The 144,179-nt window shown below is 43.4% G+C and overlaps 1 protein-coding gene, 1 non-coding gene and 1 pseudogene across 2 annotated transcripts; 2 read left to right on the top strand and 1 right to left on the bottom strand.

Annotated features, from left to right (window-relative positions):
• The first annotated feature begins 34,692 nt into the window (after window positions 1-34,692).
• Window positions 34,693-91,813, top strand: LOC122100140 (anaphase-promoting complex subunit 4-like). Its single transcript, XM_042670537.1, is given in 26 exon segments — window positions 34,693-34,976; window positions 64,957-65,031; window positions 65,147-65,173; window positions 65,272-65,316; window positions 66,196-66,280; window positions 66,925-67,022; window positions 68,609-68,699; window positions 70,492-70,599; window positions 71,335-71,399; window positions 72,507-72,549; window positions 72,675-72,751; window positions 75,114-75,214; window positions 77,011-77,014; window positions 77,164-77,219; window positions 79,009-79,055; window positions 80,519-80,573; window positions 80,859-80,923; window positions 82,833-82,926; window positions 84,882-84,979; window positions 85,802-85,863; window positions 85,956-85,994; window positions 86,080-86,181; window positions 88,512-88,586; window positions 89,029-89,208; window positions 90,667-90,790; window positions 91,586-91,813. Coding segments are annotated over 26 exon segments (2,328 nt in total).
• Trnaa-ugc lies at window positions 62,318-62,382 on the top strand. Its single transcript has one exon. It is a non-coding gene; the product is annotated as a tRNA-Ala (tRNA).
• A 27,680-nt stretch (window positions 91,814-119,493) lies between the features above and the next one.
• On the bottom strand, window positions 119,494-120,983 carry LOC122100141 (annotated as a pseudogene).
• Window positions 120,984-144,179: the final 23,196 nt, after the last annotated feature.

Genomic DNA, 144,179 nt, shown 5'->3' with positions numbered 1-144,179 from the left:
TAATTTGATTAGGTCACATCATTTTGTGTGTGTGAGGCTCAATTATATGATAAGGATTATATAAAAAGATAATAGCAAGGCCAGAATTGCATTCAATATTATGACTTTGCCTGCCTGCCTGTCTGCCTGTCTGCCTGTCTGCCTTTCTTTTTCTTTTTACATTTTGTCTTTCCTTTTTCTCCTTCTCCCTTTCTTTCTCTTCCTTCCTTTCTTTCTCTTCTTTCTTTTTTTCTTTCTCTTTCTCCATTTCTTTCTCCTTATTTTCCTTCCTTCTCCCTCCCTCCCTCCCTCCTTCTTTCTTTCTTTCTTTCTCTCTCTTTCTTTCTTTCCCTTTCTTTCTTTCTTTCTTTCTTTCTTTCTTTCTTTCTTTCTTTCTTTCTTTCTTTCTCCCTTCTTTCCTTCCTTCTTTCCGTCTTCCTTCCTTCCTTTCTTCTTTCCTTCCTTCCTTCCTTCCTTCCTTCCTTCCTTCCTTCCTTCCTTCCTTCCTTCCTTCCTTCCTTCCTTCCTTCCTTCCTTTCCTTTTTTCTGTGCTAATACTGGGGCTTGAGCTCAGGGCATTGTATTCTTGCTTGGCTTTTTCTTTATAAGATAGTGCTCAACCACTTGAGACCTGCCTCCATTTCCAGCTTTTCTGCTGGTTAATTAGAGATAAATGTCTCAAGGATTTGGCTGCCTGGACTGGCTCCACACCCTTATTCTCTTATTATCAGTCTTCTGAATAGCTAGGATTACAGGCATAAACTACTTGCCTATTTTGCTTTGGAAATAATTTGCCAGCTGGGCATAGGAATCTCACAGATATAAGTTTGAAGCCAACCCAGGCAAGAAAGTCCATGAGATTTTTTTAAATCTCCAAATAGCCACCAAATAGCCAGAGTGGAACTGTTCAAGTGGTAGAACATTAGCTTGAGTAAAAAGCTAAGGGACAGCACCTAGGTGTTGAGTTCAAGCCCCAGGATTAGAACAACAACAAAAGATGAGATGAGATAAGATGCGTGATGTCCTCTAGCAAGGAGTCATCAAGAGAGGCTAAAGAGTGGAGGTCACCTGCTGATAGAGAAGCCCTAGGGTCCTCCTTAAAAAGTCCTCAGCCTGGGAATCAGAGATGACTCTCCCCAAGGAGCAGTGGGACTGAGAGCCATCTTCTTTCTCACTAGAAATAGCTCACTGCAATGAACACCTTGATTCCAGTCTATCCTTCTTCCTGGCTCTGTGTGTGTGTGTGTGTGTGTGTGTGTGTGTGTGTGTGTGTGTGTGTGCAATGGTACTAGGGCTTGAACTCTGGGCTTTGGCACTGTCTCTTAAGCTGTTTCCATTCCAGGCTGGTGCTCTACCACTTGAGCCACAACTCCACATTTGGCTTTTTTTTTTTAGTGATGAATTGCTCGTAAGAGTCTCATGGATTTTCCAGCCCAGGCTGGCTTTGAACCACGATCCTCAGATCTCAGCCTCTAGGGTAGTTAGGATGACAAGCCTGAGACACTGACATCAGTATTCTCCCACAAGTATTAATTCCTTGGGGAATTATAACAGGCCCACTTCTGCTCCTTCTCAAGGTATTGTTTTGCCCATTTAGAAGGGGGAAAAATCCTATCAGCTGTTTTATATGGAGAAAAAATATCCTTTTCTCTTTTCCTATGTAAAAGCATATTAGTTGTACTTCGCAGGGCTTTCTGGGTCACCTAAATCTCAACGAATATCTGTTATATCTAAACTTCTCCATGTAAGACACTCCATTGATTGAGAAATCTTTTCTGTTTGCCCATGCATGACAACATTCAGGATGAGGTTTTTTTGTTTTATGAGGTTTTTATGCCTATCATGGGGATTGAACTCAGGGCATTGTCCTCAAGCTTCTTTTGCTCAAGGCCTACCAGAAGCAGCACTTCTGGTCTTTTCCAACCACAATTCTTATATCTTAGCCTCCTGAGTAGCTGGGATTACAGGTGTGGGCCACCCATGTTCTACTGACCATTACTTTATTGGAATGGTCACACCAAGTAAGGGCATGATCTCACAGTGGTAGCCCAAATGCTCATTTTGTTCCTCTTGAACTTTCCCTTTCATTTCCTAAAAACCTTTGGCTTGTGTTTTGCTTGTAAATGCAAAGGTATGAAATTCCTATCTGTACCACTTTTGCTCTCTTTGATTTTTAGAATCAATGCTTAATCTCTTAAGTCTTGGGTTTTACACCTGCAAAGCAATTCATTTGGATCAGATTATTTCTAAAGCTTCTTCCAACCCCCAAATTCTTATCCCCCAAAGGTGCCAGGTTATTTGGGCAACAGCCTGCAATGGGTTCTCAAGAGGCAGTGGACTCAATATGAATACCAAAGCTAGTGCACCTTCACATTCCTATGTCCCTTTGAACCAGGTGTGAGATCCTCCCCTTCCTTCCCTCCCTCCCTCCCTCCCTCCCTTCCCCCTCCCTCTTCCTTCTTTATTTCCTTTGCCAGCATTTTGCTGGTTGTTTAGGAGATGGAGTTTTGTAGACTTTTTTTGGTCTAGGCTAGCTTCAAATCATGATCCTCTAGATCTCAGCCTCCTGAGTAGCTAGGATATTATAGTCACAAGCTGCTGGTCCTGGTTCACCTCACCAGTGAAGGTCAAGAAGGCCTCCTCAAGGACGCTTTGCTGCAATTAGATGAGATAATGATAGGACCAGGATAGTGGAGAGTCTGTATGTGCACAATAAATGTAGGATACCCTGGGACAGTCCTATCTGTATCTGAACCAGGTCACCCAGTAACCTCAAAAGTTGATTGTAGATGTAAGGCTAAATAGCAGAGATGGGCCTTGGACTTGAGATCCTCCTGCCTGGGCCTTTCAAGTGCTGGGATTACAGGCAAGAGCCCCACAATTCTCTAGGCATAAAATAGTAAGTCATATATTTGTTCCAAGTATTTCTAGATCTCCTCCTCAACCTATTCAAGCTCCCTAAGGGGACAGTTTAGATAGTGCCTGTCAATCAGTGTGACTTCACTCTGAGGAGGGGTTGGGGAGAGGGGGCTGGTTTAAGAACGCAGATAGCCCTCTTCCAGCCCACAGTGTTATCAGCTTTGCCACTTGGTACCTTGCCTTCTGCTTGACCTTTCCTGGGCACAGAGCCTGATATCTTTCATCAACACAAATCCGTGGAGGGTTGACAGAGGGCTTAAGTGGTAGAGCACCTGCTTAGCAAGAGAGAGGCCTGAGTTCAAAGCACAGTACCTTTATAAGCCAAGAGTGGTGGTGGATGCATGCTTGTAATCCCAGCACTTTGGAGGCTGGGAAGGGAAGAATGGCACATTTCCAGGCCAGCCTATCAAGATGATGAGGGATATGTCTCAGTAGTGGGCCATTTGTCTTGCATGCAGAAGGCTTTGGGTTTTATTGCCACAGAAGAGGAGGTGGGGACCCTGTGTCAGCCAGTGGGCAGACCGGTCTAGAAAAACCTACTCATCAAAATGAACACCCCAGACCTCCAGCCTCAGCCCTGAAGGAGTTCAGGTGCATCATTAGGAAGATTGTCCCAAGTTCTTGTACCAGATGTAAGGTCACAGGCTCACCCGTGGAAGGCCGAGAGACAGCTGTGACCCCTGTCATGTCCCCCTGGCCACTCCAGTCCTGCATGGCTGCATCCATCTGTCAGGGACAGAGGCCCCGGGCCTGGCCATCCTGTGATCTGGAGCAGCTAGCTCTGTTTGGTGGAGGAGGCAGTGGCAGTGTCAGACACCTGAGGAACAGCTCAGGCCGCACGGCCTGTGTTGCGCACGAGCCGTGCAGGCCCCCGTGGGTGACTCTGGGGACCCCAGTAAATGGAGGCTGTTCTGTGTAGGTGGCTGGGTCAGGGGTGTGGAGAAGCAGCTTCAGCGTGGAAATGGTTTTGTTTGGGTGGTACTGGGGTTTGAACTCTGGGCCAGACAGGTGCTTGTACTGCTGAGCCATGCACCTAGTCCTGTCTTTTAATGCTTATATTTGAGCCAGGGTCTCTGCTTCCTCCCCAGAAAAGCTCATGGGCAATATCTACCTAAGTTAGGTTTCTTGAGGTAGCCAGGATGTCAGGTGCAGGCCACCCAGGCCAGTCTTCTGACAGGAAGATATCTTGTAAACTTCTGCCCAGGTTGGCCTTGAACTGAAATGCTTCTAGTTGGGACCTCCTCTGACTATTACCTTCCTACCCAAGATTTCCCTTATTTGAAAGGCCCATGCAGCTAACGGGTTGTAAACAAATTTACGTTAAGTCCTTGGAAGTCTAGGCACTTCTGGGGAGACTGAGGTCTGAGGATCATGGTTCAGAGGCAGCCTGGGCAGGGAAGTTTTTGAGACTCTTATCTCTAGTTAACCATCAAAAATCCAGAAGTGGAGCCATGGTTCAAGTGGAAGAATGCTAACCTTGAATGAAAAAGCTAAGGGACAGCACCAAGGCTCTGAGTTCAAGCCCCAGTACTGGCTTGAGAGCACACACACACACACACACACACACACACACACATACACATACATGCATGCACATGTGTGAGTGCAGGTATGTGCATACATAGCATTGATAATGAATCCAGCCTTGTTTCTTGTGTGTGTTGAATAAGCACATGCGTTCCCACCTGGCTACGTTCCCCGCCCATTTTGTCATCTTTATGCACCACCCAAAGGGTTGGCGCCTGCCAAACCCTGCCCTTCCCAGCTGCAAAAGTGGGCGGCCTTACCAGTGAGGAGGAACGGGGGGCTGGAAGGGGATGCCAGCAGGGCACTGGGAATGAGGGCAGAGCTGTTTTCTAACTTGAGTTTCTCCCGCCCTGAATCCTTTTCATGAAACCTCTGGTTCAGGCGCCTTGGATTTTTGCTGTGCTGGTTTATTTTCCTTCCTGAATCACAGCTTTAAACTCATGCATGGAGCTGTCGCACCCCGACTGGCAAATAAATATTCCTGGCAACGTGCCCCAGCTGCGGTTTCCTGTGTTTAGAGAGCGCCTCGCAGGGAGGTGTTTGCAGAGCTGTGCTGCATGTTGAGTCTGTTCCTCAGTGCCTGCCATGAGGCACAAACCCTCAATGCTCCGGGGATCAGATTCCAGCTCCCATTTGATGAGATCTGAGGAGAAACTCACAGACCACAGGGTGAGGTCATAGTCTCTGTTCTGTGGGGCTATAAGCTGCAAGGTTGAAGGTCTGGCCCAGGCTGGGCTTCTGATCCATCCTGGTACTCGGAGGGCCGTTTATTTCTACCTTACCCATTTGTGCAATGAAACCCTGCATTTCAAGAATGAGCCAAACCTTGCACACACATGTGAGAGCACGCACACACGTGTGAGACTTAGTGATTTCTTTTCTTTGTTCACGACTTACAAATATGTATGCATGTCGTGTTTCATGAATCATGGGCATCTTGAGTGCTTGGGTATAGTTTCTAGAACCTTAGTGCACTATCTGATTCCATGCAAGTCCAATGGTGCACAGAAAAGACAGAGAAAAGACCAGCTCACAGAACTTTTGCATTGACTCCTGCATCTCAGTCATGCCAGAAGGAAGTGTTCACTTAGGTCTACTTATAAAACTGCTGCTGGCAGCTTACTAATTAGACACATTTGAGTTTCTGCTTCCATCCAGCTTCAGTAGATTTTACTATCTCATGTCTAAAGAGGCAGAAGGTAAGCCTTAGTGAGGTTTTCTTTTTTTTTTTTTGTGGGTCCAGTCGTGGGGCCTGAACTCTGGGTCTGGGGGCTGTCCATCAGCTCTTCAGCTCAAGGCTAGCGCTCTACCACTTGAGCCACAGCGCCACTTCCTGCTTTTTTCTTTTTGCTTATGTGGTGCTGAGGAATTGAACCCAGGGCCTCAAGCATGCAAGGCAAGCGCTCTACCACTGAGCCACCTTCCCAGCCCCTTAGTGAGGTTTTCTACAGGGCATCAGGTCAGTGTGTGTTTGTGTGTGTGTGTATAGATGTGTTTGCATGTATTTCTGAGCTGCTTGCTGCCTAGGCCTCCTGGGGCTATAATTGGCACCCTAGTAACACCAGACCAGCACCCTGGGTAAAGTTCATAGCTGTCAGTTCCCTGTCTGTCTGGAACACCCAGAAATCAAGTACCGCAGTGGTAGGGGAGGCCCAGGGCTGTTGATCGACTTGTCTTCTTATCTTGTTTTCACATCGATAGCAGCCCGAGTTCAGGTTCAGGGCAAGTGTGCGTAGAAGTTCCTCCTGCCCAGCCCTGTGCTCACTGTTAAAATAACAGGGTGGTTTATTGCATTATTTTTTCAGCAAAGATCAGACCACCAAGGACCAATGGCTCTCATGGAGTAAGTAATTAATTCCTAGCAAAGAAAACCCGGCACAGCTGTTTTAGGAATCCATTAGTCATCCACAGCATTGCCATTTGATTTTGAAGATTAGGAAATGGGGAAGGGGTGTGATTTGAATTTTGTTTGAGCAAGGTGTGAGGTGGCTCTCCAGACACATAAACTATATTCTCAAACCAGGTCGTTGGGCTTTTCCCACCACATACTAAAAATGGGGGTAGGAAATTGGTCACTTACAACCCACTTACATTTTCCAGCCCGCAGAGCACTTTTACCTATGATTATTCTTGTATGAAAGTTGGGAACTGTGAAAGATGGACATAGGAAGAAACCCAAGCCATGTGTTTTATGGCTAGAGACAGAAGGAGCGGGAATTCTAAATTCTGGGTTCCCCTCTTTTTTTCTGGACACGCCCACCCTTGTTCCTGAGTTCTTCTCCAAGTTCATCTGTCCACCAGCAACCTCAAGACAGAGACCTTAAAGGCCTTGATAATAAATGCTTAGGAGAACTATGCAGCCATGTAAAATGACTGGGAATGGAGTTGTGTTGTCTGTAGTCCCAACATAGGCTTTCAACAGCTTAAAGACGAAATGAGGATTTTTTGAGATTTTTTCTGTTGGTTGTGGGTCTGAACTCTGGGCCTGGGCACTGTCCCTCAGCTCTCCAGCTCAAGGATAGCATTCTTACCACATGAGCCACAGCACCACTTCCAGCTTTTTCTGCTTATGTGGTGCTGAGGATTTGAACCGAGGGCCTCATGCATGCAAGGCAAACACTCTACCACTGAGCCACCTTCTCAGCTCCAGAATGAGGATTTTTGATAGACTAGACCCTGTGTAAGGAGGTTCATGTTTATACCTCTGGTGCTCAAGTCAGCTCTGGAGACACGTTTCCTCACCCCAGCTGAGCAATGAGCAAGGAAGCAGAGAGATAGAAGTTGCATATCAAGTCAGTGATAGAGCCTGTTTATGAATGTAGCCAGCCTAGAACAACCCCTATGTTGTTACTGAGGAAACCAGAATGGCAGCATGCTGACTCCATCCCGCAGCTGGCCAAGGGCAGGGCCTGGTCTCAGCAGCACCATCCCCAGGTCCTTGCAGGGCAAGAGTGGACCTCAGCTTTTACAGCTGGGATTCTTTTTGGTCCCACTGCTACCTGCTACCATGGCCTGCAATGCCGGCCCTGGTCCCGCCCCTCTCTTAAAGGGCCAGTGGTGTCCAGGCCCTGAGGATGGCCCCCATGTGCTGCTGCCCCATCCCAGTCAGCTCCTGGGGTGCATATCCGATGGTACTGCAACCCCTCTCAGGTTTCCATTGCTCCTCGGTGGCATCAAGGGCGGAACTCCACGACCCTGGATGACATTAGTGGATCCCAAGGCCAAGCTTAGTTTTAGTTTATTAACAAACAACAATAACAACAAACAACACTGTGAAACCCAGGGTAGGGTTAAGGCTAGCGGCCTCTGGAGGCAACACTGAGCCTGGGAGGGGGGGCTCTCATCTTTGGGAAGAAGGGTGGAAGGGGGGAGGAGAAGAGAGAGAGGAAGGAGGAAGGACAAGAAAGAGGAGAGAGAGAGGGAAGGAGGATGGAGGGGAGAGAGAGGAGGGAGGAGAGGGAAGGAGGGAAGAGAGAGGAGAGAGACGGGAAAGGAGAGAGGGAGAGAGAAGGGGAGGAAGGAGGGAGGAAGGCCTGGGGGCCTGTGCTGGAGGAACAGAGAAAGGGCCTTTCTAATCATAGGAGTGGTTTTTAGGTGGTCTGAGCATCAGGTCCACAGAAGGAAAGGAAGAAGATGGGCATAGCCAAGGAAGGCTGGGCATGGCTGCAGAAACCATCAGAGAGCTCCACCATAGTTGGGACACACAGCTCCCTCCTTGGCCTAAGGAAGGAGGCACAAGCCAGGTATCTGTGGCTCATGCCTATCATCCTTGCTAACTAGAAGGCTGAGATCTGAGGCTCAAGGTTCAAAGACAGCCCAGGCAGGAAAGTCCATCCAATTCTTATCTCCAAGGGGTAGAGCACCAGGTCTACCAGCTAAGGGACAGGCCCAGAGAACAATAAAGTGCCCTTTATTGTACCTCTTACTGATCGATGGATTGATAACAGCAATAATGAAACCTACCAGTCACTGGGCTCTTTCTTTTATGTACCAGCCATCGTTTTAAGCATAATAAACTGACTTGTGCAATGTTACACTAGCTGACAGAGTGTGCACCTTCCTTGGACCAGTTTTTTCTTTTTTTTTAACATTTCTTTTTTTTATTGTGAAAATACTGTACAGAGGGGTTACAATTACATGGGCAAGTTAATGTGTACATTTCTTATCAAGCATTGTAGCCTCCTCCATTGTTTCCCCTTCCCATCCCTTCCCATCCTCCCCCCCCCCCCCCGTCTCCCCCACCTAGTCCTCTTCCCCCCCACCAAAGTTGTAAAGTTCGTTTTTCCACATAACGACTTGTACATCTCATTGTTGCAGTTTTATAGGTTAGGAAGCAGCTCTGATGGCCTGGGACCAACCATGGAACTTGCAAGTGAATAGCTTTACTCACTGAGATGCCCTAGACCAGTAGACTGCTTCTCCCTGACAGCCTCGGGCCCCATCTGTATAGAGCGCCATCCCCTGGCATGGCACAACTTTGATGGTACCTGAAACCACAGCCACTAGCCTTCCTCAGAGACAGGCGGAGGAGAGACAGTGACTGGTACAAAGAGGATACCAATGCCTTATAAGGCGTCCAATGTTGTGACCAGAGGAAATAATTTTCATTATTTTGTATCTTCCCTTGGCCTTTGTGTTCCTTCAAAAAATATCCTGGGGCATTTGGAACTGGGGAGATAAAAGGGCTTGAGCAGCAGCAGCCATTGAGCATTAATGTGGAGGGCCGGAGGACCGTGTCTTTACATGGAAGAAACATTAGTTCCTCTTCCAGAGCCAAAAACTTTTCTTTATAGGATGTCTGAGTGCCTTCGATGGGATCCCAGGGATTAAAGTTAAACATTAGAGCCCAGTGTCCCTGGTTCATACCTGTCATCGCTGCCACTCAGGAGGCTGAGATCTGAGGATCACAGTTCAAAGCCAGCCTGGGCAGGAAAGTCCATGAGACTCTTATCTCCAGTGAACCACCAGAAAACTGGAAGTGGAGCTGTGGCTCAAGTGGTAGAGTGCCAGCCTTGAGTGAAAGAGCTCAGGGACAACGCCCAGTCCCAGAGTTCAAGACCCAGGAGCAGCACACATACACACACACACATACACACACACACACACACACACACACACACACACACACACAGTTAAACCTTAGGACACGGAAAGGGTTTAGGGAGAGGTAAGGTAGTGATTTGGTACATAACTTAAGTATGTATATATGTATGTATGTGTTTATTTATTTAGTTGATCATGGACTTGAACTCAGGGCCTGGGTGTTGTCCCTGAGCTCTTTTACTCAAGGCTGGTACTCTACCACTTGAACCACAGCTCCAAGTCTGGTTTTCTGGTCGTTTATTGGAGATAAAAGTCTCATGGATTTTCCTGTCCCAGGCTGGCTTTGAACCTCGACCCTCAGATCTCAGCCTCCTGAGTAGCTAGGATGATGGGCATGTGCCTGGCAGGCATTATAACCTTCAAGGCCTCATGTTGAGGAGTAGAGCGCAGCTGGAGGTGGGATGTATAGCAGATCACTCTCCTCCACAGGCCCATGGCTTTTCAGGGCCCATATTTGGTCACTTTGGGGTTATACAGAACATTCTCTGTGCTTTACCATCTCTGCATTTCCACACTATTTATCTATCTCTATTCATGGGTCTGATTTCCACCCCAGACTGAAACTCAGAGGTTAGGAACTGAGTCTCCGTTGTGTGTGTCAGTCCTGGGGCTTGAACTCAGGACCTGAGCTTCTTTGGCTCAGTGCTAGTGCTCTACCACTTGAGCCACAGCACCACTTCCAGCTTTTTTGTAATTTATTGGAGACAAGGGTTTTATGGGCTTTCCTGCCTGGGCTGGCTTTGAACCATGATCCTCAAATCTCAGCCTCCTGACTAGCTGGGATGACAGGTATGAGCCATGGTACCCAGCTCAGGAGCTCAGTTTTCTAATCTCTGTATCCCCAAGACCTGGCAGTGCTGAGCACAGGGGCGGCCTTCCCTAAGGGAGGCCTTTAAGTTAGAATTTGTTCACAGTGAGTTTCCGCTCTTTCTTCTCCATGGTGAGTAGCCTTAACTCAGGACAGCACTGTGGGCATTTGGTGGCTGCTGCTGAGGTGCGGGATGACATCTCATTTCCATGGCAACAGGCCTCTATACTGACAGCGTTCCTTGGATGGTGGGGGTGGGGGGATATATAGACAGAAATAGATAGATAGATAGATAGATACTTCCTCCCACACTGGAAGAACATCTGTTGTATTTTGGCATTTCTATTTACCTATTTGCCCCCTCTAAAGTATTTATTCTGAGTTGTCTGTGTACTGTGGTCTGGGGTGGGGAGATGAAATGGGTTCAGAAAGGAAGAGAAGCAGAGATCAGGTAAAAAAAAAATATAGGGCTGGGAAGGTGACTCAGTGGTAGAGTGCTTATCTTGCATGCATGAGGCCCTGCATTTGATTCCTTAGCACCACATAAGCAGAAAAAGACAGTAGTGCTGTGGTTCAAGTGGTAGAGAGCTAGCCTTGAGCTGAAGAGCTGAGGGACAGTTTCCAGGCCGAGCTCAAGCCCCATGACTGACAATAAATAAATAAATTCAATAATTAAATTATTAAATTAAAAATTAAACAGAAAGGACACTGGGCACTGGTGGCTCATGCCTGTCACCCTACTACCAGGAAGCTGAGATCTGAGAATGGAGGTTCAAAGCCAGTCCAGGCAGCAAAGTCCACGAGACGCTTATCTCCAGTGAGCCAGCAAAACCTGGAAGTGGAGCTGTGGCCCAGGTGGTAGAGGACCAGCCTTGAGTGAAAAAAGAAGCTCAGGGTGAGTGTTCGGGTGCTCAGGTCAAGCCCTAGGACTGACAAGAAAAAAAATCAAATAGAAGATAATTAACAAGGGAAAATGAAGCACCCCCTAAGAAAAAGGTCTCAGATGAAATTCAGAGGTACAGACAGCCCTAGTCTAATACAAGGGAGAGGGGGGAAGATGGGGAAGGACAGGAAGGATGAGAGGGAGAAGGAGGGAGGGAGGAAGGGAAAGAAAGTGAGGGAGCAAAGAGAAGGAGAGGAGGAAGAGGAGGGAGGGATGGAAGGAGGAAGAAAAGGAAGAGATATATAGAGGTAGATGAGAGATGGATGGGTGGATGGATAGGAGCAGAATGGAGAGAGCGAAGGGAGGGAGGGATTTTTCTTGTAGGTGACCAGGTAGAGGATGCAGCCCTGGGGAGTTGTGTTAGCAGCACTGGTGCCTCTTCCTGTCCGTCATGTTCCCAGAGCTGGCGTGGCGGCCGCACAGACATGGGAAGGCCTGCGGAGGTGGGCCCACCGGCTCACTGTAGACATAACCACAGTTTGTTGTTCTTGTGAGCTAAGAAGAATACAGATTATTAGGAAATAACATGAATTACATGAATAATATGAATATGAATTATTGGAAAAGTTCAACTGAACACTTGCAGTCCATTGACTTTAAAAAATTTTATTGTGGGGCCAGTAAGGTGGCTCAGTGGTAGAGTGCTCACCTAGCATGCATGAGGCCCTGGGTTCAATTCCTCAAGACCACATACACAGAAAAAGCTGGAAGTGGTGCTGTGGTTCACGTGGTAGAGAGCCAGTTTTGAGCAGAAACAGCAGTCCTGAGTTCAGGCCCCAGGACTGGAAACAAAACAAAACATCCAAAAATTTTCTGATGATGTGACATGCAGAGGGGTGACAGTGACATCATTCAGGTGATGAGCGCATTTCTTTGTGGACCATGTCCCCCCTTCCCTCACTCTCTCCCCCAGTTTTTCCCTCCCACCCCCACTCACGAGTGATACATGGTGTCCAGTGAGGTCCACAGCTGCCTTGGTTCCCCTTCTGTCCTCCCACACGAGACCAGAGATGAGCAAGCAAAAGTGAAGAAAAATCCTCTCTCCATTTCTACTCAATTGTATTTTTAAGCAAATGACATGCAGCTCACCAAGGTGAATAACGTGTCAAAGACACACGGAGAGCACACACCGAAGTTCAGCCAGGGAATAATGCGGGCATATCTGGACTCAGACACCATTCTCTTGCATGCATGTATGCGTGTGCATGTGCACGCATGGGTGGGCACACACGCATGCACAATGGGCACACATGCACACTGCACACACATGCATGCACAATGCATGCACACGCGCACACACGTGTACAGGCGGGTATTCCTGGCAGGACCGGGGTTTGGAGCCCACCTCTGGCTTGCCCTGCAGGCACTCCACTGCCCACGCCCTCAACCCACCCTGCCTGAGTTAAGGTGTTCATTTGGCCATCAGCAAGCCAGTCACACCAAGCTGCCCCGGGTGGGAGCCTTCCCGTTTGTGGCCACGAGGGGTCACCCGAGGGCTGAGACAACTCGGGGTGGATTCCCAGAGCATGGCCAGCTGGGATTTGATCAGAAGCACCAGGCTCCTCTTCTGCCTCCCTTAGGGGGGGGGAGGGGGGCCCTCAGGGTGTGGGTCGTGCACAGGTGGCATTGATCCCCTGGCTGTGGAGGCCTAGCTGCCTCTCACAGATACAGACACACAGACACAGACAGACACACACACACATGCCCAGGCATCGCTGGTCCCCCAGGCCCAGGCCCATGTTTGAAATGCAGGCTGTCATGTGAGGAGGCCGGTGTGCAGTTTGTGTGTGCTGCCCCTCTGCCCACGGACAATGAGGGGAGGGTGGGTGGGCGGGGCAGGGTCCAGGAAAGACCCCCCCCAGAGATGGCAGTAGAAGCAAAGGGGTCTCCCTGTGTCCTCATCCCTGTCGGGCCATCTACCCAACCATCATCCATCCACCCATCCATCCACCCACCATCCATCCACCCATCTATCCACCCATCCATCCATCCATCCATCCACCCACCCATCTATCCATCCATCTACCCATCCATCTATCCACCCACCCATCCATCCATCCATCTTCCACACATCCACCATCCATTTATCTATCCACTCATCTGTCTATCCATGTGTATGTATCTGTCATTTATCCACTTTCATCTATCTCTTATCAATCATCTACAATTTATCCAGTCTATCAATCATATCTACTTCCCTCCCTCCCTCTCTCCCTCCTTTCTTTCTTTTCTTCCCTTCCTCCCTCCCTCCCTTCTGTTCTCTCCAGCTCTCACCCCTCTTATCTGTGTCTGTCTGTCACCTGTGGAGTTGGTTCTTGTAACTACGGAGTTTGGCAGCTAGGATCCTGCCAGTGGTAGTGGGGTGGGTGGTTGTGGTGGGTGCTGTGTCTGGAGGCTGGCAGGGTGGTCTGCTGCCCCCTGCTGGCCTCCCTGCTTCGGTGGGCCAGGTTCTCCTCCCAGCTGTAGTGACTTGCGACCCCAGCGTGGCACGATACTGTGGCTGCACTGACCTGTGGATGAAGAACTCAACTTCTGTGAAAGCGCTTCCCACATGGACTCTGGGCGTGACCAGGCCCCTGGACACTGACATACCAGCAGAGCTGGGTGTGTGCACAGCAAACCCTCTGTCTCCCTGCCCAGAAAGCCATGAGTGGCCACGTGGTTTTGAATAAGTCTGTGACACGCTTGCACTTGAGTATTGTAGAAGTCAAGAATTCGGCCCTCTGGAGGCCTTGGACAGGGCAGGCAAAGGAAAGCACACGTGAGGTGAAATACGGAAGCATCAAGTATTGTTTTTTATCAGTACTGGGATTCGAACCCAGAGCCCTGTGTTTGCTAGGCAGACGCCCCACAAACTTGAGCCCCACTTCCCATCTCCTTTCTTAGTTCTCTTCAGACAGGGTTGTGAACGCCCCCCATCTTCACCCCTAGCCAGCCTCAGGCCTCATTCCTTCTCACTCAAGACTTCTATCTGGCTGAGATTATAGATGTTAACCACCATGCTTGCATTGTCCATTGGGATGAGGGTCTCAGTAATTTTTTGTTTCTTGGGCCCAGGCTGGCCTTGAACTATAATCTTTCCAACTGTCCAGAGCTGGTTTGTGTGGATGTCTTCGTGTTACAGAGCAATGGAGTTTCAAGAGAATGACGTGAGTGTTCTCAGGAGGAGGCAGGGGGCAGAGTGCTCGTGTGGGGTGTGTGGGGCCTTACACGAATCTCGGCTCACGCAAGGAGCGGCCAGGGTGAAGGCAAGCAGACGGCAGAAGCTCAGAGCAGGTCTTCGGGAAGGAAGTGGCGCTGTGGCTCAAGGGGTAGAGCACCAGACTTTGAGGGAAAGAGCTCAGAGACAGCGCCTAGGCCCCAAGTTCAAGCCCAGGACTGGTACAGAAAAAGAAAAAAAAGAAAAATTAAAAAAGAAATAACGAAGCTATGTCACAGCGAAGACGTGCCACGAGGCATAACAACATCTGCCTCGTGTTATTTCTGTCACGGAAGCCATAAGGAAGCTTTGAAATTTCCTTTTTCTCCCTTTTCCTTTATTTTTTCCTTTTCCTTAAACAAACATGGCACCTGCCTCCCCTCAGCCAGCCTCACCTGCCCGGCGCTCAGCTCTGCGGAGGACATGGTCGGGGAATTGAAGGAAGGCATACGTGGGGTGGGGTTGGTGGCTGCCCCCTCTATATTAGCAGTGTTTTGGGGATCACGCGGGTGATCCAAGTCAGATCGGTCTACCTGGGCTGGCCTTGAACTGCAATCCTCAGATCTCAACCTCCTGAGTAGCTGGGATGACAGGTGTGAGCCACAGTGCCCCACTTCCTTCCTCACCCCCCCCCTCTCCCTCCCTCTTATCCTCCTGGGGCTTGAACTCTGGGCACTGTCCCTGAGCTCCTTTTTTGCCCAAGGCTGACGCTCTACCACTTCAGTCACAGCAAACACGCCTAGTTTTTTCGGAGTAGTTTACTGAAGATCAGAATCTCTCTGACTTTCCCGCCCGGGGCTGGTTTTGAACCTCGATCCTTGGATCTCAGCCTCCTGAGTAGCTGGGATGGCAGGTGTGAGCCACTGTGCCCCGCCTGCTTCATCTTGTTCTGGATGCAGAATCCAGGCCCTGTTGACTGGTGGTGCATCTAAGCGAACCCTGGCTAGGTTTCTCCCTCCCTGCATTTTCTCCTTCACCTCTGTGCCATTCCCTAGGATCTGGAATTTTCCTGCCACAGAACCTCTTCATCTCTTCCTCAGTCATCTGCCTCCCCAGCCCACCTTCAGTGCCCATTGCCTGGCTCTGCTCCACTGGAGTTTGCGGTGATATCATCTTCCTCCTCCTCCAGCTTTGGGCCCCACCACGCCCCAAGCCCAGGACTCCTGGATGCTGAGCTCTGCCACGAACCCTTCCTTCATCCTCCAGCCTCTGCTGACTTCATTTGCTTCTTGCCACACCATTGATAATTCTCTATCTGAAATCGCTTCCAGTCCTGCAGATCTTTGCAAAGATCCTTCTGGAATAAAATGTGGTTAAATGGCCACTTCATGTTGGTTTCATTTCTCCACTTGGCTTAACAACAACAACAACAACAACAACAAAGGCCAGTCCTAGGGCTCACGCCTGTCATCCCAGCCACTCAGGAGGCTAAGATCTGAGGACTTCGGTTCAAAGCCAGCCTGAGCAGGAAAGTCATGAGACTCTCATCTCCAATGGACCAACAGAAAACTGGAAGTGGAGCTGTGGCTCAAGTGGTAGAGCACCCAGTCCTGAGTTCAAGCCCCAGGATAGGTATACTGAAAATACACACACACACACACACACACATAGATGAGATTTCAGCCCTCATGGAGTGGCAGTGTCTGCTCCTGCCCGTTGACACCATCGTTTTCCCTTTTGTCTCGGACGATGGTGTTTTGCACACGGCACCATTAGACCAGGAGTGAGCTGGAATTGTCCTCCCACCGGTCAGCCCCAGCACCTTGCGGTGGATATTCTATGGACTCCTTCCTGTGTGTTCTCGTGCCTTCTCAAACAACTCCTTGAAAGATCTCCCAGGGTATCTGTCAGCTCTGGTCAACCACCTCTGCTGGCCGGGTCAGCCAGTGGACCAAACCTTTCTCCTCCAAGGAGAGAGAAGTAAAACATCAGAACACTACATATTGCTCACAGGGTGGGAATATTAAAAAAAAAAAATTAGGTTATCATAGACTGTCCTTGGAGAATTCTGTAGCCCTAAGTCTGACCTGAGCCAAACAATCTGGAAAAAACACTTCTCTACACGATCTTCCTCCCTGGACATGGCTCGTCAATACATACCGTATCATAGACAATATATAGTATATATTACATATACAGAATAGATTACATATGCTGTGTACTATTTAATATAAGTTATTGAAGTATAACACATGTATAATGTATAGTATATATATATTATATAATATATAAACAATATATTTAAATAACATTTAGACTATAACATATTTAAATATATATATTTAAATAATATATTATTTAAATATATTATATTAACTATATTAAATATAATTATATATATGCATATATACATATATGTGTATATATAGACCTATATCTATATAGATATCTATATTTATGTCTATATCTAATATCTACAGATCTAGATTTATCTATCTCTCTATCTATCTATCTCTCTATCTACAAGTCTTTCCTCACTTGGGCTTGAATCATTGTATCTTCTGGAAGGTTCTGGAGCTTTCCAGATGTCTGAGGAGAGGCTGATGTGGGATCGGCCCCGTGTGTGGATGGAGTTGGGGTGTGGAGAAGTGCAGTGGCCCCTGGTCCCCCAGCAGCACACACGGGGGTCTTCTGCCTGGGAATAGCCCCTGGGTGGACGGGGATGCACGTGCATGTGCACACATACAAACACACACAAAGACACACACACGGCTCCTCAGAGAGCGTTCTCCAGTTCCTGGTAGACTTTAGGAAGGCGTGTAGAATGTTGTTTGACTTAAAAGCGTGTGTTCTCCTTTGCATCTCTCCCGCTGTCCTCCAACCAGCCAGGCGTAATTGGGGGCACTCAGAGCAGTCAGCTGCCCACACACGGGCCCTGGTTAAAGCCCAGCAAACTCACCATCAGGAGAATGGGGCAAGGCAGTCTCACCATGGCTGCGAAGCTTGGTTTGTATAGTGCATGTCAAAAATGACCTGGAGGATGAGGTATTAAATGCCAAAGCTTTATGGGTGCTTGGGGGCAAAATAACAATAATAATAACAATAACAATAGCACAAATATAATAATAGTAATAACAACAACAATAATAATTATAATAAATGAAATAACACTCCCCCAAATGAGACCGTGAGATGTTCAAATGCTACTTATATCTTTTGCTTTATGCACTCTCCAAATGTAATTTGAGAAAATATGCCATTTTTCTCTTTTTTTAAATCTTTGGTTGATTGTGGGTCTTGAACTCAAGACCCTGGACTCTGTCCCCGAGCTTTTCTGCTCAGGGCTGGAGCTCTACCACTTGAGCCACAACTCTGCTTTTGGCTTTTTGAGTGGTTCATTGGAGGGATAAGAATCTCACAGACTTTTCCTGCCTGGGCTGGCTTCTAGTCATGATCCTCAGATCTCAGCCTCCTGAGTCGCTGGGATGACAGGCGGGAGCCACCAGTGCCTGGCTGTGTACCATAATTATTTAGAAGCCACTAGAATAAAAAATGCAAGGAAAGGAACTGACTATTCTAGAAATCTCAGGTTGAAGAAAAGTGCCCGCTAGGGAAGTGCTGTACACACAGCTCCTTGGGCATTTGAAACTGGCCTTTCTGGATACCTCTGGCTGTCCTTAAACTTGATATTCCCCCCGGCATGCTGGGACTATGGAGGTGTACCACAACACTTGGCAAACAACATCTGTATTTAATGACCTAGTCGTCAGCCTGAGCTCTAACTAGGGCTGTTTTCCCTAGTGAAGCCTCTCTTAACTCCCTCCTTCCCTTCCTTTACTACCACTACCATCACGTGTGAGAGCCATGTCCTTCAGCTAAGACAAGAATTGTGTCCTCCTAAAAAGAGTCCTTTGTTGGGGCTGCTACCATCATCACCGCAAATGGTACATATACGACACAAAGTTCCTAGAGAGAGAGATTGGGTCACGCAGCCCATGAACGGACACAGAATTCAAGTGGCTGGCTGCCAGCCTTCAAAAAAGCCAAGTGATGGCGTTGGAGGCTCTGGATTCAAGTCCCAATACTCACACTCGTGCACACACACACACACACACACACACACTAACACACACACAACTTAGAGAAGAACATAGGTTGAAGATGACCTCATATGTGACAATGATTCATTTTCTTTGCAGATTTCCATGCGCATCTATAGGGTAGCAGTAGCAAAAGCGAACAAAACAACAAAACAGAACTACGGTGGCCCTCTCAAATTGAAAAAATGAAAAACAAAGCCAAATTAAGCCCATGGTTCTGTCAGCTTCAGGCCTCCCACCAGGCAGAGAAAGTAATTAAATAACAGGAGGAGAATGCTCCAGAACCAATATACACACTGTGCAGAACAATCCGGTACTTGAGACATTGAAATGATAATTTTCCATTTGGTGACAATCATACAGATTAAGGTTAATTTCTGTGATTCTCAGCCACTCAGGAGGCTGAGATGTGAGGATCGCGATTGGAAGCCAGCCTTGTCAGGAAAATTGATGAGGCTCTCATCTCCAGCGACACCAAAAAGCTGGAAGTGGAGCTGTGGCCCAAGCAGTAGAGCACCAGCCTTGAGCACAAATTGCTCAGGGACAGTGCCCAGGCCTTGTGATTAAGTCCTAGGCTTGACACACACGTGTATTTTTGTTGGTCATGGTACTTGAACTCAAGGCCTGGGTGCTGTACCTGAGCTCTTCAGCTCAAGACTAGCGCTCTACCACTTGAGCCACAGTGCCACTTCTGGTTTTCTGGTGGGTTATTGAAGATAAGAGTCTCAAGGACTTTCCTGCCCTGGCTGGCTTTGAACTGCGATCCTCAGATCTCAGCCTCCTGAGTAGCTAGGATGACAGGTGTGAGCCACCAGTGCCTGGCACATTCCTACATTTTTAATGAGCATTTCATGCTGAATTTTGAGGGCTCCTTTCCTGGGAACTCAGCTGATCCAATGTACCCCAACCCACATTTTTTTTTGGGGGGGTCCTGTCATTGGGCCTGATCTCAGGTCCTGGGCACTGTCCCTCAGCATTTAAGCTCAAGGCTAGCACTCTACTACTTGAGCCAGAGCATCACTTCTGGCTTTTTTCTTTTTGCTTATGTGGTGCTGAGGAATCGAACTCAGGGCCTCATGCATTCAAGGCAAGTGCTCTACCACTGAGCCACCTTCCCAGCCCCCAACCCACCTCTTTATCTATAAGCCCTGGCCCCCCGGACATCCACTTGGTCCTGTGCACCAGCCAGGCTGCAGACTCACTTAGTCCCGGCCTGGGCCTCAGATCCAGAGGCCGTGGGAGCCGTGTGCACCCCGTGGCTCAGACCTCTCCTCCCACACGGGGCGCATCTTCCAGTGTGTCTTGAACCACAGTACCACTTCCCACTTCATTTTTATGGTAGTTCCTAAGAGAGAAGAATCTCACGGGGACTTTCCTGCCCCGGGCTGGCTTTGAACTGCCATCCTCTATATCTCAGCCTCCAGAGTAGCTGGGGTGACAGGCGTGATCTTTCACGTCTTTTAGTGACTCACTCTCTACTTTACAGTGCAGGTGGAGATGCGCTGTGGATACACGTAATCTCTAGCAAAGCCCAGAACCCCGTGTTCCCTCAACTTAACCACCCGGCTCCCCAAAATTGAGAGCCCCTCCTGCTTTCAGAGCCACTGGCCTGGACCACCTAGTGCTGCCTTTGGAGTCTCCCCCATCAAGCCCCCAATAAAAAGCTTATGCCTGTCTTCATCATACAGGAAAATTAAAAAATGGGGGGGGCGGGCGGGGGGAAGAAAGAAAGAAAAATCTTTGAGAGCCGGTTTCCATACGTCGTCTGGAGAATAAAAATAGGGTGGGCAAGAGCTGGAGGAGCAGCTGCATGGGGCTGGGACGTTGCCCAGGCAACCAGTGCGGCATTTCGCTGCAATCGCCTGCCTGCCTGTAGTTTTGTGAGTCCTCCCTCCCCGCTCCCCAGCCTGTGTGTAGGAGCAAGGGGGAGGCGGTGGGGGGGCGATTTTAGGTTATATAATGTGCAACCCTCCAATGTCCCAACTTCCGGAGTCAGGAAATCTTCTGAGAGGAACTTCCCTGAAAGCAAGCAAGCACCCCCACACCCAGCTTCCCTCCCAGAGAGCAGAGAGAGGCTGCCTGGTAGTCAGGGCTGGAGGTCCCAGCTCCCGAGGCGAGCCGACTTGTGCTCGAACTCAGCACCTGTAGCCGCCTGGGTTGGGCTGCTGTTATTTTACACCCCCCCCCCCCCCCCCCCCGCCCCCGAGAGCCGGCAGTGTGCTTTTGTGAGAGATAATGTGCAAGAATAAATAATACAAGCCCGGTGCCCATGGCTTGGGCCTGTCATCCCAGCTACTCAAGGGGGCTGAGATCTAGAGGATCGTGGTTTGAAGCCAGCCTGGCCCGGGAAGTCCATGAGACTCTTGATCACCTATGAATCACTGGAAAAGCAGAAGTAGAGCTGTGGCTCAAGTGGTAGAGCACCAGCCTTGAGTGAAAGAGCTCAGGGTCAGGGCCCAGACCCTGAATTCAAGACCCGTGACCCCCTCAATAAACAAACAAGTAATATATAAATAAAAGCAGCTGGTGCTGTTGGTGGCAGGGGTGAGGTAGAATAGATGTTCACCTCATTTCCCCTGCCCCTGTGTGTTGCCTTTTCCCTCTTCTGACTGCCGTAGCTTGAATCTCAGACAGCAGGCTCGAACTCAGGGCCGTCCCTGAGCTTTTTCACTCAAGGCTTGTGCTCTACTACTTGAGCCACAGCACCACTTCTGGCTTTTGGTGGTTCACTGGAGATCAGAGAGGAGCAAGGCGGAGGGGCGCATGCAGCCGAGATACCTTGGTCACCACAAACCCCCTTTGTACAACAGGTGCAAGGCTGTACAAAAGTGAAAGGAAGGAGAACACAGAGGTAATGATTCCCCAATCTGAGGTGGAGGGAGGGACAGGGAGGGAGGCTGAGTGGGGCTCAGGCCCAGAGATCATGGCAAGGGCCGCTTTAGCATTCCTGGAACTGGAGTTGCTGGAGGAGATGCTGAGAAAGCAGGGCCCAGGCCAGGCCCAAGGAGACGTCCAGTCCCGCCGAGGCCAGGCCCAAGGGGACATCCACACCCCCATTTAGATCAAATGTGGACCCACTCGGGAAAGCCACATAATCTCAAGCCAGACGCCGAACTTGCGGAGAGGAAGACAAGGAAGTAAGTCTCGAAAGGAGCCAAAGAAAAACAGCACCGTCCACAGAGGGTACTGTGCAAGAAAAGCAAAACTGGATGCCTTCCTTCCCTCCTCCCTGTCTCCCTTTCTTCCCTCCTCCTGGTCTTCTCTCCTGTCTTCCTTCCTTCCCTCCTCCCTGTCTTCCATCCTTCTTCCCTCCTTTCCTTCCTTCTTCCCTCTTCCCTGTCTTCTTTTCTTCCTCTCTCCCTCCCTCCCTCCATCTTTCCTTTCTTCTTCCCTCCTCCCTGTATTCCTTTCTTCCCTCCCTTCTTCCTTCCTTCCTCTTCCTTCCCTTCTTTCTTCACTCCTCCCTGTATTCCTTCCTTCCCCCTTCTTCCTTCCTTCCTCCCTCTCTTCTTCCCTCCCTTCCTTCTTTCCTCCTGTCTTTTCTTTCCTCCCTCCCTGTCTTCCTCCTTCCTTCCCTCCTCCCTGTCTGCCTGCCTGCCTGCCTGCCTGCCTGCCTGCCTTCCTTCCTTCCTTCCTTCTTTCCTTCCTTCCTTCCTTCCTTCCTCCTTCCCTCCCTCCCTCCATTGTTGTGTCCCCTGGGATGAGGAGCTAAGGTACAGAGAACTGGCACACAGACTGGGCTGAGCTGTGTAAGCCTTGGGGTTGGTTTGTGGGAGATTCTTAGGAAGGTCTGGGGGTTTGGGCGGGACTGGGACTGCTGATGACAGGGCATGGCTGGGAGGCAGACCAGAGGGCTGGTGATGAGAGTTTTGAGGTTCACTTTTGGTGCTGACAACAGGTGGGGTAGTGCGTGGTACAGTATCTGCCCAGAAGCATTTTCCTTGTGCCAGAGGTTGGCTGTCATGTATGTGTGTGTGTGTGTGTGTGTGTGTGTGTGTGTGTGTGCATATGGTGTTTTCTTTTTCCAGTGCTGGGGTTTGAACCTGGGGCTTCATGCTTATTAGACAAGTGCAGTACCACTGAGCTATAGCCCAGGTACTGTTATATGTATATGATGTTGTTGACCTTTTATTTTTGATGCCAGTCCTGGGACTTGAAGTCAGGGCCTGGGCGCTGTCCCTCAGCTCTTCAGCTCAAGGCTGGCACCCTACCCCTTGAGCCACAGCCCCACTTCTGCTTTTCTCATGGTTAATTGGAGATAAGAGTCTCACAGACTTTCCTGCCCAGGCTGGCTTTGAACCACGATCCTCAGATCTCAGCCTCCTGAGTCTCTGGGATGTCAGGCGTTTGCCTGGCCACTTCCTTGCTTTTTAAGTTCCCGATTAAGAACACACATGTCAGCATCTGCTTCCAACCTAGGCAGAGCCGAAGACTGATCATTAGGGAAATTTAAACTTCATTAATTGCCCAATGTTCGTAAGAGGCTCGGAGAGAACAGGAGTGCTGCCTAAGTAAATACGTTCTCCCCGGGTGATGGCTCCACTGCCATTCAGACACAGGCATCAGGGTTGGCTTTTTTTGCCATTTAATTTTAATTTTAGTGGGTTGGGCCATTATAAAACATTTGGGTTACCAAGCATTTGATCAGCTTCTTCCAGCAGGTTCTCTCGCAGAAACTGCTCTGTGCAATTTTGAAGCTAAAAGCGATGTCTAAATCTAAAGTGGTTTATTTAATGTTACGTGTTTATTTTTACTTTAAAAAATTGTTATTATAAAGGTGATTTACAGAGGGATTACAGTTCCATAAGTCAGATAAAAAGTACATTTCTTTTTGGACAATGTTTATCTTGTGTGTGTGTGTGTGCTGGTCATGGGGCTTGAACTCAGGGCCTGGGTGCTGTTCCTGAGCTTTTGTATTTAAGGCTAATGCTCTACCACTTTAGCCACAGAGCCACTTGTGGCATTTTTGGTGGTTCACTGGGGGTAAGAATCTCATGGACTTTCCTGCCCAGGCTGGCTTTGAACTGAGATCCTCAGATCTCAGCTTCCTGAATAGCTAGAATGACAGGCGTGAGCCACTGGCACCTGGCTCTAAGTTTGCTTATTTATTTTTTATTAGCATAGAGCATTCCATCTGTGAATAGCTGCAGCCGCCATCTTCTGGTTCCTTTACCCGGGAGTCATGAATGCTTAAAGATTTTTCTTGTCAATTGTAGCACAGCTTTAAGGCTGTTGATAAGTGAATGTTTCATGCGGAATTGTCCCATGTCAAGATTTCTTGACCTTCCATTACCCCACCCCTCACCCCCCAATCTCCAAATAAAAATTGTGGTTATGTGTGTTGCTGTTTGATTGGCTCTTGCTTTAAAACTTAAATATTTTCCTTAAAATTTAAATACTTTGTTCATTCTGAGTCTCAAAAACTGATTTCAAGCCAAGCACTAGTGGCTCATGCCTGTCATCCCAGCTACTCAGGAGGCTGAGATCTGAGGATTGTGATTCAAAGCCGGCTCGGGCAGGAAAGTCCATGAGACTCTTATCTCTAATGAACCACCAGAAAATCGGAAGTGGAGCTGTGGCTCATGTGGTAGAGTGCCAGTCTTGAGTGAAAGAGCTCAGGGACAGTGCCCAGGCCCTGAGTTCCAGCCCCAGGACTAATAAAAAATAAAAAAAAATAAATCTCACAGTTTGATTTCCTCTCCTTTTTCCTCCCCTCTCCTTGATAACTCAGGCTTCTCATTTGTGACTAAGCTGAAATACAAATTCCTAAAGACTCCCTTAAAAAAACTGTCTTCCTCAAAACCCCTCCTTTGCAAGTTGTTATAATTGATTGTGAACGTCTGTTTGCATGTCTCTGACTATTTTTCCTTTTCACAAATCTGACCACCTTAGTCTCTGGGATCATTCTTGAGTTATTTTGGTCCATCAGTTGCCTGGAGAAATTAAAAAAAAAAAAACCACATACAACCCAGTAAACACTCAATGAAGACTATAAATAAGTAAGTCTTCCCCTTGGAGATCTTTCATGGACCTTTCTGTCCTCCTCGTTTGGTGCCTTAATTATGTCAATTACCATAAGTGTTCCGTTCCTGATTGCTGCAAGAACTCAAGCCATCTACCCTCGAAGAATGCTTCTTATGACAAGCAAGCAAGCTGGACATCAATGTCAGGAAAAGGACATCATATCGCCACATATCTGATGCATGGGTCCGGGATTTCTTTGTTCTGTCACGGCAGGGGTCATGTTTTCCCTAAGGGGGTCACCGCCATGACTCTCAGGGGCTTTAAACATTGCTTGTGGTCCAGTCCCACACACACAGAAGAGTCATGTGGTCAGACTTCACTGATAAACCTTACATGACCTCCCCAAACCAAAGACAGCCAGCCTTCCATATTCACCTGGGCCACATCTATGGGTCCAACCAATGGTAGATAGAAAATCTCTGCATCACCGGCCACCAGTGACTCATGCCTGTAATCCCAGCTATGCAAGGAGCTCATGGTTCCAGGCCAGCTTTTGCAAAAAGTTAGTGAGACTGCCTGCCCCACCCCCCACCTCAATAGAAAGAGCATGGTGGCACATGTCTGTAATCTCAGCTATACGGGAGATGTAGGTAGGAGGATCAAGGTTTGAGGCAGGCCCAGGCAAAAGCATGATGCCCTTTCTGGAAAAAAAATAAAGTAAAAAAACCTAAGGAAAAAAGTATTGGAGATTATGTTTCAAATGGTAGAGCTTCTGCCTTGGAAGAATGAGGCTCTAGGTTCAAATCTTCGTGTGAGCCCCTAGAAAAATCTTTAGGTGTTCGATTTCTCTCCAATCCTCTTTCCCACATCAGCCTCCAACTGGATCCCTGTACCCCAAGTCATCCCATCCCGCATTGCATTGCAGACCGCAAGTGAGCTGTGCATTTCCACTGTTGAGCTACGGATTCCTCAAGCACGATTGTCATCAGAAAGCTAGCACCAGAAACGGCTGATTTTCATTTTTTGGACTTTTTTTTTGTCCTTGCACCCCCCCTACCATGGTTTTAATTCACTCGGTTCGCAGCCGGGAAGCTTAGCACAGCAGTACGGAGCTGGTACCACTGCCTTGCTCATATGTCATATGAGCATCAGTGGCTCATGCCTGTCTTCCCAGCTACTCAAGAGGCTGAGATCTGAAGATCACTGCCCAGGAGAACTCGGCAGACAGTTCACATGCAGGAAAGAAACATGAAGATGAGGCTGAGCAGAACCTTCATTTTGCTTAGTTTAGAAGCTTTGTCCCTCAAGGAAGAGGAAGAGAACAGTTAAATGAATGAACCTGCCAATCGCCAATGAATGAATGAATGACCAGCAACTACTAACCAACCACCAATGAATGAATGAATGAGCCATCAAGTACTAACTAACCAACTAAACAATCACCAGTGAGTGAATGAATGAACTATCAACTACTAACCAACCAATTGACCAGACAAACATCAAAGTAGCTAACCAATAACCAATGAAAGAATAAACATCCAACTAACCAACCAACCAACTAACCAACCACCAACAAATAAATGAGCATCAACTACTAACCAACCAACTGACCAGTCAAAACTAACCCAACAAACATCCAACCAACTAACCAATAATCAATGAAAGAATAAACATCCAACTACCAACCAACCAACCAACCAACAACAAATGAATAAGCCATGAACTACTAACCAACCAGCTAACTAGCTAAAACTAACCAAAAACATCTAACCATCAAGCTACTTACCCACTGCCAACAAATGAGTGAATAAACCAATTACTAACCAGCTAACCAACTCACCATACATCCAATCACCGACCAACCAATCACTAATGAATGCATGAATGAATGAACCAACTGCCAACCAACAAATGAATTAACCAGCCAAATAGCCAACCATTAACCAACCAAGCAGGCAGGCAAACACTGCATAAGCCAGCCAGTCCACTGCTGCCCACTCCAGTCCACGCAGCTCTCTGTGGTCTGGGATCTGCAAGGGCCACCTGGAAGCCTGGAGCATGGAAGCCAGGCTGCTCAGATGGTGTGGGAGGAAGGGGAGGGAGTGGGGAGGAAGGAGTAGGGAGCAGACAGTTGGGACAGGAGCAAAGAAGCAGCAGAGAAGCCTACTGAACCACACCAGGCATGCTCCCGTGACCACTCCCTGGGTCTTGTCTGTGTCATGTGTGATCCAGGTAGAGCCCTGTGGTTCTGACTCTGCCTGCCCGTGGCTGGGTAAGAGCTCCATCCTGGCCTTGGGTTATGAAGTGGGGTAACATGACAACGGAAGAAGCAGGTCCTCTGGGGTCTCAATCCTGGGTCTCCACTTGAGGTTTCGTGAGGCACCATGCACACAGAATGCTAAGGCCCAGCCACCGGTGGCTTTCTCTTATCCAGATATCTCTACGGGTGGCATTCTCTGGCTATAGCTAACCAGAACAGAGTGAAGTAACAGGAAATACATATCATATCAGCATCAGTGGCTCATGCCTGTCTTCCCAGCTACTCAAGAGGCTGGGATCTGAGGATCACAGTTTGAGGCCAGCCCAGGTTGGGAAGTCCATGAGACTCTTAGCTCCACTGGACAGCCAAAATGCTGGATGCAGGGGTGTGGCTCAAGTGGTAGAGCACCAGCCTTGAGCATAAAACAAAAAGCCAAGGGACAGTGTCCCAGGCCCTGAGTTTTATTTCTTCCAAGGTGGCTGTGATTTGATTGTGCTGTGCAGAACCTGGCACATTTCCACTGTTTCAAAACCATTTCCTCTTTTCACTGACCACACAGAGGAGACGGCTCGTCCAATTGCTCATGCCATGGGCAAAATAAAAGACACTGACTTGCTTTGGCTTTTAAGCTCATTTTCTTTTGCACGCGCTTTCTTGTCCCTCCCAAATGGAGCCATCCAATCAATTACTTTCCTCTTTGGTCTTTTAATTTCACATTTTTTTTCCTTTTTCTTTTTTGTACACTTGGAGACTGCACTGAATTCGCAAGCAAAGCACCCAAAGAGCATTTAGATGAAAGGAAATGTATTTTACCTTGTAGCCACGTCACCTGGACTAGCCCTTGTGTTAAACCAAGTGAAAAGAAAACAAGGTTATTATTACTATTATTATTATTTGCTCATTGTGGGGCTTGAACTCAGGGCCTGGACACTGTCCCTGAGTTTTTTTTTCCCCTCAAGGCTAGCACCCTAGCACATTAAGTCACAGCCCTATTTCTGTCTTTTGGGCAGCTAACTGGAGATGAAAATCTCACAGACTTTCCTTGCCAGGGCTGGCTTTGGACTGTGATCCTCAGATCTCAGCTTCCTGAGTAGCTGGGATGACAGGCATGAGTTACCAAGCACTGGCGACCTCTATCTTTTCTTGAGACTCCTACCCTCCAACACCTCAGTCCCCTCTTCTGCAGTTTCCTCACTTAAACCCATGGTGCTGGCCATTCCTTGTAGGCCTTTCATCCCCTGCCTCGCCATTCCACCAGAACATGCGAGTGGGTACAACCCCCACCCCAAACCTGGGAGACACGAGTCCCAGCCTCGCCTGCTCTGAGAATAATGATGAGGCCTTGGCTGAATTCTGAAGATTGTGGCGGGGTAGGAGGGTGGAGCTACAGTCTCCTTCCTGTGCCATCTGTTCCCCGTGGATCTCGATGCTTCTGGGTACAGCATGTCTGAAATCCCCCATCATCTTTTCCGAGAGGGTTCTGGGCCTCGCTGGTGCGTTGGGGTCTGGGTTGGCCACAGTCGGGGTTGGCACTGAGCGCTTGTGGTGCCTTGTGTGACTGGGTGATATATTTTTTTTTTGGAGAAGGCATGGCATGGGGGGTAGAACGAGGGGGGGAGGGGAAGAAAGAATGCTGGACATCTTTTCTGAGCAGAGACACAACGAGGAGGGAAGTGGTTTCCTAGGAGATGGAGCTCTTCTTTATTTAAAGTTTTCCCACAGAAAGATTTCCGTGCTGGCTTCTGTTCGGTCACCAGATGAGGGGGAGATGGCCCGGGAGGCCCCACTCAACTCTGCTCTCCGTCAGGAGCCATTGTGGGTCGGCTGAGTCCCCCCCACCACACCCCTGTCCTCGCCACTTCCTTTTCCCACAGCCGTCTACCAAGAACAGCGATCCCACTGAAAGCGGTGGGGCTTGGCTTCCCAGGACTGAGAATCAGTACCTTGTTGGAGAGGGAGGAGACTCTGTTTGCCTGAGTGCTTGTGATCGGTGTCTCGGCCAGTGGAAGGTGATAGGAGTCAAGACGTGGGTGAAAGCACATGGCAGCCACCACCCTGCCCCAGGCCCCTGATTCCAGTATCTTCTTCAGCTCCAGGGATGACCAGTCTTCCTCAAGGTTGAGCAAGGTCGATGCGGACAGCACTGGGATATTGCACAGTGCTGGCTTGGGCTCCTGGTGTGGATCTGGGGAGATCTGAGGGTCTGATGCTGAGATCTGAGGATCCGGGTTCAAAGCCTGCCTGAGCAGGAAAGTCCGTGAGACTTTATTGCCAATGAGCCACCAGAAAACCAGAAGTGGCACTATGGCTCAAGTGGTAGAGTGCCAGCCTTGAGCTGAAAAGCTCATAGATCTTGAGTTCAAGATCTATGACTGGCACACACACACACACACACACACACACACACACACACACTCACAGAGTGGAATGGAAGGACCCACACCATGGCTCAAGTCTCTAGAGCTCTAAGTTCACACAGGAGTGTGGGGTCAGAATACGTCTTGTCACGTGGTCCCACAAGCATGTCAATACTGTAAGACAGTTGTTCTATGTTTTTTGGTGGTCACGGGTCTTGAACTCAGGGCCTGGGCACTATCTCTGAGCTCTTTTGCTCAAAGCAGGCCCTCTACCAACTTTAGCCACAGTCCAACTTCTGGTTTTCTGGTAGTTTATTGGAGTCAAGAGTCTTACGGACTTTCCTGCCCTGGTTGGCTTTGAACTGTGATCCTCAGATTTCAGCCTCCTGAGTAGCTGGGATGACAGGCATGAGTACCGGTGCCTGGCTTGTAGAATTCTTGCAAGGGCAGTGAGGAGCTGGGCAGCTGGCAGGGTCTGATCAGCACAGCCAATGACACCTGCAGTGATCGCCCGTCTTTGCTCCCATCCTCGCCCAATCAGTCGCTGTAGGCCTATTTAATTAAATCTACCAGTTGATCTGATCACAGGAAGGCTTCCTTGCTTATGAACACAGACACTTTAATCACTGGGAAGATATGCCCTACATTTAACATGACGAATTGCCATTTTGATTCATATTAAGTCTCTGGTGAATCTGTGTAGTGTAGGTCAGCTCTCCTGGATTCCTCCCACTCCACAGGTATCCAAAAACTCAATTAGTTGTCTTCATTAGTTACTATCTCTTCTTCTCATTAACTAATGGCATGGGTCTCTTTCTGGGCCACCCAACACGTTATTTAACATTATTCTGTCTCAGATTCATACAAGGCTTCAAAAGGTAGACAGGAGCCGTGGACAGGAACCGTGGATAGGAGCTGTGGACAGAATACATAGCTCAGCTACTCTCAGGGTTGATTCCAGATGGTTCTATGTTGACACAAGTGTCAAAAGGGCAGATGGGCAGGGGCAGAGGGAAGATACCTGCAGTTTCAGTTATCCATTTTCTATTGTTGCTTTAAGAAATCATCACAGCCTATTACTCATGGCTCCCGCCTGTCATCCTAACTACTCTGGAGGCTCAGATCTGAGGATCAAAGTTTGAGGCCAGCCTGAGTCAGGGAAGTTCATGAGACTCTTATCTGCAAGGAACCACCAAAATAAATAAATAAATAAATAAATAAGGGCAGGTTGAGAATTGTGGCTCAAATGGTAGAGCGCCAGCCTTGAGCAGAAGAGCTCAGGGAAGTGCCAGGTCCTGAGTTCAAGCCCCACAACCGACAAAGAAAAAAAAGAAAAAAGATCATACACTGGGCTTCACTCTGTATCTGGAAAGAACATTACCATTTCATGAGATCCTGATGGTTTCCTGGGGTCAGGGGTTAGAAGCATCACAAAAGTGTGTCCGCAGAGATTCACAGTGAACTTCCTCAGGCCAAAGGAAGTATCTAGTCCTGGGTGCTGTTTAACTGGGTTTCTCAAATTTGATATTTTAACCTTTTGGGTTGTGTGTGCGTGTGTGTGTGTGTGTGTGTGTGTGTGTGTGTGTGTGTGTGAGTGAGTGCCAGTCCTCTGTCTTGAACTCAGGGTCTGGGCTATTCCTCAACTTTTGTGCTCAAGGCTGGTGCTCTACCACTTGAGCCACAGCTCCACTTCTGGCCTTTTGATGGTTCATTGGAGATAAGGACTTTTCTGCTGAGCTTCTCACCACGATCCTCCGATCTCAGCCTCTTGAGTGGCTGGGATGAAGGTACAGACTACAGGGCAGTTCTTGTTCTTGCTGGGCCAGCCTGGACTGAAGAAGAGCACAGGTTAGCAAATCCATCCCTGGGGCCAGCCAGGGCCGCCTTGCTGTCCATCGTGTCCCCCGCGGGTTTTCTTCATGTTCTCTGTGCTGGTGCACTGCAGCTGCCAGCTGTCCCCAGCTGTTCCCAGCTCTCGGCCCCCTTGCTGGGTGCAGGGTTTGGACGAATTTGTCGAGGGCATGTGTCCTGCTTTCTTGGCTGGTGACTTTTCTGACACAATAGCTTGGGCACACCCTGCTGCCTTCCATTCTCTGCAAACACACATTCCAGCAGCGGGCCTCACAAAGGTGGCTCAGCGCCCTGCCAGTCTCAGAGAGCAGGACTTAACTGGGCCTTTTCAGGATCAACGTGAGCTGGCCCCACCCTCAGGGACAAGAGGACAGGGGACAGATAGACCCCCCCCAGCCCTGTGACGGACAAGCAGCCCTTTACTAGTGGGTTCCATCAGCCCAGGGAAGGATTCTAAGAGGCCTTGTCTTGCCTTGCAATGGGGCTTATTGGCTGGTTTGTGGCTGTTTGAACTGCACTGCATCAGGGAACATCATAGTACTTGAGGCACAAAAGCCAAGGGCCTTGAATGACCACAGGAGGGCCACTAAATTGTGCTCCACATCTTGGCACAATTGAACAATGCTTAGTTAGGTCAAAACTTGGTCTATCAATCTCACAAAAGACCCAAGTGGATTTCCCATGTCTGTCTTTTTTTTCTCTTCCTTACTTTCCTTTCTCTCTCTTCCCCTCTCACCCCTTTCTCTTTGATGCCAGTCCTGGGGCTTGAACTCAGGGCCTGGGTGCTGTCCTTGAAGTTCTTTGGTTTAAGGCTGGTGCTCTACCACTTGAGCCACACCTCCACTTCCAACTTTTCTTGGTGGTTCATTGGAGATCAGAGTTTCACGGACTTTCATGCCTGAGTTGGCTTCCAACCACGATCCTCAGATCTCAGCCTCCTGAGGATGACAGGTGTGAGCCACCAGCACCTGGCTCTATTCAGAGCTATTTTTATTTAATGCAACAAATTAGGTAAGTTAGGCGAAATAGTTAATATTCTGGAAGGATACAAATTCTCAAAAAAAAAATTCCCAAGAAGAAATAGAAATATAAATAGGTCTGAAATATATAGAGGTTGAATTAGTAATTAAAAATCTTCCTACAATGCCACCCCAGTGCAAGCTAGTGTCAATAGTAAATTTTACCAGGCCTTCAGAAAAGATAACACCATGCTAAATAAACGCGTTCAGGAGGAAGGATGGGCTACGTTCAGCTTGACAGTGCTAGTGCAGACTCAAACCCAGATAAAGGGGGCACAGGACAAGGAGCCAAGGAAAATCTCTTCCCAGGAGTGTAGCAGCATCCTCGGAAACCAAAAACGTCCCAGAACTTGAAATGAAAACCACAATGAAAAAAATCACTAAAGACACACAGAAATATCCACTGTCAGAAAGCCCCACTTTCTTATACACTGGGAAAATTAAAAATTTTAATTTTTTTGTGCTTGTACTGGGACTTGAACTCGGGTCCTTTTAGCCTTTTATTATGATTGAATTAAAACAAAAGTTACATACCTGTCATCCCAGCGACTCAGGATCACAATTGAAAGCCAGCCTGGGCAGGAAAAGTCCGGGAGACTCTTATCTCCAAGGAACTACCAACAAAACCCAAAGTGGAGCTGTGGCTCAAGTGGTAGAGTGGCAACCTTGAATGAAAAAAGCTCAGGCAATTTGATGCTAGTACACTAGACACATAGACGTAAATATGACAATGAAATCCCTATGTGCAATTAATTTATGCTAATCCAGAAGGAACAAAAGAAAGAGACTCAGACTCAGGTAACTGTGCCTTGCCTACAGCTATCATTGGAAAAGCATTTACTAGCATTCACTGATAATTATTACATGTGAGGTTGGAAATTAGCAATTTTTTCCTGTCATTCCTTCAGCATTTATGACTTGCATGGAAAAGCTTTTGTTTCCATTGTTCACTATGTGGGGCATCCCCAGGGAGTAATGATTTATATAATGAATCATGGTCAATAATGGTCATTATTGATTTTTGCTTATACATTTATGTATATTTGGGGTATATGCTGGTCCTGAGGCTTGAACTCAGGGCCTGGGCACTCTCTTTGAGCTTTTTCACCCAAGGCTGGTGCTCTACCACTCGAACCACAGCTCCACTTCTGGTTTCTGGTGGTTCATTGGAGATCAGAATCTCATGGACTTTCCTGCCCGGGCTGGCTTTGAATAGCCAATCCTCAGATCTCAGCCTCCTGAGTAGTTGGGATGACAGGCATGAGACACCAGTGCCTGGCCCAAGGATATTTTAATCATGATCCCTGGTGATCTCACCCTAGCTTTCCCTGTCCCCTTCTCCACCCCCGCACTACCCCCAGCCCCTTTGGCTGGGTATTTTGAAAGTGATGCTGAGCACTTTGGAGATGAAGCTGAATGCAAGCGTAAGTTGAACTGGAAACTTGGGTTTAGTGAGATGTTATTTATGAAGCTCGAATCAGCTCCTTAAAGAGTTAGGTTGTTGGTAGCTTGCCCCAGGGAGAGAAAGAATTTCTGGTACAAGAAGAAGTCACAATCGCCCTGTTCATCTCCTTGCTCTTTCTGGATGCAAAGCTGTGGGATAAATGGGTTAAAGTAGATTGCTGGCAACTGTGAAAGTGGAAGGAAGAAACCTGTTGAAATTGTTCTGGGAAGGGGAGAAAGAGTGCTAGAAGGGGTAGAACTGCAATATATTCATAATCTGTGTGGAAATGTACAATGAAACACCTGTAATACTAATACAAGCTAACACATATGCATATACATTATAGACATACAGAGATACTCTGTATTGCATGTATTGCATGTATGCATGTGTATATATGTATGTGTGTATGTATGTATGTATGTATGTATGTATCTATCTATCTATCTGGCATTGCCTCTCTCTCAGTCCTTGGTGAGAATTTGTTTTTCTCAATAAGCATTGCTGGGGAATAATCAGACCACTTGTCTCATTAGCACGCACTTTCCTTTGGGGCGGTGAGGAGGTGTGCCAGGACATCATAATTTGCCACATCAAGGAATGGCGTTTCAGACTTGAAAAAGCTACTTGGTTCCTGACATAATTTTAATGAAAGGTCTGTAGTTCATAGAGGCCAAGTTGTTTGTAAAAATGTGTAAAAGTAGCCGGGTGACAGTGGCTCACACCTGTCATCCTAGCTACACAGGAGGCTGAGATCTGGAGAATCGTGTCTGGAGTCCTGGCTGAGATCTGGAGGCCGGAGTCTGGAGGCCGGGCAAGGGGCAGCAAAATCGGCTGGACATGGCCCCCGGCGGATGAAGCCGGGTCGCCATTCTGATTTTAAGGAGAAGTCTAGAACCAGCGGGGCTGCAGTCCAGCTCGGCCCTGCACAGGAAGGGGGTGCAAAGCGGGCCGGGGCCTGGTTCGGCGACAGAGCACCCGCTCTGTCTATGCGTGAACAATCAGGTGTGAACAGGTGTGACAGGTGTGACCCCTGTCGGGGAGGCCGGGGCCTGCGTGGGCCTGCGGGGTGCCTCGTACCCCCCATCCCGCTCGCACTTACCTCAGTCCGCACCTTCCTGGGGCTCGAACTCCGGGCCTCAAATTCCGGGCCTGCAGGCTGCGCTTTCCCTGATTTTCTTTCCTTTTCCCTCGAGGCTGGCGCTGCACCGCTTGAACCACAGCTCCACTCCGGGCTTTGTGCTGGTTAGCTGGAACTCGGGAGAACCCCGCAGACGCCATGGCCTGGATTCCCATACGGGCTCCGGGGTCGATGGCCACGGTCCCCGGCCGCGCCAAGGCTCCACCAAGGCCTCAACCGAGCCTAGCGGCGCCTGGCTGCCGGCCACGGCCGCCGTATGCAAATTTCTGCCTGTCAATCATGCCTCTCGACCTATCAGAGGCCCCCACGGAGTTTAGCCAATCAGAGGCACCCGGGCGCGGCCCCGTCCTCCTGAGGCCTCGCCCCAGGCCTGGGCCCGTTTGTTCGCCTCAGCGACCGGCAGGAGGCGCCGCCGACTCGGGGTTTGGCCTCGGATATCACCACCCCCCCCCCCCCCAGTTCGACCCTGTGCCCTGTGCTCAACTTGGGCCGCTGCCGCTGCCAGGGTGCTCGCGATCCGGCGGGGCAGAGGCGGGGCGCAGGCCCGCGGGGAGGGGGCACGCGCCTGCGTGTGCTGTGTGTGCATGTGCGCGTGCACGACCGGTCTCGGGGGTGTGTGAACCCCAAATCCAGCCCTGGCCTGGCCACCTGTGCGGTCTCAGGGCGCTGCCGCGCCGGCCAGGTTCCTCCCAGAGTGCTCCAGACGCCGACCAACCGACTAAGGTAAACCTGCCGCGGGAGGGAGGGGGCCCGACCCTTGACCCCGACCCCCGCCCGCGCCCACAGAGCCGCGGTGAGCGCCCGGCGTCGGGCCTGCGGGGGACGGGGCTGGGCTACAGAGACCCCGGGCTCGCTGTCGATCTCTGCGGGTTTGGGGGGTCGAGGGAACCCCGGGGGGCTCGTCGTGTTTCTCTGCCGGTTTTGGGGGACGGGTGCAGGAGCTGGGCCCTGGGGAATCTCTCCCCTTCTCCCGGGTCCGGGGCCGGGCTCTCGTGTCAGGTGAAGCCCGTGAGGAGGCGCGCGCGGAGGTGGCGTGGCAGTACGCGAGGGGGACGGTGGTGGGGGCGTGCGCGGGGGCGGCGGGGCGTGCGGGGGGGAGGGGAGGGGGCGGCGGGCAGTGCGCGTGCGCGGAGGAGGGGGGACCGGCGGAGGGGCGTGCGTGGGGGGGAGCACGGAGGGGGTGCGCGGGGCTGAGCGTGCGTGCGTGCACGGGGGCGTGCGTCCGCCCGAGCCAGCGCGCGCCCTGTGAGCGGAGCCCCGGGTGCGGCGCGGGCACCGGCAGAGCAGTCAGCAAGAGCCCGGGTGGGAGGAGGAGGAGGAGGAAGGAGAGGAGGAGGAGGAGGAGGCCCCGCCGCCGCGGCCAGCGCAGCCATGGTCCGGGTGCCCCCTACCTTTCAGCCCCGCATCCCGGGGTTTTGGCCGCACCAGCCGGCGTGTTCCCAGTGTGAGTGACTGCTGGTGCGCGACCGCGCGTGCCAGTGCGCAAGCCCCAGCCCTCCGCCCCCCTCGGGTGGCCCCCTCCGCCTGGCCAGACCTCCCCCGGATTATTTATAGCGCAGGGCGGCGGTTTCCAGCTCCCCCCCTACCGGGGTGCTGGGCGGGAGTTTCCAGCCCACCCTTACACACACACACACACTCGGGGTGCGGGGCTCCCCCTCCACTGCCACCCACTCCGGATCTCTCCCGGAGCGCGCTCCCCTCCTCTCGCCGCCCCCCCTCCGCCCTGACCCCCATTTCTCTCTCTCTCTCTCTCTCTTCCCCCCCAGGAAAGGGCGGCCGCGGGCTCAGCCATGTTCCTCCGCCTCCGGGGGGACACAGCCGGCGCCCTGCTGCTCTGCCCCTAGCCTCTGCCGCTGAGCCTCCGCGAGGAAGAGGAGGGCCAGGAAGAAGAGCCGGCGCGGAGCCCCACCCACAGTGGAAGCCCCACGAGCGGGCCGCTGGAGGGAGGGACCGGGGCCACCGACTGACCAACCGGACTGCCTGCCGGCCCGCTGGCCAGCCGCCCATGCTGGGGCCGCCCCACCGCGCCCCGGACCCCAGGGCCGGATTTCCATGCTAGCTCCCTGGCTCCCTCCCTGGTGGATATGACATGCAGCACCCGAGGCAGGAGCCACCCACCAATGCTGGCTGCTGCCCTGACCGCCTGGCTACAGGTTTGGCTCTTACCCACCCAGGTGAGCCCCGCACCGGCCTTGCCCCTCCTACCCCACCACCCAGCTTCCCACATGGGGCTAGGGGCTCCCTGCAGCCCTGAGCCCAAGAGCCCCGTCCCCTCCCCGGACCACACACACACACACACACACACACACACACAAAGGGTCTCTACCATTCATTCCCTTGAAGTGATTCTTTATTCATTTATTTTTGGGTCAATCCCCCGAAAAAAGGATCTGAAAAATAATCCTTTTTTTGGGGGGGGGAAAAACTTCTTACAAAGAAGGCGGCCTCTTTCCCCTCCATCATCAAACAGGTTTTTTTTGGAGATCCTGGCAGGGGGCAGGTGGGAGGGTGGGTGGTCATCTGGGTGAATGATGATTTTCTAGTTAAATGCCATTTTCTTTGCCCAGAGCTCCAGCTATCTAGATTCCACCCCCCCCCCCACTTCTCCCCTTGTGCCTAATGTCTCCACCCCCACCCCCACACCCCTATCTTCTGGCTCCATCTTTCCACCACATCCTAATGATCTTCTCCACCCTTACATTAAAAATCAGGAGGGAAGATTATAGCTGGGGTTGCTGCGGCCATCCAGAGGGGGGACCGCTGGTCCCGCGCTGCCTCCCATCCTGGAGGCCTGGTCGCCCAGGGGCCCAGGCTGGCTGGAGAGGCAGGATTGCCAGGTTCCACCCCCCCCCAGGGGGGGTCACTGAGGGAGACCTTAAAATCCTGAGCTCAGCAAGGAGGGACTGTGTCTGTAATCCGCTTTTTCATTTGGATTGGGGGGGGAAGATTTCTTTATTTCTTTATGTTTTTCAATCATCCCCCTTGCCATGTGTTCTCTCTCTGAGCTGTAAATTTCTCCTGTGTCTACACATCTATTTATACCCACACATTCCTCCCCCCTTCCCCCTTCCCTCCCTTTTTGGGGGGCAAACTGCTGGAGCTCCACGGTTGCAAATGGCTAGCTCTCCCTGAGTTCAAAACGCTGGGCATGTGGGAAGGGAGTCCACAGGTGAGAGAGCTTTTGTGCTGAACAAAGGGATGGTACTGACCCCCGTGTGTGTGTGTGTGTGTGTGTGTGTGTGTGTGTGTGTGTGTGTGTGTGTGTGTGTGTGTGTGTAGGTGTGTGTGTGTGTGTGTGTCTTAACCAGCCCTGAAAATCGCATGGATACTTCCATTTCCCCCACCTTCCCCTCTCATCCATTTTCACAATATGGCAAAATGTGGGTTAGGCAGCATTTTAATGTGTGTGTGCATGTGTGTGTGGGGGTGAGGGGAGGAGAGCTGAAGAAAGACTTAGTGAAATGATTCTTCTATGAGCTACTTGGGCAAGCCAAGGTAACTCCTGAGGGAAAAACAAGATGGGCTCACCACCCAGCTGGGGGGTGGCAGCAGCTGGAGCTTCCATTCTTCCCGGGCCCAGCTTCCTGCCTTGCTCAACAGACAGCTGCAAACTCAGGGAACAGGCACACACCAGCCTGAGCTTGGGATCAAGGTCTGGAAGGAATCTAGAGCAGAATCATCAATAATGCTTTCCTGATATCTCATCCTTTTCTTTATGTGTGTTACTTATTTTCCCCTCTCTGGTCTTAAAAAAGCGAAGCAGCAATGCTTTGGAACCATTGAGATGGAGAGTCAGCAGAAGGCGCTCATCCCTCCACCCTCTAGTAGATGATTATTAAAAAAAAAAAAAAGAATTGGCCAGAAAGGGTGGATGGATGTCAGCCAGATGCCCCAGCATCTCCTCAGGTTTCAGAGTGTGTGTGTGAGACTCCAGTCTGTGCCCGAGGTGTCTCAGAGTGAGAGGTTCGAGTCCCACCGCATCTACACATCCTCGAAGTGCTTGCTCACCTTGGAGGTCCTTCAGCTGGCTTCTCCACCTGCTTGCTCCAGGAAGGGGGTGGGCTGGGAGAACTCTTCATCTTACTTCAGAATAGCTCAGAGGCAGGGGTGGGGTGGGCCATGATTGCAGGTGGAGTTGGCAGGCGAGTACCTTTGGGTCTCCCTGTGATTGGCGTGGAGTGGGTTGGGGTGATGGCGGGTTCTCAGCCCCCCTCCCTCCCCACTCACCCAGTGGGACAAAGCCAGGTTTCCAGCTGTCATGTGTGGGCCCCAGGACCCACCAGCAATGGGGAGGGAGGGGTGACAGAAGGTGAGGAAGAGAAGGGAAAGGGCGTGAGGAGGCCCCGGGAGCATGTGTGGCTTCTTGGTGGAGGTCCGCCTGCCCACTTGGCACTGGCAGGCATCTGCCCCATCGCCTTGTCCGCTGAGCGGCAGCGATGGCGAAGAGCTGACCGGGAAGGGCGGGCAGACATGGTGGAGTCCAGAATGGTGGATGGAAATGGATTTTGAGTTGTTCCTGGGGTCCAGCTCTGCTCTTCTCTGTCCCCTTCCCCCTTTGTCCCTACCCTCCGTCTGTCCTCCCCCCTATCTGTCCCCCTCCCCATCTGTTCCCCCTCCCTCTGTTTGTTCCCCCTCCCCATCTGTCCCTCCCCGTCTGCTCCCCCCCATTTTCCCCCCTCCCCATCTGTCCCCTCCCATTTGTCCCCCTCCCCATCTGTCCCTCTGTGCCCTTTGGGCTGCAGCCCAGAAGCAGGTGGAGGACGAAGCCAGGGCCAAGCTGAACTCCATGCTGCTCACTGTGTGACAGAGACAGCTCCGTGCACTTGGGCGAGCATGTGAACGTGTGTGTGTGTGTGTGTGTGTGTGCGCGCGCGCGCATGGGATGACAGGCGTGAACCACCAGCGTTTGGCCTATGATACTTTTAAAGCATCAGCTTGTAATATTTATGTTCTTATACTAAAAATACTCATTGTCCTCCCACTCTAGAGGTTCAAGTCCAACCAGGCATGTTGTATTTTAATCTGGCAAGTCCACCCTGCCCCTTCTGTGTCTCTCTTCGTGCAGTATTTACAAGGGAGATGCGGGTATTTGAAACTTGCACCCCTGGAAGTGATGTTTCTAGAGCTGGCAGTCGGCCTTCCTATTTCTCTTCTCTGATCCATCTCAGAACTCTTCTGCTTTGCACGTGGCAGGGGCCTGACAGCGTTTGACAGGGACGGGTGTCATCTTTAGCAGAGCTCTGGCTGGTGGCTGAACCATTTCTACCAAAGCTGTATTGGACCAGAAACTTGGTTTGCTGAGTAAGTGTGAAGTGGGGCAACGCTGTATAAGAATTGTGTCCAAGCCAGGCACTGGTGGCTCACACCTGTCATACCAGTTACTCAGGAGGATGAGATCTGAGGATCGCAGTTCAAAGCCAGCCCAGGCAGGAAAGTCTATGAGACTCTTATCTCCAATAAACCACTCAGAAAACCAGAAGTGGTGCTATGACTCAAGTGGTAGAGAGCCAGCCTTGAGCTGAAAAGCTGAGGGATAGAGTTCAAGCCCCATGACAGACAAAAAAAATATTGTGTCCAAGTGTGGGTCAGAGGTGAGAGACATGGCTCGGGCTGTAGAATGCTTTTCTAGCAAGCCGCAGGGCCCTGAGTTCAAATCCCAGCACTACCCAGGAAACCACAAATGTAATCCTGATCTTTAAATAATAAAGGGTATATATGAGGGACCAATGGCACCCTGCTGAACTGTGAAAAGCTAAGCCATTTCCCCTAAAATCAGGATCAAGGCAAGGACATCCACTCTCTCCAGGCCTGTCCAGTATAGTGCTGGAATTCCTAGCCACAGGAGCAAGGCAAGAAAAAGACATAAATGAAGTGTGCCAAAGTGCAGGTCACAAGCTGTGATTGTGGGTGCAGGGCACTAACGGTCCTGTGGACGGGTTGAACTGGACAAGGTGGGTTAGCCCCCTTTATAGACAGACAGTGAGAGCCACAAATAAGCAATGAGCCCAGCAGCTGTTTACTGAGCAGCTCCTGTGTCAGTGCCGGGCGCTGGGCACCAGGCACCTTTCTCTACCTGTGTACACCACTTCTCATGACAACTGAGGAAAGTGATACTCCTTTTTCAAAGGGAGTGTGTGTGTGTGTGAGAGAGAGAGAGAGTGTGTGTGTGTGTGTATGTGTGTGTGTGGTGCATCGCAAAGAGGTCAGGTAACATGAACTGGTTGTTTGGCCTAAAAAGGGTACATTGGACTTTTCGTGGTTTGTTTTGTTTTTGTTTTTGTCGGTTGTGGAGCTTGAACTCAGGGCCTGGGCACTGTCCCTTAGCTCTTCAGCTCAAGGCGAGTGTCCTACCACTTGAGCCACAGTGCTACTTCCAGTTTTCTGGTGGTTTATGAGAGTCTCACAGACTTTCCTGCCCAGGATGGCTTTGAATTGTGATCCTCAGATCTCAGCCTCTTGAGTAGCTGGGACTACAGGTGTGAACCATCCTTGCCTGGCTCACAGTGGGTTTTTAACTCCACCAGAGAATTTCCTCTTTCTCAACCCCAGCTTGGGCCCTGGATGACATTGGGCCTGGCTGGGAAAACAGGAGACACTCCTAGGTGGATTGATCTATCCTGTTGTAATGATTTGTGACAAGGAGCATCCTTTGTAGCCTCTTGTAGTACGTGGTACTCCGTCTTGACAGTCTGCCCCCCCCCCAAATACACCTATTTCCCCCTGCAGAGCAGAAACCACAGCTCCCCTCAGAAGTGCTGGCTGTCCTTTTCTTCCTGCCCTCCTTCCCCCAATCTATTTTCTCTGGGCTTGTGTAAATCAACCTGTGGTGGTCCAAGGATTAATTCAAGGGCTGGAGGATTTCTTAATCTTCGTGATTCTTTTATTTTTATTTTTTGGGCTTTCTTTTGCATTTCTCCTCAAATAATACAAGGAGATTCCCACACCTCGTCCCTGTCATAACTCAAAGTAACTTTGAATTTGATGGGTTTGTCTCCTTCAGGCCCCTGTACTTTCAAACATATCTGTAGCCTGGCCACAAGTTAAAGATGATTGGCTTCAAGTTGTCTCCACCTGTCATCTGCCCCATCGTCCATCAGTGTGCGGTGGGGTTTATGATCATTGTCTGCAAATCCATGGGACGGAATGGCTTCCTTGCTCACCTGTGATCATGATAGGCTGAGGTCTCCTAAGTGTGTAGGTGGCAGTACAGAATTGTGTGGTGAGTTCAAGGCTGGTGCTGTACCACTTCAGCCACAGTACCACTTCTGTTTCTCTAGTGGTTCATTGGAGATCAGAGTCTCACAGACTTTCCTTCCCAGGCTGGCTTTGAGCCATGATAGTCAGATCTCAGCCTCTGAGTCGCTGGGATGACAGGTGTGAGCCATTGGTACCTGATGTATTATTACCTGGTGTATATAATACACCTGCTGTATTATGACTGTATTTTGTTTTGAGATTTCTCCGATGCAGCCAGCAGCTTTGCGGCATCTCGGATACATTTCATGTCTTGTCTCTCCCGATGTCTCTTGGGAGCATGTGGATTCTTTGGCCAGTGGATGAGCTCAATACTTCATGAGAACCTGTGGGACCCCTGGGTGTCTGTTTATTTAGAGGACGTGGCCCCTCCGTCCACAGCCTCCAGCCAGGTTGGGGGGTCAGTGTCTGGCATCCAAAGAGAGCAGGATCTATGGGGCCATGCGTGTGGGGCGGTGCTATTTGGGTGTGGTGGGGGACTGGGACTGCCCTGTGAATGCAGAGCACAATCAGCCTGGGCGCCCTGTAGCACCCCCTCCCCCCTAGCCTGCCCCCCATCTGGGCTGAACAAGACTCTGTTCTTTTGCTGGAAACATTTTTGAATTTCAACCTAGAGGAAGGGGCAGATGGGTCCCTGATAGCATGTCATCATCCCCTCCCCTCCCCTTCCCTCCCCTTCCTCTCCTCTTCCTCTCTTCTCCCCTCTTTCCCCTTCCCTTCCTTTCCCTCCTTTTCCCTCCCATTCCCTCCCCTTCTGTTCCCCTTCCCTCTCCCCTTCCCCCTCTCCCTCTCTCCTCTCTCCCCTCCCCTTCTTCTTTTCCTTCCTTGGAGACAGTGTGCCTGTATTTGCCCCAGAATATCATTCTTTATTCCTTTCCATTCAACAACAGTTTGACATTTTGCATGATTGTCTGGGTACTAGTATTAGATGTCACCTTATCCTTCTCTAATCATAATTTTAACAACCAAAAGTCAATTGGTTGTGTGTGTGTGTGTGTGTGTGTGTGTGTGTGTGTATGTGTGTGTGAGTGAGTGTGATAGTACTGGGGCTTGAACTCAGGACCTCCTTTGCTCATGCTCAGATTTTCTCTCCTGGCTGACACTCTACCACTTGAGCTATGCTTCCTGTCTCTAAAAAGTCAGTTTATTAAAGTGATACTTTAATAAATTAGTAATTAATTAAGTGGAGTAAAGGTACTCTACCATTTGAGCCATGTATCAAGTTCATTGTCGCTTTTTAAAATTTATTGTGCTGGTACTGGGCTTTGAACTCAGGGTCTGGGCGCTTTCCCTGAGCTATTTTTGCTCAAGGCTGGCGCTCTACCACTTGAGCCACAATTCTACTTCTGGCCTTTGGTGGTTCACTGGAGATCAGAGTCTCATGGACTTTCCTGCCCAGGCTGGCTTCGAACCTCGGTCCTCAGCTCTTAGCTTCCCGAGTAGCTGGAATGACAGGTGTGAGCTACCAGGTGCCTCCATTTTAATGGGTGGGGGTGTAATCTATTCTGAGATCTTGGTAGGACATGTAAGTCAGGGAGTCGCAGATGCTCATCTGGAACGTTCTCCATGTCCTCAGACTTCCTCCCAGGAAGTTTGTCTGCTGGTTCTCCATGGCAGTGACCTTCGGGCTGGCTCTTGGTTGGAGCCCTCTCCCTAGTGTCTGACTGGGTCAGCAGTGCCACCCTCCCCTGAGGCTCTCCACCCCCAAGGATCACCTCTGTGGCTGCACGTGTTACTCTGGTGTCTTTGCAATCACTGGCCTAGGGCTCTTCAGGGAGGTCAGCCATGAGTCATATGCAGACAAGGCCCCAGGGCCCCTCTGACTAGTGTCAGCATGCCCATCAGGAGCTGAAGTAGAGTCGGCTTTCTCGTGCCTAAATAAATGCGGTACTTCCTGGGGGTAAAACTCATGTTTTCTTGTGTCGAGGCCTGAACAGAGGATTTGGCCTGCGCTGAAGTGTGTGTATGTCTGTGTATGTGTGTCTCTGTGTGTGTGTCTCTGTGTGTCTGTGTGTGTGCTTGTCCTGGGGCTTGAACTCAGGGCCTAGGTGCTTTTCTGAGCTTTTTTACTCAAGACTAGCACTCTACCACTTGAACCACAGCTCTACTTCTGACTTTTTGCTGTTTCATTGGAACTAAAGACTCTCATCAGACTTTCCTGCCCAGGCTGGCTTTGAACCACGGTCCTCAGATCTCAATCTTCTGAGTGGCTAGGATTGATAGGTGTGAGCCACTGAAGCCTGCCTCAGAACCCCACCTTTTTTTTTTTTTTGTCTGTCGTGGGGCTTGAACTCTGGGCCTGGGTGCTGTCCCTCAGCTCTTCAGCTCAAGGCCAGCGCTCTACCACTTGAGCTACAGCACCACTTCCGGTTTTCGGGTGATTTATTGGAGATAGGAGTCTCACGGTCTCTCCTGCCCGGGCTGGCTTTGAACCGCGATCCTCAGATCTCAGCCTCCTGAGTAGCTAGGATTACAGGCGTGAGCCACCAGTGCCCAGCTAGAACCCCACCTTTTATTTCAGTGTTCTCTCTGCTTCTCTGTCAAGGTGTACATTCTCCACAGGCATGGTCTAATGCCATGTCGTTCGTAGGGATTTTGTTTAACATCACTTATGCATTTATGTGTTTCAAGCTAGCTGGCATTCAAAGGACATTTAACGCCCACCTTTGCCTGCTTAGTGTTGGGAGAGCAGCAGGAGAAGGGGATGGAGCAGAGGTCACAGCTGGGACTTTGGATGAGACCAAAATGTGGGTTGTGTTGGACTTTATCCCATGAGAAGATAGAAGCTCGGGTGGGGTCCTCAATTTGGGTAAAAATCTCTGACTGGGGGAAGACTCTCTTGATTTTTCAATTTTTTTTCTAATTTTTATTTTTAAGTCAGTCATGGGGCTTGAACTCAGGGCCTGGGTGCTGCCCTTGAGCTCTGATTTGCTCAAGAGTAACGCTCTACCATTTGAGCCACAGCTCTACTTCCAGCTTTTTGTGGTTCATTGGGGATAAGAGTCTCACGGACTTCCCTGCCTGGGCTGGTTTCGAGCCACAATCCTCAGATCTCAGCCTGCTGAGTAGGTAGGAAGACAGGCGTGAGCTACCAGTGTGGAAAAGGAGAGGATGGGAGAGACCGTTGGGAAGACAAACTAGGGCAGGGCCATGGGGATGGTGCCATCTGGCCAGGCCATGGACAGCTTTGCCCTGGCTGCAGTGGGGGAAATGTGCCTGTGTCTGCTCTCTCAGGTCCCCAGTCCTCAGGGAGGTGAAGGCCTGCTTGTCTAGTGGAGCCTGGCTCACAGGTTTTCTGCTGGCTGGGCCAAGCTGTCAGCTCCCTCCTACTGGGAGATAAAGAGGAGAGGAAAGTAGTGCGGCCCACATTGGCATCACCCCAGGGCGAGGTTCGCAGAGGGCACTGCAGCCTCTCCTTGCTCAGGGAATGGCAAAGAGAGGGGAGGTGAAGGCTGGCCTAGCTGGAAGCCATGCCGGTCTGTAGCCCCTGGCGCCGCCTCCTGTGTAGAGAGCAGAGGACATGCAGGGACCCCCAGCTCTGCAAGGAGTGTGAAGGTGCAGGTGATCAGAAGGTTCTAGTTTCCAGATCTTTCCTTCCCGCTTGTCTTCCCTTGCCAGAGACAGTGCCAGCCCTCCCCTGTCCCCTTTGTGACTTTTTCTTACATGCCAAAAGAAGAGGGTGTCTCTCATTTACCTAGAATTTCACTACCTAGCTAGTCCCAAGGTGTTAATGCTCCTAAGGTCATAGAAAATGATAATAAGAAATACTGGTGTTAGAGGAAGCATGGTGTGTGTGTGTGTGTGTGTGTGTGTGTGTGTGTGTGTGTGTGTGTGCATGTGTGTGTGTGTGTGTGCATGTGTGTGCATGTGTGTGTGTGTGTGTGTGCATGTGTGTGTGTGCATGTGTGCGTGCATGTGTGCACGCACGCACATATGCACCAGTCTTGGGGCTTTAATTCAGGGCCTGGGCACTGTCCCTCAGCTTTTGTGCTGGTACTTTACCCCTTTGAGCCACAGCTCTACTTCCGGTTCTCTAGTGGTTCATTGTAGGTAAGAGTCTCATGGGCTTTCCTGCCTAGGCTTTGAACTGTGATCCTCAGATCTCAGCCTCCTGAGTTGCTTGACTGACAGGTATGAGCCACCAGCACCTGGCTTAGAGGAACATCTTTTAATCAAGACCCCATCAACTATTTCTGAACCAGCCTTATTAAGAGATAGATGTTCAATAATAGCTTGGCATTTATTTATTTTTAGCAGTACTAAATACTTGGGATTCAAAGCCTTGCCTTTGCTAAGGAAGAGCTTTATCACCTAAACCAGGGCCCAGGCCTTTGCCATTTCCCCAGTGCCGAGCTGGTGACTCGTAGTTGTGGTTTGGTGGGCTTGGCTTGTGTGGTCATTCCTTTTTTTTCATTTTTTTGGGTCTGGTTGTGGAGCCTGAACTCTGGGCCTGGGCAGTGTCCCTCAGCTCTTCAGCTCAAGGCTAGCGCTCTACCACTTGAGCCACAGCACCACTTCCGGCTTTTTTCTTTTTTCTTATGTGGTGCTGAGGAATCGAACCCAGGGCCTCAGGCATGCAAGGCAAGTGCTCTACCACTGAGCCACCTTCCCAGCCCGTGTGGTCATTCCTTAGAGTGAAGCATGGCCATCGGTGGCTCAGCCCGGTGCTTTTGGAGTCAGCCAGGTGAAGAGCTGGATGCTTCTGGTCCTTCCTGACTCAGTTTCCCGAGATGGCCATGACCTGCCCTTCCTCTGATGTGGACAGGCCGGCTCCCCTATCTCTTACCTGTCCTCCTGGCCAGCATGCCATGCCCGATCTTCAGGAATCTTCCACGAGGTTCATGCAGTTGTAGCCACACTCCCAGGGATGTAGGAAGAATGGGCGGTGATTCTGGAAATGCATCTGGACAGGAAAGGGTGGGTTAGTTCAAATAGTCTAACCCACCCCTCCCTAAAATGCTGCTGCCCGGCCATCCACCCCTCATGTTCCTCCAGTGGGACAGCCATGGCGGGGTGTGGACCAAGCTATGCTTCACTATGTGGCCCATGGCTTCATTTTGGTTTGTCCCTCGCTGTGCCTCTAGTCCCTAGGCCTTCGTGAATCATCGGTCTCTTATTATTAGTGTATTAGAAACCGTGTTGAGCCGCTGTATTCGTGAGCTATACAGGACAAGGGAGAAGCAATCTGTTTGTCTAGACATGGCTATAACCAACAACGCCACAGTTTACTAACACTCCACATGTAAACTTCATCATGCGGAGGTTGGAACAATTAAACCTCTGTAAGAGACCAGAGAGCGGCCTGGCCCAGTGCAGGTTGCTTACACCTGTGAATCTTAACTCACTCTGGAGGCTGATATCCAGAGGATCGTGGTTTGATAGCCAGCCCAGGCAGAAATGTTCTGTGAGACTTCATCACAGCCAGCATTTCCTGTACGTCTCTTACAGGGATGGGGTAATAAGATCAGAGGGTTCACTGCTTCAGGACAGGAATCTGGGGCCCAGCTGCCCTTCATCTCACACCATGGGTTTTCAGAGGGAGCTTTGCTCTGCCCCCATGTAGTACAGAAAGCTTTCGTAGGGACCAAAGGGGCCACAGGCACGATCAAAACACAAGCCAGGCTGGGGGACCCTCACAGTTCTCATGATTTAGGGATTCTCTTTATGGGGGAGACGAGATGATGTGTCTGTCTTCTATTCCTGGGTGTGTGGGGTGGGCCTTCTGCTGGCTGGGTTAAATACATACACCCTTTCAAGCAATTGACAAAATAGTGAGTTATATGTATCTGTGGATTTTAGATTCCCTTCATTTATATGAGTTTGCAGCTAACCTTTCCACATCATATGAAACGAAGAGATGGAAATAAGTTAACCTACTTGAGGATTCATATATATAATTCATATATATATGAATATATAGTATATATAATAGATGATTACCTACTTTAGCCCCATCAGGATATGGTTAATTTGCCTTTTTTTTGTAATTTTACTTACATCTGTGCCATCGTTTAAAATGTTATTTGTACAGCCAAGCCATAAAATAATTGCTCCCCAAAGATCTGGGTTCTTATTAGTTTTGACAAGATACTCCAGCCCTTAAAAATTACAAATGAATGAGATTTAATTATACTGGTGGTTGTAGAAGTTCGATTGGGAGACCTGAATGTGTAGAGAGTCGAGGTGTTTACTACTTGGTGCGTGGAGACCTGGAAACTTCTCAGGTCCAGATGAATAATTAACTACAGGGAGATAAACAAAGAAAGGGTTTGCTGCTTAAGAAGTAGATCTTAAGTTGGGCGCTGGTGGCTCACATCTGTGATCCCAGCTACTCAGGAGGCTGAGATCTGAGGATCACAGTTCAAAGCCTGCCGTGAGACTCTTATCTCCAATGAACCACCAGAAAACCAGAAGTGGAGCTGTGGTTTGAGTGGTAGAGCACTTGCCTTGAATGAAAAAGTTCAGGGATAGTGCCTAGGCCTCAGGACTGGCACCAAAAGGAAAAAAAGAAGAAAGAAAGTATATTCAATGGACATATTCTGAAGTTCTAGAATATTCTTTCAAGGCCCTTGGACCCACTTTAAGAGGACAGGTATAGTCCTTTCTCCCAGGTCACCAGTGATGGAAAGCCGTTGGTGACTGTGGGAAAGGTAGAATAAGGGTGGTCATTTATATGGCTGACTGGTCGGGACCCCCTCTGTGTAACAGGCTTGTGAAAGAGTGGATTGAAGACTGACCCCTGCCGAGCTGCACACTGTACCCCTCTCCACTGCCCAGTGGTCTGGTTTCTGGTATGTCCCCCTCTCCACTGTCCAGTGGTATGGTTTCTGGGTGGACTATAGGTGGATTCCTTCTCTGTCACCGTGGTAGCCCTCTAACTTTTACTTTTTTTGGGGGTGTGGGGTGGTCATAGAACTTGAACTCTGGGCCTAGACGCTGTTCCTAATTGTGTGCTCAAGGATCATGCTGTACCACTTGAGCCACAGTGCCACTTGCAGTTTTCTGAGTGGTTTATTGGAGATAAGAGTCTCATAGAGTTTCCTGCTGGGGCTGGCTTTGAACCGTGATGCTCAGATCTCAGCCTCCTGAGTAGCTGGGATGACAGGCGTGGGCCACACACCTGGCCTCCCCTTTCTCTAACCCTTCTGCAGGAGCAGGTCTTCCTGCCAGGGTTCACAGCCCCCTGCCGATTGCAGAAAGGTCCCCACTAAGCCCCAGGGCCAGCCTGCCAGGAGACACGCACTGCACTTTCTTCCTGCTTCTCGTCTCCAGTGGGGAGATGCGGCCACCTGCCCTTGGCCTGAAGTCCTCAGATTTTCTGTTAAAAACTTGTTGGCCACAAGTTTTGGCAAGAGTCCCGAGCTGCCTTTTGACCCAGCCCCGCACCCCAAAGTCCTCAAACAGAAGAGATCACACTGAGATGATCTTTACTAGCTGGTGATACTGTTTGGAGGATTTGGTTGGGGGTGGGGGGGCATGATAGGATTGGCTTTATTCCAAACACCAGAGGGTACAGATCTCCCCTGCCCCCCCCCCGCCAGTCCCCCCTCGCTCCCAGGGGCTCATTGTGGGGTGTGTCTGCCCTTCCTGACTGGGGCTGGTGCTGCCCAGTGAGCCATGTCGCCCCAGATGGAAGGGTGGATGGAAGGAGGTGGGGGCTGAGGGGAAATGGAGAGGAGAGGGTGGACCGTGTGTGTGTGTGTGTGTGTGTGTGTGTGTGTGTGTGTGTGTGTGTGTGTGTGTGTGTGTATGTGTGTGTGTATGTAAGAGGTGGAGGAGGAAGTGGGCAGGATGGGAAAGATGAATGTGACGTGGGATCTACACCTTTCAAGGTACTTAAGAGAGTGGCTTAGTTGTCCTGGTGCAGGGTGTGGCTGGTTGTAAAGGGGGGGAGGGCGGGGGGGGTGAGAGAGAGAGGGATCTAATCTCTCTCTCTGCTTCTCTCTCCCCTCACCTGGGCAGGCCATAACCTTTCTTTTCTCCATTGCAGGTGTTCAGTGGTTTCTAGCAGCAGTGGCCACCCAGACCTCTCTTGGGAGCCCATTTCACGCTCCACTGACTTTCTGTGTTTTCTCATTCTCAGTGCGCATGGCCCTTGGCTTGCTCTCACCCCATTATCTCCTTCTTAAACCCCTCCTCCTGCTGCATCCATCCATCTGTCCTTCCACTCTCGTAGTTTGGAACTAAATCCTTCTGTGTGTGTGTGAAGGGGATGAGTTAGAAGGCACACAGGAAGGTGAGAAGAAAGCAAACACACTGCGGGGTTGGGGTGCTGGCTGGCTGGGTTCCAGGTCCTTCCAGGAGGGCATCTCCTTGAGTCTTTCCACAGATCATGGTGAGGGTAGAAGCCCACTCTCCCTCCACCCAGTTAGCCGGTGAGATGGGTGGAGATTGTGGGACAGGCCCCACCGCCCCGTGCTCTGGCCAGAGTTTATTTGTCACGGGAAAATGAACTATCTCCAGGACAGGGACAGGTAATGCTGACTGATGGGATGGGTGGATTTGGATGGACAACTTGGGTTTCTTGGTGGCTGTGGATGCTTCTTGATCACTGCCCTGAGCACGAAGGCTCACCTGAGTCTTTTCTGTGCTTGCGTTCTGAGCACCTCAGGGGATGGGAATAAGAGCAGTGTGTGTGTGTGTGTGTGTGTGTGTGTCTGTCTGTCTGTCTGTCTGTCTGTCTGTCTGTCTGTCTGTCTCCCCCCCCTCCACTCAAAAAAAAAAAAAAAAAAACAACAACTTCCTCAGATCTCCAAGAGAACTTTAGAAACCAGACTTTGAGATCATTAAACTTCATGGATGATCAATAAAATTGAGGAACAGTTACATAAGAATGCCGGTGTGGCTGTTGGAAGTCTGTGCTCAGAGTGTATAGGAATGCTTACACCCAGTGACCCAGGCCCTTACTTCATTTGAGTCTTTAACCTTTGGCCTTTCCTACATGAATGCCAGTTGGTAAAGTTTGTTACTTTGATGGAAAAAAAAGGCAAAATGGTCTTTGTTTTCAGAAATGTTAGGAGCTGGGTAGCAGTGGCTTACCATGATAATTCTATCTGCCAAGGAGGATGAGATGAGGAGGATTGAGGTTCGAGGCCAGCCTTAAGGACTCATTCCCCACCAGTGGTTGGCATGTTAGCATGTTATCTGTCCTCCCATTTGCATGGGAGGCTGAGGTCCTGAGGTCTGTGGTCTCAGGCTAGCCTCGGTGGAAAAGTCCTCAGGACTCCATCCTGGTGGCAGAGGCTGGACAGTGGTGTGCTGTTGTCAACCCAGCTCTCCTGGGGAGTGGTAAATAGGCAGATCAAGGTCCAGGCATCTGCCACAAGCAAGAGCCGCTCTTATAAATAATCAGTGCAAAAAGGTGGGGGGGCTGCAGGTTTGGTTCAGTAGCAGAATGCAGTCCAGCCATCACAAGGCCCTGAGTTCAAATCCCAGTGCTGTCAAATGCAAGTCGGGTATTTCTTTTACACACAGGTCAGTGACTTTCCACAGATGTTCATATGGCGTCCCCACCAAGACAGAGCATTCCCAACTCCCCTGTGTCCCATTTCACTGTCTGACTCAACCCTCCAGGCAGCCATCCGTCCGAGCCAGGTCCCTGAGCATTACAGTCTGTCTGTTCTAGAAGTGCGTACGGATGGGATTGCACCCTGGAAACTCTGGAGTCTAGCTTGGTGTTGCTCTGGGAAATGTTCCTCTATTTTTGTTACAGTATCATCACAGTTTGATATTTTTGACAGTCCTGGCCTTGAACTCAGGGCCTGGGTGCTGTCCTTGAGCTCTTTCACTCAAAGCTAGCAACTCTACCACTTGAGCCCAGCTCCACTTCCAGTTTTCTGGTAGTTCATTGGAGATAAGAGGTCTCATGGACTTTCCTGCCTGGCCTGGCTTTGAGCTGCGATCCTCTGATCTCAACCTCCTGAGTGGCTGGGATGACAGGCATGAGCCACTGGCACCCGGCTATAAATCCTTTCTTATGCCATCAGTCAGTTATATTCTCATAAATGGTGATACTATCTGCCAGACCGGGAGAAGACTAATACATAATCTCTTATATGTCATCATTTGCCATTCATTTTTTCTTTTTTCTTTCTCTGTACTGTGGTGTCTCCTTGGAGATCGAGTTCTCATTTGATACTATTTTCCTTCAGCCTGCGGGTTGTTCGTACAGTCAGCTTTCCTTACCTTAAAATACCCTTCCTTTACTGTCATTCCTGAAGAATTTTGTTTCTTTTACTAAATTCTGGATTGACAGTGTTTTCCTCTTTTTTTTTCTTCCCCCAGCACTTTAGAGATGCTCTTCCATTTTCTTCTCATTTGAAGTTATTTGTACCTTTTATTTCCCCAGCACTTAATACTTTTGTTTGTTTGTGTGTTTCTCAGTTTCCTTTGGCCTCTTGCAGGAAAAGCAAATGTTGTATGGCTGATGCTGGTTCCGTTGAAGGAGTCACTTCTGAATCTGATGATGTTAACTAGGTGTGCGGGGCTTATATTAAAATTTCTTGAGGCATGCAAGCTTCTTGGAACTTGAAGTCTGTGTATTTTCATTATACTTGAGTTTTTAGTTATCATAGCTTTATTCTCCCCTCCCCCATTACTGTCTTTTGGAACTCTAATTAGATTTATGCAGCTCTTCCTATTTTCCTTCATTTCTTACCCTTCTTTCTTTATTTCTGTGCTGTGCTTGAACTCTTCATTTTTTTTTTAAACTGCAGTCAGGAAATTCTCTCCAGGCAGAGAGCCAGGAAGAATAAAATTGACGGATTGATCAATGGTATTATTAATCTGTCTGCAAGTTCACCAACTCTTGTCATCTCCAGTTTGCTGTGAAGTTCATACAGTGGTTAAAAAAATATTCAGTGATGGCACTTCTTGGTTCTGGAATATTATTACTTACCTTTTCTTTCATTTTTCCCAGAGACTAGACAAACACTCTACCACCAAATGACACTTTCAGCTCCACATTGTTTTAGTCTTACTTATTTTTCCACTCAATCCCAGCAACGTCTGAATCACTTCCTGCACAGGGCACCTGTGCAACCATCCCAGGTGCCCTGCTTGACAACTGCAAAGGGCAAGGGCAGGAAGGGGGCTGGGGAGGGGGTAGGGATGGGGTGAGGGTGAGGAGGGTGGCATGGGGAGAGTTGGGGAGGAGGGGGTGGGGAGGGGGTAGGGATGGGGAGGGGATGGTACAGGGTCGGGGAGGGGGGGAAAGGGATCTGAGGTCCAAAGATAAATGCAAGGTCTAGGAACATGAGAAATGGATTTCAGAGGAACAGCAAACAGTGCAGGGTGAAGGAAGGCAGACATGAGCATGGAGCACCCTGGGGTGGCCTGGATGCATTGAGATACAAGACGTGAAGATGAGCTCGGGAAGATTCTGTCTGTGCAGCTGCCCATCCTAGAGTAGAGACCACCAGAGAGCTGAGTGATGAGCTCCTTGATGGAGGAGGCCCTGGGTGGTGAGAATTCACAGATGGAGGAGGCCCCAGGTGGTGAGAACTCACAGATGGAGGAGGCCCAGATGGTGAGAACTCACAGATGGAGGAGGCCCCAGGTGGTGAGAACTCACAGATGGAGGAGGCCCAAGTGGTTAATTCACCAATGGAGGAGGCCCCAGGTGGTGAGAAATCACTGATGTAGGAGGCCTTGAGTGGTGAGAACTCATTGATGGAGGAGCCCCTGGGTGGGGTACTTACCGATGGAGGAGGCCTTGGGTAGTAAGAACGCATGATAGAGGAGGCCCTGGGTGGTGAGAACTCATGATAGAGGAGACCCAAGTAGTGAACTCACCAATGGAGGAGGCCCTGAGAATGGCTAGAGGGCCGGGAGTAGGCCTACAGCTCAAGGCACCAGAGAAGAATATCAATTATGATTAATTTCACAGAATTAAAAAATAATAACTTCATAGTGCCTCTTTTATAACTGCCTTGCCTCAAATCATCAAAAACTGTTCTATGTATAAAACAATTCATTAAGCAATATGGTCTATTGAAAAGATGTGCAAATGGACATTAAAAGTTAGAAGAAGTGATAAGGAAAGCCTGCCACTATCAAGTGGCTCAGAGAGCCAGCTTGTGAGGAATTTTCCAGAAACTGTGACCCTTGATGTAACACCAAACGCCAAACACTGGTGCTCATCCCATAGTGGGAAGGGGGTCCTGAAACACTGGGCACTCTGCTGATCAAAGGAAGGGACCCCTGTCAGGTGAGCGGGGTGCAGAGTGTGGAGTAGAAACTCCAGTGGGTCTGTGCATACATAAAGCTAGATCCAGTCTGTTTTCCTGTAATAGGAGGAAGAAGAAGAGAAGGAGGAGGAATAGGAAAGGAAGGAGGAGGAGGGAGAGGAAGAGCAATAGGGGGAGGAGGAGGAGGAGGAGAGGAGCAGAGAACAGCAGAACACACCATCTGTGATCAGAACTCTTGTAGTTTTGTTTAAACAATTCTATCTGCTTTCTAAATGTATAATATAAAACAAGATGGAACTGAATCTTTACTTCCAACAACAACAAAGAAATCAACCCAGTTTATCCAGAACTGGAAGAGTAAGAAGGGGTGTATGCACGTGTACATGTGAGTGCATATGTCTGTGTGCCGATTCCCCCTCCGCCCACCCTGTTTGTGGTCATTGCAGGGGCTCTGCGTGAAGGGCTGCTCTCTGTGGCCAGCAGGACCAAGTCTGGAAGGCTTTGTGTGAGGAGGGTGACAGGATGGGGGCTTGAGCCTGAGAAGGGTCAGGAACCACAATTGGCCGAGCTGGGTAAGGAGAAGGGACAGAGGCGATGTGCTGATGTCTGGCCAGCACACTTCCACCTGTCCTGTCCACATCATTTCCCAGAAGCCCAGAGAGGCAGGAAGAAGAATCGGGCCTGGAGCTGGCTCCAGGGCACCAGACATTCTTGATTAGCAATGTGGAAGGATTTGGGATCCCAGGAATGGGTGGCCCAGCCTGTGGGAGGCTCTTGGTGGTGAGAGACAGCAGCAGTACCCCGGCCAGGCAACAAAGGGAAAGCCACCCATGCTGGGTACTGAGCAGCTGTGCATGGCCCTCGCCCCAGGTGCACCATGTTGGTGGGTTTTGTGAGGAAAGAGAGGGAAATTCCCCAGAAACCCATGTGCTGAGCAGAGCCCAGGTGTGGAAGCAGCACATAGAGAGGGGAGAAACGGAGGCCTGGGCTCAGACATGCGTGAGAGCTGGAACTCACCCATTTAGAGCTGCCAGAAAGCTGGAGGAGAGTGAACGTATATTCTATACCTCCATTCTAATGAGCCAGAGGATGGGCACGCCACATGCACGCAAGGCCCTGCCTGCTCTAGCAGCTGAAAAAGATCTGTGGAATAGACCGTGGGCCCTGTGGCCTGCTTGACCTCTTTTCCACAGAAGAACACACTGTTCTCCATGGACAAGGGATTATATCCCTTGTATGTATGTATATGTGCATGAACAGGGACATGTGTGCATGGAAGGGGACATGTGTGCATGGATGGGGACATGCTGTATGGATGGAGACGTGTGTATGGACGGGGACATATGTGCATAGAAGGGGACATATGTGCATGGATGGGGACATGCATGGTGTGTGGAAGGGGACATGTATGCACGCATGGGGTCATGGGTATATGGATGGATACGTGAGCATGCATGGGGACATGTCTGCATGGACAGTGGACTGCCCCTGTTGTCACGGGTCTGACAGGAAAACCTTCACACTCACACAGTAGGTGTGGAAGCAGGGCTGGGTGTCTTGAACACAGGAAATTGTCTGCTTCAGTGCCTTCTGCTTCATCTGCTTTAACTAGATATGAGCAGGCCATTGTCTCTCTTAGAGCAGCTTTGACCCTCTGAGCTCAGAATGGTGGTGCACAGACTCACAGCTCAGAGGGTCCAGGTGGGTTGGCCTGTAGACCTTCTCCTCTCTGTGGCTCTGCCCCTGCTCTCTGAGGGATACATCTCGGCAGACAAGTCCAGATCACTCTTCCCATGCCCTGGCTCCCGGGACTCCCTGCTGAGCAGCTCCCAGCTTAACCCCACAGAACCCCAAGGGCCACATGGCTGTAACCAAAGAACTTCTAACCTCTGAGTTCAACTTGCCAAGTGAAGCTTTGGATTTTCCCTCCAGCCTATCCTTAGCAGCTTTCCAGACATGTGTGGGTTTCAAAAATGTGAATGCCACGAGCCTTGTCTCTCATCTCCCCTGTGGGGGAAAATATGAACAACCCCACTGTGAAGATTTCCTTCTCGAAGCCAGAGCTGTGCTGGTCTTTGCCGCGTGTGGGGCACTGGGAGGCTGCATGAAACCGGGGAGGATAAAGAGAGAGAAGGAAAAGATGCTGTTGGAGGCTGAGGCCTTTCATCTGACTCACCAGCTCCAGCCCTGCCCGGGCCTGGGTCTCCCCGCATGCAGGCCCGGCCGACCACCCACCTCAGCCTCTCGGGACGGCCGTCCACTTCAAGTGAGACGGCTCACATCTGCAAAGGACCACATCTCCGGGACCCGGTGGAACATGGTCACACCGTTGTGCCCCCGCAGCAGGCAGTCATCCTGGCAGGGCTGTGGGCCATATCCGAGGCAGCAAAACAAAGATGAGTTCTTGCCCAGCCTTGCAGTAAATGTGCAGGGCCAAAGCTGCTTAAGGGGTAGGCCTGAGGATTTCTGTGCGATTATCCATGTCTCTTTACCTAGGTTTAAGTTAGCCAGCCCCCATTAGTAAAATGACATTTCCATATAAAGAAAGAGAGGATGTTTCTCTGGATTCCTGAGACCATTTCTGTGAACGTTGTCTATTAGCATTGTTAATTTTACATGAGAAATGTGGAGATGCTTCAGGTTGGAGCTAATAGTATTCAACTTTCCACCCAGAGGTATGACTACCTCACAGACATCTTGTAAGGAAATCTTCATCAGTGTGCAGGTTTTCTGTTTAAGCCTTTGGGGAAGTTTTCCCAATAGTGACCAGGTAAAGTCATGCTCTGGGAGCAAAGTGGGGAAAAGAAGGTTGATAAGGAAATCTTAGCAGTCTGCAATGCTTCATCACCATGTTGATCCAGCCATTAAGGTTTTAACATCTACTTTCTCAGGGCCCTATAGGAATCTTCCCTTTTCCATCTCCCAGGATGCTTTGGAAATTTGTCATGGCTCTTAAGAGTAGTGTCAGTGGTAGTACAGCCATGGCAGTAAGAGGGAAGGTAGAGAATATAGGCATCAGTATTACCATGTTGAGTGTGAGTGATCATTGTTGCTTTTATTTCTCTAAGCAAGGAGGGAATTGACCTTGAGTAACTATGCAAAAGATAACTTTGGGAGTTAGAGGAAGACAAAGATATGTGAGAAAGCTGACAAGGCAGGTATCCAATCCCAGCAGGGTTGCTGGTTTCTTAATTGCTTTATGAAGCTAATGATTCTATAATTTTAGAGAAATCAGCAAGTGTACACATTTATTCATTCCATTTGGCAGTGTTGGTGCAGGCACCATTGGGTTTAACCAGGATTATTTTGCTCATGTGCAAAGGAGTTCATGTTATATGCAAGGAGTGGAGTAACGGGACTGACCTTTTTATTTTCATTTATTATATTTGCATAATGATTCATGTGCTTTGATGTTCTTCTGTACAATGCTAAGAATTGGAAAAAATACTGAAAGGAAATTCTTTTGAATTCTTTTTTTGAAATTTAATGAAATTTTTATCTGGACAATACTAAAATACTTTAGGTTGGATTATAAATTTACTACATGAGCATATTCCATATTAGATCTAGAAAATGTAATCACTGAAAAGATACCGTTTACAGTAGTAAACACTATTTTTAATAATCATACCAAACTTCTGACTAAACCACGCAATGTAAAAATGAAGGTATGGGGCTGGGAGGGTGGCTCAGTGGTAGACTGCTTGCCTTACATGCATGAGTCCCTGGGTTCACTTCCTCAGTACCACATAAGCAGAAAAAACCAGACATGGAGCTGTGGCTCAAGTGGTACAGGGACAGCGCCCAGGCCCAGAGTACAGGCCCCATGACAGGCAAAAAAAATAAAATAAAGTTTAAAAAATGAAGGTATAAATTATGTTCCCCCAAAAAATACATAGACAAACAAAAAGAACACAGAAAAGATATACATTTACAAATAAATAATGCAAAATTATACTCTTCAAGATATTTTTAAATAATAAGGAATTGTATTGTACATAGTATTAGGAAATCTGCATTTTTATATGGAGAACATTGAGACTATTTTTCTAAGTCAAAGAATGATGAACTTTTGATTCTCACCTGATCAAGGTGGGAAGTGAAGGTATGTGTGGAGTAAAGCACAAGTCAGTGCTAGATTTAATGGATTGTATATCCTGGTTAGGTGGTATCATAAATAGGAGCTGAAAGAGAAGCACTGGATGGAAAGTGGGAATGGAAGTTTGAAATAGATTTTAATAGCATTGTAGTCATCAGACCAAAGGTGTGATTTTTAGCTGTGGCTGAGGTAAGGTAGAAACTGTGATCATTGAAGAAAACATAATTGAGAACTGTCACTTTGATGACAGTTGAGTTGAGAAGTATGAGTGTGCCAAGAGTCCACGTCTTCAAGGAGAAGGGGAATGACCTAGGATTTTGTACATGCCTAGAATCAAGAGAAGGTAGGAAGTGATCAAAATTGTATTTAATCAGTTATGGGATATTTGGAGAAGAGAAGTCATCCAGAAATGCCAGGGAACATTAAAGAGGACATCTGCTTTTCTCAGTAGTAATAGTGCAGGGGACTGCAGTTTGCAAAATGGCCTTCTCCTGAGCATATTACAGGGAAGTAGTGTGAGAAGCACTTTTCAGAGGAAAAAAATAAACAAATGGGGCATTATGGTGATTAACTGACTGTGATTTCCAGTGGCACAGAAGAAGGGTTTCAGAAGTAATGAGTGGTGGAGATGCTTCATTAGTGGGTCACGCCCAGGAGGTAGCAGTTCCTGGGAATCCTGGGTTCCTTCTGGTGACTGATACCACCAGGGATGTAGGATGCTTTGCACTGTGAATTAAGACACAGGGTGATAAGGCTGTTTTTAGGATCTAAGTTGGGTAAGTAGGGTGAGAAGTCTTTTCAGGAGCTTTTGCACATCTGAGACTTTTTTCTGCCTTAACTGGTTGCATAGAGGTTAGAAGTCAGGACCATTTTAGTTTTGGAGCATTAAGAGTTTAGGGCATCATCTTTACCTTCCAGTTTGGGCATTTACTACTGTGAGAATGGAAGTTTGTGACTTGTGTAAGATCCTAGGAACTCAGGTTAAATTAAATGCTAAGATGTCTTGTAGCGAATGATTTGCACTTATTTAATTATCTTTTTTTTTCTCTCTTTGCTTTGTCAATAAATTGCATGAACCTGGGACTTAACCAAAAAAGGATTATTTATTTATTTTTGGGGGGGGAACCAGTCCTTGGGTTTGAACTCTGGGTCTGGGCGCTGTCCTTCTGCCCGTCAGCTCAAGGCAAGTGCTCTACCACTTGAGCCTCAGCACCACTTCTGGTTTTCTGGTGTTTAATTGGAGATAAGAGTGTCAAGGATGTTCTTGCCTGGGCTGGCTTTGAACCGTGATCCTCAGATCTCAGCCTCCTAAGTAGCTAGGATCACAGGCATGAGACTGGCACCCAGCCAATAAAAAGGTTTCTTTTGGCTTGATGATTTCCTTTGCTTGGAAACATGAAGCCCTCCTTCCACTGAGCTTTCCTGGTTCCCTTCTCTCCTTCTCATTTCTTTCATCTTGGGGAGGTAAGTATGGTCCAGCTTGTGCAGAAAGGAAAGCTGTTACCAGATAGAGGTGGCCTAAGACTCAAGAATCACTTAGGCAAGATGAAAAATAGATCCTCTTACTGTAACCCCTTTGTACATCATTTTAATTTAAAAAATAAAAATAAGCCTTACACCCTCAGGACCCAGAATCTGAAAGGAATACAGTTTTGGGGGGGGCCAGTCATGGGGTTTGAAGTCAGGGCCTGGGTGCTGTCCCTGAGGTCTTTCACTCAAGGCTAGTGTTCTACCACTTTGAGCCAGTGAGCCACAGTGCCACTTCTGGCTTTTTCTGTTTATGTGATGCTGAGGAATTGAATACAGGGCTTCATGTATACTAGGCGAACATTCTGCCACTAAGCCACATTCCCATCCTTATTATTATTATTTTTAGTACTAGGGCTTGAATTCAGGGCATTGTGCTCTCAGCTTTTTTTTTTTTGGTCACGGATGGTGTTCTACCACTTGAGCCATGCCTTCAATTCAAACTCTTCGCACAGCTATACTTTTAATATTGTATGTGTTCTGTCTTTATTGTCTCCTTCCCTTCTGAAAGGTAAGTCTCTTGTCCAAAGGAAAGATAGGAAAATATTTAGAATATGGAGTAAAAGTGGACCTTTTCATTTCACCTATTTCTTTGAAAATACTCATGTTCGTTCCTCTTCTAGTAGGTAAATATTATATCTAAGAGATTATTTAAAAGATTTTAGTGAGAGATCTAGATTTATTTTATTCTGAAGATGTGTTTTTAATATTCTGCCATTGTTATCTGTTTTATCCTAGGTTTTGCTTCATAGACTTGCAAGTTTTCATCGAGTTTGGAGTTTTCCACCAAATGAAAATACAGGAAAGGAAGTGACCTGTCTGACTTGGAGACCAGATGGCAAATGTAATAATAATAATAATAATATAAAAAAGATTTTCATTTTCATAAAGAGTATGCTGAATATAAAGTCTGTTTTCCGAAAGAAGTAATTGGTCTGAGAAGGTGGCTCAGTGGTAGAGTGCTTGCTTTGCATGCATGAGGCTCTGGGTTCAATTCCTCAGCACCACATAAGCAGAAAAAGCCGGAAGTAGGACTGAGTCTCAAGTGGTAGAGCGCTAGCCTTGAGCTGAAGAGCTGAGGGACAGCTGAGGCACAGAGTTCAGGCCCCACGACCAGAAAAAAGAAAGAAAGAAAGAAGTAATTATTCTTAGTATATACTAAAATTACGAATGACAGTTTGGAATTTTAAAAAATAATTTATTATTATACTGCTGTACAGAGGGGTTACCATTTCATTTCAGATAATGAGTACACTTCTTCTATTGGACGGTGTCAGTCTTTCCTTTGGATTTTTTGTTTTTTGTTTTTTTTGGTCCAGTCATGGGGCTTGAACTCTGAGCCTGGGCACTGTTCCTCAGCTCTTCAGCTCAAGGCTAGCGCCCTACCACTTGAGCCACAGCATCACTTCCTAATTTTTCTGCTTAAGTGGTGCTGAGGATTCAAATCCAGGGCCTCATGCATGCAAGGCAAGCGCTCTATCACTGAGCCACCTTCCCAGTGCTAAATTTGTATGTTTATAATTAAAGAGACATTTAATTATCAAGATTATCAGTGTAGGTGCTGGGAACGTGGCTCAGTGGTAGAGCGCTTGCCTTGCATGCATGAAGCCCTGGGTTAGATTCCTCAACGCCACATAAGTAAAAAGAAAAAAGCCAGAAGTGGTGCTGTGGCTCAAGTGGTAGGGTGCTAGCCTTGAGCTGAAGAGCTGAGGGGCAGCACCCAGGCCCAGAGTTCAGGCCCCATGACCGGACCCAAAAAACAAACAAAACCCAAAGATTATCAGTGTATATTCTGGTTGTAAACAAGTATCACAAAATCCAATATTGGGAAAAATTAGATTTCTTTTTTTTTGGGGGGGGGGGTTTCCAATTGTGAGGCCTGAACTCTGGGCCTGGGTGCTGTCCGTCAGCTCTTCAGCTCAAGGCTAGCACTCTACCACTTGAGCCACAGTGCCACTTGTGGCTTTTTTTATTTTTTGCTTATGTGGTGCTGAGGAATCAAACCCAGGGCCTTAGACATGCAAGGCAAGTGCTCTACCACTGAGCTACCTTCCCAGCCCCGTACTTTGGAATTTTTTTTTAATGGTTTAACATTTTTCATAGCTGGAATTCTGTCTGTTGGAGATACCTCTTTGGAAAAATCTGGCTTCTTCGCAAAGATAACTGCAGTAAACTCTAACTTTGTTCTTTCTATACTCCTGTCCTCTACCCTTTGGTCAAGCACCAGCTGCTGTTTGCCAGTCTAATCAGTGCCATCATGGCCTTTTACCCAGAAAATATTTTAGCGGTAATTGTACAGCCTCGGAAGCATTCTTATGAATATGTATGAATAAGTGTGAATATGATATGCATAATGTAAAAAAGTAGGTCAAACATGAGGACCCCCTGCTTTGACTCCAGTTCTTTCATTTCTGTGTGGTCTTTTGCCTCTTGCTACCTCTTCTATCGTGGCTGGTAGGGCTATGATGACTGAACTTCTCTGCCAGGTGTTTCACAGTGACAGTCCTTTCCTGAGCTGTGGTACACATACAGTCAGCTCTGTAAACTACTAAATCCTAGTGTCAACTTTGTCTGCATCATTTTTAGTACTCTAAGAAAAAAGCGAATTGCTTTTGTAAAGTGAATATATATTCTTCATTGCTTAATTTTTTTCTAGGTAAATGTAAGGACTTAAAATTCTTTGACAGGCTGGGAAGGTGGCTCAGTGGTAGAGCACTTGCCTTGCAAGCATGAGGCCCTGGGTTCGATTCCCCAGCACCACATAAGCAAAAAGAAAAAAGCCAGATGTGGTGCTGTGGCTCAAGTGGTAGAGTGCTAGCCTTGAGCTGAAGAGCTAAGGGAGAGCACCCAGGCCCAGAGTTCAGGCCCCACTACTGGACCCAAAATAAATAAATAAATAATATTCTTTGAAAGCTTATCATTGAAAAGTAGCAACTGCTTTTATTTTGGTGAACTCTTTTCCAAGTTGCTTGATAAGATATGTGCAAATATAGATCTATGTGTGCACTTTTATTAAGTCAGTGAGCTGTAAACCCTCTGTACATCACCTTTATAATAACAATACAATTTTTTAAAGTTAATGATGCTTCCTATTTTCGTACAAATTTTTTTCTTTTTGGCTCAAAAGAGATAGGTTTATCACATTAATGTTAAATGACTGCATAGCAATTCACTATTTTCATATATTATAATTTACTAAATATGACTCCTGTGGTGGTTTTAGATAATTGTCAGTTTTGAGTTTTTATAAGCAATGTTGTATAAACATTCTGAGAATTTGGAATAACTCTGTGTAATTACTCCTTAGATTAATTACTAGAAGTAAAATTTCCAAAAATGCTTTCAAAATAGCTTACAGTAAAGGTAGACTGAGGGGCTAGTGAATCTGGGTGATGTTGAATTTGGGGAAGGGAGGATTAAAAAATTTACTTTTCTGCAGGGAGACTGTGGCTCACGCCTGTAATCCTAGCTATTCAAGAGGCTAAGATCTGAGCATCACCACTCAAAGCCAGCCTGAGCAGGCAAGTCCATGAGACTCTTATCTCCAATTCACTACCACAAAACCGGAATTGGTGCTGTGGCTCAAGTTGTAGAGCACTCGCCTTGAGATGAAGAGTTGAGGGACAGCACCCAGGCTAGAGTTCAAGGCCCAGAGTTCAAGCCCCACTACCAACCACCCCCCTAAAAAAATACATTTTTTCCCTCACCTCCTCCTTACTGATTAAATTTTACTAACTTGATATCAAATAAATTTGTAAATCCTGAATGTTAACTGACAACTTGATGAAGGGCCTGAAAGAAATAGATAACAAGGTGGTAGCCTGGCATTTGAACCCACAGCGATTAATCCATCATCAGGTAATCAGTGAATCTTCTAGAAAGTGAGAGAAGCAGACCATATTTGTACTTCCTATCCCAGCTCACTTACTTGCTGTGTTCTCAATACTTGGTACTCATGGTTTAGAATTGTTTCCTGTTAAGTCTAGAAACTCAGGACAACTACTTTGTGTAAAAGTGTGAAAAATACTTCTAAGTTCCCATTCTTTCATTTGCTAGCTTATCTGTTTCCAGTCTTATTTGAGAATGACAAGGGGAAATAAACCTATTTATAAGCCAAGTGCAGTAGTACATGCCTATAATCCCACATGCTGTTATCCCAGCTACTGAGACTGTTGCAAAGTTTATGATATAGTCTCTTGTACCTGCTGTCTTGTCAGATGGCAAATGTATGTAAGCCATAGAACCAGTAATTAAATGATATATTAATTGCACTGTTCTCTAAAGTTACTTTTAGTAGCAAAATTTCTTAGATTTGAGTTAAAAAATCATATATTTTCAGTATCCCAATACTGAGTATATATGAAAGGTGGATTTTTTTGTGTGTTTTTGTTTTTGTTTTTATCTGTCATAAGAGCTTGAACTCAGGGCCTAAGTGCTGTTCCTAAGCTTTCATGCTGAAGGCTAGAGCTCTGTTACTTTGAGGCACAGCTCCACTTCCTGTTCTCTGGTGGTTAATGGGAGATAAGAGTCCCACAGACTTTCCTGCCCAGGCTGGCTTTGAACCATGGTCCTCAGATCTCAGCCTCTTGAGCAGCTAGGATTACAGACACCTAGCCGAAGGTATTTTATGCTAAGAAAACTGTTTTTGTTTTTGGTTTTGTTTTGGGTCCAGTTGTGGGGCCTAAACTCTGGGCCTGGGCACTGTCCCTCAGCTCTTCAGCTCAAGGCGAATGCTCTACCACTTGAGCCACAGCGCGACTTCTGACCTTTTTTTTTCTGCTTATGTGGTGCTGAGGAATCGAACCCAGGGCCTCATGTATGCAAGGCAAGCGCTCTATCACTGAGCCACCTTCCCAGCCCAAGAAAACTGTTGAATAACAGTATGTCAATTTGTTTTTACAAACAAAAGAAATTTCTGTTCTTATCATTTCTTATTTGTGATTATTCGACAGGTAAACTATTTGTGCCATATCTTTAATTTTTGTTGTTGTTGTTGGTTATGGGGCTTCAACTCTGGGCCTGGGCTCTGTTCCTGAGCTCTTTAGCTCAAGGATAGCCCTCTACCAATTGAGCCACAGCACCACTTCTGGTTTTCTGGTGGCTTATTGGAGATAAGAGTCTCACTGACTTTCCTGCCCCGGCTGGCTTTGAATGGTGACACTTATATTTCAGCCTGCTGAGTAGCTAGGATTATAGACATGAGCCATGAGCCAGGGTGTCTGGCATATGTTTACTTCTTAATGTTATGGAATGAGTCTTTAAAAAATATATTTTTAATAGAAAGAGAAGTAACTTTTTACTGTTTGTGTAATGCCTGGTTCCCCTTCCTTTTAGTGTTCGAACATCCTTCAATAATGCTGAAGATGAGACAAACCTTCTCTTACCTAAGCTGCTCAAATTACCAAAAAAGTAAGTATCAGAGTTGTATTTCTTTGGACTTAATCTTGCAGGTTAATCTGCTTTAAATATTGGTACATACTTCTCTCATGAGTATCATTTTACCTTTGTCTCTCTATTCTCTCAGTTATAGCAGCACCTCAAAAATATTTAGGTAAGATATACTTTTTTGTTGTTTTCAAATAAAATAATGTTTTTTTTTAGTTGAAAGAACATGGTTGAAAGATGACTCAATTTATTTTTATATTGTAGTGAGGAGAATTCTGATGAAATTATTAAACTCTTGGGAGATGTCAGGTAAATCCAATTTAAATAAGTCTGATTTCTTTAAGTCCCTTTTCATATTGGAGGAACATTTCCAAATTGTCAGGAGCAAATCTTTTGTTATGTTATCTCATTGTAGACACTCAGTGTCTTCAAATAATAGATGTCACCGTCTTGCTGTTTTTACTGTGTGCTCATTCTTTGTTTCATGTGTTAGCAGTAATGCAGTATACTTGTTTTTAATAAGTAAAAGGGGATAGTACTAGAATTTTTAAAATTTCCATTTTAATTATCCAAGTTCTTCATTGTGTTATATCCATAATAAAACTTTTGTTATTGGCTGTATGTGAATACAATTATTAGTATGTTATGTTACTATAAATGCTTAATGTTAGCTATAAGAAATATATATTTTTCTTCGGAAACAAAAGAAATGGCCTGCTGTGATTGAATATTCAGAGTTGCTGTGTTTGCTTAGTGTTTCAGTTTTCCCCAAAGAGGAATTTTAGCACTTAGATTAGATGAAAGCAGTAACAATTGATATTTTGGCTAAAAAAATCACAGTCATCTAAAAGAGAGAAGAGGAACCAGCAGGAGGGAGAAAGGACAAAGAGATGGCAAGGGAAGGTGAATATATATGTATGACAATACCATCATGAAGCCCTCCAGAAACTTAGGAAGGAATAGATAGGGAGGGAGGATAGTTAAGAAAGAGTAATATAGATTAGGAGTAAATTTAATCAAAGTATATTATATTCATGTTGTAAACATCACAGTGTAACACTTTTGTACTATAAGTTCATGCTAATTTTTTTTAAAGATAGTGTAGAAATAAAATCAACAAATATAAAAAAACACCCACAATCATCTGTGTTGTTCACTGGTTCTCTGCTTATTACATTTTTTTATTAGATTAAATATTCTTGTCCTTGGAGGAAGCTCTGGATTTATTGAGGTTTATGCTTATGGGATGTTCAAAATTGCTCGAGTCACAGGGGTGAGTTTTTCTTTTATGTTTCCTGTATTATTTCTTTTAAAATATAGTGGCTAGTTTACTTATGGAATAAGAATAACATAGTAAGTTTTTTTATTTTTTCAGTTTCAGTTTGTTTTTAAATAATTAGAGGATTTTTAAGCTAAACTAATGATATTACTATAGAGATGAGAAACTTTTGGTGGAATTTTCACTCATGCCTTTTCCTGTAATGAAAAGATTGATCTGATCCACTTGACTATGATTTAACTGGAGCCTAATGAAAGCTATCGGAAGCCACTCTTTGTTGAGTACTGAGTCTCCTACTACTGCTAAATCAGTCTTCTCCAGAGCCTTTTTCATCTTGCTCTCACAATTCCCCAAGGTGTAGAAAATATCATAGCCTTCAGGGAATTTGTTTGTTCATCACCCTTTGATGTGCAACTGTTGATGGGATTGGGATCAGACGTTTTAATGTTTATAGGTCTTTGTGACTAGGAGGAGCCCTTTACCTGCTTTACCTACCTTTACCTGCTACATGAGTATCGCTGAAACCAGAAGTGTGTGTCACAGCTTTCTAAAGTTGTGTATAAATTGTTGCTTCCAGTATTACAAAGTGCACCCTAGCAGTGATACCACATGTGTGAGGGTTTGTGATTATTTTGCAGATTGCTGGCACTTGTCTTGCATTGTGTCTATCAAGTGATTTGAAATCATTATCAGTGGTCACAGAGGTTTCCACTGGTGATGCTTCAAAGGTTTCATACTTTCAGCTATGTACTGGAATTTCATAATTGTAGAGATTAAGAATATGTTTTAGTTTTTCTGTTGTTTTTTAGGGGTGGTTGGTGCTGAGGGTTGACAGGACGTACTAGCATGCTGTCCACCACTGAGCTGGGTCCCCACCTCTGTGGTTTTGTATCTATATCTCACTGTATTCTAATGGGCAGCAAAATAAAACATCTACGTGGAGTTTCTAAATTGTACATATTGAATGCTGTTGTAGTACTATTATTTTCCACATAAAAACAATGTTTTGATGATCATGGCCCTACAAATTGGTTCCTATAACAGAATTACTTTGTTTTGAGCATTTTCTTGGGACTCAGTTATTAGTAATAATAAGGGCTGATATTCATCATTTATTATATGCCAAGCCCTTAGTGCCTTAAACACAACAACATATGGATAGGCACTGTTATTATACCTGAAGAAAGTACTGGGCACATACAAAAGCTCATAATTAGAAAGTGATGCTAGGCAGTCTGCCTTCAGGTTCTGTGCCTTTTTTCTCCTTCTAATGAGAGGAAGGCTTGCTCTGTAATAGAAACTTGCCTAGAACTTCAGGTTCTCCTGCTTTAGCCTCCCAAGTGTTGGGATTATAGGTGTGCACCATTAGGCTCTGCTCTTAACACATGCTTTTTGTGTAAAACATTCAAGTATTGGTGAGGGCGCTTTTATTGTGTGTAGCATACATAATAAGATTAGGAAACTGTTTGGGCTCCTGTTATTTAGATTGTACCTTTCCTTTGCCAAGAAAACTTCCCCAGTGTTTCCTCTGAAAATCCTATATGTTTATCCTAAGTATGTGTGAATTTTCAAACAAAGTAGAACAAAAGGATAGAAGATGTGAGGACTGCTTAGTGTCTTCAATAGCATGCTGTTCAGTGTTCCAGAGCACCCTAGACATAGAATTCATAACAATGGTAGTACACATTTGTGTCTAAAGGCTGAGCAACTGTGATCACCAGGCTGTATTTGTGCTATAATAGAGCAGCTCATTTTTTTCTGTGAAATTTGTAAAAGTTTTTTTGTTGTTTTTGTTTTGTCCTGGGGCTTGAACTCAGGGCTTGGGCACTGTCCCTGAGCTTCTTTTGCTCAAGGTTGACACTCTACTACTTGAGCTACAGTGCCACTTCTGGCTTTTTCTGTTTATGTGGTAATGAGGAATCAAATCTAGGGCTTCATGCATGCTAGGCAAGCACTCTACAACTAAGCCATATTCCCAGCTAGTAATAGATTTTTTTTTAAATGACAATTTTGTGTGATACAACTGGTAAGGGGTATTGTCTTTGTTTTTACCAGTAGTATTTTAATGCCTTTTGATGCCTTCCCTTGGTTCTAATGCCTCCAACTTGGTTATGTTTCAAAGAGGGCAAAATTCTGATTTGGTCTTCCTGATAATTAGTTACATCTTTGCTCCTCTTTAAGTTAGAGGATGCACACGTGTGCACATGCACATGTGTGTGTGTGTTTGTGTGTGTGTGTGTGTGTGTGTGTGTGTGTGTTTTACAGGAACAATTTATCTTTAAAAAAGTAAATACATCTGATTATGACTCAATTTATTCTTGTTTTTCAGCTTGAAACCAATCTGCTCTACTCCTTCTTACCTGAAGTAACTCGGATGGCCAGGAAGTTTATTCACATTTCAGCTTTGTTGCAGGTATTTATTCATCACTTGCTTTCTAGAAGTATTTACTATAACCTTTGTAATTTTATTTTTTAAAACTGAAGGCAGTTGGATATCTATTCTGCTAATCTTACAATATTTATTAAAGCCAGAAAAAGTAATTTAATTAATCTACTCATCCAATCCTATCACCTCCAAACGAAAGGGAAAAAATAGTCAATCTTTTTAAATGTTCCTATTAATAAAATGTTACTTATACTTTATTGCAAATAAAATAGTCTTTTTATGATTTTTGCTTTTGATCATAAGAAAGATACCCCAAATTAGTAGATAATTTTGTAGGTTAGCAGTTTGGACTAAACTCAGCCAGAAAGTTGTGGTGGTCTGTACATGGTATGGCTCACGTCACCCAGCCTGATCATGCAAGCTGATATGTGTCCCTGGCGGAAGTGGCTTTGTCTCTGCCCTGCATCCCTCATCTTCTAGCCAGCTAGTCCTGGGTGGTTTCTAGGGTAGTGGCAGCAAAGGTTTCAAGAGTACACATTGAGGGCTGGGTATGTGTCTCAGTGGTAAAATGCTTGCCTCGCATGCATGAAGCCTGGGTTCGATTCCTCAGTACCATGTACACAAAAAAGGCTAGAACTGGAGCAGTGGCTTAAGTGGCAGAGTGATAGCCTTGAACAAAAGAAGCTCAGGGACAGTGCCCAGGCCAAGTTCAAGCTCAGGACTGGCAACAAATTAAATAAATAAATAAGAGTGTAAGTTGAACTGTGGTTGGTGAGACACTTCTATAATCCAGCAATTGGGAAGCTCAGGCAAGAGTATTATAATATCAACTTGAGCTATATAGCAAGTGTGAGGCCAGCTTGGGCTATATAACAAGATCCTGTCTCCCTCACCCTCCCCTAAAAAAAAAAGTGCAAGTCAAGATGTATAAACAACTTGAAGGCCCTGGCCTCATGAGTGTTGTTTCTGCTATGTTCAGTTAGAGCAAGTTATAGGGCAGCCAGGTGCAAGGTGAGGAGAATAAGTCAGGATGGAAGAACTATAAAGAATTGAGGCCATTTTTTTCATTATTGTTCTACCACAGCCATTTATTTACTTGATGGTAAACGTAACTAGGGGTTGAAATCATTTAAGGGTCCTCTGACAGTTTAATAGTTGAACAAACCAACATTTTGACAGTGTAATAAAACACAGCTTAAATAATAAAATGTAAAAGATGTTTGTTTTACTAGGTACAGAAATGTTCTTTTGAAATGAAGGAAGGGGTAACACTGTGCAAAAAGAAATGTACTCATTACCTTTCTTATGTAACTGTAACCCCTCTGTACATCACCTTTACAATAAAATTTAAGTATAAAAAAAGTTCCTTTGTAAAGTTCTAAGAATCATTGATTCTTTGGTAAAAATAGTTGTTACCGAACAGTTAGACTCTGGTGGCTTACACCTGTAATCCTAGCTTAAGAGGCTGAGATCTTAGGATCATGGTTCAAGGCCAGCCCAGGCAGTAAAGTCTATGAGACTCTTAGCTCCAATTAACCACCAGAAAATAGGAGGTAGCACAGTGGTTCAAGGTGGTAAGGAGCTAGCCTTGAGCAAAATTGCTCAGGGACAGTCCCCAGACCACAAGTTCAAGCTCCACAATTGGAAAAAAAAAAAACAAAAAGAAGTTATCAAAGGTTAGCTACGGTCTTCTCTTTTCCTTTGGCTTAACTAAGTTAATTAGGGTGATTGAAAGTAAGTTCTGGATTTCTTTGTGACCTTAAGAAGCACATATTAGGTAGAATGTGGGTTTAAAATATTTTCTTCTTTTTGCTAATAGTATATAAATTTGTCACTGACATGTATGTGTGAAGCATGGGAAGAAATACTGATGCCGATGGATTCTCGTCTCACTAAGTTTGTGCAGATAATGTAACTGACATTTTCCGTGGAAAGAGTTTAAAAGTCTATTTGCTTCATATGCTATATGAGAAAAGTCAGTTTAATTTATGAAAGGTTAAGACCATAATTTCTTCAGACAGCTTGGCCTAACGACTATTTTCACAGAAAATATTTGCAAAAAGGACTCTATATTAGGTTTTGTTACTATAACGAAGTACCTGAACTTGGGTAATGTATACACAAAGAGGTTTATGTAGCTTCCAGTTTTGTAGACTAGAAGTCCCAGATTGTGTGGCTCTGTTACTTTCTTCCTCTGGGAGATGGCATCTTGGCAGAGGGATCACTTTGTGATCCAGGAACCAGAAAGTGGAAAAGGGTGGTCTTGCTCTTTTAGAACAACTCACTCTGTAGCATCTAACCAGGTTCCTATGAGAACTACATTTTCTTCACATAGCAGCACCCCCAGTGACCTAACCACCTCCCAGTATGCCTTACCTCTTAAAGATTCCACTACCTCAGCAGCATCATAATACATGAACCATTGGGGGACAAACCATATCAGATCCATAGCTGACTCTTCCACCATTGGAACAACTTAATGCAGTGGGTGGGCTTTGGAAATGAGAAAGCTATTGAAACAGCTGACTGGTTGTCTCCAGTCACTGAACCTCAGATGTTTCCTGTATATAAGGGCTTGAGAGAAGACAAAGGAAAGAATAGTGAGTAGATGTACTTATAAGCTGCAAAACACGTATCACATATTTCTTTTTATTTTATCTAGGAAAAGAACACAACCACATCAGTACAGGATGAATTTATGCACTTCCCGTTGTGGGGGAAGGCAAGGTAATAAACTCTTCCTTTTCCTCCCCTCTCCCCCGATTGGTTGTAGGGCTTGAACTCAGGGCCTATGTGCTGTCCTTAAGATCTTTTCGCTCTACCACTGTGAGCCACATCCCTGCTTCCAGTTTTTTGAGTAGTTAACTGGAAATAAGACTCTCACAGGGACTTCTCTGTTTGGGCTGTCTTTTTTTTCTGTCCTGGAGCCTGAACTCTGGGCCTAGGCTCTGTCTCTGAGCTCTTCAGCTCAAAACTAGCACTCTACCACTTGAGCCACAGCACCACTTCAGGCTTTTTCTGCTTATGTAATGCTGAGGAATCAAACCCAGGGCCTCATGCATGCAAGGCAAGCACTCTACCACTGAGCCCAGCCCTGTCTGGGCTGTCTTTGAATCACAATCCTTAGATATCAACCTCCTGAGTAGCTAGGATTATAGGCACGAGCCACTGATGCCCTGCTTCACCCCTCTCCCCCCTTTTTAAATCAATTTATTTTAGAAGTAAATAAAAATGAATAATTCATTTGTCCAAATGAAATAGAATATTCTGGTATACAAAGAGTATTAGAAGTATACATCTCTAGGTTTTTGGATACACCCTTTTGGGTTAATGTGATCATTTTGTACAGAAATTTTAGTTTTTATGTAGCCAAAGTAAACTTTTTCTTTTTGGTATCTTAGAACTTTCCCCATCTTAAGAGCATGAAAAGGTTAATCTGTATTTACTTCTGGAGTTATTTTTTATGGTTTTCATTTATTCCCTCCCATGTTTCAGATGTGATTTCTGTGGTGCTTGTGGAAACCTCTGCCATCTTTTTCCTAAATGCTTAGATTGGTACAATATGGCTTAGTGAGCATTGCCCTTTGCCTTACTAAGCCAAGTCCTTTTTAATATGCAGTGTATCGCCATGTGTACTTAAGTGTGTTAGGGTTATGCTTTTGTTTCTTTTTGTATACAAAAGAAAGTTGTATTTTTTTAAGAAAGTTGTATTTTTTGGGGGGGGTGGTTTTACTTTGTTCCAAAATCTTGTTTTTTTCTTTGAAATCTATGATTTTAAGCAATGTATACAGATTTTAGATGGAGAAATGACTAAAACATCCTTTTTAATTGTAGTGCTGAACTTCAAACCCTTTTGATGAACCAGCTAACTGTAAAGGTGCTGTTGTATACTTAAGTAGCTGTGAGAATGCAGTCTTAATTTTTTTTCCTTTCTTTTTTTTTTTTTTGGAATGGCATATATTCTCCAAGTTGAGTGCTAATATATTTTCTTCTCTTAATTAGGGCTTAAAAAAGGTTGGCCAGTCTATAGAGTCATCATATTCCAGTATTCAGAAGTTGGTTATAAGTCATTTGCAGAGGTATAAAGATGATGGGCATTGCTGTGGTCTTTCTGAAAATTTACCTTTATTGTCTGGAATTTTCTTCTGGAATCTTTCCTAGCTGAATGTTTTTTTTTTTTTTTTTTGTTGGTCGTGGGGCTTGAACTTTGGGCCTGGGCGCTGTCCCTCAGCTCTTCAGCTCAAGGCGAGCGCTCTACCACTTGAGCTACAGTGCCACTACCCTGAAATTTTTTTAATAATAATTTTTATTGAGATTAAGTGATTATATAAATTTCACAAATTTCATAGTACTGTAGGATAGTGATACTTTGTTAAAGTCACAAATACATTTTAACCTTTGCAAGGCAAATTGTCATTATCTTGGTCTATAAAGTTTGTGAATTCTATGAGCTTTGACAATATTTCTTCTGCTTTGGGTGATAAATATATTTCTTTCCTTTTGCTTAGTGTTAGCTGTTCCCTCTTTCCCTCTCATTCCCTCCCTCCCTTGAGTTCTTTAGTTCATTTTCATCAATGTCCAGTGTAGCTGATGGGCCCCTCTGTTGTATTTTTTCACCTGTTTCCCTCTGATTCCGTGCCCTCCTCCTAGCTTCCCTCAGATGTGTGCACATATGTACCATACATGAGGTCAAGAACATGGAGTCATTTAGAAATTATATGGCAGATTAAGTAGATGTCCTTTGTTTCTTGAGTCCTGTTTACTTTGTCGTATTTCCTTGCATTTTGGATTTTAACATCCTCATATCAGGGAGCACATATTTGTCTTTCTGCTCTTGTCTTACCTCACTCAAATGGATTCATTTTAGTTCCATCCATTTCTCTGCGAATACCATTATTTTATCCTTTTAATGGCATAACTTCCGTTCTGTGGGGCATCTGGGTTGTTTCTATATCTTGGCTATTTATTGTGAATAGTGCCTAGCTGAAATTTTTGCATTGGCATTTGAAGGGGAATCTTGGCACACTCAAGTGTAAAGATTATTTCTGCTTCATGAAATAATTTTTCACTATCTTTTCACCAAGCAAGTCTCCTATCTGGATTCCCCCCACTAAACTATAAGGTATATTTTGAAATAGGGCGTATATTCCTTTTTTTGTTCCACGGAGAAAATTGAGTATGTGGTATATTTTATCTTGTAAACCATATTGTGTATTTTTCATTCAACACCCTAGAATTTTGTTCTGAGTCTCATTTTACCAGGATGAAACTGAATTAGTTATATGACTGGCCCAATGATAGTACATGGCAGTGCCACGATTCCTTTTAGCGTCCAGGTCTCGTGTTGTTCCTATCCATAGCTGCTTGAGTGATAGTTTTACAAGCAAATGCTGAATGTTCAGTTTAAATTTGTATACAGCCCGTTATGTAATGCCTTCTACACTGGTCTTTCTATACTTTGTTCCACAAATGTCTGGTCTTTTTACTTTTCTTTTTCCTTTTCTTGCTATGCTCTGGGTCAAAACCAGGGTCTTGTATATGCAGGCAAGCATTCTACTAGTGAGCTATATCCCCCTCCCTGTAGAATGTGTATTCCTCAGTAAATCCAATGGAATACCTCTCACAGATGCTCCTGGTCCCTACTTTTTGATCTTAGAACCAAAATGTTTTTATAGCATTGCCTATTGCTCTTATAAGAGGCCTTCTACTTTCCACACTTGACATCTCCCACTCAGGGATTTGGGGGCCTCCTTCTTGCTTTATGAACACCTGCCCTGCTCTTGAATCTACAGCTCTCAGCTCAGTTCACTCCCTCAGAGCAGTTTTCACCAGTCCCCATATTAACTCATATTACACTTATACCCTTGTCCTATGCATTCCCCTCAAGGCATTTATGGCCATTGGGAACATTACACTGTATGATTGTGTGGTTGTGACCTGTCTCCCCTGTTATGCTGTAATTTCTGTGGTCACAAGGACCTGATTCTTGTCACCTTTCTGTCCCTAGCATCTAGCACAATGTCTGACACAAAGTTGGATCTCAAAAACTATTTGTTTAGTATTGGGTAGATATGGGTGAACAAGATTGCCTACTGGCTGTCTTTAAAGTGCCAAGATTGGGGCTAAGGGGTAGCTTAGTGGTTGAGCACTTGCTAGCTTATGCAAGGCCCTAGCTTCATTCCTAGCATTGCCCCTCTCCCCAAATAGTGCCAGGACTGTGAAACACAATTTGATCATATAAAATTTAATCGTATTGTCATGTAATTCATTTCAGTAGATGATAGCCAGATGATTGTGCTTATGTTTACAGAACTAGAGATACAATTTTTTTAACGGCAAGAAAATTAGTTACCTTAAGTTTTTATTTCTGAAAAATTGGAACTGTCTACCATTGCCTACCACCCTGACTAAGTAATGATACTATGTCTCCTGTTGTGCTAGTGGCTCAGAGTCTTTATTGTATCATTTGAGTGAACTGAAAGGAATGGCTTCATGGAAGCAAAAATACAAACCCCTTGGACTGGATGCTATGGGAATTGAAGGTAGTGATTTAATTTCTCAACAGAATATATTAGATATAGTTTACTTATTTAACAAGGACTATTTCTTTATATTTTTTATTTCCTTTTAGATGCTATTGATTGTGAATATTTACATTTGAAATTAATAAGAACCTTACACACATACCTGTAATCTCAGTGCTTGGGATGCTAAGGCAAAAGGATTGTAAGTTTATTTAATCATACAAAGAGTTTCAAGTCTAGGAAATTTAACTTTGATTCAGTTTTTAATCTATTTTTATGTGGCTAGTTTGTCCAGTACAGTAAGATGCAGTTTAGGAATACGTTTTACTTTCTCTCTCTTTTGAGCTGTTTTTCTTTTCTTTTCTTTTTTTTTTGGTGCCAGTGTCAGAACTTGAACTCAAGGCCTGAGTGCTGTCCCTGAGCTTTTTTCTCAAGGCTAGCATTCTACCATTTGCTCCATTTCTGGATTTTGGTGATTAGTTGGAGTTTATGAATCTCCTGGATTTTCCTGCCTGGGCTGTCTTTGAACTGCAGGCCTCAGATCTCAGCCTCCTGAGTGTTTAGGATGAGGCGTGAATGGCCAGCACCAAGCTTCTCAGACTCTCTTGTCATTCCTGGCTGTTTGCTCTTTGAGCTGTCTGCACTCGGCTTCTCCTGGGGAACTTTGTCACTCACCAGTATTCAGCACTTCTGAAACTAGTTTTAATATGTTCTTTACTCTTTATTTTTCTAAGTTTATAATACATATGCTTCCTCCTCTTCACTGTCATTATAATTGGGCTCTAGAAAGTGAAAGCTCCAGCACTTGCTCAGAAGACAAAGTGAGAGGAGAAATGACATTGCTTTTCCTGTGTTTTGGAATATTTTTGGAATTTACATTTGCTGAGAGCAAATATGAAATACTAAGTTTTCTAGGATTACCTCTCACTATGAATAGAAAGTATTTAACTTCTTGATCCTCTCAAGTAGAAAAAATGTCACTACGAAGGGTTACAGATGGAGGAACAGGAGCAGTGGGGGAGGGCTTTAGTGTGGTCTGGTTATATTAGGTAGGGGTAAAGGTATTAGTTAGGGAGAACACAGAGAAACTTTGTTTTTCACTGGTGCTGCAAGAGAATTTTAGTTACCTTACTTGATAACAAAGGTGTTCTGCAGTCTTTGATTTCCTAATAGGGTGATTGATACTGATCCACCTCTCAGTGATATTATGAAACATAAAAAAATATACTTGTACCGCTGGGAACGTAGCTCACTGGCACACTGTTGTCTAGTATGCACAAGCTCTCGGTTCAGGTCTTAGGACTTCAAGGAAAATCAGTACAGGTATTATTTGCTTACTGTAATTATCACATAGAAGTAAACTTAAAGAGTTTATAAAAATTGAATTCATCTCTGTATTCAGAAAGTTCACCAAAATGAAGATGAGTTTGATTTATAATACTTAACGTTTTTTCATTTGTGTCAAATCCAAGAGAATTCAATTTTTGAGACCTCATTTATTTGTTGGACTAAAAAATCAGCTTCATAAAATGATGTCCAGTGGTATCAGACATTGTGACATAACATGTGTTTATAGTAGTAACTTCCTCTTGGAGTCATAGTTTTTTTTTTACTGATTAGTAATTTTTTAACAAAAAATAATGTGGGAAAATTTTTTCCTCACTTGCAGAGTTAGGAAAAGAATTCATATGTCACAGAATGCTGGGAAAGATTCAGATTTTTGGGAACACAGTTACAACCAGATAGTATCATTTATTTGCTTAATTTTTTGAAAGAATTGAGATGTGTTTTGTTTTTGTTTGCTTTAATTTTAGGAATGTAATACTGTTTGGTTTGTAAAATCTGCTCTTCTAAGGGCTTAAATCCTGACAAGACAAAGAAGAACAGTAAGGTTTATTTTACTCTGTGACAGTTGAACATACTACATGAACTGCACATGACCTTTTTTTTCTGATTTATGTTTTTAGAGTTATAGACATTAATATGAAGAATTTCAAGGCATTTTTCTGGTGGCTTTATGTGGGTAAGTTAACTTTAACATTGTTGTTTAAACACTTTTGAATACTGTGGAAATACATCTTTGATTTGAATTAGTCTGTTAAAATTTCAAATATTTATAAAATAGTATAATGAGCCTCCTTGTTTCCTTCTTTCACCCAGCTTCAGCTGTCCTTGTTTCCTTCTTTCACCCAGCTTCAACTGTTGTCCATCTATGGCAGTTCTATTTCACCTACTCCAAGCTTCCCCCATAGAAGTATTAAAGCTAATTTGTAACACCTGTGTCCCTTCCACTCACTAGTACAGTGAGTGATCCCTCACCTATCTTGGGAGTTAAGTTCCAGACACCCCCGTGATAGGTGAAAATCCCATGCTCTATTGTGGTTCACTTATTGCTCTGGAAAGTAACTACATGATAGGTGAGAGATCACTATTTCTGGTTTGTTTTGTTTTGTTTTTTAAACCTGGGATGCAATGAAGCTACAATACAGCGAGGGACAACTGTATTTCCTTAGGTTAAAATTGAGTGTTTGAGCCCTTGCTATATATTGGGCATGGGTGTAAGATTTTCAAAAAGCCCTTCAGTAGCTTGTGTTACATTTTACACTCTGTTCTTTAGTCTCTGGAGCTGTGTGGTCCATGGTGATAACCACTAACTAGCCTGTAGCTGTTGAATTGATTGAAATCATCTAAAATTACACATTCAGTTATGTAGTCAGGCTAGCCTCTTTGAAGTTCCTAGGAGTCACAGATGATCAGTGACAGCACAGAAAGGCAGTGGTACCCTTGCTAAGTGGTACACAGGCTACTTTAGGACTTTTTTTTGTAATGCCACTATGTCTTTGCCATTGGGTGGGCAGTTTAATTAACAAATACCTGTTGACTTCACATGAGATGGTTTGATCACCACTCTGAGGTACTTGCATTTTTTAAACCCACTTATACTGCTATTTTTGTGAAGTATATTCTTCAAATAATGAAACAAACATTTCTCTCCAACATATGCAACATTTAGTTTTATGTCTCAGATTTGTTAAAATTTAGAGTGAAATACAAGATAAATTCCTTTTGATATGCTAATACCGCAAAGTGTCCAGATGTTTAGTTCTAGTATTACAAAAGCAGACTTTATGCTTGTCACTCTACTATAGTTACTTTTGTTTAAAACCTGAATGTGATCTTAAGTTACTTGAATTCTTGGTTGGGTATTTTTGTTTGTTTCCTTTTTTCAACTGTATGATTGATAGTTGGAATAGGGAACTGGAGTTTTTTCAGGCTAGCTTGTTGCAGATCTGAGTTTTAATTAGAATAAATTGCAATATTACAAGTAGGACTTTAGAAATCATTTTCTCTGATGGGATTAGTGGTTTAGTTTTATTTATAATTATTTCGTGCTTTGACTAAACGTCAGCAGTAGAAGAGCTTACTGCACTGCTCAGTTCTTATCTCCAGAATGTGATACTGTTGTCACCCTGGCTTTGTCACTGACATGAGGTTATAACTTTGGTGCTTTTTTTTTGGTATAATGTAATTTCCATGAAGGCATTTTTACTGCTCTGTCCCCAGCAGCATAATCAATAAGGTTTTGTTTGGGGTGAGGACCAACAATCCTGAATATATTTCAGATCCTGATTAAGTCAGATTTTAGTTCATCTTTAGTTTAATTGTTCAAAGAGAAAGCTTTTGTAGTAAAAAGAAACTGTTCAAATGGAAAATATAGTTCAGTAAAACTCATTTGGTCTTTAAGGTATATCTGTAATAAAAATTACATTTCTAGTTTCCTTTAAAGATAATTTTTAACTTTGTATTTCCAGCCATGTTGAGAATGACTGAAGACCATGTGCTTCCTGAGCTGAATAAGGTATGCACAGAAGTATGTATGGCCAGCCCTGCGTGTCAGCAGGTTCCATCTCAGTAGATTCAACCAACCACCAACGAAAAATATTCTGAAAATAATGTATCTGTTCCAAACATATGTACTTGGTTTTCTCTTTACTATTCCTTACACAATTCAACAATAGTTATTTACATTGTATTAGGTGTTACAAGCACTCTAAATGGGATTTAAAGTGTACAAGAGGATTGTGTTATCCATGGGGGTCTTAGAACCAGTCTTTCAGATAACAGGGGACACCTGTGTAATTTCCTTATGTATTGTCCTGATTGAGCTCAGCCTTGCTCATGGTTTTGGTACTCTTACAGAGTTAGATAACAGGACATTGGGCTTTTTATCTAAAGAAATTTGAGTGTTTGCATAATATTTTTATCTTGCAGAATACTGTTACAGATATTTGAATTTACAATTTTCATGTTTGAGTGAGATTTTATAATTCTTACAACATAGCATCCTTATACTCTTTTAACTGCCTTAAGTCTTTTTTTTTATTGTGAAAATACTGTGCAGAGGGGGTTACAATTACATGGGCAAGATAATGCGTACATTTCTTATCAAGCATTGTAGCCTCCTCCTTTGTTTCCCCTTCCTATCCCATCCTCACCCCCCTCCCCCGCTCCCCCACCCAACCCTCCTCCCCCCCACCAAAGTTGTAAAGTCCGTTTTCGACATACGACTTGTACATCTCATTGTTGCAATGGGTCCACCTGTATCCCTATTTAAATGATTTGTTTTTTCCCTTCCCCTCCACAAATTATAACAACATCAAATACAGTGAAATCAGGGGTTATACCGTGGGGGAGGGACATACAAATCAACAAAGAAATAATCTTATAAATGTGATAGAAACAATGGCATGAAAGAAAAAAAATTTGAATACATATCTTAGGGTTCATTTCCCTAACATCAACTTATCTGACCTTTTCTGCTTCACTCAGACATATACTAGTTATTGAAAATAAGGAAAACCATGGGACCTATGTTTCTTTGGGCCTGGCTTACTTCACTTAATATATTTTTTTCCAAGTCTTTCCATTTCCTAACAAATGGGGCAATGTCATTCTTTCTGATGGAGGCATAGAATTCCATTGTGTATATATACCACATTTTCTTGATCCACTCATCTACTAAGGGGCATCTGGGTTGGTTCTATATCTTATGCCTTAAGTCTTAAATGCATTTTTATTTTCCTTGAAATATAAGTCTTAAATGTTGTACCTAAGTTGAAGCCTGGAAATGAGCAGTTTCTTTCTGTGAGGATGTGGAAAGAAGCATTCCCTGAAGAGCGAGCTCAGAGAACAGCCAGCCTCCTCCTTGCTCCCCACAGTCCACTCACCTGCACCCAGGCCCAAACTGTGGGTTCAGGCAAATTATTGGGAAGCTTACTTTTTACCTTGATTTGTTTTCTTTTTGCCCCTTTTTGTTAATAGATAACTCAGAAAGATATCACATTTGTTGCTGAATTTCTTACTGAACATTTCAATGAGGAAAGAAATAGCTGTTTTTACAATTTAGCCACTTTGAAAATAATCACAGCAAACATGGTTCATGGTTAAAAAGTAATTAGCAATTAGTTTTTTAAAAAGACTAATTTTAAAACGACTAAGCATAAAATCTATAAGTAGACTTCTGTTTGTATGTATCTTACAGTCTGCAAAAGACTAAATGCAATGGATAGCTGTTTTATAAAATACATATTGAGTTTATTAAATTTAAGATTATTTTCTTAATATTTTGAGCTTTTAGAAATAAACTATGTTTGTTCTTTCTAGGCTACAGACCTTTATAATCAAAAAGGAAAATACTTTAATGTTGACAAAGTTGGTCAGATATGGGCTTTCTATTGAACTTGGTTTGATTTTTAAGAACGAATGTTAAGACTTTGTACTGTTAATTCATATTATCTAAAGTTTATGGAAAATAATATAATGCCAGTATAACTGGCATTGTTGTGTATTTTCTCAGCTGTCTTTGATCTCCAGCTTAATAGAAGACATATAATTAATGTCTACCTATGTGTTTATTCTGTTTTAATATGCTAATTTGCTTAATGTATATAAGGAAAATCTAACTTCAAGCAGGTGTGTGTCCTTGGAAAGGAGAAAGTACTGAACTAGATTTGTCCTTTAACTGAGGATATTCTTTAATATCATACAAAATCCTTCCAAGTGTTGGTCTCTTGGAAGTTTTTAATGTAGAATCTAAAATTGAGTTAATAGACACTTGATACTCAGTTTCATTAAAAATCTCTCCATCTTCCTTGCACTTTGAAAGGGACTTTTACTCATGCTTGTTTTCATAGCATCATAACTTGGTCTTTTTAGAAATATTGGTTCTTTGGCTTTTACAGATCTTTTTAAGTACTGACACCTTCCATTATACATTATAAATATCAGGTGACTTCAGTCTAATCAGAGTCTTTAGTTACTGTGAAGCTGTCAGACACTCAGTAACAGGATGCAGGTGCCAAGATTTTGAGTTTTGCTTAAAAATTGCTTTTTTTTTTTTTGAGACAGGGTCTTGCTCTATAGGCCTTAAACTTGTGATATTCCTGCCTCATCCTCTTCTAAGTGCTAGAATTACAGGCCTTTAGAACCATGTTTAGCTGAAATGTTATTTGCAATAAATATTTTAGGTTGTTTTGTTCAAAGTCACTTTATTTTCAAGAAAATACCTGCCAAAAGTAAGTTTCAGGGGGTAGAGGGATGGATGAGTATGCATGTTCAAAGAGGTAACATTGACCAAGACATATTTGTCCATAAGCTGAACAATGGCAACTCCTTTGTGCATCTACTTAATAAAATAAATAAAAATTTTAAAATTAAAAAATACCTCACAAACATCTAAGTATGAAGAATCAGTTTGTCCCCTAGTCTTCTGTTTCCAAGTAAAAATGGAATATCATTTTTTAAATTTTTATTTATTATTGTGAAAATACTGTACAGAGGGGTTACAATTACATGGGCAAGATAATGAGTACATTTCTTATCAAGCATTGTAGCCTCATCCTTTGTTTCCCCTTCCCATCCCTTCCCATCCTCCTCCCTGGAATGTCATTTTTTACAAAATGTCTGCCTTTACAACTGAAACAAGACAGTTTCAGTCTTTCTTCAAGACAACTTTGCATGCTTTGATGTGTTGTAAAATTACCCCCTGTGTGCCTCCCAACTCTGTCTCAAAAAACGTTAAAAGATCTGCCAGCAAGACTTGAGAATTAACAATTTAATAGTTCTATCAGGATAAATGAAACTGAATATGTGACAAAGAACACAAGAGTTTGGTCCACTAGGTGAGGGGTGCAGGTACTGGCCTTCCACACCTTCAGTGCAAATGTTGACACCGTGAAAAGGCAAGTGACACCTTGGCACTAAAGCTGGCATTAACCTTGTAGTCAATGGAAGCATGCTGAGCACTCCCAGGGATGGGGCTACACTGTGAGAACTGCCCTTGTGGAGCATACTGTCAGTTGATACTTGTAAAACTAAAATATAGCCCTGATAGGTAAGGTTAAAATATATCTTGAAAATGAACCACAAAATGTAAACTCTGGTTTCTACACTTACTGTACTCTGACCATTTAAGTCATTTGCATGTTGTCTAGAATTTGTCACCTCACTTAGAAAAATAATGTACCTTCAGAGAACCTGGCAGTACAACAAGATAACTTACTAACTAGAATAATGTTAAATACAGGTTAGAGCCTGAATCATTGATTAACTGAAAAAATTTTAACTGTATTTTTAGTATTTGAAAGATGAAGATGATGGCCTTGTGTCACCCTCTAACACGGAAGGAAACCAGTGGTATGATTTCCTCCAAAACAGCAGCCATCTTAAAGGTACTTTATGAACCAATCAGATGTTGGCCATGTTTATAGGTATTTGAGATTAAAGAGTAGCCTCAACATTTGTCTAATTTCTTCAGGCTTACTTGGCATGTCCATTTTATTTGATTAGAGAACAGCATTTTAACAAGTAGAGTATGATGTCACCATGATAGATAGAAAACTCCCTGAAATTAACTGTGCTGTGGTACATTAACTATGCTGACACTAAAATTATTTTTTCCCGCCTGACACCAGCCAGTTATGATACCAGCTGAAGGTCCTGCAATGCAATTCATTGCAGTTATGACACTGAGCACCCACAATGAGCATTAGCCTCCAGGGGGAGGAAGGCTCAGTCCGCTAGACTCCTCACATCACGTCAGTCCCAAGAGCTAGCTTCCCTTACCCACACCTCTGTGGGACTTGACTATGGGGCATGTGTCCACAACTTTCCCCCTTAAGTTAGCATAGCTTCCAAAATGGTGTACAATGCTCAGGAACACATTCAGCTTTCCTTTCCAGACTGTTTGTTATAAAAATTTAACTTGGGCATAGCCCAGTGGAAAACATCATTCAGGGTTTGATATGGAGAAAGAGGCCACAGCTTTTAGATCCTCCCAGCACTCAACATGTTCATCAACCAGGGAGCCATCCAAACCTCCCAAGTGTCTTTTTTTTAATTATAAGAAGGTTAGTAAAGAAGGGTTATGGTGGGCTGGGAAGTTGGCTCAGTGGTAAAGGACTTGCCTTGCATGCATCAGGCCCTGGGTTTGATTCCTCAGGACCACATAAGCAGAAAAAGCTGGAAGTGGCTCTGTGGCTCAAGTGGTAGGGTGCTAGCCTTGAGCTGAAGAGCTGAGGGACAGCTCTTAGGCACAGAGTTCAGGCCCCAGGACCACAAAAAAAAAAAAAAAAGAAAGAAAAAGAAAAGGAAGGTTATGGTTACGTAAGGCAGGTAAAGATTACATTTCTTTTTTGACAATGTCACCCTTTCCCTTACTCTCTCCCAGTTTGTCTTAGGTTTTAGGTGGAGGCTTCATTATAATGATTAAGTCACTGGGGTAGAATTCAACCCCAAGCCCCTATTCCTTTCCTGCAGTCTGACAGATGGAGCTGAAAGTTATAAGCTTCTGGCTAAGGCATAGTCTTTCCACCCCACCCAACCCTGGGGCTTTGCAGGAACCTGCCAGAGTGACCATATTAAAATTGGCCATCACATTTACTACTCAGGAAATCTCCTGGGTTTCAGGAACTGAGTTTTGGGAACTGGGGACAAAGGCAACATGTTTTTCTGTAATTACACAGTATGTCACCTCTTGAACCCTAAAGTGCTGAAATGATGATTTTTTTACCTAACACAGCTGGGAAGGAAGTGCTGAGTGTGGGAGAGACAGTCTCAGAGCCACTTGAGCTGGTGGGCCTGAGTCACAGCTTGATTCATAGCTCTTTTCATCCCAGGCAGTTCCATAGGCCCAATAGGCCTCTTTGTATTTTTCCTTTTAAGTTGGAGAATACAATGAGTTCTTATGGATATTGTAATACTGCATAAAAAAACTATTTTAAAATAAAAAGCATACTGAATACAACAGCAATAAAGAAACAAAGCTAGCAGTGGCAGAGTAGCCTTGACTGATGCTGCTATCACATTGTGGCAGAGTTGAGAAGAAAGAACAGGTTTCAGTACATGGCTTATGGTTTCCAATGCCTTCCATTTTTCTAATAGCCAATAGCATTTTACTGTTGGGCTTTGGTGTAGGACTAAGCTTGAGAAGGACCAAGCGAATGTAGTTGTATTAAGTGGGCTGGATTGAAGGGAGATTCTGGTCATTTTTTTTAACAAGGTATGTCGAAAGTATAATGAGAATTCCACCATGAAAAACTATGGACTGCCTCTGACACTGGATTATTTTCTCCTCATCATTGGTTTGCTATAGTTTTTGTTTTTTTCTGTTTTTGTCTGAAACCAGAAAGCCCTTTGCTGTTTCCTTATTATTCTCCAAAATCATTGCATTTCGTGAAAAGGCAAATGAAAACCATTATTGATCAGTGTTTGCAAATGCCAGCAGTAAGTTGGGAAGAAATGCATGTCTTTGTGTGGGAACAAGAGTATAGTATGTCTCATCTATATAAATGAACATAGATATTAGGATAAATTGTACAAATGCTGATATTCAACTGGTTTTGATTGTCAAAATTGGCAGTTTCTTATGGCTTGGTTATATCCATAGTTAATTCCTTATATAAATTTATTTTACTTTATGTATTTTTAAAATTATTATAAGGTAGGCACTTACGGCTCATGCCTATAATCTTAGCTTCTCAGGAGACTGAGATCTGAGGATTGAGTTCAAAGCCAGCCAGGGCAGGAAAGGCCATGAGACTTATCTCCAATAAACCACTTAGAAAACCAGAAGTGGCACTGTGGCTCAAGTGGTAGAGCACTAGTCTTGAGCTGAAGAGTTGAGGGACAGAGTGCCCAGTCTTGAGCTGAAGAGCTGAGGGACAGAGTGCCCAGGCCCAGAGTTCAAGCCCCACCACCGACAAAAAAAAAAATATTATTGTAAAGGTGATGTACAGAGAGGTTACGGTTACATAGCTCAGGTACTGAATAATGTACATTTCTTTTTGGACAATGTAACCCCCTCCCTCATTTTCTGCTCACATAAATTTAAAAATTATCGTCTTAGTAAAGTATCTTTAGTGTTTTATTTGCCCCCTAGATCAATCTCATTACAGTCTTAGTCCCAGAGCTGGTGTGTCTTGTCAGTGACTGATGTCATGAGACCCAGAGGGAGGGAGTGGTCCTTTAGCACAGGCCAAGCAGGCTCCTCACCACTAGCTGCTTCCCTTCTCTCTAATGATGTTTCCAAATCTTGCTTTTCTGTAGGATGTAATTGGAAAACCAATGAATCAAGCCATCTGTATTCCATTATATAGAGATGCTAGAAGGTAATCTTCTTTACCTGTTAGGTAGTATAATTTAGCAGCCAGTTTGAATTTTTCTCATGGTTTTTTTTTTTTTTTTTTTGCTTTTCTTTTAGTGAGGACTCTGTGCGCAGATTGCTCAAATTTCCTTTTCTGTAAGTGTGTGTCTCCTCATCTTGTGTAAACAGTAGTTTTTGTTCTAAACTTAAATAGCTAAATACATTACTTTTCTTTCCTTAGGTGGAATAATAAAAGTTCAAATCTCTAGTACCTTCTTTTTACTATTTTAGAAGACTCGCTGTATAAAATATATATCTTAAGAAGGCATACTGATATTTCCCAGTGAGTATTCCTTTGAAGTTTGAACCGAAGAGATGACAGCTTAATATTTGTAATAATAATAAGCCCTTCAGCTTCCCTTCCAGCATTTCGTGTTTCAGCAAAGCTGCCTCATGACTTTAGGTTTGCATTCAGTATTCTCAGTTCTCACATCTGGGAGATGGTAATGCTGAGTTGAGAAGCTATTTGATCCCTTCTTGTTCTAGAGTTTTAACTTTTATATTAGTATATAGCCTCGTATATAAGTTTTTTTTAAATAGGTTTAGGAAAATGACAGCAGACCTGGGTTGTATCTAAGGAATACTTAGCGATTCAAAACTGTTAGTAAGTACTTTATAGAAAGGCTTTTTTAAATTTTAGGTTAATTATCTTTCATCAAATAAGAGATCTTGCCCACAAAGACTTTTTGAGATTCCAAAGTAAACATTCTGAAAATCAAATGATATTCAGGGTTCCATTAGCATTTTAAATGGTTTTAAGTCTCACTGTGAAGGTACTATTTTATTTGTGTGTGCCAGTCTGGGGCATGAACTTAGGCTCTGGGCATTGTCCCTGAGCTTTTGTGCTCAAGGCTATTGCTTTCCCACTTGAACCACAGCTCCATTTTTGACTTTTTGGTGGTTAATTGAAGATAGGAGTCTGCTGGATCCCTGCCCAGGCTGGCTTCAAATGATGATCCTCAGATCTCAGCGCTGAGTAGCTGGGATTACTGGCATGAGCCACCAAAACATGGCTAAAAGGATTTTTTTTTCATTGTCAAGGTGATGTAGAGGGGTTACAGTTAATAAGTAAGATAATAGGTACATTTCTTGTCTAACTTGTTACCCCTTGCCTCATTTTTCTCCTTTCCCTCCTCTCCCCAATCCTCCCACTTGCCAAATTGTACAGATCATTTCCAACATATTGACTTGTGAATATGGCTATTGTATTGGATCCCCCTTGTCCCTTGTCTCACGATTCTGTTCTCCTTTCCCTTCCCTAATTCAGAAAAATGTATATACAATACCAGTGTACCAAAATCAAATACAGTGACAATAGGGGATAAACCATAGGGGGAAGAACACACCAAAGAAACAAAAAGTACATAGTACATTAAAAACAACAACAGGGCTGGGAAGGTGGCTCAATGGTAGAGTGCTTGCCTTGCATGCCTGAGGCCCTGGGTTTGATTCCTCAGTAGCACATAAGCAAAAAGAAAAAAGCCGGAAGTGGCTTTGTGGCTCAAGTGGTAGAGCGCTAGCCTTGAGCTGAAGAGCTGAGGGACAGTGCCCAAGCGCAGAGTTCAGGCCCCACGAACGGACCCAAAAAACAAAACAAAAACAACAACAACAAAGAAAAACCTCATATTTCCATGTCTTGGAGTTCATTTTGCTTAGCATCATCTTATATGGTCATATGTACATAGCTCTTGAGCTATTTTTCTCATCTGTTAAAATTATCCTAGATGTATACTAATTATTGCAAATAAGGGAAACCATGGGACCTATTTTGGGGGGATGTCTGGCTTCACTTGATAGGATTTTTTTCCAAGTCTTTCTATTTCCTTACAAATGGGGCAGTGTCATTTTTTTCTGATGGAAGAATAGAATTCCATACATACATATATATGTATACATATGTGTATCACATTTTCTTTTTTGTTGGTCATGGGACTTGAACTCTGTGCCTGGGCACTGTCCCTCAGCTCTTCAGCTCAAGGCAAGTGCTCTATCACTTGAACCACAGTGCCACTTCCAGTTTTCTGGTGGTTTATTGAGGATAAGAGTCTCACAGACTTTCCTGTCTGGACTGGCTTTGAACTGCATTCCTCAGATCTCAACCTCCTGAATAGCTTGGGTTAGGGGCGTGAGCCACTGGCACCCAGCTTTACCACATTTTCTTGATCCATTGATCTACTGAAGGGCATCTGGGTTGGTTCCATATGTTAGCTATGGTGAATAATGCGGTGATAAACCTAGTTGTTCTGGTAGCTTTAGTATGGCCTTGTTTGTGGTCATTTGGGTAAATGCCCAGCAGGTGATTGCTGGGTCATAGGGGAGCTCTATGTGCCTTTTGAGAACCTCCACTAAAGGGAATTTTTGAATTCAAGATGTTAGTTGTCCTTAGTTATGGCCTTTAGCTACTTAGTGATTAAGATTTTAAACCAAGCTGATTTGCCTGACTAAGTGTTTAAGTTATAGTATTCTGGAGTGGAAGTGGTAGTGTTGGTCTGGGATTTGGGAATTAGATATGTGTGCTAACATTGCCAGTCATGTTTGTTAAGGCATTTAGATTTATTGGCTATGTAGTTGTTTCATAGGGTCTCATTCCCCTCTCTCCTTTCTTTCTTCAAGATCTGTAAGTAATGGACTAATTGCTGTGAAATTTGGGAGCTTCACCTATGCTACAACTGAAAAAGTCAGAAGAAGATAACGCCCAAGCCTGATTTGGGACAGAAGCATGTAGGATGTATGTGTAGTGTGCTGTCAACAAAGGGGCTCTGTCACTTGTAGGGGGCCAGATTTTCTTTTACTTTGATTCTTGTTAGCTCTGTTCACTCAGTTAAATATAAGGCATAACTCATGAAATTTTCACAGGCTTAAGGCCTAGCCATTTATGTCCAGAGTTTTCTAGAACTGTGATAAAATGTCACAGATCATTTTGTTTGATCTCATGATTACTTATTTTGTTATAACTAGTTATATTTGTGAAAATTGATATAAAAGTACAAACTGATAAGGTGTTTTGTCATTGTAGGGAATATCACCTATGGTTTTAAATTATTTTGTTTTTGCTTAGTGTCAGCATAATGTTATGCATACTGTATTTCAGTGGTTATGATCATTTCTGATATAACAAAATGCATCTCACTTCCAGCAACTACAGCTGTTTAGATGCCCAGTTTTATGATGATGAAACTGTAACAGTCATTCTTAAAGACACCATGGGACGTGAAGGAAGAGACAGACTCTTGGTCCAGTTGCCATTGTCATTTGTGTATAACAGTGAAGATGCTGCAGAGTATCAATTCACTGGAACTTATGCCACAAGGTAACTAACTACCTTAGTGGTAGAGGGTCTGTGTGGTAAAAGTTAGCTTTATTTTTTTAAAGATAGGATCTCCAAAAGAGCTGGAAGTGTGGCTCAAGTGGTAGAGTACCAGGTGCTGAGTTCAAACCCCAGAACCACCAAATTTTTTTTAAAAAGTGTCCCATTGTGTATCTCAGGTTGCCTCGTCTTGAAATAGCCAGGCTTGTCTCAAATTCATGAAGTTCTTGCCTTGGTCTCCAAGGTGTTGAGTTGTCAGTCATATGCTACCAGGCTTAGCTGATATTTAGCTATATTTACCATATGCCAAGAATTCCAGTTTCTTAGATATGCTAGGCAATGGTTTTCTAGTTACTGGTCTACCCATACAGACAGCTGAGCAGAAAACCTCCTGCTTAGTTTTTTTTTTTTTTCATTTGTCCATCATGGGGTTTGAACTCTGGGCCTGAGTGCTGTCCCTCAGTTCTTGAGCTCAAGCCTAGCACTCTGCCACTTGAGCCACAGTGCCATTTTGGGTTTTGTGGTGGTTTATTGGAGATAAGAGTTTCACAGTCGTTCCTGCATGGACTGGCTTTGAACCATGATCCTCCTGAGTAGCTAGGATTACAGGAATGAGCCACCAGTGCCTGCCTGGCTTCCTACTTTGTATTTTTTAAAATCCTAACTTCATACAACACACTTAAACCCACCGAACACTGTTAGGAAAGGTAAGAAGGAGTCTAATTGCTATTAAATTTAGGAGGATCATCTACACCAGAACTGAAAAAAATCAGAAGAAGGTAAGTCTTCCTTCATGCTATAAAGTCTTCCCAAATGTTACAAATTTCCTAATGTTACAATTGTATGTTACCTCAAAAATTAAGAAATGGAAAAAAATGTGCTGACTTTAATCATTGTCTTGTCTCTTGCTTTAATATTAAACTAGGAATTTTTGCTAGAATAAGATGAGGAATTATTTGGAATGGAGAAGGGGACTTCATTTGAGTTATGTTTTAAAGGATAGCATTAACTTTAGTTTGTTGTCACTAATAATTGTAAACTTGCCTTTAGTTAATTTTCCAGAATTGGGACTCCAGTTCCATTGCAGAGTCTAAAGACAGTTCTAGGAGATAGTTTTAGTTGCTTGAGGATTTAAAGTAATGAGATCCCTTCTCTAATTTAAAAACATGGGCATCTGCTCTCCTTGAAAGGGAATTGAGGACTGGGTACATAGCTCAGTTGTGCAAGGCCTGAATTTAATCTCTAGTACTGTATCCTCCCTCCCCATCACCCAAAAAACAAAGGGCAAGACCTTACTAAAATGAAGCCAAGGCTCTGTGGAATGTAGTATTTTTACAGACTGTCTTGTCATCTGGGAATGGAGTGTGGGTGGGAGTAGGACCCCAGTTGCCCCAAACCCCTCCTCTAGTGAATGTGGGAGGTGGAGGTCCTGTTTGATTCCTGGGCTGGTTTTTCCTCCAGGCTAGATGAACAAAGCAGTGTTATTCCCACACACACCCTGCACTTTGAGAAGCACTGGTGGTTACTGGAGAGCATGAAAGCTCAGTACGTTGCTGGGAATGGTTTTCGCAAAGTGTCCTGTGTGGTGAGTATGGCTTTGTTTCTATGCAGCATCCTGTGAGTACTCAAGCATGTCATCTCCAAGGCTCATTCTCTGCTTGTCATTCTGTCCCTTGGTTTCAGTTAACTGAGCAAGCAGCAGGCTAGCTATTTTGTTTTCTTGTTTGGAGAAACTTTGAGTAATTAAGAGCAATTTCAGAGCCAGGTTCTGGTGGCTCACGCCTGTAATCCTAGTTACTCAGGAGGTTGAGATCTGAGGATCTTAGTTTGAAGCCAGCCTAGGCAGGAAAGTTCATGAGGTTCTTATCTCCAATGAATTACAGAAAAAGCCAGAAGTGGCTCTGTGACTCAAGTGATAGAGTGCTCACCTTGAACAAAAGGATAGCACCCAGGCCTAGAATTCAAGCCCCAGGACTGGCAAAAATAGTGTGGGTTCTAAGTTCCATAAATTCACCATGTGGTGTGTGGAGATCCTTTTATGTAAAATGTAGGTGGAATTGGGTGATTTTATAGTAAATTATTAAAAATATAACTTTCCTATAAAACTATTCTTTGCTTAAAGCTTCTGATTTCTGCTTCATTTTATAAAATTTGTTTGCAAAGCCATTAGTTAGAAAATTGTTAATGTGACTCCTGACACCAGTGGCTCATATCTATAATTCTAACTGCTCCACTAGAACACTATGAGCAAAAGATGTTCAGGCCCCGTGTTCAAGTCCCAGTTCCAGGTGCATGTGCGCTTTCACACACACACACACACACACACACACACACACACACACACACAGACACACACATTAATGTGCCTTTTCTTCTTTAGTTAAGTTCAAGGCTCCATCATGTAAGAGTATTTGAAATGGACATCGATGACGAATGGGAGCTGGCTGAGTCTTCAGATGAAGAGGAGGAAGCCAGTTGTAAGCCTGTGAAGATCAAGGAGGAAGTGCTGTCCGAGTCAGAGACAAAGGCCTACCATGCCTCTGCTGATGCTCCAGCCCCAGAGATAGTCATCAAAGTAGAGAAGCTTGACCCTAAACTGGACTCATAATCCAACTTGCCATTGTTATTACATGTTACTGTGGCAGAAAGGACTTGGAAGATGGACTGAGATCTCTTGGGCTGTGCTTAATTTTCTTTGTATAACAAAGAAATAAACAGTAACTTTTTTCATATTTTGTATCACCTTCTCTTAGTAGGATGGCCATTGTAATACTTTCTCTTTGTTAGAAGTCTTTAATAATGTGTAAAGAAACACAAATGAAGAGACCAGATGTGGTGGCTCATCCTGGTAATTCTAGCTACTCAGGAGGTAGAAATTTGGAAGATCCTTGTTCAAGGTCAGCCTGGGCAAAGTTTTCAAGACCACATCTCAATCAGTAAAGCTGGGCATGGTGATGCTGACCTGGGCATACACCTAAGACTCTATTTGAAAAGTGATGCCAAAAGAGCTAGGGTTGTGGCTCATGTGGTACATCACCTGTCTAGAAAGTGTAAGGCCCTGAGCTCAAACCCCAGTACTGCTACAACAACAACAACAACAAAAATTCCCACAAATTTTATGAGATGAAAAATTGGTCAATCTCCTCTCTCAAAAAGTTACTCAGAATTCCTGTCTGAGAAATTCAGTAATGCTTTCTCACTGAAAATCTTGTATATTTAGTATTTTTTAAACATTCTATTGGACAATAATTATTCTAGGTTTTTAATCTAAATCATGTTTAATCTCTAGAATACTTTTAATGCTGTCCTTTAAAATGAATCAGCTGATAGCCCAAAAAATGAATCTTGCCTCAAAAACTTTAAATAGCAAATACGGTGTACCCACATGATTAGTTTTCTTGTGTTTCTGTATGCATATCAGAGTTGCTTTGAAACAGCCATATTTAGATGTATTTCCCTCCTGAGAATACTTAGTCAAGGACCTGAAATAGCTGTTTGGGTGATTGGCTAACTTGGGAATCTGAGAAGAATGGCTGAACTAAATACAACCACGAGTTACTACAGGTGCACTCCTATTGTCTTCCTAATGCTTAGGAGCTTCCAGTGTGCATGAATTCTACTATCAGTTCACTGATAAATGAAAGGACCAGTTCTTAAACATGTAAATATCCTTGAGCAGGAAGTCTTACACTAACGTGTGAGTAGGTATCTACCGGGTAGATGAGTAGTTTGTCAGCTTAATAGGTTGGTAGATAACACTTGGGTTTGGGTCTGCTAGTAAAAATCAGAGGAGGCCATTGTTTTTCTTGAGGCACCCTTACTGGGTCCTAGAACACTACACTAAAATGACGTTAGGGGCTGGGAAGGTGGCTCAGTGGTAGAGCTTTTGCCTTGCGTGCATGAGGCCCTAGGTTCGATTCCTCAGCACCACATAAGCAGAAAAATCCAGAAGTGGTGCTGTGGCTCAAGTGGTATGTTAATGTTTTTTTTCTTTCATGCAAGTGTTTCTACCGCATTTATAAGATTATCTCTTTGTTGCTTTGTATGTCCCTCCCCCACAGTATAACCCCTGCTTTCACTATATTTGATGTCAGTATAACTTGTGGAGGAGATGGGGAAAAACCAGTTGTTTAAGGATACAGGTGGACCTGTTGCAACAATGAGAAGTACAAGTTGTCATGTCCAAAACGAGCTTTACAATGTCGGTGGGGGGGGGGGGGAAGGGGGGGAAGGAGAAGGATTGGGATGGGGGGAGGGGGGAGGCTGGGAAGGGATGTGAAGGGTAAACAAAGGAGGAGGCTGCAATGCTTGGTAAGAAATGTACGCATTATCCTGCCCATGTAATTGTAACCCTTCTGTACAGTATGTTCACAAATAAAATACAATTAAATAAAAAAAGAAATTAGACAAGCTATCAATTTTTAAACAACAAGTTGTCTAGTTTACTCATGTCTCTTGGCAAGACAGCTCTGCCTTAGACTGAGCTCCTGGCAGGGGCTTCCATTGGAGCAAGTGGCTTTTACAGATGCACAGAATATCAAGGTCACAGGGCGGGCTGAAGAGGAAGGCCTGGCTGGAGAAATAAACTATGTTTTTGAGTTTCTGATAAAGCCAAAAATAAGAGGCTGAACACTCAACAAATTCATTTTCTGATAATAACATTACTCACTTCTCTGGGAAAAATCTAGCTTAGGCAACATTACAGTGATTTAAAAAAAAGTAGTGCTGTGCCTCAAGTGGTAGAGCACTCTCCTTGAGCAGAAGAGCTGAGGGACAGTCCCCAGACCCAGAGTTCAAGCCCCACAACCAACAACAACAACAACAAAAGCAGGGGACTGGGAATGTGGCTCAGTGGTAGAGTGCTTGCCTAGTACACATGAAGCCCTGGGTTCAATTTCTCAGTACCACATTAACAGAGCCAGAAGTGGCGCTGTGGCTCAGGTGGTAGAGTACTAGCCCTTAAGCAAACAAAGAAGCACAGGGACAGTGCCGAGGCCTGGAGTTCTAGCCCCAACACTAGCACAAAAAAAAAAAGAAAGAAAAAAGAAAAAGAACAAGAAAAAAAGAGTAGCTTCAAAAGTCCTGCAAAAATGCAGGAAATTCCATTTTCCTTTACATCTATTTAAAATTACTGACATGCATGACTCTTCTGGACCATGTTCTGAGCCCTGGGTTTTAGGCTGATTTCCCCAGATGTCGGGTGCAGACCTTGGCCTTGCCATTGAGTGGCTCTAGGTCGGATGGACAGGTATGACACAAAATGAGAAGGGGCCAGCATGGAGGCATTCAGACAAAGGAGCCTGGGGACGGGACAGGTCTGCCTGTAGGACCTGGAAGGGCTTAATGGGGGTTGATATTCCAGTTGAACTTGGAAATATGAGTAGGTCCCCTACGAAGTGAGGAAGAACATTCCGGATAAGCAAAGTCTCGTGTTGTGTCACTTCCTCCAACCTGCAGACAGAATGTGGCTTTTTCTCAGGGAGAGGGGCAAGAAAAATGCCTGGAGAACTGGACAGAAATCAGCTTCTAGAGACTCCATGTGGTATACCTCCAAGTTATGATGGCACTGGTTCATTCAACAAATGTTTAGTGAGCACCAGCTATACTCTTATCATCATGGGAGCTCATTGCCAATCGTTGCCCTTATCACCTGCCGTTCCACTAGCCTGGGAAGGATCGACAATAATCAAGTAAAAAATGCATGAATAAGCTAAGTGCAGATAATGTACTGGATATGAAGAGAAGGAGCTAGGAAAGCTCTTCTGTCTAGCACAGGTAATAATGGGAGAGAGAGATTATGTGCTTGTACATTGTCTGTTGTCTGTCTCCATTTGTAAAATTGCATGTGCGTGGACACACACACACACACACACACACACTGACAGAAGTCTTTGCCTACTTTCTGTGTCAAGTTGAACTGTGAAGTAATGCCTGTTGGTAACTCAGTGTTGTGGCACAGTGAGGTGATATCCTGGTAGTACCCTGGTGGAGGGGGGAAGGGAGTCCTGCCAAAGGACAACAAAACCAGAAGAGACATGCCATATGCCTGCCTCCTGCCTCCTGCCTACTGTCCATCCTTCCTTGAATTCCTTGAATTCTTAGTTCTGGAAGGGATTGGAGGAGGCAGGGTCCAGTTGCCTGTATGGGTTCCCATGTACAAAAGTGTAAGATGGTTTTGGTTCTGGATGTCAGGATCCAAGTCCATATTTTCTCAGGTGATTTTTAGGGTGGATTCGGGGCCCTCACTTTGAGGAAACATTTGCTTTCTGCCCCCATGGTACATGGAGTTCTGGGCTTGACTTTTACTGTTGGCAAGGCTGCCATCACCTGAGACTGGGAGAAGTGGGGGCCCGGGCAGGAAGGTGACAGCAGGCTGAGCCCTCTAAAGGCAGCAGCTCTGGGACAGTTCCCAGTATTGCTTTGATTCTGGACAAGGGTCCTGTGGCTTCCTGGTAGCCATCATTGAGGAAAGCCAGCTGATGAGGAAACAATGTTTTCTCAGGTCCTTCTGAGGCATTTGAGGGCCCTACTTGTGTTCTTGGGTGGTGGCAGGTCAGATGATTCTTTTTTTGGGGGGGTGGGTCCGGTCGTAGGGCCTGAACTCTGGGCCTGAGTGCTGTCCCTCAGCTCTTCAGATCAAGGCTAGCACTCTACCACTTGAGCCATAGCGCCACTTCTGGCTTTTTTCTTTTTGCTTATGTGGTTGCTGAGGAATCGAACCCAGGGGCTCAGGCATGCAAGGCAAGTGCTCTACCACTGAGCCACCTTCCCAGCCCCAAGTCAGATGATTCTTAACACAGACAAGAGACGGAAGCAAGTGTTGAGCCAAAGCGAAGAAATGCCATAGGTGTGTGTGGTGGGCTGTGGACCAAGTGCATGTTCAGGGCTGAAAGGGCCAGGTTAGGGGGGTTGGGGAGCAGCAGGCAGAAAGGGCAATGGAACTTTATTATAAGATAATTGAAGACGTTGAGCCCTAGGTCCTCACAGTGAAACTCATGAAATATTAGAGACCTTGAAAACTTTCGCCTGATTTTAGCAAGCAGAAAATCATAGCATGTTATATATAATGTATCTCAGATCTGTGTGTGTGTGTGTGTGTGTTCAGTACTGGGGTTTCAACTCTAGACCTCAATCTCTTACATAGCTTTTTCTGCTCATGGCTGGTGCTCTACCACTTAAGCCATACAAGTTTTTGTTGGTTAATTGGTACTAACAATCTATCAGATTTGTCTGCCTGGGCTTGCATCAAATCAAGAGTCTCAGATCGCAGCCTCTTGAGTGGCGAGGATTCTAGGCATGAACCCTGGACCCTTCGATGGTGAATGTCTGGCTGGCCAACCTCTTTGTAGACTGTGAAAAGGAGACCAGATTAGTATCTGAGTTCAACTCCCAGTACCATCCAAACCAACAAATCAACCAAGCAAAAATCACTCCTGGTCACACTGCAGGAACGAATTCATGCCTATCAGTTAATTAATTAAGCAACTACATGTCACGTGCTTACACCCAAAGCCTCCTTCCTTCCCTGATTTTTAACCAGAGTTGCTGTTCCCCACTTTGCTATCTCAGGATGGAATTCACATAAGACTCGGTGGGGGAAGTCATTTTCAAAGACTGGACAATTCCCACAGCCTCAGAGGGCGGCTCTCCCTTCTATCCCTGAGGCTGAGGCCCTCCAGCTGCTCTACCTCTTCTCTGGCATTTGGCTGCTCCCTTTGGCCATACAAGGTGCTCAGCACTGGCAACATTTCCCCTCAGTCCCTTTCCTTCTGCAAGAACATTCTTGATCATCTGACCCAGTGCAAGGGGGCATAGAATAGATTTGCACTAAATATGCTCTAAAGAAAAATGCCAGGAAATTGTCCCAGGCAGAGAGGGGTGCCCCAGTGATGGGAAGACCCACGGCAGGAGCAAAGCGCACAGGGTCTCCCCAGGAGACACGCACTGTTTCAGGCATCGCTGACACCCTTCTGGTGCCACCAAATATTTTCACTTTGCCACCTGGTAGACAGAATGGGCTGAAGAAAGCTACCCACCCAGGAATTCTCTTCCTCAGCCACTGGAGTTTAGCCAGCTGGACTCAGCCCCAGGCGCTGGCCTGAAGATGGCAAAGCCATTCACTATTGATGATGGTGAGTCCAGAACAATGAAGCACTTACCTGAATTCTGGGATGAAATATGCTGAGCAGGATGACACAGGGGAGGACTGAGGGAAACTCCAGAATGAGGTATTTTCCAGATAAATGGCTAATGAATCCACTTATGTGATGGAACACTGGCATCTGATCAAAACAGATCATTTTAATGGGTCTTGGATCAAAATTAATAGTCAACATTGTATACATAGCACATCACAGGCCTGCCTCCCTGCTCCTTAGTACTGGAGCTACAGGATTGTTCCCTTCCTCCCTCCCTCCCTCCTCTTTCCTTCCTCTCCTCCTTCCTTCCTTCCTTCCTTCCTTCCTTCCTTCCTTCCTTCCTTCTTCCCTCCCTCCCTCCCTCCCTCCGTCCCTCCCTCCCTCCCTCCCTCTCTCTCTCTTTCTCTCTTTCTTTCTTTTTCTTTCTTCCTTCCTTCCTTCCTTCCTTCCTTCCTTCCTTCCTTCCTTCCTTCCTTCCTTCCTTCCTTCCTTTCTTTCTTTCTTTCTTTCTTTCTTTCTTTCTTTCTTTCTTTCTTTCTTTCTTTCTTTCTTTCTTTCTTTCTTTCTTTCTTTCCTGGGGTTTGAACTCAGGACCCTGTACTTCTGGGCAAGTATTGAACTACTTGAGTCACCATCCCAGCTAGTTTTGCTTTTGTTCATTTTTCAGATAGGATGTCACATCTTTGCCCAAGTGGACTGCTGAATGTGATTCTCCTATCTATACCTCCTGCATAGCTGAGATTACAGTCATGAAGCACCATGTCTGGCTTGTATGTTGAGCTAAGGTCTGTGAACCTTTTGTATACATATATATAGGATATATATTATATAATATCTATAATATATATGTCTGGGATTATAGGTGTAAGTTGCCACATAATTGTGTGTGTGTGTGTGTGTGTGTGTGTGTGTGTGTGTGTGTGTGTGTGTATGTATTTGTTATTGGGGCTTGAACTTGAGCCTTGTGCTTGCTAGACAGACATTGTATGACTTAAGCCATGTCCCCAGACTTGTACTGTGATTATTTCTGGGGTGAATTACAAGTTTCTCTCTCATGAGGATCACTCCCAGTGGGCCAGGAGGGAAGGAAGGGGTGGGTAACATCAACATCTTTTTTATTGTAGAGGGTGGACAAATGGTCCTTAAATCCAGGGGGTCCTTGATCTTCTCAAAATGAACTCTCTGGAGGTGAGACCTTCTCTCCAGGGGAGAATGCACCCCAGCTACAGGAGAGGTTAGGACACTTTGCACCTGGCCTCCCTCTGGTCCATCCCCTCAATAGCAAAGAAGCAACCACCCCTCTCCTTCTCATCAATTCAGATTTCTGCAATCCAACAGATGCTTAATTCTAAGTGGTCATGTCTGTCTTTCTGTCTGTGTGTACTGGTGAGTGGATGTTTAAATGAATGAACAAGTGAATGGATGGATGATAGATGCATGGGTGGGTGGGTAGATAGTGGACAGATGGATGATTGATGGGTGGATGATGGATGATGGGTAGATGATGCATGAGTGGATAGATGATGGATAGTTGAGTGAGTGGATGGATGGGTGGGTAGATAAATGGAAGGATGGATGGATGATGATGGATGATGAGTAAATGGTGGAGGGATGGATGATGGGTAGATAGTAGATGAATGAATGGGTGGATGGGTGGAAAGATGGGTGGATGGGCAGATGATGGGTGGGTGGATGGGAGAGTAGATGATGATAGAAGGATGATGGATGATGAGTAGATAGGTGAATGATAGATGGCAGATGGAGGGTAAATGGATGATTGAATGTATGGATGGATACTTGGATGGATGATGGATGATGGATGGGTGCCTGATGGATAGATGGATGATGGGTGGATGGGTAGATGGAAAGTGGACAGAAATGCAGCTGGGAGAAGTGTTGGCATTTACCACCCAGTTCTGGCTTTATTCTCTGGCCATGTAGGAGCCTTTTAAGTGCTTTAGGCAGGTGGTAACAAGATGGCATTTGCATTGGAGAGAGACAGCTTGGCATTTTGTGGTTGGTTGGAGTAGACAGGCCACTGGATTGCAGAGCAGAAGGGATGAAATGCATCCGGGTAGTGCAGACACACAAGGTCTCCGCTGCTCCTTGGCTGGATCAACACAGTAAATTGAGTTGATACACTTGGTGGTTCTCAGAAACTTCATGCTACTTCCCCACTATGCCTGAGTACCCCTAAAGATATCACATTTTGCTTGTGAGCTTAATATCACTGTGGGAACATAGGAGTTAAGATAAAAGATTTGCTTTGGCTCAGTACTTTGGGGGTTTGGTCTGTGGTCACTTGGTCATTAACTTTTGGTCTGCAATGAGACAGTAAATCACCAACCCAGATGCCCCTCTGTAGATGAATGGATCAAGAAAATGTAGTATATATACACAATGGAATTCTATGCCTCCATCAGAAAGAATGCCATTGCCCCATTTGTTAGGAAACGGAAAGGCTTGGAAAAAATTCTATGAAGTGAAGTAAGCCAGGCCCAAAGAAACATAGGTCCCATGGTTTCCCTTATTTGTAGTACCTAGTATATGTCTGAGTCAAGCAAAAAAGGTCAGATAAGGTGATGTTAGGGAAATGAACCCTAAGATATGTATTCAAAGGTTTTTTTTTTCTTTCATGTGATTGTTTCTAACACATTTATAAGATTATTTCTTTGTTGCTTTGTATGTCCTTCCCCCACAGTATAACCCCTGCTTTCACTGAATTTGATGTGGGTATAATTTGTGGAGAAGGGGAAAAACAAATCGTTTAACTAGAGATACAGGTGGACCCATTGCAACAATGAGATGTACAAGTCGTTATGTCAAAAATGAACTTCACAACTTTGGTGTGGGGAGGGGGGAAGGGGGGGCGGGGAAGATTGGGTGGGGGGGGGTGGGGGGAGGATGGGAAGGGATGGGAAGGGGAAACAAAGGAGGAGGCTACAATGCTTGATAAGAAATCTACTCATTATCTTGCCCATGTAATTGTACCCCTCTGAACAGTATTTTCACAATTTAAAAAAAAAAAAAAAGAAAATGTAAAACAAAACCACTATCTGATCCTGCTCTGCCACTCCTGGCCATAAAGGGGTGTACATCAGCATACATTAGAGATACTTACACTCCTGTGTTCATAGTAGCACAGTTCACAGTAGAGAATGTAGACTCTGCTTTGTTGACTAACAGCAAATAAATAGATAAATCATTTATCTTTGTAAATACATTGAGGTACTGTTTAACCATAAAGAATAGACTGTTTTGACTTTTTTTTAAATGAAAGAAATCTATGTAAATAGCAACCAGATTTTTTTAAAAATAGAGAAACCCGTTTTTTTATAACGATGAAATTTAAAAAACATATACTATGAATACCTAATACCCTGAATAAAGTCTTATTAGATATTCATTAATGAAGATATGCTATTACTTTACACGTATTTACCTGAATATTGTAAATAGAAGTTAACTGTGTCAGGTTTGGCCTTCTTACATAATGTTATAGAATGCATGAATACTATAGTGTAAAATTTGTAGCCTAATCACATTTTCTAAAGCAAATTTAAATTCAAGAACTGAACTAAATGAAACTGAACAATTACCGTTTTCCTCCAACCCACATTTCTGTAATATTTCCTTTTGAATACTACCTATCTTGGTAGTAGTTTTTCTTAATCTGAGAAATAGATTAAAAAGTAAATAACATGTCAGGAATTCAGCCACACAAGGTAACAAGCTGTTTTTCTTATTCTATATTTTCAATATCAACAGATAGAGAAAGGAACCCTCATCAAATGAGCCAAATACATCTTGGTCATAATTAAAACACAAAATAAGTCTAAGAATCTGGGACAAGAAGAATGCAGTCATCAGCATGAGAAATGTATCCCTCATGTATAATTCTGCTAGCAATGCTAGAGATGGCTTTCAAGCAGTACAAAATGATTTTGGATTTGGAAAATGGCAAGACGTGAAAGGGTTCTGATTAGAAAAATATTCTATATGTTCTAATCTGTGCAAAGTGGATGTTCATTTTTTTCTCTCTGGATTTAAAATAAATGAAATATACTTCTAACCTCAGAAATAAAATGGGGAATCTTTCACAGAAAAGGTAGCATGAACTATAAGTGCCTGATATGGTAAAAGAGTTATTTTGTGTTGGATGACATGACCCTAGAGCTGTCTGTAACACTATGTTTGACCTTGGATGAGTTTCTCAGATGAAAGGACAGAATGATATCAGTTTATTTATCAAACATTTCTTTCTTGGCTATGCTCAGATCCTCAGGATTTGAAGCACTTCCCAGGTTTCTAGGGAGACAGGGCAGCATCACACAATCTTTGCCTCCTAGACCCTGATAGTGTCTTGTTCTGTGGTTTGCTTTTAGGCTGTTGCATTGTGGTATTCAGGTTCTCCCTGGGTTTTCCCATCTAAGCCTTGGCAATGGAAGCAAAGAAAGTAGGTTGGGCTGCTTGCACAGGTGGGTAATAGCTAGAAAGAAGAGGGTTTAGTTTAAATTGTTATTGCCTGGCACCAACCAGGCTCTCTCCCAGGTATCACACTTGCATTTGTGAGTAGTAGCAAACATGTGTGACAAAAAAGAAATAATAGTTAAATATAGGTGGCATACCATTTCCAACATTTTGAATGTGATATGCTTAAGCACTAACTTTGTACTAAATACAATTCTAGGGCTGGGAAGGTGGCTCGGTGGTAGAGAGCTTGCCTTGCATTCATGAGGCCCTGGGTTCGATTCCTCAGCACCATATAAGCAGAAAAAAAACCCGGAAGTGGGGCTGTGGCCCATGTGGTAGAGCGCTAGCCTTGATCTGAAGAGCTGAAAGACGGTGTCCAGGCCCAGAGTTCAAAGACCCATGACTGGACCCCAAAAAACCCTAAATACTATTCTATTTAAAAGCAGAATATTTAATAGGAGAAGATGAGGGAGTGTGGAAGAAGGGTTGGTTCACCAGGAGCTGATATGTCTGAGGAGATAACATTTATGTCAAGAACTGAGAAAAAGGAATTAAAAAGTCAACACAGGACGGATGTGCAAAGCCTTTGAGTCAAGAGAAAATGTGTCATGTGAGAAAGAAAGGAAACAAATATGTCTTCCAAGGTTGAGCATCAGGTATAAAATACACTTGTTTGTTTTAGTACAGGATCAAAATGATTACAGATTCCTTTAGGAAAGCCAAAGGAGAAACAATTTTGAGGTCCAAGCCTCAGAACCAGGCCAGTCACAATCACTCTACCTAAAGAAAAGAAAATAGAAAATTACTTAGACATATCAGATCTTTCTTCAAGCTACTAGTCAGAAAAAGAAGAAGAAAAAAATGGAGCATGGAGGACAGAAATATTCACATAATGTACTAAAATCTCCTGCTGTGTACTTGATAGAAATAAGGAAAATAAGAATTTTAGTTCTAAATCCACAGGCAAGAGCAGCTACCCTGATCATTGCAACTCTATATAAAAGGCCACAACCAGGAACTGGTGGCTCATACCTATAATCCATGTTATTCAGGATGCTGATATGCCATGGATGATACTTCCTAAAGTTAATCTCATTGCTTTTGTGAATACCATAGTACATTGTTCGCTCATGTTCTCTACTCCACCTTGTAACAACAGTAGCTCTTTGCTGTTTCTAGCTCTTAGTATTGAATTTTTGAAGACTGTTTCTTGTCCTGCTTTTAATTTATTTTTTTAACACTTTGAATTGTCTAGCATAGTTTGTAAAGTCAATAAATATTAATATAGCATGGGTTCTTTGATCTCAGACCCAAAATGAAAGTGGGGAAAGAAGGAGGAAAGGAAGGGGAGAAAAAGAGAGAGGGGGAGAAGGAGAGGAAAAGGGAAGTTGGAGAAGCAAGAGGGAAAGAAAGCAAGGAAGTAGGAAGAGGAAGACGTAGAAGAGGAAGAGAAAAGGAAGGGAAGAGAAGGAAAGAAATGAAGGAAGGAAGGAAGGAAGGAAGGAAGGAAGGAAGGAAGGAAGGAAGGAAGGAAGGAAGGAAGGAGGGAAAGAAGGAAGAAAGGAAAGAAGGAAGGAAGGGCCCTCTTAAATGCAATAGGAAGCAATTGACCTTCAGACTTCATGGAAGGGAACACCATGAGACGAGGTTAAAATAATCAGGCCCACTATGTTGAACATTTTGATTTAATACACTAGCTAGTTCTCCTGTGATCACTGAAATTCTCTCTAAGATTAACACAATGTTTCAATTCGGCTAGCATTTTTTTTCTATGTGAATAAATTTAAAAAGTATTTACTCTGTTTAATCATAGTGAAAATCTGAAGATTTCATATATGAGTTTAATTAACAGGAAACTATTTGTATCCTAAGTATACCTTGCTGTCATTGTGCTTGAAGAGAAATGAGTTACTTGCACTGATTTATTTAGTGAGAATATCAGAGCTGCTTTAGGGGCTTTTGATGAAAGGAAGTTCCATAGTGTCAGCAGTCTCTAGCTTTACGCATGTCGATGAAAATAATATCCAGCCAAGTAGTGGTAAGAAAACCCAGAAAGGAGCTCTAAGTCAGAACTTGGGAGAATTGGGGCAAAAGTAAGTCTATGAGTTTTACATATTATCTCAGGAAAGTTACAGGGTGCCTTCATCTTTTTTCAACTTAGAATAAACATCCTACCCTTGTCTCTGAAATTCAGGGAGTTGATGGACTGTTCTCACTTTTTATTGGTAAGAATTAAATAATATATGAAACTGTTGTCTCTAGTCTACTGTCAGTTTCTAGTCACCCCAATGATTTGAAACGTGATTATAAACCTTCTCAAACCCTGCTTTATGTATGGTCCCATGGTGACTGAAGGTTGGAGAACTGTAGAACAACAAACAGACTTTACATCGGCCTTGTAGTGCCAGGGTTTCATCTATCACTCTTTCTCAGTCCATGACTGACCCTCTACCACTAGAACCACTCCCCAAGTCTGGCTTTTAGCTGGTGAATTGGAGGTAGACACTTGTAAACCTTTCTGTATAGGATGGCTACTCTCTTGAGTAGCTAGGATGACAAGTGAGAGCTTGTACTTCCTGGTTTGTCCTGTATTTTCCTTCCATCCATAGTTAACCCTGCAGGGCACTTGCATCTGAAAGAAGAGTTTTCAGATTTTGACTCTGTTTGTTGGCTATCTGTGACCTGAGAATAAGTAACTTCTCCATGTTCTAGCAGACCACTTTTTTCTCTTTTACAAAGGGATGAAAGATATAAACCTCTTCAGTACATATCATTCCTAATTTGACTTTCATTTTTAGATATAATTCCACGTTGTCAATTTATTTTAAGTCAGGCCTTTTGATACTCATTCTATGAAATAATATTTCAGAGTTTTAGACCAAATTATCTGTAATTTTATATTATGTTTCCTTATTTTTTAGACTGTGACAGTTTCCTAGAACAGTGGGGATGATGTGGGCAGAAATCACACACCAGGTCACCAATTAGAAAAATACTAGTGTGTTCTTGTGGGAATTCTCAAACCTATCAGATTCGTACATTCCTGAAGCTAAATTCATGATTGTTATGACCAACAGTTGTCATTATGTACAATGTGTAAATGTTCTCTTAAATAGATTTTTAAATTAAAACAGTAAATTGGGAATACTGACACATGGGAATCTGAGGCAGGAGAATGATGAATTAGAGTCCTGGTGATACCCTCACTCAAACACAAAACAGCACACACAGATAGATAGATAGATAGATAGATAGATAGATAGATAGATAGATAGATAGATAGATAGATAGATAGATACATACATACATACATACATACATACATACATAGATACATAGATAGATACATAGATAGATAGATACATAGATAGATAGATACATAGATAGATAGATACATAGATAGATAGATACATAGATAGACAGACAAACAGACAGACAGACAGATAGATATGCATTTTGTGTTCATTTTATGTTCAAGAAAATGCATATAAATATATGTATGTGTATATGCATATATACTTCATTAGCCTTCTGTTACTCATGTATTTGAGATCTCTGCATAATGGTGACACAAATAATTCTTTATAAGAGAGACAATGACTGCAATGTAGGGACTCAAACCAACAAGATATAACTAAGACAAAGTCATGGGTATGTGTTTTCCAATTTTACTTATCTTGGTGAAATTTATAACTCTTTCAATCATCCTATGTATATATCCCTTGTCCACACCTCCAGTAAGAGAACTCTGGTCTTGGGCATAAGGAAATCTAAACTTATATTAACTTGACCCTAATGTTCTTGAACAGTATACCCAACTGGTGTCTCATAAAGTCCAAATTAGGTTCCATTCTTTGCTAGCAAACCAACGAGTTGTATGATTTGTCAACACCTTCCATAAAGACCAGAAAACTAGCTTGGTATTTATATGGAATAACAGGCTGCTGAATTTCTTTAGCACACATCCAAAGAGATCGCATATAATCTATCCATGAGGAGAGACTTCACTTGCAGTGGATGCTCCCCTACTTCCCAGCAGGGAAATCTTCCCAATGTTGAAAGATTCTCGTGTCTCCTGTAGTTACACTATGAGATCCCCAGCTCCCAAAGTTGTGCCAAGGACAAGTTGGGTGAAAACCAACTCCCAGACTGATCAAACTCCCAGGGATCATGTAAGGTGGTGGGGGGGGGGCAAAAAGCCCACAGGAAGTTCACGACACAGTCCACCTAAACGAAATGCATTTAGTGTGCAAGACTCAAGTCTAAGAGAGAGGGGCATGAAGCTCTGCTGACAGTTGATGCCCTGGAGCCTGATGTGAGGAGATGATGCCTGTGGACAAGTGCTTGTGCTCACTGTAGATAAGAAATGTGGAGGAGGTCCTGGATGGAGTATGGAAATAGACAGTAACTCAGATACTAGGATTACAAGGAGGTAGATGGGCGGAGAGCTTTCCCAACTCATGCTGGGTCCAGGGGCTGCCTGGGCCACTAGCATCTGTGTGACCATCAGAAGAATGTGGGGTTCAAACGTTCCTTTGAGGCTGCTGCTCACCCTCCACGTGCGCGTGGTCTGTGGAATGCGCAGGTGATGTCACAGAGGCCAAGCTGGGCAGTGCGTCCTCAGCGACCAGAGGAGAAGGATCACTGATGCCGCTCCTCCCTCTGATAGCTGATATTTCGCACATATTTCCCCATCATGGGAAACATTCTCAGTAAATCGTATCTTGAGCTGCGTGGCCTCACCTTCCCGCGGTGGGTTCGCAGCGCAGGACCCGAGCCTGCACGCTGCCCTGTCTGTAGGAAGGTCAGGCCGGTTCCCAGGCCAGCGCCGCCACCAGCCGGTCCACCCAGGGCCCCCAAGAGGAGGTGCCCTCTGCCGGAGGCCTCGGACACCACCCCGGGGCAGGGCCCTTCGGAGTCTCCAGAGCGATCGCTAAAAAGATCTGCACCTCTGCTGCCAACTGGAGACTCAGGGTTGGAAACCCCCAGAAGCCCAAGCACCCCTTCACGTTAGCTCGAGTCCACACTTCGAATTGCAACACCCAGGACTTGCAATCATCTTGTGGTGCCCAAGATGCCGTGGGACCTCCCTCTTCCCGACTCAAGCAGTGCAGAGTTCGAAGGCCAAGAGGGTGAGTTCAAAATTCAGGGAGACAATCAGGGACAGGACAGTGGGAGGGAACGACCTAGCAATGGAGCAACGGCATCATGCCGTCCTGTGACCATCAGGACAGACTTACTCTCAATTGATGCTGCCTTACTCCCTAGCCGGGGACTCTTCCCAGTGTGGAAAGGAATGAAAAGGTGCTTGTGTCTCCTCTAGGTACCCAATCTCATGGCAGTGACATTCCTAGCTCGCAAAGCTCCACCGCGGACAAGCTGGGTGAAAACCAACCCCTGAACGGCTCACACTCCCAGGAGTCAGGTAAGGTGGTGGAGGGCAAAAAACCAACCGCAAGTCCACCACCAGACTCCCAGGAGTCAGCAAAGGGGGTAGGCAGTGAAAAGCCCAAAGCTTTCCACCACCAGACTCCCAGAAGTCAGTGAAGGGGGTAGTGGGTAAAAAGCTCAAAACTTATCCAACACAAGACTCCCAAGCTCAGCGAAGATGGTGGACAGTGAAAAGCCCAGAGCTCATCTACCAGACTCTCAGGAGTCAGCGGGTGTAAAGCCCAAAGCTTGTCCACCACAGGACTCCCTGGAGTCAGTGAAGGGGGGTGGCAGTTGAAACACCCACAGCTAGACCACCAGCAAGCCCTGCTACCTCAAATCTGGCAGCTAGCAGAGCATCCAAAAGGAAAGCAGCATTGCCATCAGCTCTTCCTTTGCCAGAGATTGTGCCAGTACCAATACAGTGGGGTTGCAGTGAGCTTCCCCCACCTCCTAAACTTCCATGCATGGACATGGAGAAAGACGTGGACATTTGTAATACCACTCAATCTACTCACAGTAAAATTTGTAATACAAAATGTTCAGGAAGGAGAACAGAAGTGACAGATGGCAATGACATCAACACTGCCTCTTCTGTTCCTCCACCTGATTCAGAGACTTACGTTTTCGTGACCCTGCCTACCTGCACTTTAAACATCCCAGCTCTTCTCAACACCACTAATGTGGAAGAGCAGGCTGCTGGGGCCAACATTGTGCCAGCACCCTCATCAAACTCTAACGAGGGTCTAGCACCTAAAATCCTCATTTCCTCTTTGGCTCCTCCTGCAGACTCTCTTCCTTTTGGTACCCCAGCTTCTCAACTGGGGGTTCTAAATGATAAAAATGGAAATCATGCTCCTTTAATGAGAGCTGCAACTCCTACCACTTCTCTCTCCTCCAAACTTTACATTCCTGTTTATTGCCTTCTCCCCTGTGCAAAGGAATCTAACACTGCTACTTCTCTTGATTCCTGTCTTCTTCCTTTCCCCACCCTTCCTGTAGTCCCACTTCCCATTAACACTACCACCACTGTATCCTGTCATGTGAGCCTGCAGCCGGCCACAGATGACGATATGGATACCACACCACCATCTGCAGCCGTCATTTACTCATCTCCCCAAGTCTCCACCACTGACTCCTGTGCATTGCTGCAGACTCCCAATAGCCTGCAACAGGGAAACTTTATGAATGGACCAGAACCCAGCGGCCCACCTATTCCTCCCCCACAACCAGTACCTCAGGTTCCCTATGGCCTGCAACCAGGACACTTGCCGAATGGGCCAGTGACCACCAACCCACCCGTTCCCCAGGCGCTCTGCAGTCTGCCTCAGGGCCATGTCACCATGGGCCCAGACCCTACAGCCCCTGCAACACCCTATACCTATCCAGTTCCGCAAATCCCCTGTAGTCAGCCCCCACCAACCTACCTCCTACCAGGGTGTCCTGTTCTTCCCAAACCTTGGTCCCTCAAAATGATCACTATTCCACCAATGCCATCACTGTTGTGCAACCACAGCACACAGTGTCACACAGTGACTCTATTTCCAGCAAGCAAGACCCCCACAATCAGATTATACAGTCTCAGCACATGCAGGGACCCAGCCCAAATACTGGCCATCCATCTAGTGCTAGTGCCCTTCCACACCCCACACTTGGATTTTTCAGTGGACTACCTGATAATAATTACTCTCTGAGCCAACCAGTACCCTTCCAAACACCAGTTATTGACCTAACTGTGCCTACAATGCAACCACCTAATGACTCTGTCAATGTGATCCCTCTTGTGCAGCAGTCGCACAATTCCTCTCTTCCAATATGTTCTGGACCTCGGGTTCTTCCCAGTATGGGGCGAGCAATTGTCCCTATTCCTGAAAATTGTTTTTGCACACCAACGAAACTATTCATGGACAATGATATGATGGATACAACACCTCCTTCAGAGGCATCAATCTTTCCATCTCCAATCGTCTTGACAAACAACCTCTCTGTAGTGAACCAGGACCATTCTGCTCCTGCCCATGTGTCACACAGTGGCATTATTTCCAGCAACCAAGACTCCTACAGTCAGTTTATACAATCCCAGCACATGCCGGGGCCAAACCCACACACTGGCCATCCATCTAGTGCTGGTGCCCTTCCACACCCCACCACTGGGGTCTTCAATGGACAGTCTGACAGTTTGTCTGTGAGCCAACCAGTACCCTTACAAACACCAGTTATTGACCTAACTGTGTCTACAATGCAACCATTTGGTCCCACCAACATACAAACAGGACATATGGCCATGCCAATGCCTGTGCCTGCAGTGAACGCTGATATTACTCCCCAGCACACCTCTTGTAGTGACTCTTCTGGTGTTTGCCACACTGCCAGACAGAAAACTCCTGGCAAGAAAATCTCCAGATGCACAGGCTCTCGTGACATTAATTCATCCCTGAACCAGGCCACTCCTGCAACAAATATTGGCCATCCACCTAGTGCTAGTGCCCTTCCAGACCCCACACTTGGTGTTTTCAGTGGGCAATCTGACAATTTCTCTCTGAGCCAACAAGTGCCCTTACAAACACCAGTTATTGACCTAACTGTGCCTACAATGCAACCACCTAATGACTCTGTCAATGTGAGACCTCTTGTGCATCAAATGCACAATCCCTCTCTTCCAATATCTTCTGCTCCTCTGGTCCTTCCCAACATGGAGCAAGCAGTTGTCCTTATTCATGGAAATGACTCTTCCCCACCAATGAAATTATCCATGGACAATCATCATATGAAGGATACAACACATCCTTCAGAGGTTTCGATTTTTCCATCTCCTCCCATCTTGACACACCACCTCTCTGCTGTGAACCAGGCCCATCCCGCTCTTGCCTATGTGACACACAGTGACATTATTTCTAGCATGCAGGACTCCCACAATCAGTTTATACCGTCTCAGCACATGCCGGGGCCAAGCCCACACACTGGCCATCCATCTAGTGCTGGTGCCCTTCCACACCCCACTGTCGGGGTCTTCAATAGACAACCTGACAGTTTGTCTCTTAGCCAACCAGTACCCTTGCAAACACCAATTATTGACCTAACTGGTGACTAGTGACACCAACCTGCAAGCAGGACATATGGCCATGCCAATGCCTGTGCCCACAGTGAATGCTGATATTACTCCCCAGCACACCTCTTGTAGTGACTCTTCTGGTGTTTGCAACACTGCCAGACAGAAAACTCCTGGCAAGAAAATCACCAGATGCACAGGCTCTCGTGACACTAATTCATCCCTGAACCAGGCCACTCCTGCAACAAATATTGGCCATCCACCTAGTGCTAGTGCCCTTCCAGACCCCACACTTGGTGCTTTCAGTGGGCAATCTGACAATTTCTCTCTGAGCCAACAAGTGCCCTTACAAACACCAGTTATTGACCTAACTGTGCCTACAATGCAACCACCTAATGACTCTGTCAATGTGAGACCTCTTGTGCATCAAATGCACAATCCCTCTCTTCCAATATCTTCTGCTCCTCTGGTCCTTCCCAACATGGAGCAAGCAGTTGTCCTTATTCATGGAAATGACTCTTCCCCACCAATGAAATTATCCATGGACAATCATCATATGAAGGATACAACACATCCTTCAGAGGTTTCGATTTTTCCATCTCCTCCCATCTTGACACACCACCTCTCTGCTGTGAACCAGGCCCATCCCGCTCTTGCCTATGTGACACACAGTGACGTTATTTCTAGCATGCAGGACTCCCACAATCAGTTTATACCGTCTCAGCACATGCCGGGGCCAAGCCCACACACTGGCCATCCATCTAGTGCTGGTGCCCTTCCAGACCCCACACTTGGGGTTTTCATTGGGCAATCCGACAATTTCTCTCTGAGCCAACCAGTACCCTTACAAACACCAGTTATTGACCTAACTGTGCCTACAATGCAACCACCTAATGACTCTGTCAATGTGATACCTCTTGTGCATCAAATGCACAATCCCTCTCTTCCAATATCTTCTGCTCCACTGGTCCATCCCAACATGGACCAAGCAGTTGTCATTGTTCTCAGAAGTGGCTCTTCCCCACCACTAAAACTGTCCATGGACAATGACGATAATATGATGGATACAACGCATCCATCAGAGGCTTCGATCTTTCCATCTCCTCCCATCTTGACAAACAACCTCTCTGTAGTGAACCAGGCCCATCCTGCTCCTGCCCATGTGCCACACAGTGGCATTATTTCCAGCAACCAAGACTCCCACAATCATTTTATACAATCCCAGCACATGCAAGGCCCAAGCCCACACACTGGCCATCCATCTAGTGCTGGTGCCCTTCCAGACCCCACAGTCAGGGTCTTCAATGGACAACCTGAGAGTTTGTCTCTGAGCCAACCAGTACCCTTGCAAACACCAATTATTGATCTAACTGTGCCTACAATGCAACCACCTAATGACACCAACATGCAAACAGGACATATGGCCATGCCAATGCCTGTGCCTGCAGTGAACCCTGCTATTACTCCCCAGCACACCTCTGGTAACGACTCACACGGTGTTCTTAATACTACCAGATGGAAGAAAACTGGCAAGAAAATCTCTAGACAAACCAGCTCTAGTGACCCTAATTCATCCCTGAACCAAGCCATTCCTACAACATCTGCCACAATGGGAAACGGTGACTCATCAAATACAGGACACTTGAGATTTAAAAAATCCACCACACACTCACTTTCCAACTCTGAAGCACCTACAAGCTGCCAAAGGCAGAAATTTGAAATGTAGAAGATCAAACTCTGTAACAGGACTCAAGAGACAGGTCCAGCTTTCTAATAAGACAAAGTTTATTTTACTTTCTCTTAACCCCAAGTCTTCTCTACCTACAGCTTGATTGCTTTAGTAGGATGTTCCAGTGGAGACTCATTAATGACTCTTTAGTCACCTTCTCTTGCTTGAAAACTAGCTTGACTCAGCAAAGAGCTGGACCATGTTTCAGAAGTCCTATATCTTGAAAGATGAAAAGCTGTTTCCTCACAAGTGGTACTTATTCCATTACTTATTGCACTACAACTATCTTTCCTTATTTCAAATAAAGCCCCATCTTTATTAATAAATACAATTTAAAATGATTTAGCAAAATTAAATGATTTGTCCATCTTTTCTTTTGTTGATGGGTTCCATAGGTTTGGGTGTGAATCAGAAGTAGTATAATAAAGGGTCTATTTAAATAAACAGTTTGCAGAGAATGCAAATAGCCATAGAAAGAGCTTTAGATTAAATGTAAAAGTCAACATTCAACAGAAGTATGAGGATTCCTGACTCCCCTTAAATCCAGTTTTTTAGGAGGTGCAAGGGAATTGGTTCCCCAGAGCTATGATATCCATGAATATCTTGGATATGCCCAAAACCTGTTTGGTTGTCTGTCTGGCCTCATTTGGTGGCACCACGACATCCTCATGACATCATCATGCAGTCAGGACATGTGGCCACAACATCACCTGTGCCTCCCCAGTAGGCCTGTTGTAGTGACTCACAAAGTGTTTTCACACTGCCACACTTGTGAAAACTGGCACAATAACTCCAGACTAGCAGGCTCTGGTGACCCTAATTCATCACTGAACCACGTTATGCTTACAGCATCATCCACAATGGGAGATGAAGTAACTTGAAGTAAGTACAAAGGTTTGAATTCAGGGGTCTTCATACTTGCTTGATTGCTTGGCCGGTGGTCTACCACTTGAGCCATGTCTCTAGTCCAGCTTTTTGATGTTTAATTGGAGTTAGAATGTCTTAGACTTATCTGTCTGGGTGGGCCTTTGAAGTATGATCTTCTGCAACTTACTTTCTGGAAAGACAAGATTACCAGCAGGAGCCTCCTGTACCCCATTTGTAGGAATTTCTCATGTGCTCCTCATTCTGTCTTCACATTTTTATTTATTTTTATTTAGTTTTGGTTGGTGTGGGGCCTGAACTCTGTCTGTCCCTGGCACTGTCCCTTAGCTCTTTAGCTCAAGGCTAGCTCTCTGCTACTTGACCAGAGCTCCACTTCTGGCCTTTTCAGCTTATGAGGTGTTGAGGAATAAAACCCAGGGCCTCAGGTGTGCAAGGCAAGCACTCTACCACTGAGCCACCTTCCCAGCCATGTCTTCACATTTTTAAATGACGTGAGTTTCAGAACTTAAAAACATTTGCATTTCCCAATACCAGTACATGCACAAAAAATTGGATGCAAGTTATACCATCTCAAATCTGCATTTCTTGAATCAAACCAGAGGCTAGACTAATATTTAGAAAGGAAATATTTGTGAATGATAAAGTATTCCATCCTCTCAATTGCTGTGTAGTATGATTTTTACCAGGTATAATAATATAAAACAGTAAAAGTGATACAATTTAAATAAAATAATTCCAACAAAATAATGCAGGTTTTACAAGGAAGTTAGTGAATAAGGAAACATGGGTGCTATAGGAGAGAGCTATTGAGGTTTGAACATCAGCTTTGGGCTGGCAGTATAAGTATGTAGATATCTTCTGTTGTAAGTAACCTGAAACATTTCTTGTCATTCAAACAATAAAAGGAGTCAACATAAAGATAGAGGTGTTTACCAAACATTTTGGGATTTTTGGACCCCTAAGGAGAAAGCTGTTACTGGCTCTGAGTTTTTTGCTTGGTTTTGTGGAGTCAGGGAGTTGAAAAATCATGGGATCCTGAGTAGGTCCAAGTTCCATAAAGTACTACTTTATGGGTGGAATCCAGTAAGCCTCCCTGCTGGCAGGGATTTGTGAGCATCTGAAATACCTCAGGCTCTCAGTCCCTGTGTCTTGAGGCACCAGGCTCAGTTCCCTGTAGAAGACATCATTAAGTGACAATGTAAAGAGCTACACAGAATCAAGGACTCTCCAGTGTCTAGTAATGGGTACTGAATGCTAGATCCATTGAAGACCCTGAGTTCTGTACTTTAAAATTAGTAACTATACAAAATTAGAGGTGCAAGTAGGCTTTAAAATTCAGTCAGGGATCCATAAATTATAATACTAGCCACTTGGGAAACAGATATTAAGGGATTGTAATTCAAAGCCAGCCTGAGCATAGAAGTACATAATACTCCATCTCAACAATGAAGGGGTGTGGTGGTGTAAACCTGTTATCCCAAACTACGGAGAAAACACTATGGCTGGGCACAATGACACTTGCTTTTCAGCCTAGTGACAAAAGGAAATACAGGAGAATAACAGTCCAGGCTGGTCATAAAATCAGACTCCCATAATTAATCCAAATCAACAAACTGTTTATCAAAATAACTACCAGGAAGAGGAGATGGGTTCAGTGGTTTTAGCGATGAGAGGTAATTAAAGAATAAAGGGAGAAAGTGAAAATTTACACTTACATGCGCACATGCACTTGCGTGCGCACGCACACACACAAGCCAAGAATGTGCTAGAGGCATTGTTCAAATAGTACTTGCCTAGGAACTGTGAGACTTCAGCTGAATACCAATACTAGAATGGTGAGAAAGAGAGAGAGAGAGAGAGAGAGAGAGAGAGAGAGAGAGAGAGAGAGAGAGAGACTGAATTAGTTAACTACAGAAACAGGAAGAAGAAAAGAAAAATGAGAAGAACAAGAAGCAGCAGTAAAAAGGAAAAGAAGAAATAAAGAATGGGCTTAGGATAGACTATACTTAAGGATCTTTGGAAGGGAATCATTAAAAATGCCTTGTTCCATAATAATTTTCTCCCAGATCCTCAATGTGTTCCTTCTGTTCTTCATTTTTCTCATATTGATACACAGGTAATGACAACAGTGAACCTTTAAAATGATTTCAAAGGATACTTTTGACAATGTTCATGAGGCCTAGTTGAACATCACAATTCCACACCCTGTTCTCTGTATTACCTGTTGGGCTGGAGGTGAAACCACAAAATCTAACTTAATGCACCTGCCTATATCAGTTACTCAGTCAACACAAACCCAGAGTACTTCTTCCAGGAGCTCCAGGAGGAGATCAGTGAGACTACACAGAAGGCAGATAGGCAGAGGGAGGGATATCAAGGCAAGTGACTATTTTGCTTTTCTTTCCTACTGGTTTCGTTTAGTAATTGTGAATATTCAAAATTAATTAGCATAGAAAAGGTGACTCTGTGCTGTTCCTCTGCATGATATGATAGCATTCTGTGAATAGAAGAAGGGAGCAAAAGGAGAAAAAGGGGGAACAGGACAAGACTGTTCAGCCAAAGGGAAAGAAGGAGGAGAAAATGGAGGAATGGAGGAAGAAGGAAGGAAGGAAGACAGGAAGGAAGGAAGGAAGGAAAACAGGAAGGAAGGAAGGAAGGAAGGAAGGAAGGAAAGAAGGAAGGAAGGAAGGAAGGAAGGAAGGAAGGAAGGAAGGAAGGAAGGAAGGGAGGGAGGGAGGGAGGGAGGAAGGAAGAAAGAAAGGAAGGAAGGAAGTGCTCTTTTTAAAAGCTATAAGATGCCAGGAGCCAGTGGGTCATGCTTTGAATACTAGCAGGATCACTGTTCAAAATGAACCCAGGCAGGAAATTCCCTAAGACTTTTAACTCCAGTTAGCCACACAAACCTGGAAGTGGAGCTTTCACTCAAGTGGTAGAGCACTAGCCTTGAGAAGAAAAGCTCAAGGACAGAGCCACACTCAACAAATACAAAAAAAAATTGTGATTATGTAGCTTCAGACTTCATTGAAGAGAACACCATGAGACAAGTTTAAAACACTTAGACTTGCTATGATGAACATGTTTTAATATAATAACACTAGCTAGTTCTGCTGCAATCATCAAAGTTCTCTTTAAGATTAGCACAATGTTTTAGCTCAGGTAGGATTTTGCATTCTATGCAAAGAAATTTGAAAATGAGTTTATTCTGTTTAAACACAGTGGGCATAAACTCAGGCAAGCAAACAGTAGTAGATTTCCTTTGACTTTCTGAGACTCCAAAGACATCCCAAAGGCTGAAAATGTTCTCGGAAATAAGTCATTTTTCCACTGTGTCACAATTGAAGCATTGTAAGGAGCACATTATCCTGTGTATTACAGACTGCGTTGAGTAAGACAAAAGGATTCTCTATAATCTGTTTGATGGTTTAACTTAAAGGCTAAGAAGTGCTTCTCTGTACTTCATCCTCTGGAGTTTTTAATAATCGGAATATTTCGCCTAACAGGTTAATTAACAGAGAACTATTTCCACCTTAAATACACACAGTTGCCACTTTGCTTGAAGAGAAGCTGTTTATTTGCTCTCATCTCATGATTTTTTTAGTGAGAATATCAGAGCTGCTTTAGGGGATTTTGATGGATAGAAGTTTTATAGTATCAGTAGTCCACGGGTTTTAGCTTGTCAAGCCAACTAGTGGTTAAGAAAATCCAGAAAGGAAAAGTCAGAACCTAGGAGAACTGGGGCAAGGGTAATTCTGTGAGTTATATGCATATATCAGGCAAGTTAAAATGTACCTTCATCTTTTTCAACTTAGAAAGTAACAACATGAATCCCACATTGTCTTTAAATTTTACAGAGTTGATAGACTGTTCTCACTTTTTATTAGAATGAATTAAATAGCATATGGCACTGGTGTCTCTAGTCTTTTGTCAGTTTCTAGTCACCTCATTGATTTGAAATGTGATGGTGAACTTTCTCAAACTCTGTTCTATGTATAGTTCCATGGTGACTGAGGGATAGAAATAGCCATGGAGAAACTGGTACCACAAGCAGATTTTGTATCCATCTTGTGATGCCACGGTTTCAACTAACACTCTCTCAGCCCCTGGCTGCTCTCTACTACTTGAACCATTCCCCAAGTCTGGCTTTTAGCTGGTGAATTGGAAGTAGACATTTGTAGACTTTTCTGTGTAGATTAGCTTTGAACTGTAATTTTCCTGAGCAGCTAGGATGAAAGGCAAGATCCAATGCCACCTGGCTTGTCCCACACTTTCCTTCCCTCCATAGTCAACCCTGCAGAGCACTTGTGTCTGATGGAAGAGTTTTCAGGCTTTGATTCTGGTTGTTGGCTGATCTGTGACCTGAGAACAAATATTTTCTCTAAGTGCTAGCAGAACCACTTTTTTGCCCCCTTTCCCAAAAAGATGAAACATATAAACCATTTTGAGTACATGTCATCCTTAATTTGACCTTCATTTTAAGATATACTTATGTGTCACCAATTTATTTTATGTCATACCTTTTGATACTAATACTTCAGAATCTTAGACAAATGTATTTGTAGCTTAAGAATAATGCATCAGAAATAATACTTCAGAGTTTTGGGCAAGTTTCTAACTTTTTAAAAAAATAAAATAGAGTTTTAATGATGTTCGTCATGTACATTATTCTGTATGTTAAATATAGCAAGTTAACTGATCTCAGATTTAAAAAAGAAACAGTTCATTAAGTCTTACTATAAAGAAGCCTGAGGATTGGAGACATGGCTCAGTTGGTAGAGCACCAACCAATAAGCAAAGTGTCAGATACCAAGTTTGAGTCCCAGTCTTAGTCCCAAAAGAAACACCTAACGCCTTTACCTGAGCTAGTGGGGTTCAAGTGGCAGAGCACCTGCCTAGCAAGCTTGAGACCTTGAGTTCAAGTCCTAGTGTTCCTTGCAAAAATAAAAAGGAAGGGGAAAGAGTAAACAAAACCCAAACAAACCAAACAAATATCAGACTTGCAAATGAATTAAATAATCTTTCCATATTAATGAAAAAAATCTCATACTGTCATGTATAGAATATATCAACATTTACTATTCATTTGTCATGTTTGATGAAAAGCATCATGATTGTATGCTTGGAAAATCTTTACGCCCATTTTCCAGGGAGTGTTTATCATAATTTAAAGGGTATTTTCTCCAGTCTAATAAGGGAACCCATTGTAAAGCTACAATAGTCATATTCTAAAGCAATTCCTAATTACATGCTTTCCATAGTCCCATGAAAAAAATAATTGCTCCCAATCCCTGATGCAAGGCACTTCAAAGCACTTGCACAAAATGTCCGTGTAAACAGCAATACAGTGCACCATTTAAATGACATGAATGTCCTGTACACAGCTTGACCTAGGCTTAAGGGAAAATAAAATCCATTATCACTACAGCTAAAAGACCTGTTAAGGTTCACAACAATTAGTCTCTCATTATAAATATAAGAACAGGCTCTAGAACCTTCTGCAGATGACATAAACACCTCACATACATTTCATTCTGCCAAACCAACATGCTCTCTGGGTATACATTGGTATATAGTCTGACTGTTCCAAGAGTGACTAGGAGTGGCTGTACATGGTAATTTCTGTGAGCCCAGATTTAATATCCACCAGGCCAAAGGTCTGGACCATTTGTAGCACCACAGAAAATGCTTTAGAAAATCATAAAGGTACAGAATTCAAACCAGCCTTTCCTTAAGGTTCATTTAGCAAGGATACACAGAAAGCATTTTTAGTTGTTGGCTTGTTTCACCTAACAAGAAAAACTACCTTATTTTAGTACATGTCATGTACACAGAGCACCAGTTTAAATAAGATTATGGAACACTTCCAGCATCTTGTTGCTCAGCCTATAAGTTCACTGCTTACCACTGTCCATGTCATCACCTTCCACAGCCTCCTTAAAGCCAAGGAGGGTAAAATCAGAAAGGTGATAAACACTGACAGAGATCCAGTACTTCCCTATCCAATTTATGCCTTTCAAGTAAAGCACAAGTAAAATACTAGTGACACTGTTTGGAGCCTCCCAGCACAGCAGCTGTCTGTGCCTTTGGGAGGCACAGCAAGGAGGCCAGGGACAGGGCTCAGTGTCCTGTGAGTTAAGGCCACTCTGCCTTGCCACTTCAAGGCCACATGCTGTGTTTCTGCTACTTAGCAGTCTCACTCTTTCCTGTACTCCGAAAGCAAAGAGGTCTGAGTGTGACTATAACCAGGGTGCCTGAGTTTACCCTCAGTCCCCAAACCTACAACAGGAGATGCCACAGTAAGCTTCCTGTGTGGAGACCTACATTTGCCTCCTTTCCAGCAGTGCTGCTTAATGTTAGTCTGGTCTCCTTAGGCAGTCAAAGGGAAAATGACATATCTAGGGCATTGCACACTTAATAAACTATAAATATTCAGACAGCTGCATTTACAGATCAAAATGACTCCCAAAAGAAAATCAAGTTTCTTCATAAAATGGAATATATATATATATATATATATATATATATATATATATATATATATATATATATATATATAAAATCTGGAATGGCAGTTAATTCAAATACAAAAACCCACCCTTTCTTCCCAAACTACTGAGGTTCACACAGTTGAATCTACCTCACAACTGTTCTGTACTATACTGTAATTACACCACTAAAGTACTAAGAAAGGACTTCAGTTTGACAAACTGAGGTTCCGTGTCTTGAGAGCCGCAATAAAACTGTGGCATTGAGGCTGAGCTGAGAGGCTCCATCCTTAGGCACAGCTTCCTTCTTCCTGCTCCTGCATTCCACAGTGATTGCTGAAGGAAGGGATCTGCTCTGTAAATGACTGAGCCATCCACTGCCCATTGGGTATGTTAGAGAAAGTAGATTCTCCTTGTAGCTGTGACCCGTTGGCTGTTAGCCCATTTGAGAAACAGCAGGGCTTGCTGCTGGCCAGGTTTTCACTGTAGGTGCCTCCATACATGGCTTCATAGCCGGATCATACTTTTCTTCCTTCACTGCCATTTTCTTTGCATCCTCTTGGGCAAGCTGTAGGTCAAATGTATACTGCACCTCCTGAACATCTGTATTTCGTTCAATTCCTTTCAACCGATCTCTCAAGTCCTTCAGCTTAATGTAGTAATGGACTTTGTCCTGAGCTCGGAGAAACTCAGCACATCATGCACTGGACGATGGCATCACATAGCACAGAGTCTCTGTGTCTGGGATCTTCCGGGGTTGAAGCCCAAATTCCAAGTTCTTAACTTTCATTCCAAAAATTTCTTTACTAAAAATTTCATAAATACATTTTCCATTAAACATTGTTATTCGTGGCTGGTATTTCTGTAATTTCTGTACTAGAATACATAGTCCTTCACAAAATTCTTTATTGGAAAGATCTTTGCTGCCTGGTGTTGTCCTTTCCACCATGTTGGTAAACCCAATGCCATACTTCCCTGGCAGGGTGTGGTCATCCATGTGATTCAGCTGAACCTCACTTAGCCCAGACATAAACAGGCACTTTCAGAAATGGTTTCCAGGTCCAGGATGATGATGCCCTTTGTAAGCAGCCATTAGTCCTGGTTTATGCCAATAATCACAATGTCCAGATTGAAAGTTAAAATATCAGGAAGAGTCTTGGTCAAAAGTTCAGCTTCAGAAACATCATTGAACCGGTCTACTTTTCTTTTCACTTTAAATGTGTCCATGATTTTTTCTTGCTTTTCTTTTGATTTTTTTGACTTGTCCGATTTTTTTGACTCAGCAGATTTTTTGGGTTCCACGGGTTTTTTGGGTTCTGCTGGTTTTTTTTGGTTCTGTTGTCCTGACTTTTCTTTTTCTTCTTTTTGGAGCCTCTGCTGCAGGATGCTGGGCGGGAGCTGGTGCAGGAGCTTCTGGCATTTGCTGCTCAGTCATGACTGACATGGTAGGAGCTTCAGCCATCATTTGTTGAAATGGAAATGAATAAAAAGCTTGACCTTGCTCAAGGGAATAGCAGCCCGCGTCCGGCGCTTCCATGGCCAGCGACCGCTGGCGCAGGCGGCTCCTTCGATCTGGCAGATTGGCGGCTGGTCTCTGCTGCAGGGCGGTGGGCGCGCGGCGACTCGACGCCAGATGCTTGGACCCGATGGCCGCCCGGGCTCGACGACAGCTGGACTCAACCCCACCAGGCGCTTTCACCTCACTCCCACCCCCCGCAGGAACCCCATCCGCAGTTTCTAACTTTTTATTGGGTCTATTTAGTCGATTTTTTGCCTGACATTTTCACAGAATGGTGGGGATAGTGGTGGCAGAAAACACCCACTGTCACTCTTCAGAACCCTCTAGAACAATCCTAGTGAGAATTCTCAAACCCAGTAGCTACCTATTCTGAGGCTACCTAAATTGTTTACTTAAGTTTGATTGTTTTTAATAGGTAGAAGTCTCAGAACATGGCCTTAATTCCTTAAATCTAATAATGTGTTTGTTGAGAAAGTAGAAAAGAACTAGATGATGGATTTCCTTTCCAAATTATGCAGTGAAGTTATACTCTGAAAGAGACTTGTCTAAGTGCCTTAATATCATGCAGTGAGGAAAGTGGAGGTGCAGTGTTTTCATTGATCTAACAAGACTTGAATTTTACCAACGTTAAGTTCAACATGAGGCATTCTTAATGCACCTGCTTGGTGCAGTACTTTGAAGGGAATGGATGAATATTTTAGAACCAGCATTAAACCTCTAGAGCACAAAACAATTATTGACTTACTTCAAGTCTTCTTACCCATCCTGTTTAGATATCTTCAATTCCAAATGACTAATTCTTTGTGTATTTAGTAGCCATACTACACTACTATAAAGAAATTAATACTAAAACTGTTGTAAATTAATCAAACTTCTCTGACTACATTGTCATTAAAAGAGGAAATAAGTGTGCTGTGGAGCATGCTTGTAATCAGGAGTGCCTAGAGGCAGAAATGAGAGAATTTTTGTTTGAAGTTAATCTGTGCAAAAACAGTGGAATCTTAATGAACTAGTCTGTCATGATTATTCTTGTCTCTAATCCTAGTTATCTGGGAGGTGAAGGTGGAAGTATGGTGGTTCAGGGCTGACTCAGGAAGAAAGTATGAGCCTATATCTAAAAAATAATTGAACAGGTCTGAGAGCATAGCTCAAGTGGCTGAGCACCTGCCTAACAAACACAAAGCTAGTTCCAACCCCAGGCCAGAAGGAGAGAGATGGAGATAATCAGAAACAGAGAGAGAGAGAGAGAGAGAGAGAGAGAGAGAGAGAGAGAGAGAGGAGACAGATACAGACACAGACAGACACAGACACAGACACAGACACAGATACAGACACAGAGAGGAGATATGAGCATCTGTAGAAGATGCAAACATAAACCAAATTCTATTCACTTATTCTTTTTCTGACATATGTTCACGCTTCATCTATCATTATAGCTGAAAAACGTACCTCACTCTTAGAACCCTGCCTCCTCTCAAATTTCCTTTGAATTAAAACATTTGAAAAAGGGACAGATGCAATGTCCTTATAGCCTCCTCCTCAGAAAAGTGAAATCATTGTGTACAAGGTATGTGCAGTGCAGCTAGGGACAGCCAGGGTGGATTTAAACTTAGGGCAGATTATGGAATAGCTCAGAGTGACATTTACCTGAGTGAAACCACAATGCTTCCCTGACAACTTTCTACATTAATGGGACAAAGATCTTCCTCATTTTACTTAGAGGAACTACATAAGAGAATAATAAGCCAGGTGCTGGAGGCTCACATCCATAGACCTAGCTACTCCAAAGGCTGAGATCTGAGTATCAAGATTCAAAGCTAGCCCAGCAGAAAAGTCTGTGAGACTCTTCAATTAGCCAGCAAAAACAAAACAAAGCAAACCAACCAACAAACACAAAACATACTAGAAAGTGTGACACAAGTGGTAGAGCAATAGCTTTGAGGGAAAAAAGCTGAGAGAGAGTATTAGAATCTGAGTTCAAGCCCTAGTATTAGCACAAAATATAATATAGCTACAGCAAAGTGGATATATGGAGGAGTAGGCAAGATGGAAGAAACAAGCAATAGTAGTCTCTGAGGATATATATATAAGCCAGATGAAAGCCATTGCATTTCTTTTTGTTTGTTTCCCACAATGTTGAGCAAATAAATACATTAAAGATAGACATTACTAATGCATTTTTATATTAGGATGGATTGGAATGATATACAGAAGAGTGTAAAGATACGACTTACAGGGTTGTTGCGATTGGGAAAAATAAACTCTGCTATTAGAAATGAAAGTAAAAACTTGGCTAGCTGAGATCAATCTCTGCAGGAGAGGACCATTCTTTTGTAGTGGTCACAGCAGCCCTCTGTATTCTGGTGAGTGATGGAGAATGAATCAGGGGCAGCTTAAGAGACTGCCATCAGCCTGCAGGCAAGGCTTAAAAATATTGAGGGATTTGTGGCTGTTCCCAGACCCAGATCTCACTGACACTTCTGAGAAGAAAATGAGTGGTAAAGCAATTAATAACAACAGTGCTGCAATACTCATACAGGTGTATTTCTCACAGGAAAGCAATAGGATGCACTGAAAAGCATATAGATGTGAGTTAGGAACGCCTACAAAAAGGAAGAACAAATCCTGTCTTGGAAGAATTGTTCGAAAATTTAGGCTTTTGTCCTAGTGACAATTGGATGTTAGACTTCTGATTAACACATTTTTTTCTGGGCATTTCCTGGACTATAAATGTTTGCCTTGTGATATCTACTCTGGCTAGGTGACGAGAGGCTGTTGTCTTCTTGGAGATAGAGAGACAGGAATAAATGTGGAGAACTTGTAAAAATATGAGAAAGAAAGTTCCCTTCAACTTAAGCTCTGAAGAAAACATTCCAACACATTATTCACCAAGTTGGGGAAGAAATGTACTTCAAATTGACTATATTTTAATATGCCTTATTAGAAACTAGAACTCTCTCTAAAAACTGGCATGTGTGGCCTTGGACATTTAGCAAAATACATAAGAATGTAACCAAAAAGCAAGAACATACAAACCAAACACTGGGGGATGAGTTGTAATTGCCTCTCTGTAAATTAAAATTTAGGTTTTGGACAGAAAATGTGTTCTGAGGACTCTAGAGAGAGATTACTCTGGTTAACTTTTAAACACAAGGTTTAGAGGACTTGTCTATTAAATCTCTCTGTGATTTAATGAGTATTTAATGAGGAAGAAATTTGAAGGTTCTTATTTTGGACCAGAGTGCTTGGTGGGTAAGAAGGTCACATGACTGCTTCATGAACTTACTTGTATTTCTCTGTCTCATCCCACTGTAAAGCCAGAGAGTAGGCCGTGTAATGTGTGGTAAGCATGGGCACTGGTTCATTTTCTCATGCACTGCATTTCTATGAAAAATTTTAATATACTATATATCTGTTGGGGTTGTTTTTCTATTAAAGAGAAATTGGTTTTTTTTATTTGTGTATGTGTACACATGCACACACACATGTGTGTATGTGTGTTTCATTTTCCAGAAGCTGTAAATAACTATGTGAGTCTCACACAAAGGGATTTTAGAGAAATGAAATATAAATATATTAAGCTTAGGATGCAGCTTCTAGCAGCTATAGTTTAAAAAGTACAAATGTAGACTTACTCTGTTTGGAGAAGGGTTGACTATACTTTTTCTGAAGCTAATATTAATGTTCCAGAGGATAAAACACACTTAATTGGGAGTTTGAGGTATTGTGTGTGTGTGTGTGTGTGTGTGTGTGTGTGTGTGTGAGAGAGAGAGAGAGAGAGAGAGAGAGAGAGAGAGAGAGAGAAAATGTCCTTGTACCTTTGTGTATGTGAAAATCAGTCAGAAAGAGAAGCAGATAAGATAGAAAAATTCCTTTGTTTGATTTTTTAATATAAAAGTCCATGCATTAGTAGTAATATTTATAGTTTGTTTATACTATAAAAAGTCCATGCATTTGCAGTAAGATTTATTTGTTTCCAGGTAGTGGAACCATTCTCAGATATTGAAAAGAAGGCTTTTTTTTCCCCATTTTGGAATATACGATTACATAGCTCAACAAAAATGTGCATGTAAGTTTACATTAAGGTTCCAGATAGTGATTATGAATTATTATAAAATTTCTGGCAATTACTTTCACAAATGTCTGCTTTTCTATGGTTGAAGCAGTGCTTTATCAAATACCCTGAGAATACTGCAATCAGCAAAGTATTTGCTTAGGGGAGAGATTTAAATGAGTTGAAGGCTTACTTTAATCTTCGCTGCCTTTCGTTAAGCCAAAAGTGTGTAGCATTTACCTCAGCTGAACTTTCTTGGGTTAATTGCTTTGTTTGATTTGCATGTATATAGCATCCTCTAATATCTTGAAAATATAAGGTATCCACTTTTATTCCATTGTAAAGAAATGGAGGCACAGAGGATATTCTGAGAGGATGGTGCAGGGTAGGGACAATCTGGGAAGGGAAAAAAAAGTAGCTGTTCAAAAAACGATTGACACTATCTCTATATTAAATTCTATCTAATAACTTTTGTCAATGAAAATGAGAGGTATTAAGTCTGCCTGGCTTCTCTTTACTTCCTGAGATTTGGGCTGTAAGGAGGCCATGAATTTGGGCATCTGTTCACATCTTAGGAGGGTGGGCACCAAGAGAAGGCTCACCAGCTTGAGGGGGCCTGGGTAAGTGGAAGAGCTAACAGTACCTCCACCAGCTGAACTTCCAGGTGAGGTAGAAAAAGGCTCCTTGTATGGCTGGGGTGGGAGCCTAATGCATAATCTCTCCTGTCCTCTTTCTCCTCCTCATTCTAAGTAAGTGGGATGTTTGCTAGTCATGTAAACAATGACTTATAACACAAAAAGAACACATCGACCTCAGATTTCATTCCAGATTCCCTTTAGCAATGCATGGGCTATTTTCATTTTAAGAACATGTTGGCCCATAATGCATGTAATATCGTTTTTGTTTATGAATATTTCTACTTTCTGTTTTATTTTTAATTTTATTTATCACTAAGGTGATGTACAGAGGGATTACCATTTCGTATGCCAGGTAATGAGGACATTTCTTCCTCAGCAATGTCACCCCTTCCTTTACTCTCTCCCAGCAGCCCTCTTATATAAGTCATGTATGTTTACTAGTTTTACTGACCTTAGCTAATAAAATTATGTGTGGTACAATTCATTATCTTTTAGCTTCACTTACATTCTTCAAACTCTCAGGTCTGAATTTTAAATTAACTACTATTTTATAAAATACCCTTTTCTTTCAGAGACCTCTAGATTTTCAGAATGTTTGTTTAGTGCATTGTGTTATAGTCATGTAATGTGAACTTCATAGCTTCTCGATTGAAATTTATTTTTAATGTATGACTTACTTCATCATGTATTTGCATTATGATTATATCCTCAGCCTCCTAAAACTTGATTTTACTTCTTGCATTATGCTAAGCATTTTGTAATGTGAATATTACTCATGAAACAGTGTCTAGTGCCTTACCTGCCTACCTATATAGCCATCTTTTCTTACAAATTTAATTTATTCCATTTGTTTTATTGCAGCCAGATACCAATCTGTCTTCACAAAAGTACATCCACGGAAACTAAAAACACCAGAGAATTCTGCGTGCCAAATCTTTGGAGATTCAATTAAAATTAGAAAAGACAATATTTAGATTTGAATAACTGTTCAGCCACCCAGCCATTGTAAGGACCTCTGGATTTCCTATTCTTGGGATGTAGATAATGATGGTATAAATGTGACAGGCTGTCTAGATTTCAGCCATGAAAATATTATTCGTAACATAATAAGTTAAGTCACACAGCATTTTAGTAGATGACTACTTGCTTCCTACTATTTTATTTACTTTATTCTTTTCTTTATTTCTTTTCTTTTCTTTCTTTTTTTTTTTGCTTATGTGGTGCTGAGGAATCGAACCCAGGGCCTCATGCATGCAAGGCAAGCGCTCTACCACTGAGCCACCTTCCCAGCCCATTATTATTGTTATTATTATTATTATTATTATTATTGTCGGTCATGGGGCCTGAACTCTGGGTCTGGGCAGTGTCCCTCAGTTCTTCAGCTCAAGGCTAGAGCTCTACCACTGGAGCCACAGTACCACTTCTGGCTTTTTCTGCTTATGTGGTGCTGAGGAATTGAACCCAGGGCCTCGTGCATGCAAGGCAAGCACTCTACCACTGAGATACCTTCCCAGCCCCCTACTATTTTATTATGTACTGGTAGGTATATACTTTTCATTTTTATCCCCAAAGTTCTAAACTGGTCTCATATGCTTGGAAGCTACAAGCCTTATGTTGGAGGCAGCAGAGAAGTCACTGTCCTGGTTTGCACCAGTCACTGGCTTTCCCGGACATTTGCTGTTGTCTATCATGCTTACTCTCCACAGAGCATCTGCCCTTCCCAGGATCATTTGAAATGTATGGCTACACGTTGATAGTGGGTGATTTCAGCTGGCTAGAGGCCTAATGAGTTCCTGTGCAAATTTGAAGGCAATTAAGTTAGTATTTAATATTTGGCCCAACATGAATAATTTGAATCTCTAACATCTTTACCAAAATTGCTCTCTTAAACAGTCTGCTTTGGAATTAAAACTTCATTTCAGGGAGGAACTTTAAATATTTTAATCACATATTTTAAATGTGGAGACCAATGAGAAAAGACATGAGAGTACAATGTGATTTTGGAGGTGAAAGACAATTTTCCATTCCTCCCTGAAGCCCCTTCAAATACCATGCAGGGTAAGATACACGTGGGATACTGGGTGGTGCAGTACAGAGCTTGTGTTTTTTATGTGAATTAAATCAAGTCTCTGAACAAAAAAGTTCCTGCTTTGCTTGGAGAATAAATGGGCATGAAAGTATGTAGTAGAGTTAATACTTCTAAACAACTCCTAGATACAATGAAAATAATCAAATTAATATTTTTTTTGTCATAGATATCAGCTTTGGGACTTCAACAGACATGATCAGAAATCAAGTTAGATAGTTTATGTAATGGGTATAAGTCAAATTAGAAACATCCATTCTAGAGATTACAATTGTTCTAGTAATTAAATTTGTTTTTGCTCTTTTCCTTAAAACATTTTGTAGTATATAGAAAAATGTTAGAAAATTTAATTCTTTTTAATTACAATACAAAGACCAAACAATTGAGCTTCTATTGAAGAACCCATTTCTTATAACTTCTACATAAGATTACACAGAGTTAGTTACTACTACACATGCAATATAATATTTTAAAAACTTTACTATGTTTGCTACATTAATGTACACAATTCAAAATTCCTGTCATTAGATCATTAAACCAAATATAATTTATCACAAGCAACACTAAATGATAAATGTCCAATATCCACCATTGCTTTAAGTTTATCAATACATCCTCATGTGGCTAGCATAGAATGTTACTTTTGGGGCATTTTGGACAGTGTGTCAGCCAGTAGTATGCTACTGGTATGATAACTAGTATCTCAGATAATAAGCTTATCAAAAGACAGGATCATTTTGACACAGGGTTTCAGAGGTTTCCATCTGTGGTCATTGGGCCTTGAATTTTTTGGAATTGAGGCTAGGCAAAACAACATGGGAAGAGCAGATAGTGGGGGGAGTTGTTCATATCAAAGTAATCAGGAAGCAAAAGGGGAAGAAAAGGGAAAAAGAGGTTTTCTAGGCACATGCTCCAATGACCTAACTTTCTTTAAGCCCATGCCATATTTTAATGGCCCCACCAACTTCCCAGTCACATCATGCAGTGGAATGAAGCCTCTAACACAAATGTCTTTGGGGGAGGTGTTTCCAATCCAAAATATAGCAGATAGTTTGACAATAATAAAATATAGTGTGGTGGAGGAGCTGAATTGGAGGCCTTAGCGATTTTAATGACAAGAACAGTATATCATAGAAGACAATGCAAATCTTGTTCTGCAAGGTTTTATTTTAGCAGAAAAGTGACTGCAGTTGTCTTCAGCAGGATATTATTAGCTTGAGACACATGCTGGTTACCAAGCATTCATGTGTATTGGTCTACAGTGTTCAGTTTCCCATCAGAGCAAACAAAGGCATGGGCCTGGCTGGCTCAGAGGATCTGCACTCTCATAAGATCTCGGAGATCCACCAGTGAACCAACATGAGAATTGTAGTTACGTAAGCCAAGCTGACAGGAGTTATCATTGGTGCTCTAGAATAGCAAACAAGACACACAAGTGCTACAACTGGTGACAAATTTCCATAGCACTGGGCTTTTTACAATGTAAGAGCTTCATTGAGTTTGAATATCTGCATCACATGACTCACTTATGTAAAGTGTAGAGTGGCTGTTTTTCAGAATTGTGCAATTATCACTATCCTAAAAGAAATACCATACTCCTAAGCAGTGGCTCTCCATCTTCCCCCTCGTCCTTGATAACCACCAAGCAACTCTCAGATTCTGTGGATTTGCCCTGCCTGGAGGCTTCACAGAAACAGTCACACAACACTTTGTATTTTTGTGGCTGATTTCCTTTACTTGGTATAATCAAATTTCCTTCAGGTGTGGATAGTATCATAACCTTATTTATTTTCAGGGCTGAAGAGAAATCAATTATATGGATATACCACAATCCATTTTTCCTTTCATTCATAAATGGATAGACATAACGTTGTTTTTTCTTTGGGGTGGGGAAATGAGTAATATACTCTGAAAATTTATATTCAAGTATTTTTTGATGCATATATATTTTTATTTTTCTTGGGTAGTGGAGGGGATTTCTAGATCATTTGATAACTCTGTTTAACATTTAGAGGGAATATTGTATTGTTTTTGAAAGTGACTGCAAGAATTTACTGGCCATTATGTTTGAAGCTATTTGTCCTCAGGTATTAGCTGAACAAAAGTTGCTTGTGAAGTTTCCATGGTTGATGCTTTCCACACGTAAGCTTTTTACATAATAGATTCCCTTGAAAAAATATATGTAAGTCAGCACCAGGCACTGGTGGCTTACACCTGTAATCCTAGTTACCTTGGAAGCTGAGATCTGAGGTTTGTGGTTTGAAGCCATTCTAGGCAGGAAAGTCCATGAGACTCTTATCTCCAATTAACTGGAAGTGGCTTTTTGGCACAAGTGGTAGAGCATAAGCCATTAGCACAAAAGCTCAGGGACAGCACCCAGGCCCTGAGTTCAAGCACCACAACTGACAAATATATCAAATATATATGTATATATACATATATGTATAAAATTACATATATATTTATAAAGTACACATATATGTATATGTGTATATACATACATATATACACATACATAAATATACACATATACATACATATATACATATATATGCTATATATACGTAAATATGTCTTTTAACTCAAGGATGGTGTTGCTGTAAAACAGGAGTAAAATTGGACAAACATGAAATGAATGAATCCTAACTATGTGTTAAAATTTACTGAGGTTGAGATGAAGATTTGGAGAGCCCTGATACTTAGTAAATATAAGAGTTAATCTCCATAATTTTGTCTGTGTTTCTAAGAAGAAATAACTAATTTTTACTCTAACTTTGAGTTATGTATCATAGGTTTTACAGAGTTGCTTGATGCTTGGGAATTCAAATTTTCCAATGGTCTTTTAACCTGAATTTCTAGTTTTTATCTTAATCTCTTTTTCAGCTGCATGAAGTTTTGCTGTTTTTTCAAGAGACTTGGCAGCTTTCTTTCTGGCTGTTTCACTCTTTTCTCTATGAACTAGCCAAATAAAAAGAAAATAAGGCTTGGCAATGGTGTCTTCGTATAGTGTCTAGCATAATATCCTAAATGCAGAAAACAGTTTTCCACATTCACTCTGTCTAGCTATTGGCCTTTGGGAATGGAAAGGCTAGTAGAGAATGACTTGTTATTCTTACCTTGTTCATCACCTCTTTAGAAACTCTGGGGCATTACAGCTGAAGTGATTACAAACATCCTGCTTCTCAGGGTATCACATTAGCTAGCATCCATAAAGGAATCCATGAATTGTATAACATGATTCCTCTTAAAAGAAATAATCAGGACTTTCTATTTAAATCACCCTAGTAAACCACACTTGTGTGAAAAGAAAGCAAAAAGTTTCAACAGAGGAAAATGATGTTTACACCAATAGAGTTTTTTATATATATATATATATATATATATATATATATATATATATATATATATATATATATACACATATATATTTTTTCTTCCCAACAATTTCCTGTGTTGTTCCTGTGTTGTCATTGATTCAAGAAATGTTTTCCAGGAAACTCTTGTTTCAGGAACTGCTCCAGAAATAAAGGAACAGCAGAGAGGAGAAGGATAAAAATTCTTGCCTCCCTATACAATTTACCTTCCATGGTAGCAAGACAGATGAAACAGGCTGTCAGATGTTACATAGAATGACTGAACATAAGACATTCAGGCAGGAGAGGAGGAAACACAAACAACAGGAGGATTTATAAACATGAGTAGGGAGATACAATTTTATCCAATGTGGTAAGAAGCCATCTTTTCTGAGATGTTGATACAAGCTTGCAGGTGTCAAGGGGATTAGCAACTGGTTTTCTGGGAAGAATTTGGTAGGGAAGGAGCAACCTAAATGCCTGTAAGATATAAGTGTACTTGGAGTGCTTGAGAAAATCAACAATACCAATGTTGGTACGTGGTTCTTACAGAGCAAAAGGGAAGGGAGGGCAAGGAGAAACTTAAGAGAGGTGAATACCTGAGAACCAGATTATGCACAGCTATTGGCCAAGATTAGGACATTAGTTTTAGAAAATGATTTATAGATAAAGAATTCATATAATAGGGAAACCATTATTTTTATTATATTAATGCATAGAACAAAGGGACTTTTAATATATGCTTAGTGTTGGAAATCATAAAACTATCCATCTATGAACACTTTTTTTTCCATTTTTTTGCCAGTACTGGGCTTGAACTTTAGGCCTGTACTCTGTCCCTGAGGTTTTGCTCAAGGCTAGCGCTCTACCACTTTGGCCACAGCAGCCCTTCCAGCTTTGTCTGAGCAGTTTTTTGGAGATAAGTCTCATGGAGTTTCCTGCCTGGGCTGGCTTTCAACTTCAATCCTCTGATCTCAGCCCTCTGAGTAGCTAGGATTATAGTCATGAGCCACCAGTTTCCGGCCCCTGAATATTTTTGTCAGGTAACACCATACCTTCTAATTTTCCCATCCCATAACCCCTAAAAAGTTCTAATATACTTTTTGTCTGCCTTGACTTTCTTCTTTTAATTTTTAAATATTTATATTACCTTCAAGTAGTTGTACAAAGAGTTATCATTCGACAAAGCAATTTATAAATACAGTATGTCTTGATCAATGACTTTCTTAATGGGGAATTTCTTGTAAAGATAATTATATAATATGCAGTGTTTTGTTGATTAGGTTTTTCTCATTTAGCATGATGCTTTTCCAGTTCATTTATATTATAACATGTGCCAGTATTTTATTTCCTTATATGGGGCTGAATAATATTTTAAAGTATACCTTATTGTCGGTATCCCTTCCTCAGTTGACAGACATGTGAGATTTTAATCATCTTTCATAATTATGATTAGTGCTACGGATGAGCCACATGGCAACATTATTTTTAGTCACTATGAATATTTTCATAGAAGTCAAATTTTTTTTGTTATACACATGAACTCTACATTTAACCTTTTTAGGAACTGCCACACTTTTCTATAGCTGTATCACTTTCTTTCCCTCCAGCAAGGTATGAGGATTCTAATTTCTCCACATCCTTGCTAGTACTTGTTATTTTCTCTTTTTTATTTCTTTTTGCTTTTTGTAATATGACAGTCATTCTAGACAGTATGAGATTGTTTTTTCTTGTGGCGATCATTGACATTTCTTCTTGTCTAATGCTGACCTTCTTTTCATGTACTTATATCCACTTGTGTATTTCATTTGGAAAGTTCATTCAATTTTTTAAATCTAATTTTAGCTAGGTTGATTGTTTTTATTGTTGAGTTGTAACATTTCATTATATATTCAGGACATTAGGTTCTTTTAAGCTACATAGTATATATATATATATATATATATATATATATACAGAGAGAGAGAGAGAGAGAGAGAGAGAGAGAGAAAGAGAGAGAGAGAGAGAAATATATTCTTGTTCCACGTGCTGTTTTCTCTTTTAAAAAATGTTAATACTTATCAACTTCAACTTACCTATTGTTTCTTTTGTTTCATGTGCTCTTGTTACTGCTTTTAAGCTACCATTGCCTAACCTAAAGTCATTAATACTTATCCTTACTCTTTTTTTTCCTACTAAGTGTTATAGATTCCTCGTTCTTTTATTTGGGTCAAGCATCCATTTATTTTGTGGCACATAGTATAATTCAGAAGTCCAAATTCACTCACTACATGCAAATAATCATATCCCAGAATCACTATTGAAGAGGGTTCTTCATAGGGTAGATTAAAATTAGCATGTGAAAAAATTAGCATGTATTTTTCCTCACTGAATAATGGTGCCAGCTTTGTCACAAATCAATAACTCATAGGTGTGTGGGTTTAGATATGGACTCATTTCTACTAATTCAACTGTGAGTATGATATAAATAATACTGTTTATTTATTTATGTTTATTTGTTTCTTTTTCCAGTTGTGGAGCTTAAACTCTGGGACTGGGCACTGTCCCTGGGCTCCTTTTTGCTCAAGGATAGTGCTGTACCCTAGCCACAATGCCACTTCCCAGCATACTGTTTGGAGGGCTGTGACATTTTAGTAAGCTCTGACAATTTGACATATGATTCCTCTAGCTATTTCTCTTTGTACACTTGCTTAATTTGCCTTTCCATTGGAATGGATAAGTTATCACACCTCATAGTTGTTTTTTGAGTGGTGACTAATTGATCCCTTGTAGCATATCTTTTACCCTACATCTTGCACAACTGATTGTAGACTTCTTTGGTGTTTGCCGTTCATTAATTTATTTCAGCAATATGTTAAAATTTTATTCATTTTTTAATATTCTTCTTGTTACATGGAGGTAATGTACAGAGCTGCTATATAGTTACATAAGACTGGTACAGAGTAGGTTCCTTTTTGGACAATGTCACCCTTCCCTTGTTCTCTACCAGTTTTTTCCTCCCAGTAGTTTTAGTAGTACTAACAAAACAATTGTGGTAGATAGTATAATTCAGAAATCCAGATCTGGTGGCACTTTTTCCATTAGCAGTTCAGAAATCTTCACAGTACATATGTTCAATAGAAACAGCATTTGTGGTAGTGGACCCTTCAAAAATTAAAAGGGATAAATTTCACCTAAGTTCTATGGATTGGTACATCATCTCAACCCATCTTGATGACTGAGATGGACTTCCCTGACTCAAATGGGTTGAACTTTCCTTAAGAGGAGAAGCTCAGAAAAATTTTCTCCTTATAAAATGTAATTTAAGAAGACGAGACTAATCTGTATAAAGTAGTTAATTTATACCTTATTGAAATTTATACTATATAAGTTAGCTTAACATCCAGTCTGAGGAAACTTTATTAACTAAGGTTGTCAAGTCAATCAGACTGGATTTGGAAGTATTTTCTTTCTTTATTTTGTGGCTGTTTATTTGTCTGTTTGTTTGAGACAGAATTTCATTTAGTATCCTAGGATAGCTTGGAACTTGCTAAGAAATCTGAGTTGGCCTTACACATGATCTTCTTGCCCTTCCTCTGTCTCCCATGCTCTGAGACTGTAGCATGAGCCTGGCTTTCAATTACCTGAAGGTTAAATCAGGTCACATATTCAACAAAATGTTTACCATTGGTTATACCATTTTAAGTTTTGCCTTTGGTCAAACAAATAATAAATTTTAAGTTCATTGAATCTAGAACTGGTAATGAAAACCTAAAACAATAATTACTGATTTATTATAGATTGTCTACATGAGATTTATACATAGTAAAACAAAATGAAATGATTGCATCAAAGAACATTTTTTATTAAGTGGGAGTATTTGTTTCAGACATGGTATTTTTCTTTTCTCTACTTCTCTACCACTCTGCCATTGGTTTTGTGGTATACTTCAACTTTTCCCACCACCACTGAGGTTTCATAATATTGAGATGATAAACACAGAGGATATAAGGAAGAGAAATAAGGAAATAAGCAGATGAACCATCAGCTACCCATCTTCAAGGAGAGTGTAACTATATGTAAGATAAAAATGCTTTCTACTAAAATGTATAATCATTTTAAATATAATGGAGTTTATTGTGGATACTGAGAAACTTAAAGGAGTTGATCACGGTAGAATTTATTTCAGCTTTTGAAGCAGTCTAGTTTCTTACTTATTTGATGTATAAATAGGGTTCTAATATCTACAATGAAATGCAGAATGGGTAGAAATTAGCTTCAGTAGTGCTATGTAGCCTAAAGTTCCATCTAACAAATGCCCCAGCACAGGACTTAAAGCTTGAAGGTTTGCCATGAAAATCAGATGAATGTTAAAATTTTCTTTGCACACTCATGATGTATTTAATCCCTGGTTAAAATGTGAGTTTACTCAATGTTCTTTCAAACTGTCTCTGATGTGGTATTATACTGTTTTGCTTTACTCTCCTATTTTCTGAATTCCTTTGTCAATTCCCTGACTTCTTCAATTTTGTATTAATTCCTTCTTTGTTTAAATTGGCAGTGTCAGTTCTTACTCTCTCCAACACACACAACCTTGCTGATAGAAAGAACAAAAGTACTGGTGCTATTGGCTCGACAGGGCTACTCAGGAAGTTGAGTTCTGAGGATACAGGTTTGAAGCCAACCTGGACAGACAAATCCCTGAGACTCTTCTCTCCAATTAATCAGCAAAAACCCAAAGTGGAGGTTTGACTCAATGGTAGAGTGTCAGACTTGAACACAAAAGCTTAGTGATTACTTGAGGTCTTAAGTTCAAGCCCTACTTGTGGCACACACAAAAGCAGAAGAGGAACAAAAGAAACATTTTCACTGTTCAGATATAAGGAAAAAAACTGGTGAAACTCTATAAGTCCCAGAATGGCAAGTATTATTTTAGAAGATTATCAAATAAGTTAAATATTAAAACTGTAATGATGATGATGTACACTGAAGAAACTAAAGGTGAATTGAAACGTTTCTTAAATGTATAAAAAGAGCCGGTGGAATTTTAACCTATATCAAACTATATTTTAACCTATATCAAACTACCTCATCTTTCTTCTCTTCCTAGGCATACTATTAGAAATTTATTAATACAATATGATAATGTTATTAGCCATATGAGCTTTATATCACCCTTACTTTAGAGATAAACAAAAGATTGAAAGCATTTGTATCTTTCTCACAACCATCTCAGTGATACAGGTGCTGCTCCAAGACATTGTTTGAACTTAGCTCAAAATCTAATATTACTTTCTCTATACAATTTCAAAGCACATCAAATATAAGATGTTAGCCACAATGATTAATGTGGCAGTTGATTGTATTGACAGTCTCAAATTACAGGTTCACAGTTTCCCTCACATACAACATTTCTGTTAAGTTCCAGCAACAAATAAATATGTATTTTTTAGCCCTGTATCAGGACTAAACTTGTAACTAGTTTTGGTCCATTATATACGGCGAGGATGACATTGCTTCACATCCATCCATGAGTTGGGACCTTGTGTGCATCCCTTCCATCTTAAACTTCTTTGACTATCACTTGAGATCACCATCTATAGGATATGGCAAGTCATCTCAGTCAAAAAGTATACTAGAACATAGTAGGGCACTGGTGAATCACTCCTGTTGTCCTAGCTACTCAAGATAATTAGGTCTGAGCATTTCAGCTCAATGCCAATTTAGCCAGAAAATCTAGGAGACTATTATCTCCAGCTGACAACAACAACAACAAGCCAGAAATGGAAGAGTGGCTCCAATATGGAGTAGCAGCCTTGAGTGTAAAAGCGAAGTGAGAACACAAAAGCCTGAATTTTACCCTCAGTACTCATACAAACTAACAAATAACAACAACAGCAATAACAACAAAACAAGCTATATTGTCCCCTAGAAATTCCAGATGATTACAAATGAGCTCTGACAAATCAGCCAAGTTAAGACATTATTAGACTCTCAGTCAACTCAGATTCATGAGAAATAAGAAAAGGAGGTTGTTTTAAGTTATTCAGTGTTGGAGTCATTTCATACACAGTAATAGCTGTATTATATAGAGTAATATTTTGTATTCAGAAACATGTTTCCAAGGCATTAATATGCTCGTTGGATCATCAAAACAAATTTATGGTCACTGTAATTTTAACATAATAAATTAGGCATCTTGAGTTTTGGCATTCTGCATATAAAATATCTATATATGCATAGTTTTATAGTTAAACAAAATTAATTTAAGTAGCCTAAATGGTTTATGTGAAGTATTTTCAGATTTCTAATTAAGTTTAAAATCCTGATAGTGTAAAATTCTTGTCTTTGGGAACAAAGAGGAAGAACAGATGCAGTTTGTGCAACAGAAATATCACTAATTGGTAATATTTATTGAGTGTCTACTCTGCCAGGCTCTGTGCTAAGTACTCAGTCTTCATTCTCGTTTTTAGCCTAGGGTGACACCCACTTTGTACTTTCTACAGGAAATCCATATATCCTCATGGTGTTGTCTAATTAAGGATAAGCTCACAGAGCGTGCATTTACTACACATTGTCAAAGTCAGGTTGCAAACTGTCAATATTCAGAGCTGTTTTATGATCACACAGCAGTAATTGCAGCAGCACCTGAGAATCCAGGGAACATCCAGCTATAGAGTCAGCTGTATGCAGCTGCTGCAGCCACACGTTCCTGGCACTAGCATGATGGACTGGCAGAGATTCATTGGAAAGATTACCATGTTTTTAAATGCCCATTGGAGCAGCAACAGTAAAGTTACCGTTAGGAACATGTTCTAGGTTCAAGGAAGCTAAAGAATTTCATCATACATTCCGAGTCCGTGAATACTGTCCCTGGAGGAAGCACTTTTCCCTAAAGAGGTAGAACAACCCTGTTTTATCTTGTTCTCATGTTATCTTGCTTGTGTTCTTCAGGATCATCTAGGGAACACGATAAACAGCACAGATTCCTTAACTCATTCCCTGTAGTTTCATTTGCTGTGGTTCTGGAGTTAAACTTAAGAACTTTTATTTTCAGTGAGCACTCTAGTCGAGTTTTATGTTTATGTGTGTTTGAGACATATTGCATAGGTGTTTAAGTAGCAGAAGAATCTCAAGGTCTCTTATAATAGGCAGCAAGAGAGAGAGTGCAACTCTGTAGCAGGAGATGTAATCTCTGTGGCAGATTGTGCCAAAGTAGCACAATGGCAGACAAATCTGAGGGCCCGGAAAGAGGGTCTTATTTCTAAAGCAAAAAGATGCTGAGAAATACCTGGTCTGTTGCTTCTTTGTGTGGCCGTGGCCTAAGTTAATGCTTCACTTACTCATTCATTGGTCATATAGTAGGCATTATGGTGTGCCAGATATGAAGAGCTTATTAGAAATTACTCCCACTCTTAAGGCAATTTAGGTCTAGTAGGGAGTTAGGCACATAACCAAATAACAGCAAAACTCATGGATTCCATCCAAATGGGATGAATTAGAGGAGGGAGGAATTAGCTTCAATGAAAGAAAAGAAGTCAGAGGTCCCGTCAACTGGACTTGGTTTTGAAGAATGAATAATGTTTGTTTTAATGCAAAGGGATAGAAAAGCATTCAGGCAGAGACACCAGTGGGCAAAGACAGAGAAAGAATCAGATTATTTTGGATGAAAAACAATCATTGTGAACCGCACAGGATAATAGAGGGAAGGAAGCAGAAGTTAGAAACCAAGAAAATCAGAGTCAAGTGTGAAACAATCTGTGTGTGTGTGTGTGTGTGTGTGTGTGTTTGTGTGTGTGTGTGTGTGTGTGTGTGTGTGTGTGTTTAATATCTGGGCTTGTACACAGGGTTTCATGCTTGATCAGCTTGCTTGCTTAGCTGGCACTCTACCACTTGATCAATAGCTCCAGTGAATAATTTTGCTGGGTGTTTGTAGTTGTTGCTGTTGTTGCCAGAACCTCTCAGACCCTCCTTTCTGCTTGACTGACTTTGAACTTTGGTGCTCAGAATCTCAGCTTCCTTCCTCTGTAGCTAGGGTTCTAGATGTTAACCACTGCCACCTGGCCTAATCTTATACTAAGAAAGTTAGAAATTATCTGTAATTCAATGAACAAAAGCAAGTAAGTGACTAATCCATTTTGTTTTAACTGAAGCCAAAATACCAGATCTATTTTAGGGCAGTTTTCTTCATGTATTCACCATAGGACTTTGCATATAAATACAGAATAAATTTCTACAAAATGCGTATGTTGAAGCATAGGAGCAAGACTTTTTTGGAGATAGAAAATTTATGAAATAATTAGGTTGAGAGGAAGTCTTGCACTTGAGAGCCCTGTCATGGAACTGGTATCTTTATAGGGAGGCAGGCGAAGTTTCTCTATCTGCCATTCAAGGACACAGACATAATGCTTTACAGCAAACCAAAGAAAAGGGCTCCAATGAAACCAAACTGGTCATCACTTAGAACTTGATCTTCCCATTATGTGGAGCCTGAAAAATAAATATGTGTTGTTTAAATCACTTGATCTATGAAAATATGACAGTATGTAAGTTTGCTCTGTATTTTTGTGTGTTTGAAATAAGTAAGGAGAAACAATAGGAATGAAAGAAGTGAATGGATGTGCTAACAACGGCAGAGTTAGAAGCCTACTATTGCTGCCTTCCTTACTATAGTCATGAAAGATCACTTTCTCATTTCTACTGCCTCCTGACTATGAGTTAAACATCACTGTATACATGAGATGAAGATAGATGGAAAAACATAGAGATCCACAGGATTAAAAAGTAATGAAAATATTTTTTTCCAAGTTTTTCCATTTCCTAACAAATGGGGCAATGTCATTCTTAAGTGAAGTAAGCCAGGCCCAAAGAAACATAGGTCCCATGGTTTCCCTTATTTGCAATATCTAGTATATGTATGAGTCAAGCAGAAAAGGTCAGATAATGTGATGTTAAGAAAATGAACTGTTAGATACGTATTTTAATGTTTTTTTTTCTTTCATGCATTTGTTTCTAACGCATTTATAAGATTATCTCTTTGTTGCTTTGTATGTCCCTCCCCCACAGTATAACTCCTGCTTTCACTATATTTGATATCAGTATAACTTGTGGAGGAGATGGGGAAAAACAAGTCGTTTAAGGATACAGGTGGACCTGTTGCAACAATGAGAAGTACAAGTTGTCATGTCCATAACGAGCTTTACAATGTCAGTGCAGGGGGGGGTTGGGAGGGGGGGAGGATTGGGTGGGGGGGGGTGAGGGGGGAGGCTGGGAAGGGATGTGAAGGGTAAACAAAGGAGGAGGCTGCAATGTTTGATAAGAAATGTACACATTATCCTGCCCATGTAATTGTAACTCCTCTGTACAGTATGTTCACAAAAAAAATTAAATTAAAAAAAAAGATAATTGAAAATAAATACTTGTGTGGTGTGAGAAATGAATGGCATGTGGGAGGGGTTAAGTTGTCCCATTGTGAAGACCACCATCCCTGTGACACACCTATCACACTCTCCTCATAATCCCTCTATTTTCTATTTACACTCTTGCACAATTTCCAATTTGAGAGTCAATCTGAATGTGCTATTCAAATTGTAGAGCGTTCTCAGGTGTCAAGATTCATGAGGTCACATGTAAAGATGGAATATTGGTTAAGCTTTTCTCTCCTAAGTGGTGAAACTTAATCTTTTTTTTTCTCTTTGTTTTTTTTTTGGCAATGACCTTGTCTTGTCTAGAGATGAATCAATGAATCAACCTAGGACTCGTAAATCATGAAAAACGATTTATGCTTGTCTTGATCAAATATGATAGATTGCTTGAATTTCTGACTATTACTGCATATGAAGATTTATATAATAAACAAGTAGCCATGGGTTGGAAACAGAATTGATGTTTTTCTCCAAGGATATAGTCCATTGTGACACTGTAAATATTATTCCTAGCAAACTAGTCCTTGAGAAAATAATAGGGATATATAATCAATTAAGCATGGTTTTTTTCTTCCCTAAATTTCATTTTTCGGTGCATTTCCTCTATATCTTTCTTCTCGTCTCTTTCTGTTGCTCTCTTTTACTTTCCCCTTCCCCCTCTCAATCTCCCTCTTCTTCTTCCCTACCTCTCCCTTCTCCCATCCCTTTTCCTTCCTCTCTTTTCCCACTCTGCCTTTCCTCCCTTCCTCTATCTTTCTCCCTCTCCCATATTTTTGTCATATTCAAATCATACAGATAGCAAACAAATCTATTTATTAACAAGTTTTCCCAATTAATCTCAAGAATCTCTCTCTATCCATCTATCTGAGTGTATACTCACAAATATATCTCACATATACACATCACATGTTGGGAAATTTGTAGAATTTATGAATATATAGCAAGAAGGACAAGGATTGGGAATTGGTTCAGTTCTCAAATTTGCAGTCTGCAAGCTGGAGACTCAGCATAGCTGATGGTGTAACTTCCACTCCAAGTTCAATTCCAGAGACAGGAAATCGATGTCCCAGTTTGGAGACAGTCGGGCATAGAGAGAGGATTCTTTATTTAGCTTTTCTTTCCATTCCATCATGGCTTCCAATTGATTGCGAGACTTTACTCCAGCTTCTGACTGAAATATTTATCTCATCTGACACATGTTAACACTCACTAACATATATCTGAGTTTTATGACTGTAATATCTTCCAGAGAATTCTCTTTCTCAGAGGTTTCTTCACTCTCTGTATAAACATGGAGGCAGAACCTCAGTTGAGGCTCAGTTGAAGTATGGATGTTATGTGGGTGCTATTGCTATTGGTTTTCAGTTTACACTTCTTAAATGCACCTGGGTTTACCTCCTATGTAGCTGGATGAACAGGAATGCACTACCAAGCCCGGATCTGAAATATACTATGTATTCGTCTTTTTTTTTGTACTTTCTGAAATTTTTCATTGTTTCTAGATCAGTTGGGGATGCTTTTCCTCTTCTGGCTATTTTTCTTTTGGTTTGTTATTCATTTCTTTCTGTTATTCTGTCTGGGAATTCAAGATAAATCAGGAAAGCCATGAAAAAGCTCTAGATATCTACCTTTACCTGGAGACTAGCATTTTTCCTTCAGTTTCGAACATTCTGATCATGCTCCATTAGATGAAGTTTGGTTTCCCAGGGCTCTGCTTTGAAAGTTGTGCCTAGTGCTGAATAAAACATTTTATTTGTTTCATCACCTCCATTGCCCTTCATTTCACTTGTATGAATAGAGTATAAGATTAAGTTAACACATTTCTCAGGCATTTTCTAGATTTTTGTAGACATTAAGTCAACCAACACTAGTAGATCATTTATTTGTAAATATACAAATAAATGTAGATTGTAGATATACTACACTAAAATGGGAAATTTATATATTATCTGGTTGAATTTTTGAGCCATTTTATCCTTTATTTCTACTCTTTTCAAACATGGTTTTTGATTCAATTTATTGCATATCATTTTGTTTTATGCAAATTATAATCACTATGCCCCAAAACAATTTTTTAAAATACCACTGTATTTTTTTGTAGTTTTATATACAATCCACTTATTCCATTAGCTAAATGATCCTAGGAAAGATTATTTCAGTAATTTTCTCAATAAAAATTAAACTTAATTATTTAGTCTAATCATTATATATTTATATATATGTTTATATATATATGTAAATGTATTGAGCACCAAATCATATTCTAGATCTTAAACATGAGGAAACTCAGACAGATTCTCATGAAACCTGTCAGAGAGGAGACAACTTGTGGCATCAGGAATGGGTGAAGTAAGAGAAGAGGGGAGACATATTGAGAGGCGAGGTGGGTGAATGCAGTCATAATATTATACACACACACACACACACACACACACACACACACACACACACATGTGAAAATGGAACTAGAAAAGTGGAGGAAAGTGGGGTCAAGAGAGATGAAAAAGAATGATGAAATGGTGACATTGACCAAAATGCTCTATATTCATAAACTGAAAGTTTGAAATGAAAACACTGTACAACTACTTAAATATAATAGAAGAAAACAGCACTAAAACAGGTAAGAGCAGAAAACTTGAAAGATCAGGACCCACAGTCCAGTTCAGGCTTAGGTAAACCAATTCAGCCACCAACGTGGTCAGTGGCTGTTTTGCTACAAATGTGTTATTATAAAGAAAAGTCAGAAGGTAAAGAAAAGAATGAGAAAAGAAAGAAATGAAAGCCCATGTAGAGGATTCCTTAAACGAGTAGACACCCTGTTTTGGTGTCTTGTTATAAAGAATGTACTACAGCAATGATCTTCAGTTGTGTTTAATATATTTTAAATTGCTGCTTTAAACATAACCATCTCACTATACAATTCATTGCCTTTATGAATCAGAGCATGTTTTATAAAAGATGCCTCTATTTCATAGCATGATGTTCTAATTATGTGCAAATATTTAAGCCACTGAAATATTCAATGTTCATTTGTATTTTAATGGAAGAGGCATCACAATCCCTTTTTGACATTCTAAATCAAAACAAATCTGCATACTGAGTCATATTATGTAAAACATAGCAAGTCACACAATAAATCCAGATCACATTGGTGCTGCATACAGGAAGCACTAAATTTCAGTTGGGCATCCATACAAAAAATTACACATTCAACCATATATAATAATTAAAAAATAACAGACACATGCCTCTAAATTAATGCCACTAAAGTTACAACACCAACAATGACAATAAAAATCTGTATACAATGAACAGGATTCTGAATCACAGGTGATAATCAAATAATCAAATAATCCTGAACAAAACTGAAACTGCAGTTCAGTGCAGTTTACTAATGGGACACCACTTAAGGTGTTTTTAATCTAATTAAGTTAATTTATAGTGATAATCCTTCAAATTTTACTCCTCATTAAAGACTTCTGCTCACACTCATTTTTAATTTTAGAGCTCAATTGTTATAGCACTGAGATATTTTACTTTACTTAAGCATACATGAATATACCATATATCATATTATATATCACATTAAAATGTACATAAATAAAAACAACAATTATGTATATATGTAAATATTTCTCTAATTACACAGATAATAAAAATGTTAAATTTATGGTATATGTATATGTGACATTGAAATGCACATATAATTATCAAAAGGTCTGTATGATTTTCTG

This window comes from Dipodomys spectabilis, unplaced genomic scaffold (genome assembly GCF_019054845.1).
Source record: "Dipodomys spectabilis isolate Male_0828 unplaced genomic scaffold, ASM1905484v1 ptg000566l, whole genome shotgun sequence".
In the NCBI taxonomy this organism is placed as follows: domain Eukaryota; kingdom Metazoa; phylum Chordata; class Mammalia; order Rodentia; family Heteromyidae; genus Dipodomys; species Dipodomys spectabilis.
This window is presented reverse-complemented; position numbering and strand designations above follow the sequence as displayed.